The sequence below is a fragment of the Archocentrus centrarchus genome, chromosome 7 (assembly GCF_007364275.1).
Source record: "Archocentrus centrarchus isolate MPI-CPG fArcCen1 chromosome 7, fArcCen1, whole genome shotgun sequence".
Taxonomy (NCBI): domain Eukaryota; kingdom Metazoa; phylum Chordata; class Actinopteri; order Cichliformes; family Cichlidae; genus Archocentrus; species Archocentrus centrarchus.
In genome coordinates, this window is record NC_044352.1 from 2,940,197 (window position 1) to 3,084,375 (window position 144,179).

At 43.5% G+C, this 144,179-nt stretch overlaps 5 protein-coding genes across 10 annotated transcripts; 4 read left to right on the forward strand and 1 right to left on the reverse strand.

The window, feature by feature from the left end:
* Positions 1–26,208: 26,208 nt before the first annotated feature.
* snx21 (sorting nexin family member 21) lies at positions 26,209–36,579 on the reverse strand. Of its 2 annotated transcripts, none has more exons than XM_030734611.1 (6): positions 36,409–36,579; positions 32,325–32,647; positions 31,272–31,477; positions 30,917–31,058; positions 30,638–30,803; positions 26,209–30,255 (listed from the first exon to the last, which is right to left on the reverse strand). In XM_030734611.1, the coding sequence occupies exons 2-6, from the start codon at positions 32,614–32,616 to the stop codon at positions 29,751–29,753; spliced, it is 1,311 nt and encodes a 436-aa protein (XP_030590471.1). In that variant the 5' UTR covers positions 32,617–32,647; positions 36,409–36,579; the 3' UTR covers positions 26,209–29,750. The 2 variants fall into 2 exon arrangements, with proteins under 2 accessions (XP_030590471.1, XP_030590472.1); XM_030734612.1 differs by lacking the exon at positions 36,409–36,579 and adding an exon at positions 34,231–35,200.
* Positions 36,580–37,610: 1,031 nt separating this feature from the next.
* On the forward strand, positions 37,611–66,418 carry LOC115782449 (deoxyribonuclease-1-like). Of its 3 annotated transcripts, none has more exons than XM_030732618.1 (10): positions 37,611–37,626; positions 47,061–47,221; positions 47,506–47,594; positions 48,610–48,621; positions 55,021–55,107; positions 59,400–59,497; positions 59,629–59,741; positions 60,500–60,657; positions 60,912–61,008; positions 65,667–66,418. In XM_030732618.1, the coding sequence occupies exons 2-10, from the start codon at positions 47,069–47,071 to the stop codon at positions 65,784–65,786; spliced, it is 927 nt and encodes a 308-aa protein (XP_030588478.1). In that variant the 5' UTR covers positions 37,611–37,626; positions 47,061–47,068; the 3' UTR covers positions 65,787–66,418. The 3 variants fall into 3 exon arrangements, with proteins under 3 accessions (XP_030588478.1, XP_030588477.1, XP_030588480.1); XM_030732617.1 differs by lacking the exon at positions 37,611–37,626 and adding an exon at positions 38,723–38,826; XM_030732620.1 differs by lacking the exons at positions 37,611–37,626; positions 48,610–48,621 and adding an exon at positions 38,723–38,826.
* A 3,926-nt stretch (positions 66,419–70,344) lies between these two features.
* hm13 (histocompatibility (minor) 13) lies at positions 70,345–86,595 on the forward strand. 3 transcript variants are annotated; one of them, XM_030733215.1, is made up of 12 exons: positions 70,345–70,750; positions 73,760–73,795; positions 76,364–76,462; positions 76,565–76,647; positions 76,742–76,830; positions 78,050–78,135; positions 78,814–78,939; positions 79,140–79,197; positions 79,782–79,902; positions 80,019–80,121; positions 81,587–81,672; positions 83,575–86,595. In XM_030733215.1, the coding sequence occupies exons 1-12, from the start codon at positions 70,523–70,525 to the stop codon at positions 83,645–83,647; spliced, it is 1,188 nt and encodes a 395-aa protein (XP_030589075.1). In that variant the 5' UTR covers positions 70,345–70,522; the 3' UTR covers positions 83,648–86,595. The 3 variants fall into 3 exon arrangements, with proteins under 3 accessions (XP_030589075.1, XP_030589077.1, XP_030589076.1); XM_030733217.1 differs by lacking the exons at positions 73,760–73,795; positions 83,575–86,595 and adding an exon at positions 82,796–82,955; XM_030733216.1 differs by lacking the exon at positions 73,760–73,795 and having other exon boundaries at positions 70,347–70,750.
* A 2,703-nt stretch (positions 86,596–89,298) lies between these two features.
* Positions 89,299–95,705, forward strand: mrgbp (MRG/MORF4L binding protein). The gene is made up of 5 exons (XM_030732601.1): positions 89,299–89,510; positions 91,460–91,581; positions 91,675–91,756; positions 91,850–91,924; positions 93,279–95,705. Exons 1-5 carry the CDS (start codon positions 89,369–89,371, stop codon positions 93,530–93,532), a joined length of 675 nt encoding a protein of 224 aa, XP_030588461.1. The 5' UTR covers positions 89,299–89,368; the 3' UTR covers positions 93,533–95,705.
* A 34,848-nt stretch (positions 95,706–130,553) lies between these two features.
* Positions 130,554–131,372, forward strand: LOC115783161 (putative protein TPRXL; the record flags this gene model as incomplete). The annotated part of the gene is given in 2 exon segments (XM_030733852.1): positions 130,554–130,964; positions 131,289–131,372. Coding segments are annotated over 2 exon segments (495 nt in total), but the record flags the coding sequence as incomplete, so codon positions are not given.
* Between the last annotated feature and the right edge of the window lie 12,807 nt (positions 131,373–144,179).

Sequence of the window (144,179 nt, forward strand, 5' to 3'; positions counted from 1 at the left end):
TGTTTAGTTATTGAAAATAGACGATAAACTGGCGTCCCCAACTGACTGGTCTCAGCAACTTTATAATATCAACAGTGAAGCTGAGGGACAGTATGACAGATATGAATTGTGTTCATTATTTAGTCAATTTTGTTTGTGTTCTTTTTTTAACCTTCTTAAACCATTACAGCTAACATGTTTCAAAAGGCACAACTTTTACTTTGAAGGTGAACTGACTGTTTCTGGTTTTCCGACTTTCATTGTACAAGTTGTATAATTGAACCAGCTGATGCTTCACTGCACTGAACTGGATTATGTCTTTCTTCAAAATGACAACAGGACAACGTTTAACATCATATAGGCAACATTGTGTCAAAGCATTCATTTGAAATAGCACAAACAGGAAAATGATAGGAGGAACTTAAACTGGCATTTCTCATTATACAACCTAAAGAATTGCAAATTAATTAGACTTGGTGCACCAACCATAAGCATACATTGTAGAATCCTCCACTGCAGCCTTGGAGACTGCAGCATCGGAGGTGTAGCAGCTCCCCAGGAGCACGTGCAGAAAGGACTTCCTGTCCTGGCAGGGTCAGACAGTCCAGAGATTTTTGGACACTATGAAACTATCCTCCAGTGACACTGTTAATGTCACGCCTTATTTATGATCACTTTGGCTGTGTCACATGCCAACTGTAAGCAACATTTTTTTCATGCTGTTGCAGCATCTCAGTAAAGACTGACATGACTGCACACTCGTGTCTTCAACCCGGCTGGCTGAAAGCAGCTGTGACATCACTTTTGGATCGCACCAAAATTCCCAAGAACAACAACGGCAACCATGAACGGAGCGTCAGTGTCCAGTGTGGCAGGAGAGGGAGGGGTCAGCCTTCACAACAACAACAACAACAACGGATACAAAAAGAACAACAACAGAGCAAACACCAGCTTAAGCTCATTCACTTCATATTTGCATCTTTTTATTTGCATCATTTTTTCTCACTGACCTCCTGTGCTTTTACCTCCTGTCTTTGTCTTACCTGTTCCCACCTGTTCCCACTGTGTGTGCGTGTGTGTGTGTGTGTGTGTTGTCTTGTTTCTCCCTTCATTGAGACATCTGTTTTGCTAGTGTTCCCTGTGCTGTATTTTTTCAGTAACTAGCCAAAACCAGCTATTTTTTGATTATTCATCTCAAATTACAGATCCTGCATCATTTTTATGGTAAGAAAGGCGAGGGGCATTAGGCTGCCTTCAAACCAAGATTTTTTTTACAAGTTCCTTCAAATTTACCAGCAGGAAATCAGCTGCTGGCCCAATCTGTTCAGCCATGAGCTGAGACTCAGAGACAATAATTTCTTCTTCTTTTTTTTCTGAATTTAGTTGGAGGAAATTATTTGACATCCAGTTTTGGACCTCACAAAGGCAAAGAAAGTCATCAAGAGAACTCGACATACCAGTGTCAGATGGCCTGTATATATCTGTGTGTAATCAGCATAAAAATTAAAGGATGCACCTCTCGCTTATATACCCAAGGGGGAGGATACATAAGAAGAACAAGATGGGACCCCTGTGGAATAGGGTTTAATCCCGGGATCCGGGATTCCCGGGAAATGCGATCAGAACCATTTCCCGTTTCCCGGGAAACGTTAGACGGGAAACCGGGAAAAAAGTCGTGCGCGTCGATTTGACTTTCAGAAAGAAAAAAAGCTTCAGAATGTTAAATTTAAGGAAATATTGAGAGAAGGGTTCGTTTAATGCGAAAAGCATTACTCTTCATTTCAGGCACGTTCAGCCTCCGTTTAAGGCTTCAGGCTTCATCTCAAGTGTTTTAATAGAGGTATTACACAGTTGTACTTTTTTCCTCTTTAATTTGTTGAAATCGTAGGCAATGTGTTTACCCTAAGGTATTTTGTATTATATAATTTTATATTATTATATATTGTTATATTGCATTATATAGCCTATAAAATATGCCTGCCCTGAACAATAAAGAAATATCTGTTTAACTTCGAGTGTTTCTTTTCCTCGTTTGCAGCCGCTTACTAACAATCATGAATTAGGATACGGGCCTAATGGGTGAAGAAATTATCATGAAATAGATTGCTTTAACATATTTCGCTTTTAAAATGGAGTTGAGTAAAATATATATTTTTTAGGCTATAAGGATTGGCCAGTTTTTCAAAAGACGATTCACAGCGAACCTACTTTAACCCTCAGACACGGTGTTATAAATTTGCTGTTGCCAGAATGGCAATGACCAAGTCGTGGTGCATTACTCAAGGCCCTGTGTTATGTCATATTATAGTGTAGTACGGTAGTTAACTTTTCAATGACTATTACAGCGTTCCACTGGTGGAGATATAGCGCAACAGATGTCGCCACGACAGCGTGGCTGAGCCATTATCAATGCTGTGGACATGAACCGTATTGTTTTGCACCAGCAGTTGTAAAATATCTTGGTATAATTCCATGTACAATGGAGGAATATTCGAATTATATTTGTTAAGGGAGTGTTGAGGAACGATACAACACCGCATAGCTCGAGCACTCGAATGCTGAGATGTAGGTTTTATTGCGTTAATCAAGCCGACGTTACCCCCTACTGGGCATAACAGGACATAGCTGGAAAGCTACCTCTACAATATCAGAATAGGTTAAGGCCGACACAGGCTACAGAAGGCCTAATTAAAATAAAAAAATAAATAAACTTTTTCCCGGGATTCCCGGGAAATGGCTCGTCATTTCCCGGGATTTGATTCATGTCATTTTCGGGAAAAATATTAAACCCTACTGTGGAACAGACAAAAAACTGGAATTAGCAGTGCCAGATAATCCCACCTAATGCTTCAGACTGTCCAACAATATGCTGTGAGCGACTGTATCAAAGGCAGAGCAAAAGTCCAACAGCAGAAGGACTGAGCAGATGTCATCAGTGACTTCAACTAGAGCAGTCTCAGTGCCATGACATCCTGAGTGGAACCTTTCAAAAATGTTCCTTTCTAGGGCACACTGTCCTGGTCCTGGGCCTTTTTCCCAGAGTCTTGTGTTTTGTTTCCATGAGGTTCTGTTATTGTATTTCTTGTTCTGAGTTTCCGTTTGGTTTTGACCTTTAGTTTGTTATAGTTAGCCTTATCTGTACTGTGGTCACCCCTGCATCCCTTTGTTTCCATGTGTGTTTATCATTCATTCCCTGCTCTTGTGTCCTGGCCCTGGTCTTTGTGTCTGGTTATTTCCTGTTTTATTTTGGCATGTCTTGGTCCTTGTGTTTTGGGTTTAGTTTTGCTTCCTGTGTTTCCCTCCCAGCTGTTTCCCATTTGCCCATTACCTGATATGTGTATATATATATATCTGTGTTTCCCTTAGTTTGCTGCTGTGTCCTCTGTCATAGTGTTCCCCTGCTGTGTGCTTTTCTGTCTGTGCCTATGTTTACTAGTTTACGCTGCTGGCCCCATCCAGTTCTGTTTCCCTGTGTTTTCCAGCAACAAAGCTGTGTTTCTGAGTTTAGTCCTGGGTCCTGCATTGGGGTCTTCATCCTGTCTGGCACAGAGCGGTCCATGACACACACCGTGGCTGTGTTGAGACATTTTTTTCTAATTCAATTTGTTCTTTTGGTACTCTACTGCAGGAAGATGAAGAAAGTTGATAGGAGTACTGGAAGGTTAGACATACAGCAAAGAGAAGCCATCTGTCTCCCCCTGTTTTCTCTCCTCAACTTCTTTAGGAGGTTTTCCTTCCCTTTGTCCCTTTATTCTCACCATTATTAACAGTAGTTTGACCTCTAGTATGGTGCCATTTTAAACATGCTGTTGTGCAGCCCTTGCTGAAAAAAATCTGGCCTACATCCTTGTGTTCTGTCAAACTTTAGGTCCATCTCCAAGTGAAATTTTGTCTAAAACCCTGGAAAAAAATTGTCTACACCCAACTGAAGTCCTTCCTGAATGGACATGCAAACTCACCACAGCACTGAGTCCATTCTGTTAAGGATTTTTTTGTGATATTCTTTTAGCGACTGACTCTGGTGACTCATGCTATTCACCCCTGAAGCTGTGAACCATGAGATCCTTATCTCCAGGCTGGAGCATTTGGTGGACGCCACAGACGCAGCTCTCCAGTGGTTTAGGTCCCGCCCTCTGGTAGAAGTTTGTGTGTCAGTATTGATGCTGCTCTTCCTGGGGGGATACCACAAGGCTTCATTCGTGGACCACTCCTTTTGTCTTTGTACGGCTACCACTTAGTACTATTTTCCATAAACATAGTATTTCCTTTCATTGTTTTGCAGATGACTGTCAAGTTTATTTTCCAGTGAAGCACATTGGTGCATTCTCTGCCCAGCTTATTGATATCAGTGGATGGCTGGATGGCCCTGAATTTTCTGAATTTTAATGAGAACAAGAAAGAAGTCGTGTTGTTTAGACCCAGTGGCACCAGCAGCACCCCCTGCCTCAACCTTTCCTCTCTGGCCCATCATGTCCTCCAATCCTAATGACAGTATCAGTCGTTTGTGCAGACCCTGAAAGATGAATATGAGCGTTTCCAAAATGAGCACTCCTACATGTGGATTTGCATGTCATGTGGTCATGTCTGTGGGTAATGTTGCTGTAGCTCAGGAGGTAGAGCAAGTCACCTGTTAATCAGAAGGTTGGTGGTTCAATCCCTTGCTGTATATTGGAAAAAGGATGATAAAGATGCAGCTGCCAGGCAGGAGGAAAAGAGGAAGACCTCAGAGGAGGTTCATGGATATACTGAAGGAGGGCATGCAGAGGGTTGGTGTGACAGAGGAGGATGTTAGGGATAGGGTGAGATGGAGGCAGATGATCTGCTCTGGTGACCCCTAAAGGGAGCAGCCAAAAGAAGAAGACTGCACACCAACGTAGCAACATGATTGTTCCCAGGCTGTAATTTAAACTTTATCTCAGTGCAGCTGTGACTGAATCTGCCCTGAACTGATTCTCGCAGACAGGATCAGCAGGGATCTTCTATCATCGCTGCTAAAGCTGCATGTAAATGTTTGATCTGTCTGTGCTGACAGCGCCGCAACAAAAAGGAGAGCAGAAGGCTGCACTTCGTGTGTGATGTGAGGACGGCAGAGTTTAAGGAGCAGAGCAGGACGCTGCGTGTGACGCTGGCAGCTTGACATAAATGAGCGGTGTTGGGCCTCTGCCCTGCCTGTAGTTGCATGGTACACTTTACATGCTTGCACCAATGTCCAGGCTCCATGGACTCCTCACATTGAAAGCCCTTTGTGTCAACAGCAAAATCCCCGATCGAATAACTGAGACAAATCCCATGATAACAAATTTAGATGCATTCACATAAAACATTTCAGAGTTTGGTCCAATCATGTTATAAAAAATGTCCTTCTTTGTGTGTACAACACAAAAGAAAATGTGACTCACTTCCCACTTCACCCAAATCACAGAGCTCACGATCTATTTTCCTTCTGAGTATTTCTGCATCTGTCAGGCTGAATAGTCAGAGGAAGAACACCAATTCAACCAAAGATCTACAACATGTACATGTTACTGTGAGGCTTATGTGCCCCTTATTTTGGTTTCAGCAAGACCTTTATTGTTCAAGCCGAGCAGAAGTTTATTTTTGATGGTTTGAACATTAAATTATTTATGCAGATATGCAGCAGATCAGTGCCTTTAACATTTGAATAAAGCTCGACAGTAGACTTGTTTTTACAGTGAGTGCAAAGTGATGTTTGGAGTGATCTCATTGTACAGCCTGTACAATGACAGTAAAGGCATTCTATTCTATTCTATTCTATTCTAACATCGGCTCCCTGCTGAAGGTTGTTCGGTGGTTCGTCACCAGACTGTCAGTCAAATGTTTGAATATTTGCTCTTTAACTGAAAGTGTAAATTAATACCTGACAACCTTCATCGCAATGCAACTTACCTGTTACGTCACCTGTTTGTTTATCTAGAGTTCTGGGTGAGTTTGTTTGTTTTGTTTTTTTCCATAAAAAACAAAACAAACAAATTAGGAGGGAATGCCGCTTCAGCCTTGAGCTGTATCCATAGCTGTCTGATGGGCTTCATCTCAGCTTGAGTCACTTCCCAGCTGTGTTTGTGTTGTTAGAGTATTTTTGGGGCTTTTTAAAACTCCAGTATTTAATCAGTGTGTTAGTTCTGACTGAGGAGCAGACGTGAGCGTCTGTGCTTTGTGTGGCTGCAGCTTCAGCACAGGAACTGATGGTGAGTGTTAGCACTAAAGCTAAGCATTAGTTTCCCCAGACCCTGGATGTGTAAAGACGAAGTCGTGTTATTAAAGATTTTCCCCTATAATTTTTTTTTCCCCAAAACTCAGTTCCTGTCAGTGATGTGTGAAATGAGTTTCCTGCTGAATGTTTTTGTTGCATCTCGTTTTGTTGATGGGCTCTGCTCACCCACAGACATTTCCATCCAACTGTCCAGCTTGGATATCTGAATGAAAATGGCTGGAATTTGTGGGCTACATTTAGAAAGTTGTGTTGTTTTGTCTTTTTACTGAAATGGTCAAACAGCAGCTGAGACAGCGGCTCATTCGCTCAGCAGATAACTGTCGTATCTGAGCAGAGAATAGTGGCACAGATAAACTGGGTTGTGTGTTGCCAGGTTGCACTGACAGATGGGTGTGAACTGTATTTAGTGTGTAGACTATGTTTCTGGCAACTTGACAAACACACAAAACTACAAAACGTACTAATCTGTGTATGCCAGTTATTTAAATAAAGTTCGAGGGTAAATTCTGGGCAGGAGAAATAATGAAACAGGAGACAGCTGGGAGATGGTCTTAAAGTACAGGAGTGTTGGCAGGTTTGCACTTCATGGTTGATTGCAGTCACAGCGGCTGCGTCAGTGAGCTGTTAATGTTACTGGACCAATGTCACAGATCTGTTTCCTCAAGAGAAAGTCTCAGCCAATGAGAAGAGTGTTCCTACACCTCCAGTTTAAGCCTCTGTGGTTAGTTAACTATGAGCACAGCACATGCTGTCATGCAGATAAATGAACTGACTGAGTGATGAGGGCAGATCATCACAGGGAGCTGGTGCATCGCTGGATGCATCTGAAACCTTTTGAATGTTTGGAGTCGTTCCCTGTGTTCTGCTATCGTGGACAGCTTTGGTTTGCTTTCTATGTTAAATTTGAAAGGCTGAGTATTTGATTTTTTCTTTATCTTTATAGCCTAATTTGACATTTTGAATTGCAGTGACTCATTCTCATAAACAAACCCAGCATGGTGGGCCACTTTTACCAAGCCTTCCACATTTGACGCTTGTTTTCTCTTGTTGCGTGCTCGCCGTGAGTTTGTGCTGAGAATGACGAATGTCTGCATTCTGCAGAGTTTTGCACTTTGAGACTGAAAACCGAGTCAAAGCTTCACAAACAGCAGCGAGAGAAACAGAGAGGGAGACGGATGGATGAAGGGAGGGGAGAGAGATCAGTCTGTGTTACTGTCAAAGTGCAGTGGAGCGCGACACACTTCTCCAGGGTACGGCACATCACTCTCTGACTGCTCTGTGTGTCACTGGGTGTGTGGGTCTGTGGGAAGCAGGTTTCCACATGTATGAACCTGTATGTTTATGTGTGCATCTCTTTGTGGGTTGTGCTTCTGCGTTAGTGTGTGTGTGTGTGTGTGTGTGTGTGTGTGTGTGTGTGTGTGTGTGTGTGAGAGAGAGAGAGAGACCTCAGGCCTTTCACAGAGAGTGAAGACTCCAGTGATGGTCCAGAGGTTACGTAGGGCTGAGTCCTGACCTAGATCGCGCCGCCTCTGCCTCTCTCTAACTTCGCTGCATCTTAACTCGTGTATGACGCTCTAACACAAGCCTCCACCATTATACGGTAGTTTTGTTATCACTCAGATTTAGCCGACCTAATGAGTGACTATCCTTTGGGGCGTGAGTCGTCCTTTTATGCTCCAAGTTGACAGAATGGTGACAACGCTTGCGTTTCAGATTTTATTCCAGAGCTTTCTAACTTTATGTGGAAGATAAACTGCTTCTGAAAAACAAAAATAAACGTTTTTAACTGAATTTTAAAGGAAATTCCCTCATTTGTGGTGTAAAATAATAAAGAAACCTCTGATATTAAAGCCTCTCCTCACAACTCTAAACTAAATTGAGATAATGAGATATTGTGCCCTTTTTTTTTTAGGCCTGACTGGATAAAATCTCACTCAGTATTTCTTCTTTAGAAATGAGCACCTGAATAGATTTACTGAGTCGATGCTTTTTCATCGACTCTTCCCAGTCTGGCGTCTCGGTGTTTATCGTGTGTCTCTGGTACAGCTGGCCTTATTTCTATGTGAGTCACTCAAATGAAATCTTCCTCTTTTTTCAGTGAACTCTTCCACTCGGTCCATTTATAAACTCAGTCTGGGTTCAGTTCTCCGCTTCACATCCACCACTGATTTATTTAGAGAAGGATTTAAGAGTTTACAGCATTAATCATTTTGATTCACTAATTAAAACAACAGATTCATGCTCTGTAAATCAGGTATATAGTGACAGTCATCTCAAAGGGCTTCATATTATGAGGTAAGGCTCCTCACTGTTAGTGTAAGGACTCAGCAAGCAGAGGAGCCAAATACAGGACACCAAAGGCAAAGAGACTACAATCCTTTGACCGGGGAGAGGTCATACATGGGTCAGCAAGCAGAGCAAATGATTCTAGCTGGGGCGGGCTGTCAGAGCGCGGTGTGTCAGGCAGGAATTTGGACCCCAAAGCAGGAATCGCAGAACTTAACTGGAACACTCAGCTGTGTTTGCTGGTCTGCTCGGGACACAAACTAAATATGTATCGTGCTGGTTTTGTGCCTAAAAAACATAAACTCAGGAATGAAACAAGGAATATAGAGAACACAGGCCTCAAGCTTCAGTCCATCCTACACGTACCTAATCAAATAAAAAGGAACAGTCAGCAAAAGTAACTCAGCAAAACAGGAGAAATGAAGGATTGCACAGAGGTGCCTCCCACCTCTGCCAAACCTGGACTGTTGTATCACTGGGCAGATATCAGTTAACATCCTACACACAGACTGAGTGACTAGTGTGTTTGCCGGAGGTGGAAAGAGGAGAGCCCACAGAAACTGGAGAGAAGGCAGCCTTCACACTGCAGGCCTGCAACAAACAGCAGCCAATCAGCCAAGCTCACCTGCATCCCATCACACAGACACCCAGGAGGCAGAGAGAGATGAGCATGCACAACAGTGAACTGTATGTTTATACGACCCCGGGGTCACTCGTCACTCCATTACAGTTTCCCATGAATTATGGAAGGTCATGGGTCGGGGTCTTTGTGTTCAATAAACATCATAGGATCTGTTTCCATTAAATAACACACCTTCAGCCAGAAAGACATAATGAATAAAGAGAAAATTTGCTGCTGTCCCACCAGACTTTTCCCTCCTGTTATCCAGCTTATGCAAAGTTGCTCAATTTTTTTTTAATCTTTTTTATATAAAGGCAGTGTGAATCATATGCCACATTATGTAACACACTTGTGGTCAGGCATGCCAAACACTTGGATCAAAAGAATTGACTGACCTTGTATTGGAGGCCAAACTCCCACTGTGCTGCTGTGTCTTTATGCTGCATATCTGCTTTATCAATACTCCATAAAACACTGGGATGTTTCACAGTGGAAGCCAGGCCTCGGGTATTTAAACCAACCTGCCACTGACTCTCTTTTATGAGGCTTCATTTTTGAAAGAAAAATAAATATAATGGGCCACAGATGCTGTTCATTTCAGTTCTTCTTAAACTTGCAAAAACCAGTTCTTCATCTTTCTTTGTTGCTTTCTCATCAGGCTAAAGCTCGTGAACCTGCTCACCACCGACACCGAGAGGAGCTGCGCTACGTGGACGAGTATGGCCAGCCAGTCACTGTGCAGGTGGAGGGTAAAAGGGGGCGTGGTCACAGGAGGCGAAGGTCCCACTGCGCAGTTGAGTGCAGCGTCTCAACAGAGAGACACTGGGAGGCCCTGAGGGCCATGGGACTGATGGAGGGAGAGGAAGGCCAGGGAGACGGCTACACTGCAGGGTAGGTACTGCTGACACCTGCAGGGATTTGGATTATTGCATGACAAGGAAAAAGCGAAAGATGTCTTTCTGTTGATTTCTGAGTTTTAGTAAGCTCACTGTGAGGTCTGCAAATAGTGCAATGGGTAGGTTAAAATCAGAATACAAGATTAAAAGAGGGCCAAAACTTTGATGCCACTATATAAGTTTGATTTGGTGAGAAGCGTAAAAGTTTGGAAAATGCTGCTGCAGGTAAACTGAGAGCTTTAAAAAAGTAAAATGGTGAAAACTGTGAGGACGTAAAATGATTAAATGTTAGGTCAGGTGGTTGCCAGTAGGGCTAAAAGATAGGACAAGGATTTAATCCTAGAAATGGGTTGAAATTTTGGAACTAGAGTAAAAGATCAGCAGAGGCAGAGAATCAGGGATCAGAGTCGAAGAACGTACTGAAGTCCAGGATCATAAAGAAAAGGATCAGGGATGAGCTGAAGTGTGTGGACTGCAGTGAAAAGTACCAGAATCAGAATCAGGCTTTATTGACCAAGTATCGCTCACACAAACAAGGAATTTGTTTTTGGTTACGCTCGCAGTGCAGAAAAATACAGTAAAAACAATCTTATTCACACAGCTCACTCTCTCCTTACACACACATTCATACCCGTAAATCTAGAAAACATTTAAAATATTGAGCATGTAGAATTTACCTTGTAATTTTAAAAAGGTGCAGTTTGTGCAGTATAAAAACTATATAAAATATATAAATAAAAAATTGAAGTAAAGGTGAGAATCCTGTGAATGCCCTTACATAAATTAAATAGGTGAATGAATAAAATGAATCATCTGCCTCGGTTATATGATCCAAAGGGCAAATTAATGGACAAAATGCTTTTTTTTTACTTCAGAGTTTGGGGCAAATTCAGTTTGCAAGGTCAGCATCTCTCATTCATAAATGCTCATGAGGGAAAAGTTGTTCTCCTGAAGAACCTGTCCATGCAGAACATGCTATGATTATGCACTGTAGCTGAAGACTATAATTTACTTATTTTTAACCAGGAAAATGTGACTTTTTTACAAGGGTGCCTTGGACCATGAATATGAATATTCATAGAGGAATTTACGTCAGTTACATCATGGGTTCATGATACCGGAGGCTGACATCCTCCATCCTGCATCTCATTGCATCACCTCCTGATAAAACATAAATGGCCTGATCTCTTCCACTACACAGGCCTTACTATGGTCACATGACTGTGTCACCTGACCTATACCCACCCAATGGTCACATGATGATGCCACCTGATGTCTACCCGCCCAATGGCTACCTCCCCAGATCATCAAATGACCAGCACCCAGGCAGCAACTACCTGCCCAGTGTCTCTTACAGCTTAGATCACCTGGACAGGCTGGACTACCAGGTGAGTTGTTTACATTACTGTTTTATTCTGAAATTTCAGTGAGTGTGTTCCTCTAAAATATCTTATGATACCAGGTGAGATCTAAAAGTTCCAGACATCAGCACATTAAAAAAATCTGATTCAGATCTGGCTGATCTCACCTTCAGGGTCTTCTTCTAAATGCACACTCATTTCTCATCTTTGTTTCTGTTCCAGGGCCAAGAAATGTTGCACTACCAGCCGAACTCAGAGAGCTGTCTGATTGGCTGCTATGGTGCAGAAGAGATGGACCTAAAGAATTTCCCCAGACAGGTAGCTGGTTTCAGTGTATCAGCTCCAAGTCCTTTTTCCCACCCCCTATACCTGTCTCAGTTTTTCTAACAATCCATTTTTATATAGTTTATTTTTTTTAATTCTATCTTAGTAAATGTTGTTGTTATGCTGACTTGGTGCATATTTTGCCCTGATATGAGTTTTAAATGAACTCATTTCCAATTCTCTTTTACTTTCTCTTTAGTCCAACTATCGTCCTCCCTGGAGGTCTGAACGTCCTCTTGGCTACCTTCCCCTCAGTGAGCTCGACAGCGGGTTAGGATGCGGCCCCGACAGCCCGCACAACCGGGTAGCGCTCTCTGAAGCAGAGACAGACGCCATGTCTTCACTGCCTGGCCACACCCCTTCCTCTCAAGGATCCTCCTCTTCCTCTGAGTCCCTCATCTCCTCTGAGCCCAGCGACTCGGGCTTCCACAGCGTCAGCACTGGGGAGCACAGACGGCTGCACAAGATCCACGCTCACCGGCAAGCTCACCATCTTCGCTCTGGCCACTCCCCTCGAGAGCAGAGAGGACGCTGGGATTTGGAGTCCATCCCTGAGACGACTCCAATGACCCAACCTGGGGCACCGCAGGCATCCCACTGCTCTGTGGGCAACAGCACAACCACAACAGTTCACTTCCACAGAGCTGAGAGGAGCCCCACTTTACCTCGTCACCGTTCACCACCCTCCCCCTCCATCGGTTAGTAAAACACAGGAAACGAATGGCAAAAATCCACATGAACCACCCACTCTGTGTTCTGAGAAAGAATGAGGTGTATATACTTTTTAATTATCTGTACATACCTGCAGTTTTCCTACACATCAGCTTTGAGCCATTGGGTTTCATCTTATCTCTGTTTTGTTCTGGAAAGCAAAGAAATCCAGCACTACTGCTGCATTTTCAGCTTCCTTACAGAGCTCTGTTCCCTCTGTTTTCCCAAAAATATCACAAAACCAAGCCAAAGGTTTTAAACGTATCCCCTCCAAACAAGCAGCAACTTCTGAGGCTGCAAATTAAGGCGGGGACAAAAACTTAAGTTCCTCCAAATGACCACTCCAGGCTGCTCCAAGATGGGATCAATCCCCACAGACCCCCATGTTAAAATGCCCGACCTTTCTGCTAACAGCCTGGTAGAAGGCTTAAAGTTAGGGGCGTGGCCACTTTGACCGGCAGTGTGCTGCACAGGTGGTGAGAGCTGTTTGCTGGATCTCACCTTCTCCGCTGTGCTTTTAGTAACTTTTGGAGCATTTAAATAAATAATATGACAAATATTATGTCCTGCAGTAAGGTGCAGACCATCGTAGAAGTCTGGACTTCAGCAATAATTAGCAGGTATATTTGTCCATAATGTATGAATGTATCAGTGACGTGCGGTGAGGGTCGTGACTGGTGAGGCACTGACGTCATCACATCAGATTTACAAACATATAGCTTATTCACCATTTGATTGGCAACAGTTGTTTTGTTTAACATTAACATAGTCTGAAGCAAACCTTTTAGCTCCGGTGTTGGTCTTCCTTTAATTATTATCTTCTGCTTCGATTGAAAGTCCAGTTTAGAAAATTCTTTCAGTTGAGTTATGTAATCTTCCATGTTGAACATAAGGCCAAGCAACAGGAAAAACTAACTGGCCTTGCTAACTGTTTATGGTAGCTTGCCACCGAGGAGTCGTAGAGTCCCTGGGATCACCAGCGCCCCCTACCATGAGGCACGAGAACTGCGTGCCTCACCTAGTGTCTCTTCGCAGCAGTTTCATGATCGCTCAACACAAGAATGCATTACACACACATACAGTTGTTAATGAAAAAAACAACAAAAAAAAACTGTGCATTATATACACCAGCTAAAATATAGAAATTTAGTTCATATAGTAAAAGTGTTAGAACATTTTAATAGCCACATGCAAAGGGAAAGTAATCCGGTCTCACTGCATAGCATGCCAGCACAGTTAGTAGTCATTGGCAATGACTATACTGAGCCGCACCACGGATTGCGCAATCCGTGGTGCGGCTCGCCGGGCTGGTGCCTCACCGTTCGTCTCTTAGTATTTGACCGGCAAATGCAAAAATTCAGCGATTTTGAAAAAACGAATCTAAAAATGGTGTAGTTAAATGGAAAAGAACTTTAAAATACAAATCACTGAATGAATATAACCATTTAATTTATTTTTTAATTTTATATTTCCACGATGACAGGTGAGGCCGTGCCTCACCTGCCTCCCCTGACTGCACGTCACTGGAATGTATCTTGCTCACTAAGCTTGCTAACATTAGCTGATAATTTAGCATAAGGCCTTCTCAAATTTTAGTCACTTTTGGCTCAAAAAAAAAAAAAAAAGGTGGATAAAGTGCTAACACTGCAGAAACCAGAAAGCAATCTGTGATGTCATGGCAGCTAAATCTATCTTTTATTCATGAAGTCGGTGACTCTCCAGTTGTGAGTTGTGGTGGAGAAAAATGCCTGATTCCGCAACTGAGGACCAAAATGAGGATCTATCATCTCCACATTTTCATATTTTATTGTTTATGTAACCAGCCATGCCATGCCCTGCAGTATTGTTGTGTTGTGGCTTTACTGCCTGACTACTTCTTTCTTTGAACAGGTTGTCGTACTGAGCCTTGCCAGCGGAGGGCACTATGGTTGGAGCAGCAGCAGCACGGAGGACGCGGGACCATAGAGGGCCCAGGTAGGAGTCGAACAATAACAGATTTGAGTGAAGGACAGCGACGCCGCAGGGCGAGTCACCCCAACATGACAGATCCAAACACAGTGCAGAACAGCCAGCCAGACACAACCGGCAATGCCCTGGGGCCCAGGAGCAGGGCCAGCTATCCCAATAACTGCCACCCTACTAGTCACCTGAGCATAGACAAAACGAGTCTGACCAATCACCAGAACACACTGAGAAACAGCCCATGCTCAAACCGGAGCAGGGAGGAGGACTCGCTCTCTAAGAGTCCTGGATCCGGCTCCAGTGGGGTGTCAGACTGGCGTGGCATTCAGACTCTTGGGACCCGCCCTGGGAAGCCCAAGGGTACCTGCACTCCTTTCTACAGCACGCTTGGAGCTCCGCAACGCAGTCCTCACTCTCCACCATCGCCTCGCTCCAGACTGTCCAATCAGAAGTCAGTCAGGAATCAGCTGCTCAGGGCCCGAGCTTACCGACTGGCCAGGGAACGCAGTGAGGTCACCACAGACGAGGAGGTGCGAGGAGACGGAGGCAGACCAGGGGAGGAGGAAGGGGAGGATGGGCGGCTGGTTGGGCGATACTGGAGCCGGACGGAAAGGAGACGTCACCTGGCGCTGTCACGCCAACACCGGGAGAGGAGAGGAGGTGGGGAGGAGCAAACTGGGGGCATTCAGGGGTCGCTGTCGTCTCAGACGGTGCTGGAACTGAGCCACATGAAGCAGAACCGACTGAGGAACAGCAAGCTGCTCGATGATTGGACAACGGTGGAGGAGCTGCTGACTCACGGGACCCGAGTGGAGAGTGACAGTCAGCTATGTCCCAGCCCCCTGCTGTCAGTCACTACTGTCTGATGGGAACACAATCCCACATCACTTACTGATTATCCTGAGACCCAGATTCATTAAGTGTGTGTGGTTAAAACAACAGACTTCATGCTCAACCATCTCTCCATTACACATATAAATCACATTATTTTTAATACATTTGAAAGTAAAACTTTGTCTATTGTGGACACGATTAATTTGCAACATTTAGCAACATAAATGTCTCTGAATATCCTTGTAAATCATTTCAAAGAGAAGAATTAAGACAAAATGCTTATTCACTGTTCAAAAATCTAATGTTTATTGCTAATTTGACACATTTCAATAATCAAGTTTTTCCCGTGTTTCCAACTTACCATCATTGAAGCCTTTGGAAAAGTCAGGATTTCCAGTAGTCTGTCCTCTTCAGTCCACACCGGAGTGTCCAGCTGTCCTAATCTGCAATTCTTAGACTACTGTAAGTTAAAAAGAGACTTAAGATTTAAGGCCCCTCCGTGGTAACTGTGCTGGTAGCCTGTAGGTGCTTCTACATGTTGTAGATGTTTGTACCCTTCATGTTTGTGCTGTTGTCGGTCCTTTAGCAAAGCAGACGCCCTCAATGGGAGTCATATTATACAAAGAGGTTGTTTGCAGTGGGCTGAAATAGATTAATACTCTGAAAACTGTCCACTGCCACCATCGTCTCTGCGTCTCATCTGTGCTTTTGTTATCCGTTATTTTGTTGTGCTTCTTCCTCTTTGTGTCAGTCGCCTTTAACCATGATCAAGCTGCACAAAGTGTGTCTCTGCATTGGTTGGAACCCCACAATCCCTCTCTCTGTATATCCCAGACAAGACCCACACAAACAGACACCAACGCAATTCCTAAGTCCCACATTAGTGAGCCCGTGGACAAGGAAAAAGAACTCTTTAAAGTCAGGAAAATAAAGAAAAACTTATACTACTCTCTGAGATTGTAACTCTGTACATGGTGACACGCTTAAGTTTAGGGCTTGGTTCTGGTTGTGCTTCAGCCTGATGCTGAACAAGCGGTAACCCACACCTGGCCCTAAACGGGTCGCTGCTGTCCTGGTGGAAATTAAGAGGTTACATTCATCACATCATTCTTAGTGAATCTGGATCTCAGCTGTGTTATTTAATATCCGATAGGAAGTTCTGACTCATTTGATGACGCATCAGAGGTCTTCAAATGCATCTGGAATTATAAAAACAACTGACTGAAAAATGTGGTCAAAGCCAACACTGGGGCTCAGAGGGAGAACGCTATCTGCAGAAAAGGTCGAAATAAACCGAAATCACGATGATCATTCCAGCCCCGGAGAACACGAACCTGCCTGAGCCGAGTTTCAGCAACACAATCATCTCGAAAGAGCCTCAAATCCAGCGCCTGCTGTACAAATGACTTTCTGCAGGTCTGTGCGAGTTAAAGGACTCTAAAGAGCTGCATGAGCTTCTGAACTGGTCAGATCCTTCACACACCAGACTGCTTGTGACCGGCATCAAATATCACACCACTGGATGTGTTGCCTTGTGGAAATGTGTCTCTGCTCCTTTTCTAGTTGACTGCCTTTGTTTCTGTGCCATGAAATGTCAAAGTCAACTCTGTGACAAAACCGCTCGCTCTAAGCTTGTTAGAGGATTTCTGCACCTTTATGATCAAACAGCCTCTAAATCCTCTAAGATGCTGTTTCAACACACTGTTGTTTCACTGATGTATCCTGGGTGGTTTACCGTTTTAATCTCTGCGCACTCCCACAGACTGGGAGTGTAAATAAATGCGGTGCCATCGAAAGGCCTCACGAGTCTCCGTGCAGCACTGTGCTCAGCTGAATCTCTGCTTCGCACTCTTCGCACATTTGGTTCTACAGTCCCAATGATTCATCTATAAATTAATGTTCAAAATTATTATGCAAGTATTGTGATAATCAAATGATAATTTTAATGATTTTTGCAGTAGAAATGCAGAACATATCCTGGTTTCAGGGTCTCAGATGTTGGATTTGTTGGTCTTCTTTTTCTCATATGATAGTATTGCATAGTTGGGACCGAAATCATAATGTTCTGTGTATCAAATACATGGGTGGGTATCTATCATATCCTTCCGCTGCAGCCCTAAGAGCTGTCCACTGATAACAAGCATACCTCTGTTTTTTTTTCTTTGAGAATAACAAGAATCTACCAGTTTGTCTTATTTCAATTTCAATTTGATGTGTATTTGTGAAGATACGATACTAAATGTCCAATTTGGCTCTATCTTGCAATGGTAAAGAATACTTACTAAAAACTACAAAAGCCACAGATCGACTCCAAAAGGTCTTCGCTTCTACGCTGGGATAAGCCCCGCCTCCATTAAAAATTTCATGCAAATCCAGCAATTTGTTCAGTAATCCCAACATAAAAACCGAATCAATCAAACCAGAGTATCTCACCCTAACAAAAGAAAAAATACAATAACAGGAAGAGGATGACTGTCATTTCTCCGACTGTCCTGTTCCTTATGTTCAGTCTTAATTCTTCACAGGGTTGCTCTGCACAGGTGGTTCCTCAGCTAAGCACTATCAAGCAAGGATTTGACATTTTAATTTTTTTTTTATTTTAAACTTAACTGAAATTAACTGAGAAAATACTGAAATAATGAACCTAAAGGTTACTTCCTCTCCCATTTGGATGCTGATATGCAGCTGCATTTATGTCTGAATATCAAGTTGTATTTTTAGCAAACAGGTCTGCAGTAAACTCTTATTATTACCATTTTAATAAATTATTTGGTTTATTGGTATCTCAAATAATAAATTTTCCTATAACATGCCAATATTATAAAAACAGTCCCTCAGAAAACCCTGGGGTCCTTAATCCGCAGCCATCAACAAGCAAAGCATTTCTGTTTAATAGAAGACAAAGAAAAGCAACAAATCCACATATTTACAAGGCCAGAAGCAGCAAATGTTTGAGAATTTTGCTTAAAAATGATCAAAATTTTAATTTCATTTGGTCATCAGAAATCATTACACATTATCTTTACACAAACAATCACTTTCTTGCTGAGTTATTTTAGCTTAGCTTAGCTTAGCTTGGCCTCACCCAAATCTACCACAGCACCTTTGTCAGGTTAGCAGGATACCTGTTTACCCTCATGGCTAGCAGAGAGCTCAGGGGGCGCTCATGAGTTAGTCTGTAATCAATGGAGGTCTGGGGAGGTGAAGCCTAAAAATGTACATTTTATTGGCAAAAACATTTTTCTTTGGCTAATTTTCATCAAGCTTTTAACAGAAGTTGTAGATATATATTTTTTTTAAATATCTTACAGTTGTGGGTTGTGGTGAAATACCTTTCTGTAAGAATATTTTACAGCAGTTAACATTTTGATTTCAAGCCTGGCACAAGCAACAGCTGCTTACACACAACTTACTTCCTGTGATGACCTGTCCTTAACAGGCCAATGCACAATAAAAAAAAATTTTGGCATATTGTCAGTGTTGTATTACAAATACTAAAATTCAGCTTTTTTTCCCTTTAAGCAGATGTGATTATTTTATCCTTTTAGCTTCGTTTACACTGATCCAGGACTGTCTCAAGAGCACCCTCTGCTGCTGGAACCGCTCTTCTAGACTGGCACTGTTTCTTGTCTTTAACCTCAGCCTAGCTAAGCTAAGCTAACTGCACATGGTACTAACTTCAAATTCAGTAAAGTGCTGTCAGTCCATCACACAGGAAGCAACAACACCATGTTCCTGACAAGCTACTGCACCTGACATCTGTGAAAACGTGCACGAACACGGCGCATGAATACGTAACCGTACATATCACCACATGTCAGCTGTCAGCAGCAAATTCAATCAAACTATTATACTTTTAAGTCTCTAAACGACTAAAGGAGACTTTCCTCCAGCCTGTCAAATTATCAGTGATGACATTCAGGTAGATTTTCAGAGAGGATGATGAAATACGAAGACGAGGTTTCTGTTACCTCGTCACAAGGGCTGCTATGAGCCAATGAGACTACAGGAACCTTTGAAAGACGGAGGTTTTAACAGACTGAGAAATGTTTATCAGGGTTACATTTTCTGATTTAATAATGTGTCATAATCAAACTGTTCAATGCAATTTTGTTAAATACAAGAAAATGTTTGTTTATTTTCATATTTCACTGGAGGAAATTTACCATGAAGACCGGTTTCAGTTCCAAACGTTGGTCCCGTTTGAGGTTTTGTTTTTCTAAGCTGTGTGTGTGCGTGTGTGTGTGTGTGTGTGTGCGTGTGTGTGCAAAAAGAGAAGCTAAAGTTTGATACTCGTTTGTTGGTAGAGATTAGCCAAAGATGATGGGGTAACTTTGATTTGTGGACAATCTAGAAGAATATCTCTGTACCATGTAAAAGTATATTTTATAACCATAGTAGTTTTATATATTTTATCCTGTATTTTGCCTTGAGTAGATGATTTCTGCTTTTCACCACCATCCTGCTGTGCCAGTGTGTGTACATACATGTTAGCGTATCAAGTGTTGCATATACAAGCACTATTATTATAGTCGAAGCCTAGCATGCTAACTCCTGATTAGCACAGAAGCATTTCAATGATTGCCTAAAGTGTCATTTGCGCTAAAGTTGTTATCCTATAATTTGTTTATATTATGTTTTAAATTTATTTTTGTTAACAGCCTGCACTTTTATTTGGACAAACATGTCTGAGAGGCAGAGATAACTCAAATTGTTAAGCTAAAGCAGAGCCAAATACGTGGATGTGCTTGTGCTTGTTACAGGTCATTATCTTCTGAATTTTAATAACAATCAGAATTTAATTCAAATATGTAAATATTTTTTTAATCATACAGCTAGCTAACTTGTTGTGCTAGCTAGCTTCATGTATCCACACCTGTTTGTCCAGAACCTCTGAGGCCGGACGACAGTCCGTCTCCAAACTTCTTCCAGACCAAAGAGAAATCTAAAAAGGGAAATTAAGTTTTGAGGAAATGTCATAACTGTGATTCCTTAAAGCTTTTTGAGAGTTTGCCATTCAGTCAGCTGATCTTTGGCTTAAAACATTGTCAACATTTGGGCAAATCTGCTTTTTTGATTTTCTAGCTTAGCACTGAAAATTAGGGGGAAACCAGGTCTGGTGCTGTCCCAGACTGAAAAAACAGCCTCCAGTGCCACTGATATATTTACTTTCTCCTTTGTAGTCATGTTCATATTATGGCCAGCTGTGGTGCAGTCGATGCGGGCTCAGGCTGTTTCAGAGTTTTCAAAAGATGTCACAACCTCGCAGGAAAACCTCTGAGGAGGGCAACACGAGCTACTTTGCAAAGACTGACGCTTATTTCTGCCACAATGCTGAACAGCTGTTCAGTCCATGAAGGCAGGAGTACTGTGCTTCTCCTTACCCTGCCAGTTCCTCCTTCTCCAGTCAGAAATGGCGTGTCTTATGAAGCTTGTACTGGAAATAACTTTTAATTAGATATGTTATAAAGTAGCATTTAACAAAAACATCAGTGCTTTGACTGAAATTAAAACCCATGGCTCAGGATTACATAAGTAGCCACTGCAGTGCAGGATTCTGTTCTTACCTTTGACAGTGAAGAATTTCTGGTCCCTCCAAAAGGAAGGATTACTGAGCCGTCCAGGTGTACATGTGTACACTTTCCTCCTACAAACTGCACACAATATGGACAAAAATGGTTAGCCACCTACAAGCACAGCTCCGACACTCTTCGTGCTGATGGTAATGCCAGAGGAGGTTTGGAGCTCTGCAGTTATTGAGTCAGCGCTGATCGCCTCAGCACTTTAACTTCACGCAGTCTGTTACATTGTTGCTGAGTTACTGAGGTTCCTGAATATAATAATATAATAAAGTGCAATAATCCACTTGGAATATTTACGAGGAAAGAAATTTCACAAATTGTTTTGTTGCCACGTTGGCATCCCATTACAGACCAGGCTCAAATGCACTGAGCCCCATTCTTTCACACGTTTGTACAGGCAGACTGCATGGCTAGGTGCACCTGCTTTTATACACCTGTGGCAATGAACCTGAAAACACCAGATTTTTAAGACTGTGCAAGCTGCACACGGTCCATCAGCGCGTTAACAGGAGAACTTTGGAGGCGGCATTTTAGTGATATCCATGTTTCAGTCTCAAAAGAAAAGAGAAATAAGCAAATTTCCCCAAATGTTCCATCATTTATTTAGTGGCTATTGGTGAATTCTTTTAAACACTAAGTATGCTTTCATCAACACGCTTTAATCATTGCAGATAGAAGTAAAAAGACACGTCATGTTCTTCAGGTTGTGTGAATCTGTTCATGCATCTGGGCTGTATGCAATAATCAGAGGTCACGTTGCCAAACTTCACGCTGCAGTCTGTTGCAGGTCGACTCTGAGGGACTGCATCCTTCTGCACAACTGTAACGTCTCGTGCTCAGGTTGCGTCTGTGTGATGTCAGGAGGGAGTTTGTGTGTGATGAGCTCATAGTGAGACGGTGTAGATTTTTTTTTTTGTATTTGTGTTTTCATGAACTCTGTGACCTCACAAATGAATCATGATGTCTGTGAGACTGTTGCAGCTGTGAGAGAAGCTTGATTGATCTCATCACCCAGAACTCATGTAAAGAAATGTCAGTAAACTGTGAATATTTAAACATGCTTGCTGTCAGTGTGTCTTTCTGCTTAGTAAGTGGCAGTAGTTCGAGCCAAAGGCAAAGACTGTATATATAGATGGACAAAGTCTCATCACATCCTCAAACTGTACAAAAGTGATGCAAAAGTGGGGTGGCATCGGGCTGCAAATCGCATCACCGCCACCTGTTTTTGGGATCATTTTGCTTCACTGCAGCAGTGTCGCGTTATCTGTCTTTATGAGTATGTCCAAAGTACAGAAACACAGGCTCCTATTTCCCATAATGCCACTTGATCATTTTTTATGTTGAGTTGCAGGAAGGAACTGTTGGTTTTCCAATTCTGTATTTTAACTTTGTCTCTTTAAAAAGGGAATTATTCCCCGTTTCCTTGTTTTCTGCCATATATATAATGTTACACAGTCATAATAAGCTTTCCCATGGTTTACAATAATGAGGTCAGCACGTATTTATAACGATGTATGTAGCTGACAGGTCTGAAAACGAGCTAAAAGACTTCTGGTTGTGGAGAAGTCTGTGGGAAAGCAGCCCCCAGTTTATGGACTCAGGCTTTGCTTTCAAGACCTACTGAATTTAATACGCTGATCATTTCACAAATTATGGTTCCATAAGAGTAAAAGGAAACCTCGAACTTAACTCTGTATCACTGTGGGAATCACCTTGGTGTGACCAACTGTGGAACCTCCAGTGACATCATGGCTGAGTATTTGACGTCTGATTACTGAGCAGGGTCTCGTGGTTTGTCAGATCTGTGCCTCAGCTCAGCTTCAGGCTTCACATAACTTCATACAGTCTACGGGCACAGCAGACCCTCAAAGTGCATTCAGTACAGCTCACAAGCACAGGGTGATGCTCCTTGGCAGGCTTCCAGGAGTTGGCCAATCAGATGAACGTGGACTTTTAGGAAGTGGGGCCTGAAGGTTGCGTAAAGGACCAGTATACAATAAATAGGATAAGAAGGATTAATGTGAGTAATGCAAAGCTAGGTTACTGGATTTCCAGGATAAAAATATAAAAACTGGAAATTACCTCTGGCTGTGAGCAAAGAAGCCCCACAGACCTTCTCTTCAAACCCTCTGTTTACGAGGGGCAGCCAATCAGAAAAAAGAGTAGGCTTAAAGGGGGGTGGAATGGTGGTGAAACAGTTTCTCTCACACACAGGATCAACTGAGGTGCTGCAGCGAGGCCGGCACTTTAAAGTCCAGGGATAAATGTAAGGATCTGAAACTGACCGCAGCAGTTTAAGCTGCCGTGCCAAATTATTTCCAGGAAACTCAGGAGCTTCACAGAATCACAGGTGTCACTGAGATTCATTTCATTCTCCTTTCCATTAACCGTGGAAAAAAAAAAAAAACCTGTTTCATTACGAGCTGTGACGGAGCACTCCAAGTTTGGATGTGACGCCGTCCACTGACGGCCATGTTGGCGCTTCATTCCTGCTCCGTGACCGTTGCTATAGCAACTGGTGTTTCTACAGCAGCTGATGTCTCAGCTCTCGGCCCTGTCACCATGGTGATGTTTTGTGCAGGGCTGATTTACAGCTCACAGTCGTCAGCTGTGCAGAGAAAAGCAGCAGCGAGCCACCTGGACCGAGTCTGAGAGCAGGCCTGCTTCCTGCACGTTCAACACCGTCCAACTGTTTCACCCCCACACAGCTGCCACGCTCACTGAGACTGCTGCAGCTCATTTCACAGGGGCTGGACTCCTCCATCAGAGGACCTGAGGAATCTCAGTCAACTGCGTCATCATGACAAAATGGGCTGAGGGAGGGCGACCTCTGCTGGCCATCCAGAGACAGAGGTCATCATTAAAGGGGACCTAATCGGTTCATCTACAGCTTCATACGTTTATTTATTCTTGGACTCTAAGCAAGCAGCTTTGCATGATTCACAGTATAAAAAAAAATTTCTGTGCATCTGCCTGAAACGAGACATTTCAGCTTCTCTTGTTTTAAGACAAATTTCTTCTGATTGGCTGCCCCCCCCACAAACGCAAGGTTTGAATGGCATGTGCGTGGGGTTTCTGTGGTCACAGCCATATTGTGTGTCTGCCGGCCATATAAGGGTTTTGCCCTCTTCATGACATCACGCAGGTCCAACAGTAGAACAGACTGAAACTGTTTAAAGCAGTCCGAAGCCTGAGCCTCACAGGGATCACTGTGCATACACTGACCCCATCATCTGAATCTTTGGATATGGTTAATATGAACATCCACCACCGGAACAGGAGGTTAATGAGACAAAATGAGTTAAGGTAGAATAACAACACAGGTCCAGGACCACAGTATTTTTGACAAATTTGGAATTAAAACAAATTCTAACTGCAGGATTCTTCAGTTTCGATAATTTATCCAAAGCACTGAACTTATTTCACTAATTTTTGACTAATAAACTGTAAGTACAGGAGTGTGCAGACTGTGCATGCAAAGCTTGGAAAATTACGGGGAACTACTAAAGGTAATACTGAGCTGCCAAAGTAATGTATATGATTTACTCCTGAAATAAGACTGTCGGCAGCAGCTCCATAAAACTAAAATGCTCTCTATCAGCTCTCAAAGGGAAAGATCTGGTTCTTTATTCACTAAATGCTCCACTAGGTTCACCAGCCAGTTTCTAACAGTGTGTATGAGCACAGAAGCCATGAGCTGAGTATAAAACTGTGCTTGTAAGCGTGATTTGAGATGTAATTCTCCAGTCTGGAGTCTTTGCCAAACCAAAGACTCCCTATTATCATTTAGCACTGTAACACACTGTAACACAGTTACAGTGTGTTACAGTGTAACACTGTTACCTTGTTACAGTTAACAGGTTTACACATTCGCCTAACAAGCAAAAGATCCCTGGGAGCAATCCGCTCAGTCCTCACCAGACTGTTACAGCAGTTCCACAGTCGGGTTCATGTCTCTGTGGTTCCCTGTGAATCTCATTTTGATCTCATGTGCCACACACAGGTACACCCACCTCTCTGCCCCCCACCCGCTAACATCACTGCCCCTCACAGCTCCTGCTGTAGACTCAGACTGCAGAGTGAAGACGACCTTTGCAAAATTTTTTACTTTGTGAATGAAATTAAGTCTGCTGTGTCAGCGTTCTGCATTTATGTCCCCGGTTCTGATCCAAAACAAATGTATCATGAAGAAAATCTACTGTAGGATCCCAACATCTGAGCACACATTAAAAATATCCATTGTAAAAAATCCTGAGTTCAAATCTGTGGGAGAATTACACATCTGCATAAGCATAACTTGAAACCCTATTTTGGTCCAAGTCAGCAAACTAGTGGCCACTAAATTTAAATAACTGAAGTGGTATCAGTAGGATGAGCACCGAGTGATGAAAGTGAAGGACTTTGTTAAAACTCTCTTTTTGAAGTGTGAGGATTAAAAACACGACACACTGATATGTAAAATAGGCTCTGCTGTTTCCAGGTCAGGCATAAATATGAGCCGAGCTGAAAATCTGCTGAGAAATCCAGAAACTTCTCATGGCTTTGTGGGCAGACCTACGACTCCTCAAACATGCAGCGGGAGACGCAGCTAACCCCGTGATACATTTCCTGAAAGGAGCGCCGGTTTAGCCATGGCCCTGCTTTCAGGGGAAGCTCCTGGATTTACCCATCAGAGGCATGTTTGACTAAATCAACCTGCAGCCGCTGTTCACCTGTTTACTGTCGGTGCCTCATTTCCCAGACAAACTGCTGACTGTGCAGAATTGGAAGAAACATGAACTGAGTGAATATCCATAAGACAGATTTTTATCCTGACCAAAGAGAGGCTTCATCAGTGCCAGAACATGGTTTCTAAGGGTGAAGACTCCATCCTTCAGAGACTTGCTCCACCCTCTGTGCCACCTCCCTGCAGGCCTGCTCTGATTTGTTGTGCAGTGCTGCTCGTTCGTTTCCCCGCCTTATGTAGCATCCTTGTTTCCAGCCACTCAGCAGTTTGGTCTGAAGCACTAATCTGAGGGAGAGGAGCTGGCTGAGCGTCTTTGACTTGGCAGCACATCAGCTGTGTGGATGGCTGTTTAGTTTTCATCGCCTCAAACCTCTCCTTTGGAAGTTCTGTTGTTCAGGTTTTCCATGTGTTAAACGGTATCCTGTCTTTTTAAGTTAAACTGAGTCACCTGACCTCAGCCCCCCCTCCTGAACATTTGTGGGTGCCCGTAGAGACTGACAAAGCTAAACACGTGCTACATGATGAGAAGCTCTTTGGAAATATGTCACATTACATTTGGTTAGTCAAAAAAAAATAGAAAGGAGATCAGCCACAGTAACTAAACAACGTAGCTCATAATAAAATATATAAATAAGAACTCAAAGATCAGCACCAGTGCAGTTTCAGAGCATCTTTATACAAAAAGACACAATATATAATAAAAAATCTTTATTATAATTTTATACAACTCCCAAATGTCTGATATTCACCTTCACATTTTACTGTAACAAAGTTGCCACGTGATCGTCACAGCTCTCATCTTAGTATCTGCAAAGATGCAAACATGAAGGGAAACAATGGTGTGATCGGCAGCTTGTAACAAATGTTTTCATAAAATAAACTTATATGTGAGGAAAATATTTATGAATTTATGTAGAAAGAATAAGCAGCAAGTGTCCAAGATTAAGGCAGCCGGGCTACTTTAGCATGTAGGGTGTGCGCTCACATTCCCAGCAGGTCACCTCTGCACACATGAGCACAAGATTTCTGCCTGTGTTGTTGCACTTGCGTGAAGAAGGAGGAAGAAGACACTGAAAACATCACATGTGACACATCAAACCCCAAACTGCATTTTCGAACCACTACAAACATCTCTGAAGTAAAGCTTTAGCCCAAATAACACCCCTAAAGTCAAAGCTATAACTGACTTCAAGCACAAGCTCACTTAGAAAAGTGGACACGTTTCAGACTCAGGTCTGTAAAATCTGTAACTGCAGATTTTCACATTTTATACACTTAACAGCTCAGATGATGTTTTTTAACTTCCACAGCAGTCTTTGCTCATACTGCACTCTGTAAACTGTACTCGGGTTATAAAACACAAAGTTCAGACTTTCTGTCCAAAATCTGTGGTGCTCCTGGTGATGGAGTTTCATATTTTTTGCACAGACGGGCTTTATAAGGTAAATAAAATCATCTCTGTTATTAACAGGCAGCTGGTAGTAAATTTAAGCCTTGTGGGTATGAAATGAAGAGCTGCAGAGGCTCAGAGGGGCCACAGGAGAGGAAAATATGCTCCACAGAAAAATGACATTTCACTGAGACGGCGTCCAAAGCGATCAGCTGTTAGACCAGCAGAGAGGAAAACTCTGAGGCGCTCACATCATGCAAACCCTTTTTTTCTTACTGTCATGTTTAATCAAAGAGTACATCAGCTGCCAGCGGCACCACCTAGTTTCAAAAGGAGGCGCTGATACCAAAGGACACCTTGTGCATATTTCTGTGACACCAGCATCATCTGACAGGAGTACGTAACAGTCGGGATGAGAACGCATCGATCCACTTTGATCCCCTGTGGTTACCTTCGTGTATCTGCATGAAACCAGACGAGGTTAGGCAGCAGGTTTGACAGCTTCTACGTCACGGTCACAGCTGACACGGCTGTCACTGAGCGACAAACTGTGTGCACTCACCAGCATAATGTCTCCGGTATACACTCTGCCCCTCTGGGGGCCTCTGCCTCTACTTTCAGTATAAAGGGAGCTGAAGAGGTGGAGGTGCTCATCCACTGATCACAGGGATGGCAGGAAGTGCTACACAGATACAGGCATTTAGCAGATAACATCAGAGACTGAAAGTAAGAAGCAGCAAGGCTGAATATAAGATAACTCTGCATAATACTGAACGTGTATAGTGCTCATGCAGCAGCTCCACAGTCATGCCACTGAATGGAGGACATTTGAAAAATCAGTAGCTTTTCTACATGATGACGTGAGCACAGTAAGTGCATAAATCTGGACGTGTGCATAGTGTCTACCCTTCAATCCCAAAATCACTGCGCTGCTCCGTTTCTCTCTGAAATCCATCACCGTGCTGAGAACTTTGCTCAGTCCCTCATTATTAATCACTTGTTTTCCTCTCTATCCATCAGTTCTGCCTGACATTTTTCCTGCTGATGTAAATCCAGCCCCTCGCATCTATTTTTGTCCCTCCTGTAGCCATCCACTCGAGCCAGTCTCCACAGTAACCGCATCCACGTAAAAACACGCAGTTTATGGCTGCAGATTTTACCTTGAGTGACTGTGAAGCACTGAGTGCTGTGTGGGGTGTGCTGTGCAGCAGGAGGAGAGTGTTTGCTGCTCCTGTGGATAAACAGCGTTTCTCATTTAATGCCTCTTTAACTGCTGAATATGTGACGCAGGTGGAAACGGTGCAGGTGTAGAGTCGAACTCGTGCAGCTCAGTCGCTTTGCTCCTCAGGTTTGAAATGAACTCTTTGTCACAAAGATGTAAATAATACACAAACACAGTGATGAGAGCTTTAAAAAGGTGCAGCCTCACATACAGAAACAGATCAGCATCACTGCGAGTCGGGATTGTCTCACTGCTGAACTGAGCTCCAGCTCACATTAACCGCCTTTAAAGCTGCTCTGTGGCGTTCCTGCCTGTCCTGTGTGATCTGCACGTGATCGTTTCTCCTCTCTCTGCTCTCAGCCTCGCCGTGATGCACCGAGTGGAGCAGGCAGACACCGCTCAATCAAATTATATTAATCACAGTGACGACAGCACACTGTGTTACAATGCAATCAGTCTTTTGGTGAGAAATGTTTAAAGTTTTATAACTTCTAGTGTGTAAAACTCCACAGAGCACCTTTGACCTGTTATGTGAGGCTTGTGATTGCATCGTCCAGAAGATTCAAGGCATACGAGTCTTTAATAACGGAGTCTCTGCATCCCACGCCGGATGTTCCCTTTTAAATGCTTTCAACATGTAATACTGTTAAATAGCAGTAAACCTTTAGTAGGAATTCAGAGGATTTTTAAAACTACAGTTTTCTCCTCAGTCACAGATTTATGAACCCTGTGTTTCCTCTGCTTCTTGAAGCTTTGTTCCTGATCTGTACTCCCCACATTTCAGCGAAATGTCCGTGCGAGTTAATTGATTTAAAGCAGAATAACAGATGATCTTTTTAGGAATACTGTGAGGAGCCACAGGTAAGAATAAAACCCTCCTGATCTGAAGCATCAGAGCTGAACGAGTTCAAGGCTTTGAAAGTAGGACTGAACCGCTGGCTGATGCTCAGGTACGCAGAGAATTACAGCCTCTGTTAGAGGGAAGAAAAACTGAGATCCTGAACTGGCCGGGTTTCAGGTTTCAGACCGGGTCACACTGAAGTCCAACACTTCAGTCAACTGTCAGCTAAAACCTAAATATGTCATTCAGTCTACTCAGTTCATTCATTAAACATTTTTGTAATCGTGCTTCTGCGCCTGTTCTTGCATTAATTACATTAATATCCCTTTTTTAAAAGTAGTTTTTTTCTACACATGATCTTTTTTTATTTCTGTCCTGAAACCGAGCAGCAGCTATGAGGCCGAACAGTGAAAGCGGCAACAGCTGCAGGTCCTCTCACTGCCTCCACAGGTGAGTCCCTCCCACAGACCCCCGCATTAAACTTCACAGCACGTTTCATTCGTGAAACTAGTTTCCCTTTCATAACTCTGTTCCTGCAATAAATGATAGAAAATCATAGAATTTAAACCTTTTCTTAAAATATTATTTTTGACTCTACTTGGCTTTTTTCTCTAAATTATATTTTGCTCCTGAAAATATTGACTTTATTATTGCAATATATTTCTAAAACAATAATTTTATTACTACAAAACTTTTTTCAAAACATTCAGCTATTATTTTGAAAATCTCTGCTCTGTTTCCCCTGCAGTGGCTCTAACGCTCGGGTCGTCCCATACCAGCTTCTAGCCCTCGCCCCCGCTGTCCTGCAGGTTGTGTTTGACCAGAAACTCTTTGATGGTTGGATGATTGTCTAGCCCCACCCACCGCTCCTCCAGATGCTGCAGAAGCTCCTCCCACTGTCGCTTGTCTCTCCCCGTCTGCCACGATAGCCGAACCATCACTCGTAACAGCGGCAACAGCAGGGGGTGTGGCCTGTCGATGTGAAGACGTGATAGGTTGGTCTGTTGGAGGGGCTCATTGTCCGGTGGGAGGGGCTTATCTTCTGTGTTAGTCTGAGTTTCGGTGGGGGTCAGAACACGCAGGGCGTGGTCACAGTGATCGCGAGCCTCCTCCAGCTGGTCCACCTCCTGGAAACAGCACAACAGTCCCACCAGGGTGAAGAACCAATGGGAGGAGGTTGGAGGAGGGGCCTGAGCCTGGTTGTCATAGTAACTTGCCCAGCCCAGTTTGTGTTGCAGTCTCTTGGCGTTGAGCAGTGGACCCAAGGCCTCCTGGTAACGTCCCGCCCTCAACCAATCAAGACAAAGTGAACAGTGAGACACTCACACTGGCACAGCTGGAGCCATGAGGTTCAATTTCATAAAAATACTACCAGCTGCCAGCGCCCCCCCTCAGCAGCATCTCTGAATCCCCTGGAAGTGCAAGTTCTAGACCAGGTCTCAGTAGATCTTAATGGGGGTGCAACATGACCCCCAGTGACTTTGTTCACCATAGAAATTCAAAAGCAAATCACATGATCGTGGGAGCCACAAAGATTTCTAGCTCTCTTGCAGAAGTTTGTGTTTACTTTGATGAGTGGGTGATGTAACCATATCTGAATTTTGGTATTTTTATAGTTCAAATTTTTTCTACTAACTGATTTGTGTAGATAGCGGTTTATATGAGTTACCTGATAAGCAGCTGTCCAGTCTGCAGGTCAGTAAAGTAGAAGAACTGACGGACACACAGCGCCCCCCGCAGGGCTTGCAGAGAACACAGGTGAGACAGGTACTGTTCAAACGCCCGGCTCCGCTTAGCGATCGTCTCCGCGGTGAAATTCCTCCTCAGTTTTTTTCCTGTGGCGGTTAAAAGCAAATGTGGTAACTTTTTATTGTACAGGGGGAAGACATTTTAACCACAGCAACACCCATGGCATCAAGTTCAGCCAGACTACATGACATCTACTCACGTGGGAAACAGACACGCTCCATGTGCTCGCCGTGGTTACGGCGGAGAGTGGCGTGGAGGCGTTGGAAGTCAGAGTACCGGCGCGTGATGATGGCAGGAGTCTTATCGCTGCCGCCAGACTGGATCACGTGGATTGTGTACAGCTAGAGCGAGACGGAGGCGAGAACATTTCATTTGATACTTCGTTTCCTCGTACATGTTGCCTGTACACTTGTAACTCCATGATGTGCATCCGTGGACAGTCTCGACACCCTGAAGGTACAATCTGATACACGTTGGTGTATTTTTCATGTCTTTAGCCTATAATTTAAAGGCCTTTCACGACTTTTTAAAACCTTGAGTGTTTGCCAACTCACCACATATTTTGAGGAGCCGTCCTGCACCACGCTGGCATCGGTCACCTCGAACAGCAAGCTGTCCGTCTGCCGTCTCACGGAGGGGGCGGGGCTACCTCCGCTGAGTCCGCGCAGGCTCCTCCAGCTCTCCTGAAGCTGCCGAGTCAGCAGGGAGGAGGAGGAAGAGGAGGAGTGGCCGACTGGGGAAACACCCACAGGACTGGTGTCTACAAAAGACAGGTCGGAAGAGCAGGGTCATGTGACCAGGGACTGTGATATGCCATGGTTTCCTCCTCCTGCTAGGCCTAAACCGATGGAGATAAGCGCTGGTGGAGTTTTTATTATTCACATGTATCCTGGAACCATTAAGCTGTGTGATATTAGAATATTGTTTCTGTTAATTGTTTTTAGCTATAAAACAGCTCCAAAGTGTTTGCAGAACTATAAATGAAAACCTGAAGTTGGTATCAGTGCACGTACATTCAGCATAAATGACGGGCTACAAGGTTGAGAGTTGTGTACTCTCTCGTTGGCTTGGCCTACATTATTTTCTGTTGTATTTGAAATGAGATATAAACTCTCTCACACTTTTTTAGTAGAATCCCTGAATGCTTCTCTCATAAGTATTTGATCCAAGCAAAAACACTGATGAATAATCATTCAGCTCATTTCTGTCTGTATTGTGTTGAAGAGATCAGATCAACTGATGCTGACGTAGGGTCAGGCTGTACTTCAGTGTAATACCAGTTTGTACCAGGTGCGGGCGACATAGCCTCAAAATTCTATCATGATATTCCAAGGAATATTTGATGATGATATTTAATGATAACTAAAGTAACCTGCACAATACTGACACGTAATAAAACATCTTCCCATGTGGCGTGATCACCGCTGCCCCCTGGTGGTGAAAGATTCAGCTACGTTGTGCAGAGGGTAACTGCAGAAAATCCTTTAAAAGTTCCAGCTTTGGAAGTGTGAACAACTGAAGCTGAGTTTCTTTATCAGACAAACACAAATCAGAAGGTAAAACGTTCTTGAGGTTGTTGGAGCTAAATGAGCAGAAAACCACCTCACCTGTGCTGCTGGGGCCGTCCTCCATCGATTCTCCCAGGAAGTCAGAGTCGCTGTCCTGCCCCGACCCCTCGCCCTCAGCTCCGTCCTCCAGCCCTCCGACTCCCCCCTCGAAACACAGTGTCCCTCCGAGCCGATCCGTCACACACTCCTCATCCTCCGCCAGCTCTGCCTCCCAGCGATCCTCGTTAAACTCCTCTTCTTCCTGTCCACCACTCTCTTCCTGCGCAGGTCCCAACCCCTGACCATCTTTAAACAGCGAGCGCTTCAGGCGGTCCAGCAGCCGAGATGCCATGATGCCGCCAGGCCACCACAGGGGGAGGAGGCTAAAGAAACAGGTCATTACACAGTTTATTTATTACTTATTAATGTGCCGTTTTATAGTACAAACCAGATTCCAAAAAAGTTGGGACACTAAACAAATTGTGAATAAAAACTGAATGCAATGATGTGGAGGTGCCAACATCTAATATTTTATTAATAGAACACAAATCACAGATCAAAAGTTTAAACTGAGAGAATGTATCATTTTAAGGGAAAAATATGTTGTTTCAAAATTAAATGGCATCAACAAATCCCAAAAAAATCATTGCATTCAGTTTTTATTCACAATTTGTTTAGTGTCCCAACTTTTTTGGAATCCGGTTTGTATTATTTAAAGGGTCCTTTGTTTTTTAAACTGTTTGACTGACATTTTATTTGATTATACTGTTTGTGAGCAGACAGCCACACAACATCCAGTCCAGGTACAAAGGCTGGGATTCCTCCTGATTCTCCCAAAATTGTGCAAAATTCATGTGTGAACGTGGCTTTGCCCTGCACATATTCCAAAAGCATGGCTCTGTAGTAAACTGCATGAAAATGATCACGAGATACTTCTGGACCCCACAGATGACTCCTGATTACAACAGAAGCTCAAACTCTCAGTGTCGGGTGAATGTAAACAGCCTGCATCATTTTTATTAATGCAAATATTCAAATACATTATGGTTCAGTTATTAAAAATTAAATGTAAAAAATAATTTTTCTCTTTTCTATGAGTTGTACTTTTGGAAATGAAATGAAATTAAATAAATAAATGTTTTTTTTACAGGATTAGTAAAACAGTTCATATCTGTAAAAGAACACAACAGAGGAGGCCCTGAAACTGCCGAGCAGCTGAAACCCTGAAGCGAGAAAGCAAAAACATTTCAGTTCGGCTCCCAAACCCGCACAGAGACGAGGGGATGTGCTCCTCTCGTTTGACCCTAACCCTTCTTATTTTACAAAAAAACTTCAGCTTCAACATCTAAGATGCTGTTTCTGCTTTGCGATTCCTTCCATTCTGTGTCTGGGACTGTGCATTAGGACCACAGGAAACAACAATTCACCCACTTTTAGAATCCAGGTCACTGAGAAACTATTTGAGCTCTGCAGACTCACTGATCCACATGTGAAACAAACCAGGCTGAGAGCAGGCTGCTGAGCTGGCTCCAGTTACAGAGCTGGCAGCTCCTCTCAATGGAAATCATGTCACACATTAATAATGCAGCCACTTGCTAAGTCAGCCTGCAGCCAGGAAGAAGCAGCACACAGCGAGGTTTCGGCCTGCTGAACTTCCTCAGGATCCCTCGCTCACGGATTCCGCATTTTCAACACATCCGATGACTCAGTTCAGAAATACGGGGCGTCGTGCCAGAGCTGCAGAGCTGAACCACTGGAGGGTTAAATGTCGGGGGGTTGGTTGATGGTAAATTGGTGATTAAATAAAAAATGTCAACCACCCAGAACAGTGAGGAAAACAATAATTAAGCTAAAATAAGACCAAAAACAACACACACACACACAGAACAGTATTTAAGAACCAGGCTGGTTCTTAAATACTGTTCAACACTCAGAAGCAGACATGGGCAAAAATATTAATGCTCACATTAGTTTTTTTCATGTTGACACTTGTTTTGAACTGTCCTCAGGTCTGCCCCAGGACCTCCTCCCAGTTGGACATGCCCAAAACATCTCACCTAGGAAGCATCCAGGAGGCATCCGGACCAGATCCCCAAACCACCTCAACTGGGTCCTTCTGATGTACTTGTACGTGACAGTGGGAAGGAAAAACTCCCTTTTAAGAACCAGGCTCAGGGAGGGGCAGTCATCTGCCATCAGCCGGGGGTTCTGGTCACTCCCCACAGCGACCAGTAAATCAGCAGGTTCACCACAACAGAACTGTGCAGCATCAGCAACACAGCAGCTGCACCGGTCTGTCTGTCAGTCTCTGCTTCCCTCACTCAAGTCGAGACACATAAACTTCCCCACTTCAGGTAGCAACTCATTCCCAACCCGAAGTGGGCACTCCACCCTTTTCCACCAGCCACACACTTGGAGGTACTATCATCCCACTTTCGGTACAACCTGGAAGTCACTGCCCAATGAAGTCAACAGAGCCACATCATCTACAAGATCCTGAGACCACTGAGCCGGAAACCCTTCACTCCATGGCTGTGCCAAGAAATTCCATCCATAAAAATCATGAGCGTAACTGATGACTAAGGGCAGCCCCAGCAAAGTCCAGCACCCACCCAAAGTACGTGGGACATGATCCAATGCTTTCTCCAAATTCACAGAGCACATGCAGACTGGCTGTTCCTCCTGAATCTGAGGTTCAACCAACAGATGGGATCTCCTCTCCAGACCTGAATGGTGTCAAACTGGTTCACGGGATAAACAATCCAAGTACACCTTTTCACACTGAATGAGCCGTCCATTCATAAAACAGCTGTCGAACAGCCTGAGATAGAGTGTCTCAGTATTTCCACAAACATATTTATAGCTCACAGTGGATCGCAGTGAAAGCCCTCCCTTTGCTCACTAAACAATAGTATTTTATGCCTTGATGATTCAGTTTAGCTAGATCTAAAAATACTTTTAAATATCCATATAGTATTTCCATATAATAATGCTAACACAGCGCCAACTGTAAAGCGTTTTATCTGAGCCATCCATCGGGCTGGAAGGCACCCTGCGGCGGCCGCGTCGCTGCATTAGACCCGAAGAAAAGTTTCAATCATCCGTTTTCAGATTTGAGCTGTGGTGTGTTTATGTTCATCGGGAATAAACAGTTTCAGCAAGAATTGTAAAAGAACAGAACTAAGCACAAAGTTACAGTCATGGTCACTAGATTATAAAATGTCACATAAAAAGTCTAGTTTGTTACAATCACATAATCTGCTGACAAGCTGCACACTGAAAACGTCTGAATGAGTTTAACAAGTTTTTGTCCATTTTGGTTTATGCCTAAATTTATTTCAAACCACCAAAATAAGTAAAAAAAAAAAACAGCATTAATCTGCTGAGGTGGCAGCCAGCAGCTCAGCTGGGAGCTGGTCAAAGGTCAAAGGACAACAATGACTCCGAAATATTTTCCCCTGTTGTTCACTCTTCAAACATGGCCCAAAATAAAACCTTATGAGTACAAGAAATATATTATCAACCTATACATTTTAATTTGGCTTTTGGTTTGAGGAACGCAGTTTTATTGTTTAATTTCTGTCATGTTTTATTGCATTATTAAACCTTTCTACTTCTTTCATTCTTACTGTTTTCTGGGACTGGATAATAAAATGAATCAATTATAATACGTTTTAAAAATATTAAGAAGAAGGAGAGTTTACGTGACGTTATTGAAAGTATCAGATAATAATTATTTAGTTAACACACCACAATAACGTTAAATACAGCAGTATGCATCAGTAATGATAAAAGTGTTTGTGTGGAGGCTCACACGGGCGGTAGTGTAACGTCGGGAAACCGGCGGACAGCTTCGCTTTTCGGAGGTTTCAAAGTTCCTGAGCATCAGACGCTAAACCCGTTTGGTTAGCTAGCGCTCCGGAGGCTGGGCGGACTCATCCGCGCCTGAACTCCCACAGCTCCGCTTAATCTATGCGAGCCTCGTGGATTAAAAGTATAAGCCTCCACCCTCCAGTTTAAAGCTGACAGTCCTGTTTTTGATTACATCCACAGGGCTGTGGCGCTAACGGCTAACCAGCTAACGAGCTACCCTCAAAACTTTGTTTACACTCCGGAGCGGCTCCTGGAGCTCCGCGGGACTCACCGCACTCTCCCCGCTCCTCTTACTCCATACCAGCCCCCTTACTGTACACTTTAAAGCCCCACGGGTCGGGATCTGGGAGCCGGACTGTCCTGTCGGGGTCTTTGGGCTCCACACGCACATACTGGCTGTCTGTATCCTTACTCCCGAAGCGGTCCACTGCAGGAGGAGGGTTGGGTGTCCCACGGCGACCATATAAGGACATGCACTGCTCAGCTCCGACCAGCAGAGGGGGCTAAATACTCACTGTGGGACCAAGAACCCGGCAACAGGGGCCACGTTGGAAGTCCCAGCGGTGTTGCACTAAACTCTGGGCACTATGCAATAGCATCCTCATTTTACAAAAAGAATTTCATCCATCCATTTTCTTCCGCTTACCAATTCTAGGTCATGGGGGGGGGGGGGGGGGGGGGGGGGGCGGATCTTATTCCAGCTGCCATAGGGCAAAAGGCAGGATACACCCTGGACAGGTCACCAGTCTGTTGCAGGGCTAACACAGAGCGACAGACAGCCATTCACACTCAAGCCCAGGACCTTCTTGCTGTGACGCAGCAATTCTAACCACAGCACTGCCTCCAAACATAACAAAGAGCCTTAAAAAAGAGGAACAGCATGTAGTTCATGCAAAGCATTACACAGAGAGAGGAGGAAGATTTGAATTGGCCAATCAAATGATAGCATTCAAATTAGTCAGCTCACTAAATGTCAGTGGCTTGTGCCTGCGTAGGTGCACCAGCAGTGAGCTATCATGGAGCCCTGTGTGACCAGAGAAACCTGTGTAAAAATTTCACTGCTGTTCAGAAAAAGCCTATAACTTCAGAACCAAAGATCACATCAAAGTGCTTTTAAAACATGAGAGAGTCACGAGACGTTGCTCTACATATCTGTGGTGGTTTTATGTTCCTAGTATTGAAAGTGTGGTCACACAAGTGAGATGACAAAGAGGCTGTTTCTGCTTTTTTCCAAAAGTCCTCAATGAAAATATAATGGGACTCCATGGGGCACTTAGACAGCTCTCCTCTCACTCTAATGGCTCAGATCAATCTGTTGGCTTTAAGGATGACGTAGTTTGAAAGAAGCCAAATTTTCTTCCAATTTTGAGGTAAAATGATGGCTGCAGATTGAATATTTTGGGCTCAATGGGCTCACCAACGAGCAAGAATGGTGTAACAGTGACAAAATTTGCATAATTCAAAAAGTATGCTGGGCCCACCTGAACAGGTAGATAGACAGACAGACAGATAGAGAAGAAGCTGCTGGCCAGCCACCACTAAGCGGTGGCTAACGAGGAGCAGAAAGCCACAGCTGTGATAGATGTGGCACTCCCAGTGGGCAGAAATATGGAGAGCACATTTGTAGAGGTAAAGTACAAAGTGTCTCAGTGGTGACTGGAGTATATGTAGATTTCCTGCAGCAACTGTTGTGGCTGAGCAGCCCAGTTTCCAACCTCCAATCTCATTGTACATCCTGTATAATAAAGGCATTCTATTCTATTCTATTCTATTGAGAGCAGCGGTCTCTGCAAGTGTAGTCCAGGCCCATGACTGCAAGTGCTGAGTGCGCTCCCTCGTCTCCTCCCACAGGTCCTCCTCAGCGGCATGCCTCTGTGCACACCAGCCTAAAGCCATCAGGTAAATGTGGATTTGGTGCAAGTGGAGTAACAGGATCTAATTGTGTTGCTCAACACTGTCTCACAGCTATTATAGTCCAGTCTGAATATGCGCCACAAAAACACAGGATTTCATAATCACACATGGTCCGTCACACTTTTATAAACTACTGCAGAAGCTCTGATGAGGAAACACTCATGAATATATTTAATGTTACTGTAAAAATTGGTTCAAATATATGGAGATCACATGTTTAACTAATCTCTGATTATAATTGAATCTGCGTCAGTTTGTTTCACAGCCAAACTAAATCCTTTCACGTCATTTTGTCTGGACTTTTTAAAAGTGCTTATTTGAATGAGAGTAATATTTGTAACTTTTTTTTTTACATTGTTATGGGAATAAAAAAAGACTGGGACCATCACTGCATACAAAAAAAACAAAAAAACAAAAATCCGATTTCATCAGATCTGTGGTCCATACCTGCTGACGGGTCGCAGCTGACAGGTAGGCTTATTGATCATGTGACATAAAATTGTTCACGACTTGTTCCCGCTCTCACCTGACAGGAAGTGATGAGATCATCTGTGTTTTGACGTCAATAAATAAATAAATAAATCCCATCCTTACCACAGGCCCTGAATGCTACATTTTGGAGGGCGTTGCCAACCTGCTACAAAGAGGAAGGTGCTGCAAGGTAGGAGGAGTGTAAGTTCTCACTTGCGGCAGGTCGAGACCCTCCACCCAGCAGGCGACGATCAGAGTTTCAGCAGCAGACACACACAGTAAATATCTCGGCTCACCTGAACAGGTAAGTAAAAACAGCAGCAGATCCAGTAACTTTACTGGGACCAGACCAGTACGAGTGACCAAGTCTGTTTATGTGTGAGCGCTTAAAATTAGAGGAAGTGGTCGTGAGTGTGTGAGCGTGAGACCCCGGTGAGGTGTGTCACAAACTCTGCCAGAGTTGCGTTTTCATGCCTGTGTGAGGTCAGTGTTCCTGTTTCAGGTCTGCGTTCAGATCAGAAACTCTTAAATCCCTTTAAATTTTCTCTTTGCTGCTCATAAAATCCGGATGTTTTCCTGCCAAATGCGTTTACACACTCAGGGAATCCGTGCTGGTGTTTCTGTGTGTGACAGTAACCGAAGAGAAAAGGCGCACACACAGCAGCAAAACTAGAAAACAGGAACAATGAAACTGAATATTTTGGATGTCTAAAATGTTTGTGTTTCACAGCTAAGGAGGTATGCACACTTTCACACAACCAGTGTTCAACCACTTCTTTACTGTAGGTGAAGTAAAGAAGTGGCTGAGTGTTTGGAGTAACGTTGTGACACTCCAGCAGAGTTCAGAAGCTTTATTTATAGCACATATTTAGTATTTTCCAGAAGTATCTGTTTATCCGTGGATCCAAAAACAGATGGATTGCACTGAGAGGCGCGTCCTTTCTGCATCTTTGCTGTTGTAATGTTTCATGTCCTCGTGTTTTCCATCTTTTTTCCTCCTTTCTGTCACTTTATGATTAACTGATTAATCTCTTTTGGCTCCTTTTTTGGTTTTATTGTGTCTCGTTCTGCATGAAAGAGGCTTTAAAATCATGTGATTTGTGGTGTTCAGCCAGCGTTGAGGATTAACTTATAATTGGTAACTTTGACCTCACCGGCTGACACATTCAGCGCTGAGGCACCAGCTAACTTTAAACCTGCGGCGGCGCAGACTAAATGAAATGTTTGTAAAGCAGTGGTGGAGTGAGGTTGATGTGTCCTTTAAGGGGATTTAAAGCATCTTGAACTGGAGCTGCTGAAGAATAGGAAACTTTCCTTATTAGTTTTTTTAAACCAAACTGTGTTTTAGGCTCATGATGAATTAATACCTGTATATATAAATATGTGAATAAACTGTGAAGGAAGACAAATTTCTATTGATCTCTGAGCTGCCAGCACCTGTGACACCCTGTGAATGATCAGGTCACAGGTCCCATTGTTACTCATGCCAACATTTTGTAACCTTAACTGAGTATTTACTGGAATCTTACCCAACCCACCATCTTTCCTACTTAATCAGGTAGTTTTCATGGCTGAATGTAACAAGTGAGTGAAAAACTGAGCAGTGAGATGTTTATCAGGGTCTGCTGACCTTCAGCTTCCTAACAGATCATGAAGGTCTCACAAACAGACTGCTACCTCTTGGCAGCCCATAAAGCTGCAGCTGGTGCGTATCGGGGAGGGGCAGGTGGGGGCCATAGGAGCTGGATGATGACGTTGATCTCCTAACCTGATTAGATTCTTGATGTTTCAGATGTCTTGGGAACATTTTGTCCTTGAATATAAAGTTAGCTAAACTGCAAGGCTGTTCTTGTCCCCATCACCAGTCAGATATCATAGTTAAATTTGCAGATGATATAACGGTGGTGGGTCTCATCTCTAATGGCAGTGAGACAGAGTACAGGGAAGAGGTTCAGAGGCTGGCAGCCTGGTGTTCAGCAAACAATCTTGTGCTGAACACCAGCAAAACCAAGGAAATGGTGATGGACTGGAGGAAGAAGACTGTGGGCCATGCCCCACTGCAGATAGATGGTGTCTGTGTGGAGAGAGTCCCCTATTTCACGTTTCTTGGGGTGCATGTGGCTGACAACCTAACTTGGTCTACCAACACATCAGCAGTGGTTGCCAAGGCTCAGCAGAGGCTACATTTCTTAAGACTATTAAAAAAATGCCACCTGGAGGTAAACCTGCTGCAGACTTACTATCGCTCCACAATAGAAAGTGTGCTGGGGTACTGCATCACAGTGTGGTATACTGGCTGTACTGCAAGGGACAGAAAGGCCCTGCAGAGCGTTGTTAAAACGGCTGAGAAAATAATCGGCTGTCCCCTGCCCTCTTTAGATGACTTGGCAAACTCCCGAGGGTTAAACAGGGCTAGGAAGATCCTGGGCGATCCATCCCACCCCAGTCAAGCTCTCTTCAACCTCCTGCCCTCTGGCAGAAGATACCGAAGAGCTGGTTCAGAGACACTTTCTTTCCCTGGGCTATTACACTTCTAAATAATGCTCTAAATATTAGAAGGTGTAAATAAGTGCAAGCGTGGAGCGGGGGGGAAACAGAGTTGTGTAATTTAAAGGGTGGGTTGTGGGGCAGGGTATTCATATGTATGTACCTATTTATTTGATCTGTTATTTATTTATTTTTAGTTTTTTTTTTTTAAGACACTAGATTGCTTACATAATTTCATTGTCACATCGCTGCACAATGACCATAAAGGATATTCTATTCTATTCTAATATTCTATTCTATTCATGAAGAACCATAAACCAAACTACACACTGCATGAACTCAGCAGCACATTTAGTCAGCAGATGGTTCCCAGAAGTTAGATCATGTTCTGCATATTTTCCTCCTCACATCAGACCAGAAGCATCATAACAGAGACGCTCTCTATGAGACAAATGCATGTATGTCCTGTAATCAATGAAAGGAAAGTAAATGGAGATGATGTCTAAAAGAAGAGCTCAAGTGCCTGCAGACATTTCAAATACCTGCAACCAACAGGCAAATGCTGCCTTTTAACTTTCAGAAAAACTGTTTTAATTTATCGGCATTCTTAAAGAAAATGAGTTCATAAATAAGTCTTTGCATTGAAACACGGTGCTCTTTATGTGTTTATGCTCAGACGCAGCTTTAGTGACTCAAAGTCCACCTTGTGAAGGCTGGTTGGGGTGGTGGCTGTAATGTGATGCAGCTTGTTTTTACCACAACACAGAATTTTAACACCTTATACGCTCCAATTCAAGAACACCACCATCCACAGGCTCAAAGATCGCAGTATGTTGTGTTGGAAACGGGCATCATGCTGATCAGTGAGTGTTCACCTCTCTGAGCCCCAGATGAAGTTGTGTGTTGTCAGGTAAGTGTGTAGCGCTCAGGCTGCTGCGCTGAGGGAGTGTCTCTTCAAAAGAAGTCGCTCGACCGGTCGCACCGCGTACGGGCCGGGGAGGAGCCGACAGACTGAGGCGTCTCTGACAGTCACAGCTGAATCACTGCTAACTGAGCTCAGCGAGTAACCACTTCACTTTAATTCCTGCAAGTTCCTTATTTTATTATTAGCTGCAGGCAGCTGCGTGGCTCTGTGTTTGCAGCATTACTCAGTAACTTTTACATGTATTGAAACTTTATATTTCTCTTAAACAGTTTCTTAATTAAATTATTCAGACACACGTGCATATACTCTACACTCATATCAAAGATAGAAGTGAGATGATTCGGTCTCTCATCATTGTGGAGGAATTTTGGCCCACTCTTCTTTGGTTCAGCTCACTGAGGTTTGCAGCCTTCGTTTCTGCACGGCTCTCTGAAACACTGAGCTGGGACCTTCAGTCGGGTTCGGGTCTGGACTCTGACTCATTCTTTTCTTTTTCAGCCGTTCTGTCGGAGATTTGACCCAATTTCAGCCAAGGATGAGCTGCCAGACTAACCCTAACCCTGACCTCATATTTCACTCCAGAATACTTTGGTATACAGAGGCATTCATGGCTGACTCTATGAGACACTATGAGCTGTTTGTCTCTGCACTTTGGTCTCATCTGTCCTGGGCTTTGTTCAGATGCAGCTTTGCAAATCTAATCTTTTTAGATCAGGTTTGCTTTCTCCAGCATCCAAACAGGCCAAACTTACTTCATCTTTTTCTGGCTGTACTGCCATGAACATTAATGCTAACTGAGGCCTTTAGAGTCTGAGATGGAGCTCTTGGGTTTGACCTCGGGGTGAATTTGCTGGGACGTCCACTCCTGGGAAGATTGTGCCGTTGTGTTAACACACAGCTGGAGGCTCCAGGCCTGCAAACTTGCCAGACTTCTGCTTTTTAGTTGCGCCTGACTGCTCCATCACAGACTAACACACAGTCACAGACACCCAGTTATTATCTCATTCACACCAATGGCCAATTTAGAGTCACTATCTAACTTGATACATTAACTGGTGACCTAATTGATTAGGTCAGAATAGAGAAGGCTCTGTAGCGGGGGGGGTGTGTTTAGACAGACCCGTCGCTATGGGCGGGCCCTAGGGGGCCGTGCCCGCCCACTGATACGCTTGGGCCCGCCCTGGCCCGCCCACCCAAGCCAGATCACTAATCAAGCTAATAATAGTGGTGCCCCCTTGTTGGATTTCATAAGCCCCCCTTAAGACTGAGATCTGGCGACGGGACTGTGTTTAGAGGATACTGAGTGAGGGGATGGCTCTGGGGTTAAAAACTGTTCCCGAGTCTGTTTCTTCTTGGCTCGATGGCCCTGTTCAAACAGCGATGAGTCTCTGAGAAAGTTGGTGAGGGAAGTGGGACGTTTTTCTTTGGCAGTGATGACACGATTGTTTCCTGAAGAGCAGCTGCTGAATCATGCAGAGCACCCGGTTCTCTCCACCAGCAGTTCCTCAGCATGTTTTTGTCCCAGTATTTGTCATGCTCTTACTTAAAGAGAGGGAAGCAAGCAGAACTGGAAGTGTTACAGCAAACAAACTGTTGATCTGCTCACAGGGCCGCATGCCTCAACACGCTGTCACGCCTCCCACATTCACACTGTCGTCTCTTCTCTCTTTGACACCCAGAAGCTGTGAAAGGACAAAATGAAGCTCCTATTTAAACTGAAACGGCACACTTCCTGCTCTTATTTTCAGTTGTTGAACCTTGGCCTCCTCCCCTGCAGACTGTTAAACATTTCCCTTTTTCTGCTGCACTCGTGGAGTTTTTGTCCCAGCAGGCTCGTTCTTTGCCTCGGACTCCAGAGAAAATAAGGACTCACCTCTGTCATAAAGTAGTTTCCCTCCCGCTCCTCTTGTTCAGGGGAAAGTTACTGACTCACCGTGCTGGTTCACAATGTGGTTCATATTTCATGGGAAACAGCATTTGCCTGCAGGGGCTGCAGCAGGTCCTCGTTCATCGTGGTAAAAATGTTCACGTTTATTGTTGCGGCTGTTTTGGGAGCATCAGAAGCACCTCTCTGTGTAATGTGGTGACACTGTTGTTGTGTTCACAGCTTGGCTCACTGCCCTCAAGTGGCCCAGTCTGTACAGTCAGCTGTCATAATCACATTTTAATACCAAACGAGATGCTCAGACATTTGAAAAAAGAGTGTTTACCCCACCACGTACTTTTCCTGAATTTAAAAAAATCTGAATATTTTATCAGATATTTTAAAAATAAGAAGGAAGTAAAGCTTTAAAATAAACTGCATAAAGTTACAAAGTACAGCTCAAATAAAACTGTACTGCAGTAGCTGCTAGTGTTGTAGTACTTGAGACCAGTCTCGAGACCGCTTTTTGATGGTCTCGGTCTTGTCATGGACTCGGACCTTGCGGACTCGGGATTTTATTTCAAGACCAGTCAAGACCACAGCTCTGGAAATATCACTAAATTGCCAGATTACTGTCCAATTTATTTGTTAACATCTTTGCTTTTATTGGATGCAAAACATACTGATTCAAGTCCAACAAAGATTGCGCTCCTCTGCCTCTCAAAGGAGCACCTCGCAGACTCCGCCCCGCTAGGTCGCTGCTGTTATTGCCGCTTACACCTGTATCATTTCACCGCAGTTTGCAATCTACCACAGAGCACGGACAGTTTCATTCACTATGTGCACGTTTGGTCGTGTGTGCGCTTGATTTCGTGGGCTACAGAAATTAAAATGACAACCGGTATAAACGCAAGAAGGAAGAGGGAAAATTTCAGGCTTCCTATTCAACAAAAAAAATCCCAGCATGAAAGGTAAATACCAACCTTCATGTATGCTGATACACAAAAAAATTTAATGCAAATTTTAGGGTTGCAATGATCCTTGGAGTAACTCAGTTCGATTATTAAAATTCCTCGACACAAATTTATCGACACAAAGTGCGTACTTGTCGTCTTACTCTTAATCTGTCTGTGTTTCCCTCTGTGCTGCACACACATGCTGCAGTAGTTTGGTTTGCACCCTAAAGTGTGTTCGCAGCACAAGAAAGGTGAGCCTCTTCTCCCACACTCACATGTAAAGGAGCTGTCCACGAAGCGCGTTCTTAAACGTTTCGCCGGTTAATTTAAACCAGCACCAGGACTGGCACGAGCACCGGCACCTCAGCGGTGGAAAAGTAGCAACAGTGAGCTCAGGTGGAGCGAAAGGAGCTCTTGTTCCTGTAACCACCTTAAAACCTTTACTGGGAAACAGCTGGAGGTCCTTCATCAACCACCTGATCAGCAACATGAAGAACAGAGAACTTTGTAGCTGCTCCATCCACCCTGTTTGTTTCACACAGAAACATCTGCAGTACGACAGTTAAAATATGCTGATGAACTGTTAAAATGAAAAATTATTTCTTATCCAATTACTTGATTAATTGGTGGAGTAATCAATTGAATACTTGATTACTAAAATAATTGATAGGTGCAGTCCTACTTGTATTCAGAAAGCCATAGTCAAACATTAGTTTTCAGCACCAGTGGAGCCTTCAAGAATAAAAACTACAGTTCCCAGCAAGATGGCACTTCTGTTGTTGCATTAAAAACGTGATAGTTTATGCTCACAACATGGTGGCTGATCTTCAAATGTAGGAAATGCTTTTAGCAGCTGATTGTTTTTGTTGTGTATGTTTTTTATGTGATTTCTGCAAACACATTAGTGGAAGGAAACGGCACCCTGGGACACATTAAATGCATGATATATAAATGTAACTTTTCTGGATTATATGCAAAAATTATCACTCTACTGATCTAATAAGGCCTGATTTAGAGTTCTGCATTGGTCCTTCGTACATAACTGAAAATCCTCTCTGAACCTAACCCGACATGCACCTCGAGCAATATAACTATACAGCCACACAGACTGTGATTACTGCCTAGGCTCCAGTGGTGGTTTCCAGTAACATCGTAGGCCCCGTCACTCAGTTAACAAGCGGGAGTGGCATTTAGTGCTTAGCATTAGCTTACTGATTAGCATTAGCGCTGGGCTGAAAAATATTTCTTGCTGGAACCCTGCAGTTACCATGGCTACCAATGACAGCAGATATATCAGTATTGGCGATACTGGCCCTGTGGCATCGAATCGATACCGAATCTTGAAGTATCGTACATCACTACATTGAGCAGCACATACACGAGGAGTGATTGACAGTGATTGACCCTCATCCTGGCTCTGATTGGTTGTTTTTGACTAGGAGCGGTTCAGGGAGGAGGTGGAGGAGCTTGATATATTTTTTTTTTTTTTTCCCACAGATCATCTGTCTCATACTGTCCTGACATGGTGACAGTTTTAAAAAATATGTAAAAACACATATTTATAAAGTTACATACTGCAGCTTTAATCTGTATAAGAGAGAAACTTGTGGCTTTAGTTTTTACTGTCGATGATTGTTTTGCCATTTTTACACATTTAGCTATGTGGTTTGCACATTTTTACAGAGCTTGTTGTTGGTTTTAAAAACAACATAACTTTATGTATTGTTTATGAAAGGCAGAGAACAGTTAAGACTATTGTGATGAACTATGAATAACCTCACTTTGTTTTTGAGACTTGTTCACATTCATCCTTCTCAAGTCATTTGATTATTTTGGGGATGATCCATGACAGGTCAGACCTAAACTGTTCTGCTTTTTATTTTGGGTTCTTTAAGCTGTTTGCTTGTATAATCTTTGCTTCAGTGTAATACTTTTACCTTTCAAAAAGAGAAATATTTTCTGTATCTGCTCCCAAGGCTGCGTTTAGGGGCAAAGAGATCTCCCGCTGTCTTTGTAATATTTCCTCTTAATGTTAGAATTAAGCTCATCTGTGATCTCCATAAGGCTCAGAGACCGGGGGTTGAGACCTTTGATGAGCCCGGTACACCCCCAAACTAGCAGTGTGGACTGAATGATGTTTGCCACTGTGCTGCAGGAGGCTTGGTTCTCATTAGAAATTTCCAAACTCCAGGCTCTGTGAGGTCTCTCCACATGTTGGTGTGTGGTAGTTTTTTTTCCTCTGTGTGCTTTTCGGACACCGTGTGCTTCACATCAGTGATATAGTCGATGTTTTGTTTTCTTCACAGATCCTGCCATGAGGTGGCGCTCTTCTTGTCTTCGCCTCATCCTTTTTCTCTCTGCATTTGTTGGGAAATCAGCAACTGAATTCAGGGTCTGTGCCTACAATGTGCAGAACTTTAACTTGGAGAAAGCATCAAATGACAGACTGATGCACCATCTCAAACTGGTAACACACACACACACACACACACACACTTTGTATTTATTTTTTATAATATAGTTTGTTTTTTGCTGCTGTTGTGAATGAATTGCCGTGCTCGCTGTGGGCTCACGGTGAGCACATTCTGTTCCATTTTCAAATGAGAATTGAAATGAAAACGACCCCCACCACAGCATCTGTGTTATCATTTTTAGGGCATAAAAGTTATGTCCTAAAAGCATTAATCTTAACGCTCTTTTCCTGACTCGACCAGTCTTTTTATTTTTTTTTTTCTGTCCCTGTGTGTTCAGGTCCTGATCCGTTGTGATATCAGCCTCTTGCAGCATGTGGTGGATCCAGATGGTCAAGCCATCCAAAAGCTGCTGTCTGTACTCAACAGGTAAAGTGAAGTCGTGCTGATTTCTACATTCACGGGAAACTCTGGACACACCTGAAACTATGAATATGTAAAACCCAGCAGTTGAGTTTAGTTCAACCCTTAAAGAGGACTTACTCTGCTCATTCCAAGCTCCAAATATTTATTCTTGGACTTTACCAGGAAGTCCCATTGAGACCTCTTACAGTGTGCACTCTGCAAAGACCGAGGCTGTCGGCAGCTCACCTGGACCACTCACCAGGAACTTTGCCCTCTCTCCAAAAATGAAAATCAACTGTTAAAAATGGTCCAGGGCTGCATGAGAAGATTACCTTTTTTTTAAATGGGCCAAATTCAAATTATGTAAGTGATGTAAGGTATTTGATCTGCTCCCAGTACTTTCTGATTACATGTTATTGACAGAAAAAAGGAAAAGCAGAATTGGTCCTTTTTAAGTGGACGTGCAGCAGAATCATGGAGCAAACATCTTCAGGGTGAAGTGAGAGTGAAGGAAGGTCTGACCCGGTGTTTGGGTCCGCCCTTTCCAACGAAGCGTTTGGGTGTGTGAGCTCCATGAAATCGTAGCATGATGACATCAACACTTGTCACATGTCATTTTTTTAACATGGCTGTTTTGGTGGTGTGTGTGTGTGTGTGTGTGTGTGTGTGTGTGTGTGTGTGTGTGTGTGTGTGTGTGTGTGTGTGTGTGTGTGTGTGTGTGTGTGTGTGTGTAAATGGTGGTGTGTGGACTCGGTATCACTGACGTCACTGACAAGGCTGCAGCTCAGTACCCGTCAGTGCTCTGTTGGCACACCAGGCCCATAAATCACTATGTTGTAACAATGATAACAATGCAAAAATGTTCATTTCTTATTTATAGTTAAAGACTGGGATTGTTACCATCATGGACATGCTAGTGAGATTCAGGACCACAAACTGCACTGTATTAATAAACTCCACCAGTATGCTAACACTGCTCGACCACCGTGCATGTGTGTAATAACATGATGATCACTGCGTGTCTGTCTGCCTTCAACAGGGGAGCTGGCAGGTACAGTGGATTTTATGAGCATGTGTGATATCATCTAATCATGTAATTTACACCCTCTACTAACCCGAGCGCCTGAAACGGTAACACTTTACTTTGGAAAGTCACTGCTGGAGAAAATCAGCAAATCCAAACGTGAGTTTGTGCCTGTGGAGTCTCTAAAATTTGAAAAAAGCACAAAATGAATTAGAACTTCTGGCCTGGCTCATCACAGGTTTAACCGCACAGCTTCCCACAGCTCCAAAAGTTTTTCATTTACACAACGTGGTCTGACAAATCTGCAGCAACAATACCTGAAGGACGTCAGTCAGCTTTGCTGTGGTGGACACACCAGTAAACATACCAAAATAAGGTGTTACCCTTCAGTGTGATGTGGCTGGTTATGTACAAAAGTGTTAAATTTGCTAAGATGTCTCATATTTTTGAAGGTGTGATGGACATGCTGGATGCACAAGCTTGGTAGACCAAGTGTGGAACCACTCTGGAGTCTTCTTGTGTTTTTACCGGTGTTAAGATTTCAACCCAACAAATCTTTTTGTAATATTTAACCAAAATCCCAGAATTAGTTTTGTATGAGTTTCACATTGAATGCCTTGTGGCGTCAGAGCTCAACAGTGACCGCCCACTTTTTTAAGGGTTACCGTTCCAGAAATGACTCCCTTTCTCCATTAAAGGAGACCTATCATGCCAAATCCACTTGTTTAAATACATTTTGTTGTGTACTTTGAGTGTGTAGGAGTGCAGGAAGTTTAAATGTATTCTCTCCCGGTGCTGCGTAGCAGGGTTATAATAGTTTTGGGTTTTACATTATCATTTAGTTTTTACTTTTTGTTCTCTAATTCAGTTAGTTTGAATTAGTTTTCAGAGCGGTTTTGCTTGTTTTTTTTATTAGTTTTTATTTTTGGTTTAATGCTTAGTTTTAGTTTCGTTAGTTTCAGTATTAGTTTTAGTATTTTCATACTTTGTCAGGTGCAAGATTCAATGCGCAAAAGTGACTATTGTGTAATAAAAACTCAACAAAAGATACCATAAAGAAATATATTCAACAACCAACAGTTCACAAGACAGAAGCACTACATGCTAAATGTGTAATAATTAGGACACACATGAACATCAACAGGGAGAAACAAAGAAAACATGAACTCCCAAACTCAATAAATTCTACAATAAACTCCCAATAAACTCCAGCATCAGTGCAGTAGATTAACAACAGCTACATGTGGTGTTTGACAAAAACAAACTCTTTGAAGGAGTCAAAGCTCAAATCCAGCTCCATCCTGATGTTCTCACCAGCTGAAGCTGCTTCTGTTTTGGAGCTAGCTTGTTAGATGCTGCTAATTAGACTTGCAGGGTCTTTGCAGCCTCTGTACACAACCTACAGAAGTGTCCGACCTCATGTCCACATTTATGCTTGTGTAGCTGTGTGTGTTAATTACCTTGTGGTCAGGTGCTGCGGTGCCAGCTGGGACTTTTTTTGGTCCTCGCTCTTTGTGCTCATTTTTTTGGCTGCAAACATATTTGTCCCTGTTTTTCCACTTCCTTCATTTCCTCACGTCCATCCCGACAGCAGTCTCCCTCCAGGAATCTGCTGACAGTTGTGAGTCCTTATACTGATGCTTTGATTATTATTCCTGATTCTTATTCTCTCACTGATAAAGTAGACGGAAACGCACAAGAACTGAACAGGTTCATCACAGCGTTGCGGCAGCGTGGACCCGCTCTGAACCCGGTCGGTTCAGAGCGACTCTGCCGCTTTCTCGTGCACACGCACGCACACAGCTGCCCGACGGCGCTCCCAGCTTAAACTCGGAGAGCGGAAAAATGATCAATCCACAATAATTTCAGTTAGTTTTAGTTCATTTTTTAAACTCACAATACAGTTTTAGTTAGTTATCATTTTTTCCTTTTAATTGTAGTTTTTATTTATTTCAGTTAACGACAATGTTTTTTCAATTTCAGTTTTCGTTATTTCGTTCATTTTCGTTAACTATAATAACCCTGCTGCGTAGATATCTTTATATTCTTTTTGGGTCATAATTTTCAGTCTGTTCAGTTTTCTATCCTCTTACGTCACAGTATTTGTTGTGGAACTGCTAAACAAGGACATGGACTTCCGGACTTTCGTGAATCCGCCATTTTTTTTCTCGCAGTGATTTTGTAGTCCAAGTTCAGTTAGCCGAAGTAGACAAGTCAAACTGTTCGGTTGTTGGTGTATTAACCGACACCAACGGCAGCGCAAAACCCTCCGATCGCATTTAAGAAACACACAGTCATGTGCCGGAGAAATCAGGGCATTAGCATCAGAGCCCTGACTCAGTCCTTCGGCTCCTCACCGAGTCGTCACCCAGAAGCTTTACAAGCCCCAGATCCTCCTGATCTCCAGTACTGCTATTCTCATGTCACAGAGCCTAACGTGCACACTGAGGGACAGGAAAACACTGAGGATGCACAGAAGAGGCACACAAGCCACTGATGTTTTAAAATCTTTACAGTGAGCAGAGCAGTCAGCGGAGCTTCACCTCAGAGCGCACAAAAGCCTCCATCTGCACACGCACACAGAGCTCTGCAACATCACAAATCACCTTCATACCTTTGCAGCTGCTTTTAATGGCAGCATATCATGCAAAAATCCACTTTTTTAGCTCTTAAATACATTTTGTTGTGTACTTTGAGTGTGTAGGAGTGCAGATAAATTTAAATTTATTCTTTCCCGGTGCTGTGTAGATATCTTTATATTCTTTTTGGGTCATATTTTTCAGGCTGTTCAGTCTTCTCTAATCACTTGTTTTCTTTCCTCTTACGTCACAGTATTTTGCTGTATTGCTGTTAAACAAGGACATGGATTTCCGGCTTACCGATTTCGTGAACCCGCCATTTTTTTCCTCGCAGTGATTTTGTAGTCCAAGTTCAGTTATGCCGAAGTTGCAAGTAGACAAGTCCAAATGTTCGGTTGTTGGGTGTACAACTCCTTACATCGCCCCCCCGGCATCAGAGCCTCTTCGACGTGCTTGTTTCTCTGCCTGTAGATAATCATATCGCTGCTATCAGACTACAAAAATGGCCGAACGGGGTGGAGTGGAACGCTCTGTGACCTGGAGGGGGGCGGGGCGTGAAATGTCTTTCACATTTAAAGAGACCGCACCAAAACGAGCTGCTCTAAGACGCACCTCAAAAGAGGAGTAAAAGAGGGGTCTGTGGAGCTCCAGTAATGAGGAATTCAGACCAAAGCATTGCAGTTCTACTTTATATAGACCACAAGTGTATGATTTACATATGAAAAGGAAGGATTTAAAAACACGATATGTCTCTCTTAACGCAAAATCCTCAGAGTTTAAAGCCTTGAACCAATTCCGCCAACAACGAGGTGAAGTATGACCATACAACAACAACTTGATCTGTATTAGAAATAAAATGATGAAGAAAAAGGTAACAGCACAAGACTGAATCCATAATCACCTTTAACAGAGAAGGGACTGTGATGCATTACAAATCTCGGCTCCCACAGCAAACGAGTTCCAGCTTTGAGCCTCTTTGTTATTATAGCAGCGTCCACCAATCAGAAATGTCACTGTTTGAATTTAGGATTGTGAATAAATGAGTTATTTTCCACGATGTATCAAACAAAACTCGTGTTTTCGTTAAAACGAGCTCGAAATCAGAGCTGTAGTTTCTACGGCAGTAGATGGGTACCATCACTGCCGGGTCTGCTTTGGATGGTTGCAGCGTAATGGCTCATAACCAAAATTCTTATGGTGAATATGAATGGGTTTTTCATTTCTAGATTCACTGTTGAGCTCTGTTGAAATCTTTTTTTTTTTTTTTTCCCACAAACAACCTGTGACCACCAGTTAGAACGATGATTGGACAGTTTTAATCTTGTGCTTTGGGCTCTGTGTTTTAGTATATTCTATTTAATGAGAAGATTCTACATTAAAGTGCCACATTTCGGTTTTAATTTTAGTAGCTTCACAACAGATTCATGGAAAGCTTTGCCCCCCCAAGTGTCAAAAGCTTCAAAAGTAATTTAATAACGCTGCAACGTATGTAACGCTAGTGTCACGATGACCTCAGGATTGAAATGTAGTTTAAAAAAAGATTACGCAAGTAAAGAAGCTCAAAACACGGCAGAAATCGGAGGCAAGTCAGCTTCAGTTGTTTTTCCAGCAGTCAGATTCCTGATTTCACGAGACAGTTCCTGGGATGTAAAAAAAAAAAAAAAACAAGCTTGTGGACGGATCAGCTCATAAGTGACTTAAAAAAGTCAGTCATCAAGTCAAGAATCAGGCAGACGTCTTCACTGTGACGACCAGGTGAAGATTTAATGACTGAAATCTGACTGAAATTTAATGATCTGACAAAACGATCCAGATGATGAAAATGGAAGAAGGGTGGGAATGTTTTTCCCAACACCAGTTCCAAAATATTTTGGGATCTTGCATAAAATGTCAAAAACAGAGAGTGCACTGATTTGCAAATCTCATAATAATCATATTCACAATAAAACAGAGAAAGTAATGTTAGGGTGAGGAAATATAAGAAATACATTTGAGGTCATTTTAAAATCGATGGGAGTGAAACATCTTTAATGTAAGAGCAGTGCCTGAATGCACTGAAACACAGAGCCTGAAGAACAGTAGCCAAATGCCTGCAGTACTCTGTGCAGCCAAATGCCTGCAGTACTCTGTGCAGCCAAATGCCTGCAGTACTCTGTGCAGCCAAATGCCTGCAGTACTCTGTGTAGCCAAATGCCTGCAGTACTCTGTGCAGCCAAATGCCTGCAGTACTCTGTGCAGCCAAATGCCTGCAGTACTCTGTGCAGCCAAATGCCTGCATGCACAGTTTGACTCGTATTACCGTGGAGTGAAGCCTTGCTGTGCCCATCACTCAGCTCCTTTCTTTCTGATTTGATTTTTTTGGGCCTCCTGACTGGTGATAAGCAGCTTATTTATTGGTGGTTGGTGTCCAGCCTGCTAAAAAACTGGGGCTTCTTGTATATCTACTCGTTTATGCTAATGGTCTCATGGCATTTGCATTACAGTCTTCCTTTTTAAAAATTCACACTGACTGGTGTCCCTGGGCTGTTCTGAGGAAAACGCCAGTTGATGTTGGGTGACAAACATGGTGGGGGTGTGATGTGGGTCATATCTTAAGAAGGCTTATTTGGGAGCTAACTGAGGGTTGCCACAATGTTAGAAAATGTCTTAATTGTTTACTGAAATTAACAAATAAAATGGATTTTAAAGTAAAGTCCTGGATTGTAAATCCTACTCATCTGTACTTGAATAACAGGGTAACTCAAAGTGAATTATCAGCAGGAGTGTAAACGTAGAGCTAGCTGTCTTTCCTGGTCACCGTCCTAAATCAAGTTCTAGCAAATCCCGTCAGGATAATCTGCTTTAGGAGCAGAGACTCAGGCCCTTCAAATGGAAAGCCGGTCCATTTTTTTCCTGACAAATGTTAGCTAGTTTTCCACTAAACCTACCCCAAACTTTGACTCCTTGATGAGAAACTCTGCATATGAAAATACAAATACTTCTTTTATTGTTTTATGTCAGCTTGTTTGATCGAGATAAAAAAAAGTTTGTTTTTTTTTTTTTGGTTAGTGGAATAAAAGTTACAGTACGTCCTCTCAAACTAAAACGCACATGTAGGCAATACATATGTATGAATGAAAATACTCAGAAGTACCTGAGTACAGTGTGTATCTGCCTTAGCTTTAGTGGTATTAGCATGATATTTAGCATTTCAGGCACTAAAGACTGATTCCAAAGGGGTTCAACACATTATAATATAGATCCATACAGATTTCTTTTTTCCATAAATGCACTCAGTGTGTGATAAACCCGAGGATGCGATATCACTTACTGGTATCGGTTTGATTTCTCTTGTTGAAGAGTCAAATACTTGGGGCCCAGCTGAGTGGACGTGTGTAACTCCATGAAAAATGGGTCAGTTTCAAATGCATTATTTTTGTTTTCATGCTTAAAGAAAAACAAAATGATCTTGATTAAGGTTCTCACAATTTTATTCATGAAAGGGACAAATTTGATGACAAGGGTTTAAATAAACAGCTGTAATCACAGGTTGATAGCAGCCAATACTAAAGCAATAACTTGGAATCATTATTTAACACCTGAGTAATTCAGTCCTTTTATGAAATCAAGTTTATTTTGAAAGTATCACTCAAGCGACCTTCAGAAAGCGTGACATAATAAAGGACCTTTCTGTGAATGAGAGCTGGCTGTCTAACCTGACTTAAGTGAGCGCCGTCCTCTATGATGCTCACCTGGTGATTTCACAAACCCCATAAATCCTCGTGCTGCTGTGCTCACACTGAATGTTTGGTGGGCTTGTGTGCCGTCTGCTGCTTTACTGACATTTTGTCTCCGTCTCTGTGTTGAGGTATGAAGAGTACAACTACCAGGCAGTGTCCAGCGATGGTTTGGGGAACTCTCCCAGCGACCTGCAGAAGTATGTTTTCATTTACAGGTAAGACATGGCTGTGGTCCGCCTCCACCTGCACTCACCTGGATCCCATCAAAAAAAACCATGAAATGTGTCAGAAGTGACAAAAAGGTTTGGGACACAAAATGAAGTAAAACAGCTTCTGCAGCTAACAGACTTTCAACTAAACTAACTAAAATTAACATTTTGAAACTGAAAGCATGGCGGCGTGGTGGTTAGCACTGCTGCCTCACAGTTAGAATACCATCTGGAAGGCTTGGGTTTGATTCCACCTCGGCCTGGGCCTCTCTCTGTGGAGTCTGCATGTTCTCCCCATATCTGTGTAGGTTTCCTCCCACAGTCCAAAGACAGGCACTTACTGGGGTTAGGTATAAATTGCCCATAGGTGTGAAGGTGAGGTTTGTCTGTGTCTGTGTGTTGGCCCTGCGACAGACTGGTGACCTGTACAGGGTGTGCCCTGCCTCTCGCCCTGTGGCAGCTGGGATAGGCTCCAGCCCCCCCATCCCCGCAACCCTGAACAGGATAAGCGGAAGAGGATGGATGGCAACTGAAATTATCTTACAATAAAAACAGAAACTCTATTTCTGCTCCTTCTGTAGTGTGAGCAAGATCAATACCAGGACCACTGTAACCGCTGAGGCGGTGCTAACGGAAACCAAACGGTATGTTGGAGCAGGCTGTAAAGGAGCAGTTCTCAGACTCTTAATGTGCTCCAGTCATGTCATGCACATAGTGCCTTGCAGTTGATATTAATAGAATAAGAAGTGTGCGAATGTATTCAATCACTTTTGCAAACCTCAGTTCAGTTAGGTGCACATTACAACATCGCTTTGAAAAGCAACCTAATTAGTTGGATGAGCTACTGCAGGGTCCAAGAATGGTTCAGAATGAATAGTCACAGATATTAATAATGCTTCAGTTTTTTTGGGTGGATCATTTTTGGAATTTTGTCTGGATTTTGGCTTTGTTTTTATTGAATGAAGGAGGACTGAGTGGAATTGGTTGTATTGTTGTTCATCTGAGGCTGTATTTACTGAATTTTGAGACATAGAAAGGACTAGCTCATTTATTTCTTTTTACCATGATTGTATGATGTTGCTCATATCAATTAATATGTTTAATTGGGAAACACACCGTCTATGAAAATGATTTAAATAAGTTTAGTTTTCCCCCACCTAACCTCACCTGGTTCTTCCACTCTTGTACGCTTTACTTCCTCTTGTCCTCTTTCACACATTCAACGAGGAGATAAATAATCTGATGTAAATTGTAGTACTGCCACAGCTGCAGTTGAGGAAACACACTTGGAGGCTGGAATTCTCTTCGCCCGATGTGCAATATATTTACAAGTGCTGTTTACAAGGAGGGTCAGGATGGTGATATGACCAAAAAAAAAAAAAAGATACAAAAACTATAGAAAAACCAACTTAAAACTGTTCAAAAAAATTCAAAAATTAACTAAACCTAGTGATGCTCCCTCTGACACCGAGGCTTCGAAACACGCTTCGAACTCCATAGGTCAAGTCTTGTGAAGCAGTGGGGCGGAGCTTGCTTCAGTTGACATCGAACCGCTTCACTGCTTCATTCAGACTGAATCAGCTGACTGGTTTGATTTACCAGGCGGAGCTTTGAAACGATACTCAGAGTATTTGAGACACTGTTTCATGCCTTGCACCAAACCTGCTGTCTGTCAGTGACGGCTCGTTTGTGTGAATTTCAAACTTTCAATAATAGAGCCATCTCATTTTTCCCAAGTGTGGGAATATTTTGATTTGGTGCCACCGAATAAGGTAAAATAATTTCAGCATGTCCATCCATCTATTTCTTTCCAATTATATTGGAAACTTGTGCAGGTAGGACGAGCACGGAAGGAGAAAAATGTTGATACTTAAACCACATTAATAACCCAAAAATATAATGAGGTTACAGCCAATTAATCTCTCCGATCTCTGTCGCCAGGCAAAGGAATCCGGCGTTGACATCGAAGCATTCCGGGTATTAATAAACTACTTTATGATCAACAAAACATGATGACACTAAGTCAGATTTAATTTAAAACATAAAATTATGCATCCACCTTTAAATTGGTGACCAAATGTGCGATTAGCGGCCAGCGACGTTCAACGTGTCAAAAAGGAAACAGGTGAGCTCGAACTACGTCACTGGCCGAAGATGCAGCGATCACAACACACCTGTTCAGCGTTTATTCAAATATAATACTCATACTCGCCACATCATTACTTCATGGTCACACCAGCTTCTTCTGTTCCGTGTGAAAGGATGTTCTCAAAGGCTGGGCAGCTGTCCCTAAAAAGAGAAACCAGTGAAGCCCATCTACTGTGGAAAAGTTATTCCTGAATAATAATAATAATAATAATAATAATAATAATAATAATAATAATAATAATAATAATAATAATAATAATAATAATAATAATAATAAAAAAAACCCGAGGTGCATAAGCACACATTTCCTGCACACCAAGCACAATAACAAAGGAAATAACTGTACACCAAAAAAAGAGGGGGAAACGGATCAATCTCACCTACTGACTCATTATTATTGAACATCGTCCCTGTCCAGTATGTAATTTAGAATCAATGACAAACCAAACCATTTTCCAAATGTATTTATTAGATTATTTTCACATATGGGCTACAAAGAGCAAATACATAAAACACAGTTGGATTGCAGGTCATTTGAGGAATTGTTCCAAGAAGTGTTATTATACACATGAAAGTTGCGTCAGGCCTGCAGGGCTTCATTTGGCTGTACAACAACCACTGTGGCCAGCAGATGTCACCCAAGAGTACTGAATGAACCTTCGAGTAGCGAACCAATTTTTGACACAATGGTTCAAAAAGGTTCAGAGCTTCAGAAAGCCTCGTTTTGCCATCACTAACTAAACCAAAGAAACCCAAAGGCTAAGCCCATGGCTACTGGGCTCTAGCCACAACACTAGGCCTCCTATACCTCCCTCTCAGGAGCACTAACTCTGGCTTATAAAGCCTAAGCCCCTCCCCAGAATAAACCACACAAAAATTCAATTAAGTGCCCCAATTAAGGATTTTCTACCTATGTGCAAACACAACTTTCCAATTACCTCCTTTAAGCTCTGACACAAGATCATCAAAACATTCGTTGGTTTCCTGTGTACCAAAGACTATTTCACAAGAAAAGAAAAGAAAATTCCCCCTCTGCCTTCTTACTGACATAGTGAGCTCCCAGTCTCCCCTTACTATAAAAAGATTTGGGACCTTCCACATCCTGTTTGGCAGTCTGGGTCTCCAAGATGGTGGCAGCATGGAACAGAGCATTGAACAAACATTTGGTAATACTGACATGACTTGACTTGGTGCTAATAAATGGTTTTGAATATGTGGGCCCATTGTATTTTATTTTTCTATGACATGGAAATAATGAGAATGTTAATGCTAAGAAATAAATACCAAAAATCTACATACTATTGAATCGAACTGAAATTAAAGTAAATCAGTGAAGGACTGGACCAATGTAGTGTTGGCCTCACATTTACCACTGAACAACCTCTATTTTGCCAGCAAGATGTTATACTAATAGAAGTCATTACAGTCTGTTGTTGGCCATTAACACATTTAGCCTATAGGGCACAGGTTACCCCGTGACATAAATCAAAGTATTTGTGACATAAGTTACCGCAGCAGGCTTGGAGGAATCCACATTTGATAACAGTAACATCCTTCTTAGTTGTCTGAAAGCATCATGGGGAAAAACAGGAGCTACCTCTGCATTATAACCACATGTGTGAGTACACCAAGGGTCACTACATCAAAAACGTGGGACATTTAAACCTCTTTCTGTTCTAATCTCCAGTAGGCAAGATGGCAGACTGTAATGTTAAAAACAATTTCAGAAAATAATATTACTATAGTTAATATGAAGGGTGGTGATTTGAAATTCAGGGGTGCCTGAGCCCCCAAAATTATAGGTGTAAACTGTCATGTTTATCACAGAAATCATTTTAAATGGGAGTCTGTGGGGATGGACTCACTTTAGGAGTTGGCCTCAAATGGTCATTTTAGGAACTGCAGGTTTTGTCTTTCTTTGCCATAATATGGGAACATGAGCTGGGATTTGGTGCTCTGGTGCCGGCGTAAGCTGTAAACTACAAGAGAAACTGCATCTAGACCAGCTCAGCTCCACTGCTACACACGCTTTGCCTCACAGCGAGTGTTAAAGAAGACTGATTGTGATTCAATTAGTGCAACACTTAAAATTGCTCAGAGAAATGCACTGAATGATTTCTGCTTCTGAAGCGCTCGTCCTCTCCGAACAGGACGGACACGGTGAACATGACGGGTCAGCATCAGTACAAGAGCAAGGAGTCCTTCATCAGAGAGCCCTTTGTGGTTCGCTTCCAAAGCCAGAATACCAGTGAGTGCATCAAAAACATTTTAAATATTTTTCTCAGCTGTTTTAAACTGTGTGCGCTGACTCTTACTCTCCCTTCATTCTTCTTTCACTCCTCTCTGTTCCTGTTGTCCGTCCTTCTTCCCACCTGGCAGCAATCGGGGACTTTATCTTGGTCCCTCTCCACAGTGAGCCCAGTCGAGCCGTCCTGGAGATCAACAAGCTTTACGACGTCTTTGTGGAAGTCAGCAAGAAGTGGAACAACATGGTGCGGAAACGGATCGAGTAATATGTTTATCAGCACCGGTGTAACTGCAGTCCACATTATCTGCTGAAGATCTGTAAAAAGTGACAGCAGTTCATTTTGACTTGCACTATATTGTGATTATTGATGATAATAATAATAATTACTCAGATTTATATAGCACCTATGAAGGAGGCTAAAGTTGCTTCAATCACAATCAAATCCCAAACAGTTTTGTAACCAGAATGTAAAAGATGGCGCCCACTGGACTCACTATTTTGGACCTTAATTTGAGCATGTTGCCGTCCGACATGCTGGATTTATTTATTTTTTTTCTCCTTTCAATCAGTACAGACCATATTCAGGCCAGAAGGTGCATATATCAGGTAGTGTTAGCAAGCTGCAACTTTGTAACATAAAAATAAATGATGTAGATTCCTGAAAACGGGGGCAGTGACCTGAATCGGAGGAAGTTGCCGCTTGGACGTAACCTCTGATTGGCAACACGATGGCACTCAGACTGAGAGGGTCGATTAAAGTGCTCGACTGAACCAGTAAGAAAAAGACAAACTAATGATGTCAGACAAAACAAGCAAGTCATAAGTGAGAGAAAAGTGGCTGCAGTCCAAAGGCATGATGCTACAGCAGTGTGCACCTTAATTTCTTCATAGTTTGCATAAGTGTAGAAACAATTTTATTGAAACATGCAAAAACATAAATGGAAAACAGACCTTATTCTCAGCAGATCTGATTTTAATGTGTGAATCATTTGTTGTGTGTAGAATGTGATGTTCCTGGGAGATTTCCACGCCAGCTGTGCTTATGTGACACAACAGGACAGGAAAAAAATCCGACTGTACACAAACTCAGATTTCAACTGGCTGATCCAAGACCGGGAGGACACCACCGTCACTGACCTGACCAGCTGTGCATACGACAGGTGTGTGCTGAGAAAACTCTCTGACGTGGATACATTAGAGGGGTACTTACTAGATGTCAGCACATGACAATGTGTAAGCTGCAGAGGCACAGCAAGCTTATTATTTATTAGTATTATTAATTATTATTAATTTAGTCCTAAAGGTGCCTATGTGGAAATAAGAAAAAATTCCACATAATTTAAATGCTTTGTTTTTTAGTTTTGAACAGCAGATAAGAGCTTTTTTGTGTGTGTGTGTGTGTGTGGGTGTGTAGGATCATTGTATACGGAGAACCCTTCCTGAGGGCGATCAAGCCATTCACTGCCAAAGTCTTCAAAGTCGATGCAGAATTCAAAATCTCCAGGAGCCAGGTACCACAGCCCAAATGATCACGACATCTCACACACACTGATCTCATTAAAAACATACAGTAGATCCATATTGGTTGACAGCATCACACAGCCGGCTGCAGATCTGTGACCTGACTCTCCTGTTTGAGCGTATCCTGAAGGTCACCTGTTAACTGTGGAGGCCAGTCGAGTGCAATAAACTCACTCACATTCAAGACACCAGCTTGAGATGATTTAAGCTCTGTGACAGTGTGTGTTATCCTACTGTCAACACTCAGCCCACCCAAATATTGCTGCAATAATGGTTTTGTAGCAGCAATACTCAGGTAGGCTATGGTGTTTAAACATTGTGCAGTTGGGACTGAGATGTCCAAAGTGTGCCAAAATATTTCCCCCACACCACTGATCCCCCATCCTCAGACTGAACTGTTGACGCAGGCAGGATGGATGTTCCAGTCTAGGGCATAGCCTATCTGAATTATGGTCTCTGTTCCCTGTTTTTAGCCAACAGGAGTGGTCTGTGGCTCATCTGCTTCAAGCTTTGATGCGTTCAGAGATGCTCTTCTGCATAGCAAGTTGGGTTTTTTTTTTTTTTTTTTGAGTTACTCTTGCCTTCCTGGCTCCTCGCAATCCTCTGACATCAAAAAGGCATTTTCCCCACAGATGAGTGCCACTCACCGGATCATTTCAGACCGTTCTCTGAAAACTGTATAGATGGCTGCGTGGGACCAATGCCAAGTTTCAAAGTCAATTACAGTGGGTACGGAAAGTATTGAGTCCCCTTTAAATTTTTCACTCTTTGTTTCATTGCAGCCATTTGCTAAAATCAAAAAAGTTCATTTTATTTCTCATTAATGTTCACTCAGCACCCCATTTTGACAGAAAAAAACAGAAATTTTTGCAACTTTATTAAAAAAGAAAAACTGAAATATCACATGGTCATAAGTATTCAGACCCTTTGCTGTGACACTCATATTTAACTCACATGCTGTCCATTTCTTCTGATCCTCCTTGAGATGGTTCTACTCCTTCATTGGAGTCCAGCTGTGGTTAATTAAACTGATTGGACCTGATTAGGAAAGGCACACACCTGTCTATATAAGACCTCACAGCTCACAGTGCATGTCAGAGCAAATGAGAATCATGAGGTCGAAGGAAGGAGCTCAGAGACAGAATTGTGGCTGGGCACAGATCTGACCAAGGTTACAAAAGAATTTCTGCAGCAATCAAGGTTCCTAAGAGCACAGTGGCCTCCATAATCCTTAAGTGGAAGAAGTTTGGGACGACCAGAACTCTTCCTGGACAGCCAGGTCCAGCCAAACTGAGCAATCATGGGAGAAGAGCCTTGGTGAGAGAGGTAAAGAAGAACCCAAAGATCACTGTGGCTGAGCTCCAGAGATGCAGTAGGGAGATGGGAGAAAGTTCCACAAAGTCAGCTATCACTGCAGCCCTCCACCAGTCGGGGCTTTATGGCAGAGCTGCCCGACAGAAGCCTCTCCTCAGTGCAGACATGTCAAAGCCCGCATAGAGTTTGCCAAAAAACACACGAAGGACTCTCAGACTATGAGAAATAAGATTCTCTGGTCTGATGAGACGAAGATTGAACTTCTTGGTGTTAATTCTAAGCGGTATATGTGGAGAACACCAGGCACTACTCATCACCTGCCCAATACAATCCCAACAGTGAAACATGGTGGTGGCAGCATCATGCTATGGGGGTGTTTTTCAGCCGCAGGGACAGGACGACTGGTTGCAATTGAAGGGAAGATGAATGCAGCCAAGTACAGAGATATCCTGGAAGAAAACCTCTTCCAGAGTGCTCAGGACCTCAGACTGGGCTGAAGGTTCACCTTCCAACAAGACCATGACCCTAAGCACACAGCTAAAGTAACAAAGGAGAGGCTTCACAACAATGCTGTGACCATTCTTGACTGACCCAGCCAGATCCCTGACCGAAACCCAACTGAGCATCTCTGGAGAGACCTGAAAATGGCCGTCCACCAACGTTCACCATCCAACCTGACGGAACTAGAGGATCTGCAAGGAAGAATGGAAGAGGATCCCCAAATCCAGGTGTGGAAAACTTGCTGCATCATTCCCAAGAAGACTCATGGCTGTACTAGCTCAAAAGGGTGTTTCTACTCAATACTGACCAAAGGGTCTGAATACTTATGACCATGTGATATTTCAGTTTTTCTTTTTTAATAAAGTTGCAAAAATTTCTACATTTCTGTTTTTTTTTTCTGTCAAGATGGGGTGCTGAGTGTACATGAATGAGAAATAAAATGAACTTTTTTGATTTTAGCAAATGGCTGCAATGAAAAAAAGTGAAAAATTTAAAGGTGTCTGAATACTTTCCCTACCCACTGTAAATCACCCATCTTCCTTATTCTGAGGCTTGGTTTTATCTTCAGTCTACATATCCAGGTGCACTGAGTTGCAGCCATGTGACTGACTGATTGAAAAGCTTGTTAACAAATATGTTTTATTAGGAGTACCTAATAAAGTGGCCTGTGTGTGTACATAAAGTAGCTAAAGTAAAAGTACTCATTATGCCGGCATGATGTTATCATAAATATTGATTGTGTATATCACTTTAATATTGTTGCTGGAGATGATTGTAATCACTTTATATACTGCTAGGTAGCTCTCCCTATAATCACACAGCATCATATTAGATTTATCTTTGAACTTAAAATGGTATGTTGGTACAAAATAATCATAAGTGGATTTGGTCTCTCTGTCTTGAACCAAGAATCTTTTCCATGTGAGTGGTTTGGAGCCAGGAAACGGTAAAAGTTAGGCTTCAGTTCTGGTGCTGTTCCTGATCTGATCCGATGACGATGGGCACTGTAAAAATAACCTCACTCTAGTGTTTCTACAGCAGAAAGAGCACCAGAGAGGTTAGTCGTATTTCAAGAAGGGATAGTGGCACCCCATACCCGTACTCTGAATGTAGCCGGGCTCATAACGTTTTTGGATTTCTTCAAGTTTTGTTTTTTTTTTTTTTAATGTGCTTTTTATGGAAACTTTTTTCCACCACCAAAAAAAAAAAAATCACCATCCATAACTTGAAATTTTGAGTTATTTTCTCAGAATTTTGAGTTCCATATCTCAAATATTTGTGTTAATAAATCAAAATTCTGGCTTACCGCTACCTATCAGGAAGCTCTGAGAAAGAGGTCATTTCCTTGTTACCCGAAAGCAGATGCGGCCAGCGCATGCGCACTCAAAATGGGGTCAACAGTATCAGTGAACCAGCAGGTTCTAGCAAAAGGGAACAACTTGTTGGCATGTTTTTGACAGTCAACGGTCATAAGGTCCTCTAGCAAAAACGGCTGCATAAAAGGTAAGGAATCACTGTTTTCATGTTGATCTGTTGGGCCGCTGATAACTTCATCTTCTTGCTTCCATTTAACAAGGAAATGATGTGTGGAAGTTTCGAGTTATTAATGCGAAAGTTTCGAGGAAGTAACTCAAAATTAGGAGAAAGTAACTCAAAATTTCGAGTTATGGATGGGGTTTTTTTTTTTTTTTTTTTTGCGGCGGAAATGAACTTCCATAGTTGTTGTTGTTGTTGTTGTTTTTTTGTTTGTTTTTTTCTCACCTGGTGGCCCTTTTCATCCACGTTAACTGGCCAGGTGTGTGACAATATTTTGAGCTGAACATTGCCACTATAACTTCAGGCACACTTGTATGGAGCTAAATTGGGGCCATAAAGTTTGTTCAAAAAAAAAAAAATTTTGAAACTGAAAAATTATTATTAACCCCCAAAAAAAAAAAATTTAAACAGGAAAGAAAGTTTTGCAACTGGAAAAAAAGATGTGAGACTAAAAAAGAAGAAAATTTCAAAACTACATTTCAGATTCAAGGTGGGACTATGTTGTTCAGCCGCTGTGTTGAGCTGTCAGTCATGATTCCACACCCCCGTCATCTGAGGCTCCGCCCCCCACGCCAAAACAGGGCCAAAAGTTTGAACTCGGGGGGAAAAAAAAAATTGAAACTGGAAAAAAAAAATCTGAAAGTACAAAAAAAACCCCTTGAGTCTGAAAAGTAGTTTTGAAAATTTTTTTATTTTTGTTGCACATCTGTTTTTCTTTTTTTTTTTTCAGTTGCAAAACTTTTTTTCATTTTCAAACTTTTTTTTTTTTTTTTTCAGTTGCAAAACTTCTTTTTTTTTTTTTTTCCTGTTTTTAAATTTTTTTTTTTCAGGTTCAAAATAATTTTTCAGTTTCAAAATTTGTTTTTTTTTTTTTTTTTTTTTTTTTTTCGAGCAAACTTTATGGCCCCAGTTTAGTTCCATACGCTTGGAAAAACGTTGGTAGACTGATCACTGCCCAATAGAAGGCAGGCTGGTGTGCACCACTTAGTCTCATCATTTTTAAAGGAACGCATGTCTGCAAATGCTCTTTCAAAAAGCACTGCAGGTTATTTGTGACAGAAACATGTACATTTGATTTGGTGCTGATGGTGTTTACATTAGTGACTGCAGAGAGGGATTCAAACTGTTTTCAGGGGCTCTGATGTCATGCAAATTGGTTGAAAATATTATGAAAGCAGCTTGTGGATTTCATATTATTCATCAAGACTATCTAATTCCAACTGATAAAATCACATCTGACAGTATTTTCTGTGCATCCTGATGCAAACACTGTTTGTCCATTCCTTCCATCTGCCAGGTGGTGGAGCTGAGCGACCATTACCCAGTGGAGGTGGTACTAAAGAGCTCCGCCCTGTTCCTTCAGGCCACACCCCTCCTGATCCTCATGATCATCCAGTCTTTCCTGTCTGCCCTGTGATCATCCTGGGCTCAAAATGCTCTGAATGCTTTTTTAAATTTTTTTTTTTTTTAATCCAAACCCTGTTCACCTTGCTGGTCCTCTGATCACTGAGCAGCTGGGCCTGCCAGGTTTACTGCTCGATGTAAAGCCGACTCAACAGTAAGGCAGCCTCAGGAACTCGGAAGATTGACAACCTTTTTTTAAAGTATAAAAGTTTAAAGTACAAATATGAGACTTAAGGTTTAAGGTTTTCCAGGAAGACAAAACCAGCATAACAGTAATAATGAATGAGAGAGAACAGCAGGAACTATTGGCTTGTTGTAGCTGGACCTTTTGTCAACAGGCTGTATTTTTTTTGTTGTTGTTGTTGTTGTTGTTTTAAAAAAAAGTGCACCATCAGTGCTGGGAATTAAACTTCTAACTCAGTAACTTTTTCTGCATATGAAACTGCACAGACATGGAACAATCTTAATCTTCAGGACTTTTTTAGCTGGCTTTTAGTGACACTAGAGAACTGTTTGTTTTGGGGTGAATCTTTATTCTGATTTGATTTTTCTAGGAGTTTTTTCTTCTCAGGCTTTTCTGCATTTGTTATCCTACTAAGGTCTGGTCAAAAACTGATGTAAATATTTCCAAATCTTCTGAAAATGTTAAGACTTTTATTGTTTGAGTTTTACAATATTCAATAAACCTTTTATGGTAAACTATAGTTTCTGCATTTGATGTAATTGAGGCTGACTGCACAGACACAGGTGCATATGACAAAAGCACCACAGGAATGGATGGATTACAGAATGGACACAGAGGTTTTCTTCCAGGATATCTCTGTACTTGGCTGCATTCATCTTCCCTTCAATTGCAACCAGTCGTCCTGTCCCTGCAGCTGAAAAACACCCCCATAGCATGATGTTGCCACCACCATGTTTCACTGTTGGGATGTATTGGGCAGGTGATGAGCAGGCCTGGTGTTCTCCACACATACCGCTTAGAATTAAAACACCAAAAGTTCAATCTTGGTCTCATCAGTCGAGTCCCACCATATATATATATATATATATATATATATATATATATATATATATATATAATCTATATATATATCTCTATATATATATATATATATATATATATATATATATATATATATCTATATATATATATTAAAATGAAGAAAGTGTGAAAAATGTAAGCCTTTTCTTACTTATTGAAGGTGCAGAGTAAATACAAAGAAATTTAATAAATGCATAGTAAAAGCATTACAATGTATTTCTACTACGGTTAACACAAAATCTCCTGAATCCTTTTAGAAAAGTAAATGATTTTTTTTTTTTTTTTTTTTTTTTTTTTTTTTTTTTTTTAGCCTGTCATGTCTGGTAGATCTTGCAAGCAGAACTGTGATCTGAAAAAAAAAAAAGAAAAGTAAATGATTTAATAAATAAATAGGCAAAGAACTTAACCCCCCCAATGTTGGACCCAAAGTTACGCTCTTGGTGGTGACACGGACAAAACCACTACTGAGACAGGCAATATCAAGTTTTCTGCTACTGGCAGAGGAAAACGTGCCATGCTCAATTGCAATTCCAGCTATAAGTTCAGGAATAAATGATTTTCCCACACGGGCATGTGCTGACATCATAGTCAAGACAATCCATGACCATGTTATGCAGAAGACAGCCAGATCGCCACCACTAGAAATCTGCCTCGTTGATAAAAGGAAAGAACAGTTAAGGAATGGAGAGGGCGTGCAAGGATCTTCTGTGTGATGCAGCAGATCCTTGTGATAGTACTGAAATACAGAGAAACTGAATTAACACAAGTGTACTAATAACAACTGATGTCATGAAAGAAAACAGAAGTTTAACTACCTCAAATTCACATAAATTATAGTTAAAATGTTACTTGAATTAATGTGTTGATTTCTTATCTTATAGAGCACACAAACAGTTTCTTTATTTAAATACATGTATTTACTTACATAAAAAACTAAATACACCGAAATTTGGTTTACATTTTTGTTAGTCTTTTTACGGATCCAGGTGGTTTCACACAGAGTCTCCAGATGATACAGTTCAGAAGCAGAGGCTGGTGAGCAGGACTGCTCTCTGTGGGAAGAGCAGAGGTGGCAAATGTACTACATTTTGTACTTAAGTAGAAGTACAAGTACTTATGGTTAAAAATACTTTAGTAAAAGTCAAAGTACTGGTTCAACTTCTTTACTTAAGTAAAAGTAAAAAAGTACAGGCTCTGAAATTTACTCAAAGTAAGAAAGTAAAAGTAGCTCTTTGGAGGACGTTTCTACCTGCTATTTTTGTGTAAAGCTAACTGAACCTTATTATATATTATTGTAAAAATATAAAATAATTCATGAGAACACAAACGTTATTCCAATCTAAATTTTCATTCTAATGAATGTACTCAGCTTGAATAACAAACTGTGAAAGGGAATTTAAACACAGCTCTGTTCTCTGTGTCCTCCATAGTAGAGGGTGACTGTGCCTCCACCTAAACACCAACATGAGGATACTCAGGGGTTACAGTGGGATTCAGAAGGTGGAGGAACCCTAAGATCAGCTGTAGTGGCTCTGCATGGGGAGAAGAATCACAGCTTTCTATTGTGAGCTGCAGTAAATGATGTTGGTGTGCAGGCTGTGATCAGCTGACCTGCTGCTGCTGCTCTGAGGTTTACTGCTCTGTGTGGATGAACTGAACTCACAAAGATGTAACCCAGTATTTCACAGCTATCTGAGCTGATCTCCATCCCCTACACTGACAGCATACAGGCTGTAGAAATGTTGGATTCAGTGAATGAATCTCAGCATCAGCAGCTTTGATTCAAACTCATCTCTGCTGCCTGATGTAACCTGTAACTCTGACCATGAACACAAAGTGCACCAACACAGAGCTTTACTGTAAATACAGTACAACAAGATAACCGTTTATTACGTACTAAACTGCAGTATTTTCATAGAATCTCTGAATTACACAAAGTCAGCATACTTCAGTTTGTTTTCACTCCTTGCCTTTAAATCTAACCTCTCTTCTTCCTCTCCTGTCCTCTTTCTCCATCTCTGAGTGAACTTCTCTCTCTTTGCTCTCCTGAAATACAGCAGCTCTTCTTTTAGCTAGCAGACACACTGTGTGACAAACTGCACACACTTTGTGTGTTTGCTGATATTTGTTGAGCATTAAAAACGTTGCATTTACCTGCCACACGTTACTCCCTTCGTGCTCGCTCCTCTTCAGTAGCACTAACTAAGCTGTTTATGTCCTGCGAGCATAATTTACGGATTCGGTCCGGCCCGCTGTGACCCCTGATTATAGCGCTGTAAATGAGACATTATTACATGGAGTTTGTGTATTTATCCCTTTGTACCCGATAAGCCCCGGTGATGGAGGATACGCAGTACGATTGTCTCCTGATATGTTAATATTCCTCCGTGTTTAGGCTCAGATCGTTTGAGTTTTGAACGGCGCACTGACCCCCGAACACGCAAACTTCTCTCTGACGTGTTAAAAGTAACGAGTCGTTTTGGAAATGTAAGAAGTCGAAGAAAGTACCGATACTTCGTGGGTAAAAATGTAGGGAGTAAAAGTAAAAAGTACTCAGAAAAAATGAATACTCAAGTAACGTACAGATACCTAAAAATCTACTTAAGCTACCAGTAACGAAGTATTGTACTTCGTTACTTCCCACCTCTGGGGAAGAGTAATTACTTATTTGGGAGCTAGAGAAATTCATCATCTGGCAAATCCAGAAAAAGCCTGACCTCAAAGTTTCTGCACACTGCAGAATCATGACTCTTATATGTCAATATTATATTGTCCTTATATTGTTCAGTATTTACAAGTTTCAGTGGACGGGACATGCTAGCTTGGCAGCTTTATTCATGCCTGTTCAGACATAACTGCATCTATGAGCTGTGGTGGTTTAATCCGACTGGTTTAATCACCGTTCCTGTGATGACAGCGTGTTGTTTTCACACTGGGGTCAGGTTGCATGGATAGATTAGTGGACCTCACTTTTATGCCTCATTTGTGCTCTTGGGGTGCCACCAATGTATATCATACTGATATATATTGTTTTTCAGTGGGCTTATGAGACTGAAAACAGTGATGCATTCCAAAAAAATTAATATTGAACTTCAACCTTCCAGCATTAATAACAGTTAGGTTCAGGGGACAATGAAGTGGTATGAGCGGGACCCCAAATCAAATTTTGCTCAGGGCCCCCTCAATACTCGGGCCGGCTCTGGTGTGATGTAACAATGATGTTACAGTAATGTCAGTAACCTTCAGAGAAACTGACTGACAGTCTGACAGCTGCGCTCATTATAAATCCGTGACATCATCGCGATGATGTCACGGATTTATAATGACCCTGCATATAATGACCCTGCTCTTGCAAAATGTCTGTGATCAGAGTAAGCATCTCTCATGCTGGCCTTATCGGGTTTTTTTTTTGGGGGGGGGGGGGGTTCTGCCCAACAAACATTTTGAAGCACGTGTTTGCTGCTGTGATGCTTCCTGTTTTCTGTCGCTTTGGCTGGTCGGTGTCCCGGAAACTGCAGCGGAGTGAGCCCTCCTCTTCCTGCCTCATCTCCGCTCTCTGCTTTAGGAAACGTGGCCTTATCCGGACTCCAGTAGCACCGCGGTAGATGAATGACAAACTCACCGCTTCAGCTTCTACCTCTATCTGTCTATCACTTAACGCCACAGCTTTGGCAGTTCCCCGAAAGCTCTCCGTGTGAAGAACCATGTCTGAGGCTGACCAAGCTCCGGCCTCGGCTCCGGAGGCCGCTGCCTCCGCAGTCCTGGACGCCCTGAACGCCACGGACTCCAACGGGACCGAGGCGCTCAACGCTACGGCGAAATTTGTCGCCACCCCGGAGGGTACGGCTCTGGCGTACGGCAGCCTGGTCTTCATGGCGCTCCTGCCCATTTTCTTCGGAGCCCTGCGATCTGTCAGCTGCTCTAAATCAAAGGTAACGGCCAGCGGAGCCCGGTGTTAACGCTTCACTTAAGCCCGGCTGTCGTTAGCCCTCTGCGGCTAGCTGCTACTGCTAATGGCTGGCTAAATAGCGGCTCGCCAGGTGTTTCTGAAAAAGACTAAAAAGCACATTTTCCAAAGCAAATGCAGACAAAGGGTCACGATGGGGTTATTTACAGCACGACACCCTGAATTTATCATTAACTATGCAACCTGGACGTCCCGACCCCGCGGGGAGGTTTAAGGATCCAGCTGTTTGATTGTACCGGTTAGTTCCAGATGCTAATCGGCCTTTAAGTCTTTTACCTCGACTTGTTGCACCCCTGACGCTGCGTGCTGTTTGTGGGGTTAACATGACACAGATAGCGACAGCATTTTCCCGCTTGTGTGCACTTCTGCTTGTGTCCAGAGGTTTATTTACACCTCTCCTCCCGGACTTTTACCTGGCGGAGTAACCGGGTCAGCTGGCACACTGTGGGGGTCATTTAAACGGAAAGTGAGCCAAAAACAAGCGCTACACCAGGAAGAAAAGAGTGACATGAATCCTAGCCCAACCTCGTGAGCGTGAACACATCACCAGGTGATGGGGACTGCCGGGGGGAGAGAGAGACGTGTACTTAGCGGGATCAATTTGTTTTCTTTTGAAAGGTTGCAGCCATGCGCAGTTAGCTTTAAGTAGAGGAAACCTCCCACATTCTGAGAGCACCAGGGTGGAGGTGATGGAGGTTTCTGCTGGTGACTCTTAGGAGGCAGCAAAGTTCATTTGCATAAACGGAAGCAGATATTAACCGTTGTAACATGAAACCAATGTGCCCGAGTTACCAGCAGCTGATCTATGCAAACACTCACTCATCAAGTGAAAGAGCACAGAAATGCCCACGCTTTGATGCGTGGTGTGGATCTAGAAGGGGAAGGTGGGGGCATGAAGCAGAATAACCTGCAGACTGAGGTCTCAGAGTGGGTGATCCCAGTGTGGCTGTGATGGAGAAAACCCTGATCTGTGAGACGAGTCTTCGAAGGTATCATAACTCAGTCACCGAATGCTTCAACTTAGAGGTGGGGGGGTTCTCTCAAAGTTGCAGGAGTCACATGCTGAAAATCTTACAGAAGAGACATGAGAAATAAAATAAAACTTTATTGATCTGAAAGAGGTTTTAGTGTTAATGTAGTCAGCTGTGTAAGAAACACAACCACCACTGTCTCACACTGTAATACTTTCATTTACTCAAACAAAACACTGATTTCTGACAAATTAGCACACAAACAGAGGCACACGTGTCCTGCAGGAGGTATTGTGAAATGAACTGGAACGAGCTGCTCACAGCAGGGATCGGGCTGTAATCGCAAACACAGGCGTTCCTTTTGTGTCCTAATATCAGCTGCTGATGAGCACATACGATTATCTTGTGAGGAAGGAGAGAATTGGCTCTGTGGCCCGAGGCGAGCCTTTCACTCAGCAGCTCTGACCTCGGGGGAGATGATGGTTTAGGATCACATCTGTTCACAAATTGTTTTACAGAAATTTGTCTTTCCTTAGTTTAAAATATGCTGCAGCTGATTCACATTCTTATACCTGCCTTGTTAATCACACTTAGAGTAACATAACATTAAATATATCTGCTCATAAGTTAGTAAATTATAACTACAGAGTGGAAATGATTAGATCTGAAAATCTTGTCGGTTTTTTTTTTTAATGCTTTACATGTAATTAGAACTGAATGTTTGAATTTTTTGTTCATTTTTGGAATTTAAAAGGAGAAAATAACCATTAAAACATCAATCAGCTGATTAGGCGCTATTAAAGGTGGCAGGCAGCCTTTCCTGGGGGACCGACCCATCACTAGCAGCGATACGATTATCTACAGGCAGAGAAACAAGCAAGTCGAAGAGGCTCTGATCCCGAGGGGCGATGTAAGGAGTCGTACACCCAACAACCGAACATTTGGACTTGTCTACTCGCAACTTCGGCATAACTGAACTTGGACTACAAAATCACTGCGAGGAAAAAAATGGCGGGTTCACGAAATCGGTAAGCCGGAAATCCATGTCCTTGTTTAACAGCAATACAGCAAAATACTGTGACGTAAGAGGGAAGAAAACAAGTGATTAGAGAAGACTGAACAGCCTGAAAAATATGACCCAAAAAGAATATAAAGATATCACACAGCATAACACAGCACCGGGAAAGAATAAATTTAAATTTATCTGCACTCCTACACACTCAAAGTACACAACAAAATGTATTTAAGGGCTAAAAAAGTGGATTTTTGCATGATATGCTGCCATTAAAAGCAGCTGCAAAGGTATGAAGGTGATTTGTGATGTTGCAGAGCTCTGTGTGCGTGTGCAGATGGAGGCTTTTGTGCGCTCTGAGGTGAAGCTCCGCTGACTGCTCTGCTCACTGTAAAGATTTTAAAACATCAGTGGCTTGTGTGCCTCTTCTGTGCATCCTCAGTGTTTTCCTGTCCCTCAGTGTGCACGTTAGGCTCTGTGACATGAGAATAGCAGTACTGGAGATCAGGAGGATCTGGGGCTTGTAAAGCTTCTGGGTGACGACTCGGTGAGGAGCCGAAGGACTGAGTCAGAGCTCTGATGCTAATGCCCTGATTTCTCCGGCACATGACTGTGTGTTTCTTAAATGCGATCGGAGGGTTTTGCGCTGCCGTTGGTGTCTGACGAAGCCTCTTTCTGAGCCTCGGGTGAGGCTTGCGTGGCATCCGTCCTCTCTTCCTCCATTCTTCCTGTCTTTCTTGCTGTTTCTCCTCTATCAGCCATCCTGTGATGTAAATACAAGTACAAATACCCTCAAACTTTTAACCATTGAAGCTGTTATCCTCTCAAAACCCAGCAGTAATGATCTATTTCTTGCGTCTGACACTTGTTTGCTTGTTTTAATTTTGGGCCCTGCTTCCAGCCCTCCTCTTGATTGCCGATCTGATCCCTCTTTCTCCCTGTCTGTTTCTGTGTGCACATCTGTCTGTCCACCCATTCTGTCTGTCTGTAGGAGCTTGGAGAAAATGATTACGATTCTGGGTTCAGAGTGAGTATGAGAGCCGCTGTGTGCACCAAATACACCCAGACACTGTTGGTTTCCAGCACTGACACAGCAGGGACTGCATGAACACGGGGAGGTGCTCACTGGAGCCTCAATGACAAACTGTTCAATACATCAGCTCATCGCACACTCGTTCCAGTGTTTGTGCCGGCCAACAAAATGAAGCACAGACATGTTTGTAGTCAGCTGTGTCCCTCAGATACTGACACCTACCTGCCAGGTACCTTGAAACACTGTATCCAGTCGCTCAGGCCCAGGATGAGCACATTTAGATGTTTCTATTTTACATTGATTTAAGATAATTAAAAAAAACAGGTCAGGCACATGACTGCTAATCCCAGTTTATTTCAGCCTGATGTGTTTAACTGTATTTTGTCTTTATGGGTAATTCTAACTGCCCACCTCCACTGAAGGATTTAATAAAGCGAACCAGCAGTTTGTGCAGGAAAAGCACAAAATGTATCTGAATGCAGGAACTGAAGCGTTTTAATTCTGAAAGCTTTCTTTAGGACCCACCCCCCCACCCCACACAGAATGTTTATCTCGCTTTGGGCTCAGATGACGTGCGTTTTAATGACTCCATCTGGAAGTAATTAGCAGAACCTATAGAGCCACCAAGGGCCAGAACAATGGGAAACTAAATATCCTCACACCGTCAGAGTACTGCATTTTATGGGTGGTGTGTAAAATTAATAACATTGTCAGAATTGTTTATGTTGGTATTCGTATGAGCCCGAGCCCTGGATTGTTGGGGCTCCTTCTGTCTCACCTGAATAACATGCAAACATCCCCTGAAGCTTCACCTGCATCCAGACTGCGCTGCTCACTTTTAGGATGGATCGGGTTCATGCACATTTTTGGCCAAATTTGAACAAAAACAAATGCAAAATGGCACATAACAGTAATGAGATTTATTTTAGAATATGAACATGTTTTCTCTGTAGTATGAGACAGAGTCCAAACTACCCAAATATTACAGGATGTAAAACTAAGATCTGTGTGAAACACTCCCTGATGGAGATGTAGTTGGGTTCCTGTGACTAACTCCTTCCTGATGTAGTTCCTGGGGTAGCACTGGTTTCTAACTCGCGCTAACACGGTGTTGTTTGAGCCTCTGGACCGCAGCAGCATGTGTGGTGACGGTTGTGTGTTTTGTGGTAAATGTAAGTCGGTCTCGTGCAGCGTTGCTGGTTTCTGTAGAAGCAGCTTTTTAACCAAGTTGCATTAAAATAAAATATTTTATATTTAGTCTCAGGAAACATAGATGTAAACTTCAGCTTTGGATTGTAAAGGACTGCTTCACTCTTTGCTTTATCCCTCTACATCCTCCCCGTCCTCTGTCCCAGTTCCTCTCTCGGGGGGAGTAGACGGAGGAGAATATAGATGGAGGTGACTCTCGGGCTTCTCTCTCAGGGGCTTCTGTCAGTCTTCTGCAGCAAGTCAGATCTGAGTGTAGGAGGACGAACCTCAGTGCCAGAGACAGGGATGCAGCCTCCAGCATGTCTGTGTAAACACTTCATAAACACGTTTCTGCCATTATATTATTAATGCAGAGCCCAGACCCATGTTTAATGTGCCAAAGCTTTATTTGCTACCAGCTGGGAGCGCTGGAGATGCTTTGGTTGCTAAATGCTGAATATCCTCAAAGATAATGGGCTGCATTAATGTTAAAATCCTCCCTGATGCTGGAGTTAGGGGCTGAATTGGATCATTTTAATATCGCTCAATCTTTGTTTAGAAAGCTTTTTTTAATATATAAACTGTTGGTCACACAAACAACACAGTGCTCAGCTGTGGGTCAACACACAGATTGTGGCATTAAAAAGAAAACACACTAAAATTGAATATTTACATGATTTGTGCCACTTTTCCTGCCATCAGTTATGTTGACCACTGGCTGGATAGTTTTACGGGACATCTCCTTTTTCTCCTTTCCTTTCTTGAAGGATGCTCCAGTGTCTCCTCTGCTAAAGGAGGTAATAAAGGAAGCACTGAAGCACCTTTTTGTTGGTATTTGGAGAATACAGCCAGCTCTGATTACAGCTGCAGATACCTCTGGTGCCTTTAATGCAGTTAGAAACCTCCCTGAGCAAACCCAACTGTTTGCCCCCTCCTTTGTCCTGTGCAGGCAGATGTGCGGTCCCTCTGTTGCCTCATTTTCTGAGCAGCAGGCGACGCCTCAGATTAGTCGAGGTTGCAGAGTGAAGCACCTGCTTATTACAGTGTTGGCAAACAGCCTTACAGAGACTTTCAGGTGCTCCAGTGTTAATGTCAGTAACACTTAGATTATCCATTTAACAACATATAATCCCAACTGAAAATTGATTAATTAAAAAAAAACTGACTGGTTTCTGTTTGATGTTCCTTTCATCTAAACTCATGGAAAGCAGTTCAGTTTCTGTTGAAGCTAATTTGAGTTGATGTCACACCTTTTTGGTGGTAACGTTTAGCTTGGTGTGGTCTTACACGGAGTTTGGATTGCTGTGCACTTCCCTGTCTTGTTTCTCCTTCACCTGTCGGCTCATGTTCATGTCTCTGCTCCGTTTCTCCCAGAATGCAGCTGACATGCCGGAGACCATCACCAGTCGGGACGCAGCGAGGTTTCCCATCATCGCCAGCTGCACTCTGTTTGGGCTCTACCTCTTCTTCAAGGTAAATCGGGGTCTCCTCAGCCCTCCTCCAGGGGCCTCGGGTAGAGCTGCAGCAGTACGTTTCATCAGAGGAGGCTAATTTCTTACATGTGCTGTGATGCAGGTATTTTCTCAAGAGTACATCAACCTGCTGCTCTCCGTCTACTTCTTCGTCCTGGGCGTCCTGGCTCTGTCTCACACTATGAGGTACATCAAAGTGTGTGAATGTGTGTGTGAGTAAATCAGTTTGATTAATTCGATGTTAGAGCGACTTCAGTTTGTTCTCGTTTCTGTGTCTCAGTCCTCTGATGTCCAGAATCTTCCCAGCTTCATTCCCAAACAAACAGTACCAGCTGCTCTTCACTCAGGGCTCCGGAGAGTCCAAAGAAGGTGAGACCTGCTGAAAGTTCAAATCAGCACTCATTAAAAGACAAATTCATAAAAGGAGGAATTGTGGGCTCGTGAGCTCTTCTGGTCCTGCCCCAGCATTTCAGTCAGATTCAGGTTTGGACTCTGGAGCAGAGTCTCTGGTCCTGTTGATGACCCACTCTCAGCCAATCTGACTCTGAAATATTTACAGAGGAGTTCATGGTCCACTCAGTGACTGCAAGGTGCCCAAATCCTCAGCCCTCCACCTCCGTGCTGACAGCTGGTCTGAGGTGTTTGTGTGGACATGTTGTGTAACCAGACGTGCTGCTGAGCATGAAGGTCAAACATCTCCACTCTGGTCTCGTCTGTCCAAAGGTCGTTGTTCCAGAGGTCTTGTGGTTTGATGCAGCTTTGCACACCTGAGCGGTGCTGCTGGGATCTTTGTAGAGGGAAGAGGCTTTCTCCTGGCAGCCCTTCAATTCAGCCGTCCGTGTTTCAGAGTCTCAGATGTAGCTCTTTAGATTTTTTCCACAGTCTGACCTTGAGATGAATTTGCTGGGACTTTCACTCCTGGGAACATTGATGGCTGTCTTGAATGTTTTCCAGTGAATAATTCTTCTTAATTTTAGAACGATGGATGAATGCTCTCGGCCGATAACCTGCTACAACTGCTTTTATAAAGGTGCTCACACATAAAGGTGATCATTGAATCAGGTGGATTTGATTAGCAGCGCCTGGCTGCTACTTATCCTCTTAATTCCTAGTGAAGCACTAGTGCCAAGGACCAGATTTTTTTTTTTTTTAATTATTATAATTAGATTAGATAAAACTTTATTAATCCCTTTAGGAAGATTCTGTCAGGGAAATTAAAGATATCCTGATATGTAAAATCTTACAACTGAAAGAGGATGCGTTTTCTTTTTTTCACTGTTATAATTTTGCTGGTTAATCTACAGAATATGATATAAATGTGTTTCACAGTGGAAAGAGAAAAAGATGAAGAGCAAATCTTCTCAATATAATGTGTTTACTGAGGAAACGGGAAACGTTTCTTTGAGGATTCAGTTTATTAAATTTAATCTTTCAGAGCTGTAAATATCTGATGGCTGTGCTGGAGGCAGAAATCTGAGTCAGAGAAATATAATTTGGTCTTGTGCCGGATGGCCTTTTGAACCTGATTTAGGATCTTTAGAAGTGTTTCAGATTCATACCTGATCTCCATCTCTTCATCTCTCTGCAGAAATAGTCAATTATGAATTTGACACCAAGAACCTGGTGTGTCTGCTCATCAGCAGTGTGGTGGGAGTCTGGTACCTGCTCAAAAAGGTAAAGATCTGACCCGTACGGTGCTGCTTTAATGAAACTGTCCTCAGATCGTCACAGAGCTGCAGAGGGAGCTTCGGCTGGGTTTGAGTTATGGGAGCTCCTACACGAGCTGATCCCAGATCAGTGGAGTCTGGGAATACAGCGCTCCACAAATTTATTAGACCTCCACCCAGTGTTTGTGCCACGGCTGCCCGTCAGTAACAGTATTAACACAAATCATCTTTTGTTTGTGTAATGGTTAATCCACCAGTATGCACACACTCATTAATCAAATCTATATTTTTCATGCTAAAATATATTTATTGTTGTTTATTGGGAATGAATTTTCAAATATACTTGTTTACAAAAACCCCAGAAGCACATTGTTGAGAAGGCGTGTGCGTGTGCGTGCGTGCGTGCGTGCATGTGTGTGTGTGTGCGTGCGTGTGTGTACACACTCGTAAAGCTCATGCTGCCTGCAGACACCAGACAGGAAGTCAGTCCTGTTAAACTCAGTAATCACAGCTGATTGTGGAGCACCAGGCGGAGCCCCACTCCCACCTGTGATCACAGTTATGACACTCGAACCCTTCGGCCTCAGAATCTGCAACACTGGCCGAGCTCCAACCCTGCATATTTGTTTGTCATATGTGTGATAAATCCTGTGTGCTCACATGTGTGCATATTGTGACATCACAGCACTGGATAGCCAATAACCTGTTTGGATTGGCGTTTGCCCTGAACGGAGTGGAGCTGCTCCACCTGAACAACGTCAGTACCGGCTGCATCCTGCTGGGGGGGCTGTTCATCTACGACGTGTTCTGGGTGAGATGAAATGTTTACACACACGATCAGCTTATCCAGAAAAGAAAGATTCAGGCTCAGCTGTGATGTCAAAGTTCAGTTTTAGACGTTTGATGACCGTAATGCTGAGTTTAAGAGCTGATATCCAGCAGCACACACACACACACACACACACACACACACACATGTACGTACATCATCTCTGTTCTGTGTCTCTCCAGGTGTTTGGGACCAACGTCATGGTGACGGTTGCCAAGTCATTTGAAGCACCAATCAAATGTAAGTGTGTCAGATGTCAGGCTGACTCTGTGAATGGGGGAATCGCTGCCTCAGAGCTTTTTGTTTCCACTCGCCATAAAGAGAGTTTTGTCGTCACCCTGCCGAACGGGCGGCCGACTTTCAACTTTGTGAACGCGATAGCTGTTTGAATCTCAGCGACCTCTGACCTCAAGGTCAAAGGATGTGACCCAGGATTTTCAAATTAAGGCCATAGACACATCTATTAAACAAATCTCAGATGAATTCTAAAGCCGATCACAGACAGTGACGGGATTCTCAGAGGTTTATATTTATTATGATTCCAGCATTTCTTATTCCTGGTTCTCACTCAGCCGTTTGCTTTTGATTTGATATGGTGAATAAAGTGTCTGAGGCTCATATGCAGCCAATTAAGGCCTACTGAGACCTGTAATTATGTGTTATAGAGCTTATAGGATCGGTGCCACCTAAAGATGCTGTCAGGAGGCTGAGGGGAGGCTCAGACAGCATTTTTACTTTTAGCTCCTGTTTTTCACAGACTTTATCCAGCTGATGTTAAAACAGCTAATCATGCTATGCCCCCCTCCCCCCCATCTTTCCTCCAGTGGTGTTTCCACAGGACTTGTTGGAGAAAGGCCTTGGGGCCAGTAACTTTGCCATGCTGGGACTGGGAGATATTGTCATCCCAGGTATCTTCATCGCCCTGCTGCTGCGCTTCGATGTCAGGTAACATCCCGTCCTTCGCTCACAGTCTGCCTCCTCTCCTCGTTTCCTTTGTAGGATTTTGGATGAGATGATTGTTCTTTATTCAGTTTCATCTAAAGCTGCCTCCCTGTCTGCAGCTTAAAGAAGAACAGCAGGACGTATTTCTACTCCAGTTTCCTGGCCTACATCTTCGGCCTGGGCCTCACCATCTTCGTCATGCATACCTTCAAACACGCACAGGTACGAGCTTTAAAGAACCACGGTTCTTCTTTTCATGATTAAACTGCACTATTCGATCTCTTCTTGAACCAACCCCTCTATGGGGGGAGGAAAAAAAAAAAGAAAGTGGACAGCAGCCAATCACACGAGCTCATTTTGAGGACTTCTCATACACCTGCGGAGCTGAAAACCTAAACAACAAATGCATCCCAGCACGGCTTCACAGTTATGGCCTAAATGATAATCATAATTATTCTGTGACTTCCAGAGAACTTTGAATGTGAGAGGCTCAGATTTAAAGGTCAGGATGCTGCATTTCCAGGGATAAATCTCTGTTTTCCTGCATTGTTTCTTTTACCATCAGCACAGAAAAGCGTCTGAATTACAGCTTAAAGAACCGCTGGGATGCTGAAGCTGATGAAAGTGATATACTCCAGCTTTAGTTTTTGGAATCTGTTTATCTCAGTTAAAGGTCTCAGAGGTGTGTGTGTGTGTGTGTGTGTGTGTGTGTGTGTGTGTGTGTGTGTGTGTGTGTGTGTGTGTGTGTTTTGCTCCTAGCTTCAGGCATTAAAGGGGAAAAACAGGAGCTTAAAGCAAAAATGTAAAGTGATACACGTTTCACATCTTTTACATCATTTGTTCGGTACATCCAGTGAAACTTATCTTTAGAGCGCGTTTTAAAAACATGAGTAGCCTGAAGGCAGAGAAGCAGAGCTGTGAGGTAGATGAAGCCAAAAGTCTTAAACAGTGTCAGGATGACTCTAAGATTTCTGACATGAGGTCTGAGACGGCAGTAAATTAACACCACAGCAGAACAAATGAGTGATGGTGACCGAGTGTGTGACTGGATGATTAAATGATTTTATTACTGAAAATCTGATTAATGCGTCCGGATGTCTCTTAAACACACATGCAGTATTTTTATGGACAGTGTTTACTCGTAGCTGCAGGACTGCACTTTTGAGTTTTCTTCTTTAAACTGAGGCTGTGTGTCATGGTACTTTTAAAGATTGTCAGTATTATGATTATTATTTCTAAATTAATGATCTTCTGTTAGGTTTCATTAACATTAAATACTGAACACGGGGCCATAAAGTCAGTGCTGTTATGTTTTGAGGAACACGTTATCTTTGCCTCTCCCGGTGCACTGCCCTGAATTATAATCAGTTAATCTGCTTGTTCCTTTTTCCTCCCATATTAACTAGTTAACTAGTATCCAGGAGTGTGACCAGGCATCTGTGAAACAGCTGAATGTAAGCAGACTGAGCCTGAACGCGTCTCATTTACAGACCAAAATCCAAAGAGAGGCAAAGAAGCGGCTGCAGTGCTGCTGGGGTTATTGCACTGATGAATACTTGTAGTTACAGCTTGTTTACAGAGGCCCACATAATTTTGACTTTCTCTTCATTTTTATTTATTGAGACTGTTTTTGACTGTTAATGGTGGAGGAGGCGTGCTGTTAACGTGCTCTCCTGTGTGCCCGCAGCCCGCTCTGCTCTACCTGGTCCCCGCCTGCGTCGGCTTCCCCGTCATCATAGCGTTGTTCAAAGGAGAGCTCACAGAGATGTTCAGGTGAGTAACGACACACAAGCTGGTGAGAATGAGATTTTGAGGTATGTTGCAGTAAGAGTGCTGGACTGTCGTCTTGGGAGTTAAAAAAAAAAAAAAGTGAAATCTGAAAATGCATTTGCATTTCTGTTCCTCTAAGCACTAAAGCGGCACGGTGGTGCAGTGGTTAGCACTGTGTCCTCACAGCCAGAAGGTCTGGGTTTGATTCCACCTCTCTGTGTGGAGTTTGCATGTTCTCCCCGTGTCTGCCTGGGTTCATTCCAGGTTCCTCCCACAGTCCAACGACATGCAGTTAGTGGGTTTAGGCTAATTGTGATTCTGAGTTGCCCGTAGGTGTGAATGTGAGTGTGGATGGTTGTCTGTCTCTCTGTGTTAGCCCTGCGACAGGCTGCAGACCTGCCCAGGTGTACTCTGCGCCTCTATGACAGCTGGGATAGGCTCGAGCCTCTGAACCCTCAGGGCTGCACAGAGCTTTCAGAGTAATAACAGTGTTTGAAGAAAATGGCTCCAGTTGTCCACAGAGCACCTGCACAGTTTTTAGAAGTTCTCCTTCGTTGGCGTTCGGTCTGCACTGGAGCCCTCGTGGTTCTCTGAACGTCAGCTTAAGGGTGCGCTGTCGTATATGAACGCTTCAGTTCTGTGTGGCATGAACTCCAAGTAATTGCTCCAAATTAAACTCAGTCTGTTGTAGCTCCAAGGTTCAAAATTTGCACCTTTGCTTCTGTCTGAAGGTCAGACTGGTCCAGCTCATCCTCCTCATGTGATTGACAGGTCCTCATCATTTCATTCCCTGGACCCACGTCTGTTTTGTACTTCTTGTTTTCTTTCCTTATTTTCTTCTTTCCACGTCCTCTCTTTATCCCCATCCTTTTTGTTCCTCAGGTGTCACAGCAGGTGTCACAGCAGTAGACCTTTAGTAACTTTAATAGAATAGAAAGCTTTTATTGGCATCAAACCTTTTTAGAGTTTAAGATAAATAATTTACCACATTCTTTCTTTCTGTCTCTTTCCCTCCTTCCTTTCTCGCTGCTCTTACCATCATCTCTTTTTTTCCTCTTTATTTTCCTTTTATTTCCTCCATGTCTCCGTTTTCTTGCTCTCTCCCATCTCTCCTCCCCGTGGTTAGCTATGAGTCATCAGAGGAAGTTCTTCCTGCCTCTCCCAGGCTCACTTCTTTCCCAACCGTCAGTGGCTCGCCCGCAAGCCTGGCGAGCTCCATGGATGCCGTCTCTATGGTGACAGGCTCTTCCCCGCGCCACCGCAGATTACAGCCCACCTCCATGTAGAAGCCCCGCCCCTCTATCTTAACTCTCCCCTTCTCTGTCTCACCTGGGCAGGTAAACAGCCCATTAATGAGCCGAGTTCCATGCTTCCATCAACTCTGCTCACATGAAACCATCACTCCATTTAACATGAATGAAATGATCTCAGGGGTTTCTGACATTAAGCCTTAACATGTCCAAATTTTTTGTTTATTTATCTATTTATTTATTGGGTGGGGGTTCAGAATCAAAACACAAACCATACAGGTGCACAGACACAGGCAGCTGTTAATTACTGCTAAGTAATTAGCTCAGACTTCTTGGACTTTGTCACAGAAAGTCGTAACACTGTATTTGTTTCACTGAGTGCTTCAGAAGGCACGAACACTGAGAGGTCCGGTTTAGTTCAGACTGCTGGGCCTCACAGCTGTTCATCAGAGCTCCTACAGTCCTGACTTTAAATCCAGCTGTTATTGTAAAAGAAGCTGTTTCTGAGCCAGTCTGTAAACGGGTTTTTCTGCTGTTTTTAACATGGGAGTCTATGACTCACTCAGCCTCCAGTGGCCGTTAGAGGAACTGCAGCATTAGTTTCCTGTGGTGAAACGCTGACTGTCTGCCCTCCTCTTCCTCTTCTCTTCTCCAGGTATGAGGAGTCATCTTCTGAGGAGGCGGGGACTAAAGAGGATGCAACAGAGTCAGAGAAGAAGGACCAGTAGTATCCATGTCGCCCCCCCACCCCCACCCTCCTTCCTCCTTCAAACACTTTTCATCAGCGTGCAGCCACCACATTTCACTGAAGCCCCGCCCCCTCCCGCCTCTCAGCCGGGAGAAACGGGGCTCCTGTTGCCAACACATTTGTCTCTGATAGGCGCGGGAGTGGCCACCACTGCTCCCCGTGGTCACGGCTGCTGGTTGTTTCAGACCCGATGCCTACCACAAATTTTCTCACACAGGACCACGAAGCAGCGTGTCGGGGGTCATGTCCAATCACACCGTGCAAAGTCATCACCAGATCTCGTCATGTGTTTGCAGCTCGCCGCTCAGATAGGCAGGAAACAGTTTGAAGGAGCGCTTGTTTTAGCCTTTAAACAGCCTCAAAAGTGAAAAAACGCTGCTGCCATTTTGTTTTCTTGTTTTTTAAACTTGCTTCGTCTCTGAAACCCTCAAACAAAGAACCACAGATCGTTATGAGAACCATCCCGAATATCCGATCCTGTATTACAGTGAGGAATCCCGGGAATCCTCCAGACGTGGTTGTTTGTTTCTGGGCGTCTCTGCTCGCCAGGCGCTGCTCACGCTGCCTTCTGCTCTGTCACATCAGCATCTTCTACTCATTTCAGTTTTTTCTTGTGAAAGGCCAGAATTTTAAGGGGGAAAACCCCAACAGTTTCTTTTTTTTTTTTTTTTTTTTAAATGTGTAGCGTTACATTCTCATTGGTTAAAGCTGTATTGTGTTTACACCCACTTGTCCTCATGCCGACGGTACGTGTGAGTTCTCCTGTCTGTCCCGGCTGTTTGTCAGACAATAAATCTGATTTCCAATCAGGCCTGTGGTGCTGATGTGGCTTCAAATTAAAACCTGCAGCTGTCACATCCACCAGTAGAGGGCCACAGAGCCAACACTTCATTTTTACTCTGCTGAGATTATGAAGAGAGGATAAAACAAACCGACTGCAAGTCAGTTAAACTTTGAGTATTATAAGTTTTATGTAGGAGAAGTGTGCTTCCATTAAATTGATTATATTTAAATGTTCATCGGCCTCCTAACTGAGGCTCCCGTTAACGAACAGGATTAAATATTTGATTTGGTTGAAATTCCTCAGGAGAATTAATTTTGCTCCTGTAGACGAGTTAATGTCATAGATATGTCTATAAAAGATGGATGTAGCCTCCTTCCAGCTGTTTAATGTATTAGATTATGAAACTCCTGCTCAGTTGATCTCTGACCTTTGACCTTTCTGAATAGTTTATGGTGTCGATCGCTGGCTTCAATTTTTATCAAATACAATGTGATGTTGACTCCAAGTTAAAGGATAAAGCAGGATATGTCTTACTGTATGACTGAGCCGGTGATTGCATCAGAGCCACCCTCTGATACCACAGGGGCTGTCCATCTTTTATATACAGTCTGTGGTAAGCTTTGCAGCACAGAAGCATCACAGGTACACTTTTTAATTTGGGGCAGAAAAGTGGGGGAAAAAAAATCAGTTATTTAATGTTTCAAGCCTTTTTTTTTTTTTTTTTTTTTTTTTTTTGTGGTAATGCAGAAGCCGACAATGATGTGGAAACGGTTTCAAACCAAAAGCACAGTTTGCATTTATTTGTATGAAATAAAGGTGAAACACAAACTGATTTTGGTACTTCAGTTCATAGTGATGATAATTAGGAAAGTTGGAGCTCCAGGTGTGACTGTGCAGTGCAGACACCCTTCCAGGTACATGACGGTTAAAAACAGCTGTAGTTACAAACTAAAGGGACCAAACGCTTTCCCTAAACGTCGCTCCTTTCTGTCTCTTTCAGTTAAAGAGGGTCTGGCATTTAAATCAGCTGCACAGGTGAGCGTTCACCTGCCCGGGTAAATGGAACTACCTGTATTCTTGGTTTTCAGTCTTAAAGTTCTGGCCTGTGAGAAGCTTAAACAGGAGGCCTCAGGGCCCTCAGGGCATCCTCACATCTTATTGGTGAAAAGACTGCAAGGGGAGGAGCTTCTTCATCCAGTAAGCTGTGAGAATGAGCCCAGGAGGCGAAACGTCAAAAGGTTTTTCACTAAAGCATCCTCGAGCTGCGATCTGAGCTGGGTTTGAATTAACGAGATGAAATTCATTAATCGTAGAAATCATTTTCCAAGCAAAACCATTTTTCTGCTTGTTTGAATAAAACAGAAATTTATCAGCAATTAAAACAGATGATCTCCAAAAACTCACACTGTTACTTTTCTTGGCAATTTCTTTTTTTTTTGGCTTAAAATAAAGCATAGAAATCAATTTCAGATCCAATCAGGGATCGTCTGACTGGCAAATCCAGAAGGTCTCCATCTTTACAGTGAAAAGTCAGGATTTTGGTATTGAAGTGGTGCCTCATGAATAACTCATGACTCCGGTGCAGTTTTTAAACTCAGGAGAGATGAAATGAAAAAGGCCAAAAACGATTCAGCATTTCCAAAATCTGCTGCTTGAAGCTACGTTTCCTGTACCGCATCATCTCCTCCAGCCGTTTCCACAAACAACCTGTTAGTGCCATTTTAAAGTCATTCAGATTTTCAAAATAAAGGTTCAAATTCAGACTGAAAGCAGTGGTAATTTATTTTGTAGCTTTGCTCCCAAAATCATCTGCAGGTCAGGTCGTTCAGATTTTGGATGCTTGAGGGGAAAAAAAAAAATGTAACTGGACATATTCAGCCTCACATTAATATTCTCAATGTTATTGATTGTTATGGATGCTTTATTAAGAGATGCACAGTTTTGTATTGATGTAAAAACAAAATGCTCTAATCAGCTCAGTGAAGTTCAGTAGCCCCTTAACTTTAAATATAATGTACCTGAAATGTTTTTTTCTCTTCCTCTCTGGTTGTATTTGTGGTGGCGGCCGTTTTACGGCGCCTACTGTATCTATTTTATTTGCAATAAACTTTTTGGTGTTTTTATCACCGTATAGAGAAGCATAACTCTGAGTCTGGCTCCCTCTGTGGTTCCTGCTCCACTGCTGCTGTGTTCACCCACAGAGACTGTTATGGTTTTCCAGCGATCGAGTGTTTAATAATTTAATAATTTGGCCAAATAGGACCTAAAAAGTTAACTTTTTGTATTATGTTGGCCCATTTATACTTTCCTTGGTTTTTATCCTCCCGTGCAAAATAAAGCAGTAAGACGTTGAAATCCATCTGAGCATCTCTGAGGTTTTACCTTTCCAGTCTGTAGACTCCAAAACCACAAGGAGTTGAGCCTGGAAATTTGGCATATGTGTTTTTTACTCTTCAAAGATGTGCAACATGATATTCATAGTCCTGGATGTTTTGTGCACTCTGGCTGTGTTTGTCTGAAGTGGAGAGTAAACTGCATGGAGGCTTTCAGGCTGCTAATGCTATGATAATATATGCTAATGATTTGCAGCCTCTTTCTGATGACTGATTGGCTTAGTCTAATCATATGATCATATTTTGCTGCTGGCCATACTTTATTGACCATTTTTGGCTGAAATGGAGAAAGTGTAGTGTTATCCTCATTTCTACATCTTTTCATTCATCGCTGGAGGATCTCCCCAGTTGTGAGCGCAAAAAGTTCTTTTTTAAGAACATCAGAGGAGCTACAGGAGATCCCTGAGGAACTACTCAAATATATTCATACAAATATATTTGAGGTTCATAATTTTAACTTTGTTACCTCACTGTGACATCTAACAACAGAATACTAACTGGTGTTTGTGACAATTTCATCTCCTGTGGTGAATCATCAAAAAAATAAATACATTTTTTCACCTCGATTAGGTTCAGTTAGCTCACTGGACATTATTTATTATTTATTACTTGGTTTTGAGAATTTATTTTCTAGATTTAAATTAAGAGATAAGATAAAACTTTAACGATCCCATGACAGGGAAATTTACATATTACAGCTCAAGTACAGAGAGGGATGAAATAAAATAAAATAGAAAACACTATATACATAAAATATATATCAATACACAAATGCACATACATATACAACAAAACACTATGTAAAGATAAAACTATACATTTGTAGCTGGTAATTTATATGCAGCATACACAGTATGCATTATGGGTGGGAGAGTAAATAAAATGTATATGTGCTCTATGTAAAGGTACACTGTGTGCATAAAGTGATGGCAGTGGAGGTAAAGTGTCCAAGTGACTCATGACATCATGATGAGTTGTACAGTCTAACTCAGGGGTCTTCAACTCCAGGCCTCGAGAGCCGGTGTCCTGCAGGTTTTAGATGTGTCTTTGCTTCAACACACCTGAGTCACATACAGAAGTCATCAGCAGGACTCTGGAGAACTTGACTGCATACTGAGGAGGTCATTCAGCCATTTGATTCAGGTGTGTTGGATCAGGGACACATCTAAAACCTGCAGGACACCGGCTCTCAAGGCCTGGAGTTGAAGAGCCCTGGTCTAACTGCTGTTGGGATGAATGAGCTGTGAAAGCGCTCCTTCTTGCAGTGAGGATGTTTCAGTCTCTGACTGAAGGAGCTGCTCAGCTCACCCACGGTCTCATGCAGAGGGTGATGGTGATGGGGGGGAGTCCTTTTCCTTTGCTAACATCCTCCTCTCACCCACCACCATCACAGACTCCAGAGGACATCCCAGCACAGAGCTCGACCTCCACACCAGTTTGTCGATCTTTGGCACTGGAACTGTGCAGGAAGTCTCCCACAGTTCAGGAACCCTCTCCAGGTTCAGGTTGAAAATATGCAGGACCACCTGACAGAGCTGGTCTGCACAGTCCCTGAGCAGTCTGGACCTGATTCCATCCGGACCTGCTGCCTTCCTGATCTTTGTCTTCCTCAGCTGACTTCTCACCTGATCACCTGTGAGGTGGATGTGAGGCTGGGTTGGCGTGGGAGATGGGGCTGGCTCTGTTGTGGGTGGGGGTGAGGAGAGTGCAGGTAGCGATAGCACTGCACCAGGAGAGAGGGGGGACAGCATACGGAGGGGGGTAGATGGGAGCTGAGGGGTGGGGGAAGTGGTTAACGGCCCAGAGTCAAATCTATTGAAAAACAGATTCTGGTCGTTAGCCCACCCCGCCATCAGCAGACACTGTGGCTCCTTCATTGTCCTTGACGTGGCCACAGATTTTATTCATGTTTCTCCAGACTTCTCAATCTTTGTTTTGTTGGAGCTGTTCCTCCGTCTTCCTCCTGAAGCTCTCTTTGCCTCTCTGGATCTTATATTTAAGGTCCTTTTGCACTCTCCTCAATTCCTCTTTGTCTCCAGATCTGAAGGCCCTCTTCTTCTCGTTCAGCAGGACCTTGAGCCCTGGGGTCACCCATGGTTTATTGTTGGAGAAGCACCGTACCTTCTTGGTTGGCACAATGTTCTCCACATAGAAGTTCATGTGGTCTGTGATGCAGTGGGTGAGGGCATCAGTGTCCTCGCCGGAAGGCCTTCTTACTTTATTTGTGGAGCAAATGTAACTTTTCAGACTCTAAATAAATCCCTCTTTAACGAGCAGTTTCTGAATTAATTTCAACAGGCATTGAAAACTATGTGTTTAGGATTATTATTCGAAAAAATATATATTGATGAATTTGTCCCCGAATACGGTTTTAAACTTTTTAAACCCCGGAAGTTGATGTTGACGTCATCTTCATCGTTGTATTTTGAAAAGTAGTACCCGGAAGTTTTGTACGTTTCCGGTTGCCGGTGCGGACGGATCACGGTCGCCTCTCTCTGCTCCGGTTTTGTGCTTCTTGTTAACAATGGGGGAAGCTGATGTGACGCTGAACCAGACCGACGAGAAGCCCCCGGACTCGGGCATGGCTCCCGGGGAGGACTCGGTGGTGTGGAGCCACGAGGTGGAGGTGTGCCTGTTCCATGCGATGATCGGACACAAGCCCGTCGGTAAGCTAATGCTAGCGTGTTGTTAGCTGCAGCGGCTGCTCAGGTTAGACCAGCTTAACCGAAACGGCTCCCAGGAGCCTCTGATTTCGCTGCTCAGTGCTGGGAAACCGTTGAGTACAGCGTGTGTCAGGTTTTCGAAGTTTTATTGGTGCTAAGTTTATGAATAAAGTTTCTCCTCGTAGCGCTGCAGGTTAGGATTAGCTGAACAGATCCCGAGGGAGAAAAAGACTTATTTAATTTGGCTGGTCGGAGATCAGAGAGATCGTATGAGGAGGTACAACGGGGAGTAAAACACACGCTTAGAAATAATGAGTGCTGTGAGATGCAGCAGGACTGTTTTCTTTGTGACATGCTGTGATCAGCTGACTGAGATTTACTCGCCTGCATCCAGCCTAAATTCACATATACTGGTGATGCTGCGAGCTGTGGCCTAATCCAACGCCACGGCCAGGTTAAACTGACTGCTGGATCCGTTTCTCTGTGATCGGGTCATTAGTGTTTGTTCGCTGTGTGTGTTCCAGCTGATCTGATCAGTGTTTGCTCGGCGTTGATGAGTTTGTTTGGGGAGTTAGATTGTGTTAGCTTGTACTGGTGTACACTCACACTGAACTCTGTGTAACATTGTTTCTGCATTTTTGGGTAAAATGAAACCAATGTGTTTGAAACACTACACTGTTTTTGTGAATGGGTGAGTGTAGTTTGTAATTACAAATGCTTTGAGCACTGAGTGAGAGGAGACAAGAGCCATTTAAGTGTCAATCTATTCACCATTTTACCCCCCTTGGTTTCACTTCATATGCTTCACCTTCTCTGCACCCTGTGGTTTTGCTGAGTGTGAAAAAGAGAACAGAGCAGCTCAATATTGTCCAGAACAAAGAGCCACAAGAAGAAAAAGGCATATAAAGTAACAAAGTTATAAGTAATCAGAATTAATAGCTTGAGTAAGCTGCTGAAAAAGGCTGTCACTCAGCTAAGCTTCATGGTAATGGAATTAAATTCCTCTGTAATATAAAGCTGATATAAGCTATCATCCAGTAGATTTGCTGATCTGACTCAGTTAAGATAAAATTGGATTGTATGTGTCTCTGTCAGACTGCAGGGAGGCATCTGATCTGCCAGTAATGTGGTTTGATAGATTTGCTGTGAGTTTTTTTTATTATAAAAGGGCAGATGCACTGATGTCTTATATACTATCTGTAAGGAAAAATTTATATAGCACCAAATCACAACAACAGTCACCTCAAGGTGACTATTGTAAGGTAAAGACACCCAAAATTCAGATGACGACCCCCCCCCCCCCCCCCCCCCCCCCCAAGCAGCACTCGGTGACAGTGGGAAGGAAAAACTCCCTTTAAACAGGAAGAAACCTCCAGCAGAAGCAGGCTCAGGGAGGGGGGAGAGACAGAGATTAATAATAACTAATGGTTAAATGCAGAGTGGGGTATAAACAGAGTGAAAAGAGGTGAATGAAAAAGAAACAGTGCATCATGGGAACCCCCCAGCAGCCTAGGCTTATAACATCAGAGCTAAGGGAGAGTTCAGGTCACCTGATCCAGCCCTAACTATAAGCTTGATCATAAAGGAAAGTTTTAAGCCTAATCTTAAAAATAGAGAGGGTGTCTGTCTCCTGAATCCAAGCTGGGAGCTGGTTCCACAGAAGAGGGACCTGAAAACTGAAGGCTCTGCCTCCCATTCTACTCTTAAGTATCCTAGGAACCACAAGTAAGCCAGCAGTCTGAGAGAGAAGTGCTCTGTTGGGGTGATATGGTACTATGAGGTCTTTGAGATAAGATGGTGCCTGATTATTCAAGACCTTGTATGTGAGGAGAAGAATTTTAAATTCTATTCTAGATTTAACAGAGAGCCAATGAAGAGAAGCCAAAATGGGAGAAATCTGCTCTGTTTTAGTCCAAAAGAGCAAACATTAAGCGTGCTGTGTCTGTCTCCAGGAGTGAACCGTCACTTCCACATGATCTGCATCAGAGATAAGTTCAGTCAGAACATTGGACGGCAGGTCTCCTCCTCTGTCATCTGGGACCACCTGGGAACGATGTACGACATGCAGGCGCTGGTGAGGACACGCGCACACGTGCTGTGTGTTTGTTTTACATGCCGTGCTCACCGTGGTTATCACCTCTGAAACTGTTGTTTGTTTGTGACGCAGCACGAGTCGGAGATCCTGCCGTTCCCAAACAACGAGAAGAGTTTCTCCCTGCCTGATGACATCATCCAGGAGGTTAAAGAAGGTGAGGAAACCTTAGGTTTTAAATTGTTCACACCAGGACAGAAAGATGAGAAAACTAATTCTTTATGTCAATGAATTCTTTGTGTGTTTGTAGGTAAACTGGGCTCAGAGGAGGAGTCCAAAGAGGAGTTCAGGATGGAGAGAGAACCTCCAGCTACACATGAAGAAGGTACCAGACTGTCCCTCCTCTTTATGCTTCAGGTGGGGGGTGGGGGTGCATCCTGGCAGCTCACGGTTCTATTGTGTTTAAATTCAGAGTTACCTGTTCGCTGTGTGTTTTTTGTCACACTGGGTTTTAGTGTGGGAACCATCTCCAGGTGTGTTTGCACCTCAGCCCTCCTCAGTTTCTTAATAAATCAGAGCTGCTGTTAGGACTCAGCCTCGCTTAATAAACCGTATATGGCTGCAAACTGGATGGTTGGAGATCAGCGTTTGTCTGCTCACAGGATTACGCTGACTCCAGGGTGCTCTGTAATATACTGTTGCCATACACATAAACACACAGAGGTCAGTCATGATTAAAGCTCAAAAAGATGGAGATTTATTTGGGAACGTAACCCTGACCACCGCTCTGTATCATCCTCCTGAGGCAGAGGAGGTTAATTAGAGTGACACTGTCCCCCCCCTCCATAAAGCACAGTGTGTGACCTAGAAACACAGCATAATTGTTTAATTATGGTATCAGCTGAACAGCTAAAAAAACATTAAGAAGATAAGATTAACGAGCATCTTTGCAAATTTCAAAATGAAACCAGCCGTCTGAACGACCCTCCTGCTCCTGCATTGATGATGACGACACTCGCACGTCTGTCAGCAAACAGAATAAAATAATGTGAAACAATAGGAGAGATTTTCAAAAAGAAGAACATGAGTAAAAGAACCGGAACAAAATAATCAGAACTCAGGTTTAACAACCAAAGAATAAAAACGAGTTTTCAGACGGGTTTAAAAAGTGTGTAACGTTGGAGAGGTTCTGACATGAAGAGGGAGCAGCGACTGCAGCGGCCCGATCTGCTCTGGGCTTTAATCTGGATGTTAAGTCAGCTGGGAGCGTTTGCTCAGCAGACCTCAGTGATCCACTCACCCTCTGCGAGATCTGAGGCAAGTCCACGGAGGGAAAGGTGAGGATTAACCACTGGTGTTGTAGCCAAGTAGTCTGGGCGTGAACACAACAGAGAGGAAATTTCCACTGTGGTGGTCGGGGTTATTGGACAGGAAATGAAAGGTTGTTCTTTGACCTTCACACCACATAAACGCTGCCTTGATGTGCTGGTCATTTTTTAAATACTGGGTGCTTTAAATGGAAGGTTCACCGCTCACTGTTCAGAGGTGGAAGTTCAGACTAACTTAAATACGCCTTTCAGGGGCTTTAAGTTTAGCTGCTACAGCCATAAACGGGGAATTTGATCAAATACCACAAGTATTAAACTAAGGAGATAAAGTTGTTGCAGTGTTATTCCACGATGCATACTTTGTGCAGATTTTGTGTTAATGTGATTGTTTCCTCCCTCTCTCTCCTTCAGGGAGTAACTCCTCGGTGAAGATGCCAGAGCGAGCGAGCAGCAGTCGGGATAAGGAGAGAGAGCGAGACAAGGAGAAGGGAGGAAGTGATGGCGGATCTTCGTCGGCGGCAGCAGCAGGAGGAGGAGGAGGAGGAGGAGGAAGCGGTAGCGGAGGGAAGGAGGCAGAGAAGAGGAAGAGGAGTCGGGCGGCTGAGAAGCTCCTGTCGTCTTCCAACCCGGCGAGTCCGGGAGGAGCCAAGAGGAGGCGCACCTGAGCGTGGAAGGGACAGAGACGGAGAAGCGTGGAGGAGAGGAGGAGGTGAAGAAGAAGCTGCTGCTGTTGCAGAAGCCGAGCCTGCGAGCGTTGTGTCACGTGAACCTCTGGAGTGAAGTCGTCCAAGTGCTCTCTGTCCGTTTCCAGTCGCTCCCTGTGTGGCTTCTCTCTGATTGGCTGCTTGCCACCTGTCACTCAGCATCTGTGCCTTCATCTCATCATGTGATTACAGTGGGAGGAAGTGACACATCTGGAAGCACCTCTGGAGTGTTTTTAGGACCAGACAGCTGACCTGTCCACAGTGTGAGCGGAGTGTGTTGTCTTATTGTTTTTAATGGGAATGCTGGTGTTAGGCCTGAGTTTCGTCTGTCAGGCGACAGAGACCACTGTGCTACAGTTAACCTCATGTTGTTGTTTTCCTGCCTTTTCTTTGACCTGTTTGTTGTTTCACCTCAGAGAGAATCAGGTGTTTGTGGGGACGTAAATGAGCCCGAGTTAAACAGTCCGACGACCCTGCAGCCTTCGTGCTCCTTTCACTTCTTTAGAAATTACAATAGACGAGAGTTTTCCAGCTCACTGAAGCATCAATTAAGGATCCTTTTCACCTTCAACTACCTTGTTGTTCCAAATGCAGGTGATCTTCACTGTAACATGACCACACTATAAGGGAAAAGCCCCGCCTCCCTCTGTGCTTGTATCATAAAAATCATTGAATCTATTTTATAATTTACAGTTGATATTCTGCTAAAATGTGTCCAGCAGTGTGTGTGCGCGTGTGTGTGCGTGCGTGCGTGCATGTGTGTGTGTGTTTGTGGTAGAGCTGCAGATTGAACACGAGTTTCTCTCGAACTGTGACGCTGAGCTGAGGTCGGGTTTTATTTGGAGCCTGAAACGTTGAATGTTGCTGCAGCGACTCGTACAGACTGTTGAATAAACTGCAATAAATGTGTCGCTCTCTCCGAACTGCATGTTACATTTTGGAGTTTTGTTTTTGTGTGAGGAGACGAGCAGCTGACTGTGATTATTCACATTTCTCCTTTTTTATTTTTTAAAGTCTGATCATTTGTTTTTGTCATTTGAAAATATGTGTCATATGTATTTAGTTTAGTTCGTGTGTTTTGAGAGCTGCACTCTGGAGACCATGAAAATCAAATGTTCCCTTTAAGTTTTTTAGAGTGTTAAATTATGGATGATGATGATGAGCAGATGTGTGAAACAGCTGTTTGTGTCATTAAAGCTGAACTCAGATCAGTTTTGTGACTCTTGTCATTTTCCTGAAAATTGTGACGTTTGTAAAGCGAGGCCTGAACGCTGCAGCGCGTCCGGTCATTCAGGGTTTCCTCTTTGATTCAGATCAAATACCAACATTAAAATCTGCCCTCGAGTTTGTTTCCTGGCAGAAATTAAACAGCTGATCTTTATTCTGAATGAGAGACTTCCAGGCTGTTCGCCTTCACAATAAAGGTCTGAGAAAGTCATTCATTTTTATCCTCAAAATAAAGCAGGAGGATGTTGTCATCATCATACCATCCGTCTGGGCGTCTGTAGACTCCAAAACTACACGGAGCCCTGAAATCTGGCGTATGTGTTCTTTGCTCTTCAGAGATGTGCACCATGATATTCATATTCCTGGTTTAGTACCTCTGTATTTATCTGAAGTGGAGAGGAAACAACAGGAAGGATTTCAGGTTGCTAATGATATACAGCTGTTTTCTCATGCCTGATTGGCTTAGAAATGGAGAAAGCGGGGTTTCCACATATCTGGCAGCTGATATGAGTCTGTTTCAGGCTGCAGCCCGATTGATCAGCCTGTGATGCCGACTTCTGATTGGCTGAGCATCATCTTAACATGTTGGTCAGGGATGACTCGTGGCCATGAATAATACAGACTATGACTCACAGAGATGTTAAAGCCATACCTACTGCTCAGCAGCATTGCTCAAATGTGAACAACATGTTTGCATTATGATTATAGTGATGTTATACATAATGCATGTAGTAATACCCATGTACACATAACAGTATAATATGATGTGAATACCTTGTAAGTATGCATTATATCTGGCTTATTGTTATTGATGATATAAACAGAAGTACATTATGTAGTACACTCCCGTGTACAGAGTGCAGTACTTTCTCTGATTTGTTTCCCATGGACGTGTTTTTTTTTTTTTAGGTGGTTGTAGAAATATTAAAGGTAATCACAGAACATCTCACACAGCAGGCTTCCAATGGATTTGATTTAATGAGTATTGTTAATATTGAAAACATATTTTTGCTGGAATCTGTATAAAAAGTATTTGGTAAAAGTATTTGGATAAAAAGACCTCCAAATAGTTTTGCAGGAAGTGTTCAGAAGCCTGCTTATGAAACGGGGCAGAAATATTATCCTGACTTCTGTCATCATCACTGATGGGTCTTATTCTCAAATCTTAATTGAGATTTTACATCATGTCAGTTTTTTTAACGAGCGTATCTCAAAAAATGAGAATATTAGATTCATTACAAGCAAAGTAAAATAATTTGAGCCTTTTTTGGTTTGAATTTTGATGATTTTGGCTCAAAGCTCATAAAAATCAGAATCTGAATGAAATCAGAACATTTCACTTTGAGTTTGAGTCAATTATTATTATAACAGTATAAATTCTGTATCTCAGTAGAGTACGCACGCAGTCATGGAGAAGACTGCCGAGTTGACAGTTGTTCAGGTGATGCTCATCAACACCTCCCACAAGGAGGGTGAGAGCAGAAGGTTCCTGCTGGCTGAAGCATATTATTGGAAAGTCGACTGGAAGGGAAAAGTGTGCGTACCACAGACTTGGGAAAAGTTCATTCAAGAACTTCACAAGGGGACGACCGAGGCTGATGACACGCAGCTGCTCGTCTCACCTGGGATGAGGTGGAAAAGGCCCGGACTTCCTCTCAGAGGTCCACGGTCCTGTTTTCAGATCAATGTTAATTTTGCATTTGGAAATGAAGTTCCTGGATTCAGAGACAGAATCCAGTGTGGTGATTGGGGGTGTTTAATGTCACCTGCTTGACTTCGCACAGAACTTCTACCAGATGGTTTGAAGACCATGTTTTTACTGAGCTCAATCGGCCAGCCTGACCTGAACCCCACAGAGAGTCTGTGGAGTGACCCAAAAATGTCCACAAGCTTCAGGAACACGTCAGCAGTACCACAAACCTGCACGCCACGCAGCCCTGAAGGAGACCCAGACACGTACCAAAGTTTCCAAAGCTGGACTTTCTGAATGTAAATCCTTTCGTTTGATTGGAATCTGAATACTGATTATTTGATGAGCTATAAACCATAATCATCATTACGTGTAATGAATATGGACTATATGAAGGTTTACTTTTAAGATGCTCTGTTTACCAGCACATTTAAACCCAGCAGACACCGACCGCAGAGTCACAGCAAACACACTCATTTAAATAAGAGGAAACATTTTAAAATACAAGTAAAAGAAAAAGAAGAAAATTTTCAATCACTTCACTTTTTGCTTCTCTTTTCCTGCGCTGTGATATCGAGTCCTGCATGCAGTCATCTCCAGTTTCACCAGCTGGACTTTTCTTGAGGGGGAAACTGTAATTTGATCACTAAGCTTGCAGCTCTGGCTGATATTCATTGTGCTGCTGAAGCTGCAGTGTGTTCGTGTGGACACAGGGGGGCGCCCTCCCTCTGTAGATGCAGCAGATCTCCGACGCTGTCGCTGCAGCAACAGCATCAGAAAGGCTGATTTTATCTAAATACCAGTGGAACAAACCCAGGGCTGCAGTTACTGTATTTACCCTACTGTGAATGTTGGTTATGAATTTTGTATTTCATATTGTGTGTACCTGCCCAGGGACTGCATATGGAAATGATCTGGTAGCTAAAGCTGGTGCGAGGCATCTTATTACGCAATAGTTTTACTTCACATCACTCTGGGAAGCGTGTGGCCCGTGAACTAAAGTGAGTCTGACACCTCTGCTCGAGCTGAGGGCGTCAGAAAAGCATTATAAACAAAGTTCTGGTATAAAGCTCTGGACTTATTTTTAGATTTTTATGAGATATTTGCTGCTTATTGTTTGATCAGAAATATTGGGTATGATTTTCAGGCTCACGCCGAGGAGTTACATGAAAAGTGGCTGCAGAACAGGTTAGAATGACATTTCATTCTGTGGTAAAATAATGAAAAAAGTTTCCACAGAGGTGAAAGAAGTCTCTGTGTTCAGCCTTAAAATCAACTCAAACTACTCAAAGTAAAAGTCATTAAGCTGAATCACATCCATGATTTATTGGTTCATATCATTTAGTTCATTAATGAGTAAAATCACTTTAATGTTGCAGCTGGAGATGATTTTAGCTGCTCATTTACAGAATCTGAAATCAGGAGATTTATATTTTCAATTTTGTAAATTAAAAGAAGAAACTGAAGCTTTAAAATAAATTATCTGGAATAAAACATTCAGTTTTATTCAATCCCGGCTGAGTCAGCAGACATGATTCTGTCCTCGGTGTCGTTTGGCTGTAACATGGTAACTGTTGTGTTTGGGAACATGACCTTCTTAAATGTGTGTGTGGCACCTGTCAGCATCAATTATAAGTGTGTTTTAAATGGTCAACACCTGGATTTTATTAACCCATGTTCTAAACTTACTGCAACATTAGTTTGTAAGCTTCTTGCAGTTTTTCCTATGGTTTCACTCCACCGTGTTCAGGGTACGACCTCTGCCTGTGCTCCAGCACTCAGTTTTCATGTTCTGTGATTGGTCGGCTTTTCTCTGGTTTCTCCCACCTTACCTCCACCTCAGCTTTTACCTTTGCAGACTAATGAGACGTATCTCACTCTCCTGAGACCTGATGAGCTCCTGCTTGCGATGCATTCTTAGTTTATCCTCCATATTTGTGATCAGATGGAAGCTTCCTCTTCACACAGGAAGTTGTGTTTTGTCACATGGTTGTTACATAGTTTTGTAAGACAAACTCCTCAGATGGGGACAGTGGGTTTATTTTACAGCATAACACAACAAAGTCAGCATGGCTTAAACACTACTGAGCAGAATAAAGTATGGGGTGCAGCAAAGCCAAAATGTGATGTCCCCATATGAGGGTGCAGGACCTTCGGAGGGTCAAATGGACTGAAGCAAAGTGGAAAACTGTTCTGAGATCAGACGAATCCAAAACTTGAAATTCTTTTTGGAAAACACGGACGCTGCCTCGTCCAGACTAAAGAGCAGAGGGACTTCCTGTTTTCAGTGCTCAGTTCAAAAGCCTGCATCTCTGATGGTACGGGGGTGCATCAGTGCCTGTGGAACCGGCAGCTGGCACATCTGGAAAGGCCCCATCAAAGCTGAAAGGTACATCCAGGTTTTAAAGCAACATGTGCTCCCATCCCATCCACGTTTTTTCAGGGAAAGATAAGGATGAACCACGCACTGCATCTAATCCTGCAGCACGGCTTCGTGGTAGAAGAGTCCGGGTGCTGAGGTGTCTGCAGTTCAGACCTTTGACCAGCTGAGAACATCTGGAGCATCAGGAACAGGAGGTGCCGGATTGCTGAGCAGCTGGAATCCTATCAGATAAGAATCGGACAGCGTTCCTCTCCCAAAAGTTATATTTTACTTCACTTTTATGCTTGTTTAAACTTCTTCTCCTCTCTATTACAGAGTCCACCTTTGTAACTCTCCCTCCACTAAATCTGACATGACACAGACTGAATGCTGAAATGTACTTTGACCTTTTGAAGTTTGTATTAAAGGGATTTGGACCGAGTCTGTGGGGCCCACAGCAAATTATTGAGCTAAATAATGTAAAAGTAAACAAGATGGCAGATTTGAAACGATCTGCGTGCCTGTCAGAGAGGGAAAGGTCAGAGAAAGCTCTCAGCCTGCAAACAAACACTCTAAAGGTCTGAGCGCCGCACGGGTTCACCTTTCATCGGCTTCCTGTGCCGTTCCTTCGTTCTCCTCAGAAAAAGCTGCTTTTGTTGGCTTTTAGCTTTCATTTGGTCTTTTTAAGCAGTAATTTCCCAACTGCACCGCTCGTCTTATGGTTGGAGCAAATAAAGCCTCCATCAACACTTTCCCACCAGAGGATTCTTTGATGTCAAAGGCAGCATTAGCAGCAGAAAGTTTTCACAATATTGCACGATGTGAAAACACTGAATATTTCATCACAGGTGGAGAAGCTGTGACTCTGAGGTCTGAGTCATCATCAGCGATGACCCCAACCCTGACCCCCGCCAATAAGAATATGTAATTTCTCTGATTGCCGAGTCGTCTCACGAGTCAATCAGTGAACAAAGGAAATAATTATTGCAGCTGGCACACAAAAAGTTAGAGTAGGGAGGGACTTACACCAGTTACTGTTTCTGAATCGGTGAGCTCACTGCAGACCACTGGGGTCCAGGTGAAGGTGACTTCCAAGTGTGAAGGTTCGGGCCTCCCTGTGCCTGTCCATGTTTTGTGAGTTCACACCATCACATACTGAACTCCCCGTTTTTAGTCCTGCTGGGGTTGAGCGGCTGAACACATCATATTTTTGATTTCCTTGCTTTTCTCTGTGTGTGTGTGTGTGTGTGTGTGTGTGTGTGTGTGTGTGTGTGTGTGTGTGTGTGTGTGTGTGTGTGTGTGTGTGTGTTTGGGTCATCTTTCTTCATGCATGAACGTCACCGTTTTGAATTTGTGGAGGGAGCTCTGTAAATGCTCTCAGTAGAAACACAGATTCACACACAGAGCGACTGCATGTGTGAAAATCCTTCGTGCAGACTTCAAACAACTATAACAGGATCACCTGACTGTCCGCCTTGACTGTAAGTCACCAACATCCACTTTCACAGAATAATCAGTAGCATGAGATGGGCCTGCAGCCCGTTCAGGTTCCAGCTCTTCCAGTATGGTAGCTCCACACACGTCACAACGAGGTTTGTGGTGTGGAGGAGAGACCAGGGAATGGGCCGTTACTTGAGGAGAGCTGGACGAGGCTCCAGAGGGGCGCCAACTCAGCAGGAGGAGCGGCATCTGCTCCTCCTGCTGAGTTATGAGATAAAAAGTCACAACATTAAATTAGAAACAATTTCTGCAATAAAAGTGTAAAATGCATGCAAATGTAAAAATGATATAAAATCAACTTTTTTTGACAATAATTTTAGATTCTAATGATTCTCATGTACCATTTATTTATTTATAAATAATAATGTTGGCATTTTCCTTTTTGTTGAATTGGCATCAATGGGCTTCCGTAGACCAGGTGACACTGATGGTCTCTGAGCAGGTGTGTGGGCTGCGAAGCAATCGTTGGACTCTAATGTGGAGAAACTGAGATGAAATGAGGTGCAGGATTGGAAGTTTGTGTTCTAGTGTTTGTACTGAAATCAAAAACACGATTAGGAGGAGTTCCAACAGCAAGTTATGAACATCATTAGTTGTGGATATGAAGCAGTTCATGAAGGTAAGCGATGAGAAGCTGTCGGTCTGCCCGCTCGTCTCTTGGCTGTGGAGCTCGCTGGAGTCTGTTTGTGTGTTAAATGAAGGTGTTGCTGCTCAGGCAGCAGGGAGTCTCTCCTGGGGCTTTTTAAGTCACTGTGTTTGGTGAATATCTGCTGTCTGTGCAGCAGGTTTGAAGTGAGGGTTTCTTCATTGCTGTGAAGTCAAATGAGTCTGTTTTTAATGATAACTGAGTGAAAACTGCAGCACTAACAGGTTTTCTTTTCTTATATACCAAGCACTGAGGTATAAAGAGTCAAAGAGCCTTTAACTATGTTTTTATGATGGATGGCCAATCTGTTGTTATTCTAAAGCTTGCAGAGCTTTTAAATTTGTTTCATTGAGACTTATTATGATTTTCTTTATTCTCTATCATATACCCTGTTTCAGTGGTAGCTGTTCATATTAAACATGGCCAATGTTTCAACTAATGAGGTCAGCATATGTAAACGTAATCCGCATGAGCAGAAAGCTCAGAATTTGGACTGCTCTAAACACTCAGTTTCAGACTGCTTTTTTCTACTGTTGGGTCTGTATGATGTCATCATGAGTGGTTATCTTTATATGGTCATCTCAGGCACTCAACCACAGGAAATCAGAACAATAGCTGGCTTATAGGGAGCCTGCATCAATGGAGATGCTGTGTTGGAGGTCTTTATAACCCACTTCCACTTAAAGCTAGTTGATTTGGAACAGGACTTAAAGTGGCCCAGGCTCCACATGAAGGTGCAAATGGAGTGAAGGCATATTGGAGTTTACTGGTCAAGAAGATATGATGAAACAGCATGATGAAAGCCCTAAACTGGAGGCCTTTAAAAATGATGAGTTGCTAAAAACAATATCCCCAACTTCTGTCAGTAAAGTCTCCAAAACTGTGGAGCCACAGTGATCAGCCCTGGGCTCCTGTGGGAGGATTTGGCAATACAGTAAGTCTTCTCATTTTCAAGTTAGATTCGAAAAACTTTACATTAGCATTTTTACTTGGACTGAGTCTTTATAAAAAGGGATGTGCGTATGGATACGTAGAATCAGTTTGTTTGTGGATTGAGTTCTACTGACTGATCCTGTTTGAGATGAACAGTCCATGTAAAGAACAAAAGAGGAACACACTGGCTTAAATGTAACCTAGAAACAATCAGGTGTTGTCTTACAATTTACCTTTCTATTATTATTTTTTTTTTTCCTAAATAATTTTTCTGGATTCATAAATGCATTACTTAAACAGCCATCACTGACCCAGCTGCCTTAGCTAATTATAGGCCAATCTCCAACCTTCCTTTTCTCTCAAAGACTCTTGAAAGAGTAGTTGTAAAACAGCTAACTGATCATCTGCAGAGGAACGGTTTATTTGAAGAGTTTCAGTCAGGTTTCAGAATTCATCACAGTACAGAAACAGCATTAGTGAAGGTTACCAATGATCTTCTTAGAGCCTCTGACAGTGGACTCATCTCTGTGCTTGTCCTGTTGGACCTCAGTGCAGCTTTGATACTGTTGACCATAACATTTTATTACAGAGATTAGAGCATACTATAGGTATTAAAGGTACTGCACTGCAGTGGTTTGAATCATATTTATCTAATAGACTCCAATTTGTTCATGTAAATGGGGAGTCTTCTTCACACACTAAGGTTAATTATGGAGTTCCACAGGGTTCTGTGCTAGGGCCAATTCTATTTACATTATACATGCTTCCCTTAGGCAGTATTATTAGAAAGCACTGCATCAATTTTCATTGTTATGCAGATGATACTCAGCTTTATCTATCAATGAAGCCAGATGACAAACATCAATTAGTTAAACTGCAGGAATGTCTTAAAGATATTAAGGCCTGGATGACCTCTAATTTCCTGCTTCTAAATTCAGATCAAACTGAAGTTCTTGTTCTCGGCCCCACAAATCTTAGAAACATGGTGTCTAACCAGATACTTACTCTGGATGGCATTACTTTGGCCTCCAGTAACACTGTGAGAAATCTTGGAGTCATTTTTGACCAGGATTTGTCCTTCAATGCACATATTAAACAAATATGTAGGACCGCTTTTTTGCATTTGCGCAATATTTCTAAAATTAGAAACATCCTTTCTCAGAGTGATGCTGAAAAGCTAATTCATGCATTTATTACTTCTAGGCTGGACTATTGTAATTCATTATTATCAGGCTGTCCTAAAAGCTCCCTGAAAAGCCTTCAGCTGATCCAAAATGCTGCAGCTAGAGTACTGACAGGGACTAGAAAGAGAGCAGATTTCTCCCATATTGGCTTTTCTTCATTGGCTCATAGTACCATATCACCCCAAGAGAGCACTTCGCTTTCAGACTGCTGGCTTACTTGTGGTTCCTAGGATACTTAAGAGTAGAATGGGAGGCAGAGCCTTCAGCTTTCAGGCCCCTCTTCTGTGGAACCAGCTTCCAGCTTGGATTTGGGAGACAGACACCCTCTCTATTTTTAAGATTAGGCTTAAAACTTTCCTTTTACGTTAAAGCTTATAGTTAGGGCTGGATCAGGTGACCCTGAACCAGCCCTTAGTTATGCTGCTATAGGCCTAGGCTGTTGGTTCTGTTGGAGGTTTCTTTCTGTTAAAGGGAGTTTTTCCTTCCCACTGTCGCCAAGTGCTGCTCATAGGGGGTTGTTTTTAATTGTTGGATTTTCTCTGTATTATTGTAGGGTCTTTACCTTACAATATATAGCGCCATGAGGTGACTGTTTGTTGTGGTTTGGCGCTATATAAATAAAATAAGCTGAATTGAATAAACTGTGATTTGCCCCATGGAACAGGAAGTATTATCCTAGATATCTGCTGGCTACTCTGCAAGCCTTAAAATACTGATAAGTGTGAATATTTACTGTATGTGATCCAACAAAAACAAAGCACAACAAAGTTACTGTGTAAGTGTTTTATTTGGAGCATTCAGAAAGGCTCCGCGACCTGAGAAGCAACGAAAAGAGAGGAGAGGGGAGGAGAGGAGACAGGTCAAAGAATGGATGACCTCTGAGCAACAACCAAAGAAGACATGAAAGGAAAAAAAAGGAAAAAGATGGTGAGCAAAGTGTGGCAAGTGTATAAGTAATGGCTGCCTGGTGGGGGGGTAAAGGTAGAGAGGGAAGAAAGAAGTAAGGGAGGAGGAGAGAGGAGAGGCTTAGTGGGACGAGTGTCAATCCAGCCTGAGAGAGCCGTCAGTCTGAGAGGTAAACAGAGTGAACGAGTGTGAGAACGAACGACAGAACCGCCGCGTGAATATTCATGAACCGCTGAGAGTTCCCAGCAGAGAGTGTGTGTGTGTGTGTGTGTGTGTGTGTGTGTGTTCACAGTGCTGCCTTGGTCATGTTTATTCATAAATCATCTCATGTTTATTCATACTGGATTATGTAAACAAGTAAGTAGGCGTATTCACAGACACACAGGTCCTGCTGGTCAACCATTAAACACTCACACACACACACTGCCGTGCAAACTCACAGGTGTGTGTGTGTGTGTGTGTGTGTGTGTGCGTGCGTGCGTGCGTGCGTGAGTTTTTGTGGAGACGCTGCTAATTGTGGAGCTTAGAGGATATGAATTGGGTGCAGGGTCAATAAATACAAATATGAATTAATATGATAAAGTCAGCGTTGGTCACTAAAATCATCAGACAGACAAACAAACTGATGGTCTTGAATCAGCTCCTCATTTAAAGATTCTTATATAACAAACAGGAAATGAGAGCGGCAGGAATGAGTTCTAAAACCTGAATATGAGTGAAACACAAAGAAAATAAGAAAATAACAGGGAGCCAAACATCAGAACAAAAGGGGGCAGCACAAGGCTGTAAAAATAGATGATGGGAAGATGCTGGGGGCAAAGAAGATTAGGGGTGCAGTTCAGGAGGCCGGCCAGGTTCCCAGTGGCAGAGGTGACGCATGTAGAGGGCCAACCAGGAGGCTGGCGGCAGAGGCCCTTCGGAGGCTTGACAGGAGACTGACATCAGTGAAGGTGACCCTCTGAAGCCCACCGTTGAGGAGATTCTCTGGGGGCTGTTATTGATGAGGCACCTCCGACACAGGCAGCATAGGACCCTCGGACTAGGCGGAGCTGGACACACTGGCTCTGGACACTCAGGTGGAACGTAACACTGCAGACTGAACTCTGACCACCCTCATCCGGGAACAGGGATGGGTGTAGGAGGCACAGAGGTGGTCTCAGGCGGAGCAACAGTCTTAGAGGAAGGCCACACAGGTGCATAGCACCCAGTCTCAGAGGTGGCTGGTTCTGGCAGAGGATGAGGGCCATTTAACAGCTTTACTCACTGTATCAGGTTTGAGCTGGGGCTGCACAGGGCACACAGCATCAGAAGGTTGGAGTGACCCACTCTCCAGAGCGACCCACGGCCTCCACCTAACAGTCTCTTTTAAACAGGCATGGACTGCCTGCTGCCGATCCCGCAGATCTGAATCTGCCGGGTCCATTTCTGGTTACATCCCACTGTCACGGCTTGGCTGTGTGGCAGGCAAAGTAAGACCCAAATGCAGTACTCGGAAGATAGGGGATTAACTTGAAACACATTATTGCTGGGAACTCACAGGTAATGTAAAAAATTCACAGTACAGGGCAGGAGTTAAACAAACAGAAAACTAAGACTAGAGCGAAGACAGAACATGGGAGCACAGCACGAGGGAGGATGTAACAAAGAACTGAGGAAAACACAGACAATAACTACAAACACATGATAACAAAGGGATTGGTCACAGGTGGGAACACAGCTGGGGATAATTACGGAGCACAAGACAGAGCTGGTTGGATTGGAAATGATCTTATGAAGTTTTCAAACTACCTACCGTGTCTCATAATGAAAATCTTATTGTCATGGACCCTGGGTCTGGGACCCAGAGTTTTTGTAAACGCTTGTTAATGTAGTTCTTGGTTTGTTTCCTTTATATTTATTGTCCTGGCATCTTGTTTAGTTCTGTTCCTGGTTCCGGTTCCAGTTCCTGAGTCCCAGAGTGTTCCTGTGTCTGTCTTGTCTCTCTGTGTCCTGTTCCCATGATTGTCTGGTTTTTCCTTTTAGTTGTGTCAAGTTTATCTTGTCTTTAGGGCTCTAACTATGGATTATTTTAGTAAGTGAGTATTTTATCGATTATTCCATCGATTGAGTAATTGGATAAGAAATGCTTTTCTTGTATTAATAATTCATCTGCATATTTTAACTTCAGTACTGCAGTTTTTCCTGTGTGAAACAAACAGGGTGGATGGAGCAGCTACAAAGTTCTCTTTTCTTCACTTATTGATCAGGTGGTTGATGAAGGATCTCCAGCTGTTTCCCAGTAAAGGTTTAATGGAGGTTACAGGAAAAAGCGCTGCAGCTTTGGACGCTATAAAAATGTTTCCTTTTGCTCCACCTGAGCTCACGTCTGCACATAAAACATCTGCTGCTGCTGTGTTGTCAGTGTTTTTGTTGAAAAACTGGGGGCTGTGTGGATTTTTAGTAGCTGATCAGGGATTAAAGCATAAAAAATATTTTGATGGAGCCCCTCAGTGCTAAACGATCGCTAGCAAGCTGTGGTTATAGCGATCCGGTCTGGTAGCTACAGCTGAAGTAAAGAAAAAAATAACAGGTGAAATTCTCAGCACAGCGAGCACAACACACACACACACACACACACTCACAGCAAAGAGCAGTGGAGGTGTGGAAAAACATGTCAGTGATGACCCACTCCGTGTTAAAGGGTCGTTTTTTCCAAATGATGAAATCCGTCACAGCGACGGAGAACTTTAATGCTGCTAATGTGGGTGAAACGCTCCACTTACGCAGCGACACCTGAGCGCTGCAGAGTTTAAACGAAGCATCGAAGCAACAAATTTGTGTCAAGGATTTTTTTTTAGTCGAATTATTCGAGTTAGGTTGTTTATTCCCTTTTATATTTCCCCTCATTCCTGGTCTCATCTGTGTATTTTGTCCTTAATGTCTCCTGTGTTAGTCTGTTTTCAATTCTTACCTTCTGTCTGTGTCAAGTTTGTAAATCTGAGTCCTGTTCTCAGTGTTAGTTACTTCCTGTCTTATTTTGATAGTATCTTGTGTGTTGTTTTGTATTTAGTTTTACTTCCTTGTCTCATCTTCAGTGATTACAGCTTATCTCCCTGATTACCTCGTGTATATTCTGAGTCTTCTCTTGTTCTGCTTGTTGTTAGTTTTGTCCTGTATTACTGGCTCCAGTCCAGCCCGGTGTATATCTAGTATTTCTGCCTGTTAAATCTACTCCTCGTCCTACATTTGGCTCCTGCCAACCACAATCCAGCAGCTACTGGACTTCAGATGTTCTTTATGTACCTAAAAACTCTGGTAGAATTAATTTGACACAATTTCAGTTATATTTGTATAGCACAAGTTCAAAAACACGTTTGTGTCAAGTTACTTTTATATTATTACTGGAGGTAATTTAGTAGTCGGTTAAAGGAGGCGTGGCCACCTGTCGGGGCTGAAGCGAAAGAACCAACAAATAACCGATGTACATTCAGAAAATAAGAACAATACATTTAACAGGAATATTTCTGGTGCCAAATACTAGCAAGAGCAGAAACATTATTTCACACAAGGATTTTTTTTTTTCCACTTACATTTTGAAAAATCTCTCCATCCACAAAAAAGTGTGAAAAAGTCAAAGTCAAGCAGGAGCACAGCAGAGCAACAGCATTAATCATACAGTAATGTGCAATATAGCAAAAGTGCACACCTTTGCTGTTACACGAGAACGGCATTTCCATTTTGGGGGACTGGCCCTGGCACTACGGTTGTGTCTTCTAGAGCCCCACGAGCAACTTGTGTCCTACGCGTTGTTTTCTGGAAGCGGAAAAAAAAACGACCCCATTTCCAATGGATCGTTCTTGCATAAATGAGGCCAAAATCTCTGTTTTCATGGTCCACATCTGCTAGGAGATTTTTAAAAGGTCCATTATCAGTGGCCTAAAAGCTCTGGACACCACCTAAGACAAAACTCCAAGAATCAAACCTGTGACAGTGGGAGGACGGTCCTTTTAACAGGAAGACACCAGGAAGAAAGAAAAGAGGAGCACAGAGGACAACAAAGAGGAAAAAAGCAGCACGAGCCTGTGGCAGCATAACCAAAGGATGTTTCAGAGTCACCTGATCAGCTCTAACTATGAGCTTTATCCAAAAGGAGAGTTTGAAGTTAGATCTTAAAGGTAGAGAGGGCGTCTGTCTCCTGGATCCAAACTAGGAGCTGCTTCCACAGGAGAGGGGCCGGATGGCTGAAGCCTGCAGTCTGAGAGTGATCTATTGGAATAATATGATACTATGAGAATTTGCATAATTACTTCGAAGTATCCGGTCTGTTAATTGTGTTGTGACTGATGACGAGTGTTCTTCTGTTCTCAGCTCTCACTTTAAAGCCTGAATGACTCCCTGATTAGAAACTTAGAGCTCTGGACCGAGGCAGAAATCAGTAAACTTGTTGCCTTCTCTCAGATAAGCTGAAGGAATTCGTGTGAATGTGTGTGCGTGTCAGCCTGGAGCTGCATCAAAAGTTTAGCCAGCACCTGAAGCCCCTCACCTTCTCATCCTTCCATCTTCCCTCTCACCATCTATTTCCATCTTCTCTGTCCAGCTTTGTCTGGTCCTCCTCCTCTTCTGCAGAATCGCACCGTCTTTGTAGGCTTTGAAGTGGATGTGCATCTTTCCCGACCAATCGGAGACGAGAGAGTGAGACCGTGACTGGGAGCTGAACAGAAACTGAAGCAGAAAGTGATGGGAGATGAAAAAGAAGTCACCGTCCTCCGAAGAGCCAGAGACAGAACCTGAGTGTGATATAAGGTATAAAGTCATAAATTATTCTCCATGTTGGTTCCCTCAGGGACATTAGCTGTCTTACTTAGGACTTCATATTCCAGTCAGGCCATCGTAGAGCATCACCGGCCCCCTCCGCTGCACGAACCCTCTGCCCTCACCTCCTGTTTACAGTGATGTGGAGGAAGATGAAAGACAGCATGACAAATGACCTTCAGCTCCTGTCAGCTCCAGTGAGAAGATGAATATCTCTGATTTTCTTTTATTTGCACAGATATTAAACTGAATAAAATCCAGATAATGGAAATAAACAGGCGTGACTGGAGGAAACAAGATACCGAGGCGGCTCTCTCTCCTTTCTCCCTTCACTGGAGAAAACTTTGTTTAAAAAAAAAACTCATTTGAAACGGACTTTTTGACTTTTTTTCCTCAGGTCAGAGAAATTGAATACCAATACAGTGGATGAGTGGAGAGTAATCTCCTCCCTCCGGGGCTGAATCTGTCTCCCGGGCTGATCTCTGTGTTGTGGGAGTAACCTCTGTTCCCTCTTCATATCATCACTAAGAAATGACACATGCTGTTCAGCCTCGGAAACACACAGAGGTAGTTTAGGGTGGCTGTACAGGTGATATTCCTCCTTATCTTGAGGGGGGGGGGGGGGGGGGGGTCCATTTGCTCCAAAACGAGGCAGAGAAAAATATCAGAGGGTAACAGAGATGTAGGAGGAAATATTAGCTTTACTCTTACTTCTCCCCCTGGTTCTGAAGCCTGGATTTGATCCTTTTAGCTGCCGCCATCTTGAATTTTTAGAGCCAGAAGTGACCATATGATGATGATGATGATGATGATGATACTTTATTGATCCCACAATGGGGAAATTACAGTTATTTGGACCATTGTGTCCTTTTAGATTTCTGTCCTGGGATTTCTGTTGTTATGTGGGTTGTGGTGGAGGTGTGGGGGCTCAAATCGTCCTGGGCTTAAGTTGCCCATCAGTACTTATGATTATTATTTTGCATGGGTTCTCTGCTGTGTGTTATAGGCTGTATGTAAAGCACTGACACAGCCGCGCTGATATTAGCCACTGGTTTGTGACGTTCCCCCAAAACCTCACCTTTGCATGCTAAGTTATCAGCTAATTCTAGCCAGCTAGGCTATCAACCTGCAGCCATAAACTGTACTGGTGCACAGACACCGGATAATTACTAATAACTACCAAACTAATAAACTGGAGCAAAGACTTCTTGGACAGGCTGCACCACGCAGCAGGTCGGGTTATTTCTCAAATGATTGCATTAAAACATAAAGCACAGAGCGGGTGGAGAAAAAGCTGCACATTTTAACACGAGCCTGTGAAGACTGACTGACTCCGAAGGCCATCAGAGGAAGTTTTTGGCACTTTGATGTTGGCTGTATTTTAAAGTCCTGCTGCATTTAAGCATCAGGCTGATGTTAAACAGCCTGAATATAAACTGAGCGCTGACCTGACCTTTAATCTGTGGATATGCTTCATTGAATTTATGTCCAAATTAAAGCGTCAGTGTGGGTGAAAGAAAAACGTATTGTTGAATATTAAGTCTTCCTGGTGATGAGTTCAGTGACCCCTCACACTAACGGGAACAACATCAGCCTGACACTCAGCACACGGCTGCACACTTACAGTAACACTCTGTGGCCTCTGCTAAATGCCTCCACTGTAAACATTATGTAATGTTTGCTGTTGGAGACTCTAACCACAGTCTGACTCTTACTGTAAAGCCCAGCACGCTGCCTCACACAGTTACTGAAACTGTATGAGCATCTGAACCAAGCTGCAAATGAAGTTAAGTGAGCAGAGAGGAGAATGAATCACCTTAAATCTATTTTTTATTTGTTGAAACTTCTCGTATTAAACATAGCCGAGCTCCAGATCACTGCTGGAGATCTGCTGCTGTGCCTGGGATCATTGTCCTGCTGATGATGCAGTTTGGGCCAGGCTTTAGGCTGTTGGACATTTGACTCTATCTTGTTAATAGTTTTACGTCCTCGCTGCGTATGACTTTGGATACTGTGACTCCTCTGAAAAGGAAAGCCTCAAATCAGACTTTTGTTCTGCCTGCGTGAAAACAGGGACAGGCATTTGAGAGAAGCAGGAGTGGAACCAGAATCATGATTTTCTCCTCCTCACAGATCGCTGTGATTGCTCTCTCATGCATTTTTATTTGTTATTGTATTCATAGAAGGTTTTAATAATGATGATGTGTGACTGTGTGTGTTCGGGCAAAATGTGTGAAGAAAGGAAGCAGAGAAACTCCCACGCCACAGAGCTGAGGAGAAATTGAATTTTCTCTTCCTCCTTTTATCTTTTCCTCATTCTGATTTTGCATCATTCTTCTTTCAGTAGTCAGAGTTTGATTTTTTTTTCTTTGTGTCTGAAGCTTTGATTTTGAGCAAACTATCAAACTATCATAGTCACAATGTTAAATGTTAACATCAAAGCCTGGGATTAGGATCGTGCTCAGAGCAGTTGAACCTGTAGTCACATCTAGCAGTGACATCACAGCACTTTGGAAACATTTCTTAAACATTTTAAATCTCCAGTAAAGTTTTTTTTGGGTGGCAGGAAAAGCTGAGGAAGGACACAAAAACAACATTTTCTATTGATCTCCATGAGAAGGTGGAAAATGTGGGAAAATGTTCACTATAATCTCTGGAAATTCATGCTTTCATTAGGGTTTATTTGCATCATTTTCTGTCACATATATATGATCAAGCTGATAGGAAGGCAACAGTAACTCAAATAACCCATAATTACAACCAAGATATGCAGAAGAGCATCTCTGAATGCACAACATGTCAAACCTTGTTGGGCCGCAGCAGCAGAAGACCACACACTGAGGCTGCAGTCTGCGCTGCCTCACCAACACTGGACAACAAACGTTTGCCCGATCTGATGAGTCTCGATTTTTGCTGCTGCATTCAAAGAGTCAGAATTTTACGATCAACAACATGAAAGCGTGGATCCATCCCGCTTTGTGGTGTGATGGCATGGAGGATAGTTTCTTGGCACACTTTGGGTCATTTAGTACTAAGTGTGCCAAAGTGAGCCAACTGAGCATTGTTTAAATGTCATAGCCTACCCATTATGACCACAGTGTACCCATCTGCTGATGGCTGCTTCCAGCAGGATAACGTGCCGTGTCACAGAGCTCAGATCAAACTGCTTTCTTCAACATGTGACGGCCTCCACAGTCACCAGATCTCGATCCAGCAGAGCACCTTTGTGATGCTGTCCTGTCAGTATGGACCAAATGGTCTGTGGAAAGCTTCCAGCACCTTGTTAAATCTATGCCACAAATAATTAAAGCAGTTATGAAGGTAAAAGAGACGGATCCAAACAGGTTCCACCAAAACTATGAGCTAAACGAGGCTGAGAAACGCTGAGGGTTAAACGCAGAGCTGAGAAAGAGTCGACAAACAGCTCAAAACCCGAATCCAACCTGCTGAAAGCTCTTTGAGGGGTTTGGACCTGAGACCGCAGCCTGCATCGGCCTTTCAGCTCCGTCTGTGACATCACAGTTGGCGTCCGTGTGTAAGCTGACATGAGAAGTGATGTCATGAATGCTTCCTGTCGCTGACATGATGGGATTTCTTCCTCAAGTGTTAGAGTTAGTGTTCGAGGCCTGAGAGCTGAGACCAATTTAGATGTTCCTCTGTCAGTTTGCTTTAAAAAAAGAGCACACCCACCCACACACACACACACACACACACACACACACACACACACACACACACACACACACACACACACACACACACACACACAGTGCTCATTAGCCATGTATGGTGAATGTGTGCCAGAAGTCATTTGTTTGTCTTTAAGCAGCTAAACTCTCTTTTATCCAGCTGATAATACAACGATTAGCATCTCAAAACCACAAAAGAGCTTTTTAATCAAACCTCAGGCTCTCTCAGACTCACATATACACACACAGACACACACACACATGCACACACACACTCACTCACTCAGGGGTCCCAGGCCTCCTGTTGTGTAGCGTGTGATGATTACAAAGACGATTTTGTGTGTGTGTGTGTGTGTGTGTGTGTGCACTGACTGGTAGTTAACACAGAAATGAGCCAAGCAGCTGATGGTGTGTGTGTGTGTGTGTGTGTGTGTGTGTGTGTGTGTGTGTTAGCACAGATGGTAATGAGCAGATCAGCTTTAAAAAATTGAGGACTCAATCTGCTCCAGTTTGAACCTCTGAATTTATTTCTATATTTCTACCTTAAGAAGCCGATCGCTGACCTGTCTGAAGTCAAACGGTTTCATCACGTTATCTTCACACGACTCTAATTAACAGCTTGTAACACTGAAGGCTACAATGTGACAAGATCTAAGTTTCTGTTAAACACATGGAAGGGCAGAAAGTTTGATCATGCAGTCGATCATCTTAAATAAAGGAAGAGTTACACCTACATCCACCCAAAGGTCCACCTCCAACTGGTTGTGGTGGATGCCTGCCCCTCCATGAGCAGCAGGGCTCTTCCTGTTGAAAGGGAGTTCTTCTTCTCACTGCTGCTTGGGTTCTTTCTCAAATATTTTAGGGTCTTTAGTTTGCAAACCATCTTGTGGTGACTGTTGTTGTGAACAAGCACCACATAAATTAACTGAACTGCCTCTGCGAAGGATTTGCCCGGACATCCTCAATCAGAGCTCCTCCAGCAGGCCTCCCCTCTTAGATTTAGATATTTGTTAAGACATCCTCTAATGTTGTACTGAAATTGATCTCTGGGTCACGGGCAGGACGACAGAGGAGAGGAGGAGGCACAAATTTGAGAAAGGAAAAACCTCCCAAAACTCAAAGAAAAAGATAAACTAATACAAAGTCTGCAATGAGACGAACTGACACAAATTTGTAGCAGGCAATGCTCTAAAATACAATTAAAATGTTCATACTTTGGTCCAAAACTTTGAGTGATAGTTGGAATCAGCATGAAGCAGACTCCTCCTCGTACCTCCTCTTAACTGTTAGGATCAAATCCCACAGGTAACACGAGGTGTTTGGTGTTTAAGGATTCTAACAAACCATTTTTCATTTCAAAGATCAGAGCAGTGATGGGACACAGATGGAACTAATTGGTTGGGGCAGGTGATCACACAGGTGGGCGGGGCTTGAAGGCCTCTGAGATGCGGTGGGTATTTTTCAAACGAAACATAAAATCTTTTTTCTTTTTTTTTAATAACTGCTTATTCAGCTAGGTTCGTGGGGACTGGAGCCTTCACCAGAGGCCACTGAGTGATCAGAAGTAGAAACAAATAATAATAATGTTAATCTGTAGAACAGGATGTAATAACATGACCCATACTGCACAAATACACACATCTACAGACTGAAATGAACCATAATTATCCTTCACTTTCTCAGGGCCAACTTATGATTAAGCTCTTTTCCACATATTTCTGTTTGCTTTTATTTCTTCTTCGGCAGCTTTAAGGTTATTAAAATCTGATGTTTACACTGAGAGCAGAGCTCTGTGTCTGGATCAGGAACATCTTCTCAGTTAGATCCAAGCCTGAGGCCTGATTTTCATGTTTCTGGAATCTTTTTTGTGTGTAGGCTTGAATAAAGTTTAGGTGTGCAGCGTTCATTTTATCATTAAATATTTTGGACTTTGAAGCTGCCGTTCAGCAGCTTGGACTCGATCAGCCGTGCAGACGAGCATCTTCTCAGCTTTTCTTTCTGTCTCACGTTCCCTCCTGATTCATGAGCCACGCTGCATCTGACTTAATGACTGTTCATTTGATTTCTGTTACTGTGCAGCCACTCTATTAATATTTTAATAGAGTGGCACCCACTCTATTAAACAGCACCCACAGGCCCTCTTTCTGATCTCAGGGGACTTTAACCACGTCTCCCTGTCCTCCACTCTCCCCACCTTCACCCAGTATGTCACCTGCCACACCAGGAATACCAACACACTGGATCTACTGTATGCCAACATCAAGGAGGCATACAGATCATCACCTCTGCCTCCCCTGGGGGGCTCAGATCACAACCTGGTTCATCTCCAGCCTGTGTACAAACCCTTGGTACACAGAGAACCAGTTGTGACACACACAGTGAAGAAATGGTCTGAGGAGACTGAAGAAGCTCTGAGAGACTGCTTTAGCTCCACTGTGTGGGAAGAGCTTTGTGCCCCTCATGGGGAGGACATCGACAGCATCACGGACTGCATCACTGATTACATCAATTTCTGCGCTGAAAACACTGTGCCCACCAGGAGGGTACGGTGTTTTTCAAACAACAAACCCTGGATCAACTCCGAAATAAAGGCTCTCCTGAAGGAGAAGAAGAGAGCCTTTAGATCAGGAAATAAGGAGGAGCTGAGAGCCGTGCAGAAGGATCTGAGAAGGAAAATCAGGGATGGAAAAAACATCTACAGGAAGAAGATGGAGGACCAGCTACAGCAGAGCAACATCAGTGGGGTTTGGAGGAGTTTGAACTCAATTTCAGGCCACAAACCAAGCCCTAGGGCTGTGGGAGACTTAGAGTGGGTTAACAACCTGAACCAGTTCTTTAACAGGTTTGACCAGCCACCCACCCCTCCCCCAGCCCAGTCCCCCCTGCTGTCAGCCCCACCATCTTTAATGACTGCCAACCTTTCTTCTTCTTGGGACCTCACACCTCTCAGCTCTCAGCCATCACCCACCCCCTTCACTTCTGAGGACTCCATCTCACAACCCCCATCCCCCACCTCCATCTTGTCCCTCTCAACTCATCATGTGAGGAAGGAGCTACGTAAGATCAAGGTGCGAAAGGCTGCTGGTCCAGACGGCATCAGCTCCAGGCTCCTGAGGTGCTGCGCAGATCAGCTGTGTGGCATCATGGGATACATGTTCAACCTGAGCTTGAAGCTGGGGAAAGTACCACAACTGTGGAAGACCTCCTGTGTGGTACCGGTACCAAAGACCAAACATCCAAAGGATCTTAGCAGCTACAGGCCGGTAGCCCTGACATCGCATCTAATGAAGACCCTCGAGAGGCTCGTCCTCAACCATCTACGCCTCATGGTGTCGTCTTCGTTGGACCCGCTGCAGTTCGCCTACCGGCCTGGCATCGGGGTGGATGACGCCATCATCTACCTCCTGCACCGAGCTCTGACCCACCTGGAGAAGCCTGGAAGCACTGTGAGGATCATGTTCTTTGATTTCTCCAGTGCTTTTAACACCATCCAGCCAGGACTTCTGAGAGACAAGCTGGAACTGTCAGGAGTGGACCACCACATCTCCGAGTGGATACTGGACTACCTCACTGACCGCCCACAGTACGTGAGGACACAGGGCTGTGTCTCTGACAGGCTGGTCTGCAGTACGGGGGCCCCACAGGGAACTGTGCTGGCACGGTTCCTCTTCACCCTCTACACTGCAGACTTCTCCATCAACTCCCCACACTGCCATCTGCAGAAGTTCTCTGACGACTCTGCCATAGTTGGCCTCATCACAGGTGAGGATGACTCAGAGTACAGACAGTGGACTCAGGACTTTGTGGACTGGTGCCAGCGGAACCACCTCCTGATCAACGCCGCTAAAACCAAGGAGCTGGTGGTGGATTTCCGCAGGCGCAGACCCACCACACGGACACCGGTGAACATCCAGGGAGTGGACATTGAGATAGTGGACTCTTATAAGTACCTGGGTGTTCACCTAAACAATAAACTGGACTGGACTCATAACACTGATGCGCTCTACAGGAAGGGTCAGAGCAGACTCTACCTGCTGAGAAGGCTGAGGTCTTTTGGAGTGCAGGGGACACTCCTGAAGACCTTCTATGACTCTGTGGTGGCATCAGCCATCTTCTATGCAGCAGTATGTTGGAGCAGCAGCTTGTCTACAGCTGAGAGGAAGAGGATAGACAAGCTCATCAGGAAAGCCAGCTCTGTCCTAGGATGTCCTCTCGACTCAGTGCAGGTGGTGGGAGACAGAAGGACTCTGACCAAAATAACATCACTGATGGACAAGGTCTCCCATCCCATGCATGAAACTGTTGCTGAGCTGGAGAGCTCCTTCAGTGACAGACTGCTGCATCCTAAATGCACAAAGGAGCGTTACCGCAGATCCTTCCTCCCAGCAGCTGTAAGACTTTATAACCATCACTGCTCCCAACAAAAACCACAATAGCCTACACAATGTAGGATAATATATAATATACTGTAAATAGTCCGGCCTGTTAAGGTTCAACACACAGGCACATCATGTACATTGTATATAGTGTTATTATTATTAGTAGTATTAAGGTTAATATTGTTTGTTGATTTTATATATATTCTTTTCGTAATAGTGTGAATTATTATATCTTTATTTATATTTATAATAACTGCGGCTGCTGTTACACCCAAATTTCCCCTCTGTGGGACAATAAAGGCTGTTTCTTCTTCTTCTTCTATTCTTTTTCCTTTCAGACTCTCCAGTGTGACTCTTATTGCTAAATTAGTGTTTTCCAATGCTGATTGTAAGCAGTGGGGCTTGAAGCTCAGAGGAAATTCCCTTTTCTTCTTTCATTATGAAGACTTGCCAACAAATGGAGCACTGCAGCATTTATTTATTTGGATCCTCAGCAGCCACCAGTTATTCTGGACTAATTGTAGTTTTTCCAGGCCTTCATTTGACACACTTAACTACCACTATTAATCAAGCTGAAACAAGCAACAAAGCTTCTGCAGTTATGAGATTTTGATTAATTCAACTTGGAACATGATTTGGCACCACTGGAAAAACTACAGAGCTCTACAAATGCATTCTTGGTCTGCTTGGTTCTTTTTGACGTCCAAACTAAGATGAGTCCCGTTTTCAGTGGATACAGTTATGGAAGCAGCTGTCAGGTTATGATTTGGGTACCTGTGTAAATCAAGTTGCAGCAAACATGTCAATTATTCAGCTCACAGAGGAGACAATAACGGCTTCATGATTCCACCTCTGTCTGCTTTTAGGTGATCCCAGACCTGAAAGTACAAAAAGTAAGGAAATTTTGATTGATTATTTTTATGCTGTAACAATTCTTCTTGGCAATAAATCTTATAATGCTGCAAAGCCCATTTATTCCCCTTAAATGTTGCCACATTTATAAGGAAAATGCACATGTGGGTTGAGCAGCACAGTTGAGTATGTGAAAAACTTCCCAGATCTTCTCTGGCACACGGCTGATTCTGCCGCCGGCTTCATGACCCGGTTCATCTCGGCTGTTGGCATTCTGCTCGGCCTCGTGAACTGTTGTTGACTCTGTTCTTGGTACCATCACCGGATCAGTTCTAAGAACTGGTTTTCTTTTTGTATTTGATTTTATTTTGGTGACAAAGTTATTCCCGGCCGCGTGCCCTCCTGTTTTCCATCCGCTCATTATCCTGAAGTGTATTTTAGTGTCAGTTTCCTTTTGTGCCTTGTCACGCTCTTACTCATGTTGTGTTGTTTCAGTGCAGTGTATCATTTGTCTTTAATTTGTATTCTTGGCTTATGCCTAGTTTGTTATAATTTTGGAGTGGACTACAGCAATAAAGCTGTTTCTGAGCCCTGCATCGGGGTCCTAATCCTACCTACCACGCAGCGGAGTTATGACAGTCTTATGATGAAATTTGAAAAAAAAATGGACAGCCCCCAAATAAATACAAGAGTATAGCATCTTTTACACTGATCACAAATCAGAGATAAAGGGGTAAAATGTGTAAGGTGACCTTAGAACAGTGACAAACTTCTTTTTATCCTTTTCACAGATCCTGAATTCACAAAATGAAGCTTCTCAGAAAAGAGAGAAATCAGTTCCACGAGTGTCCATCAGAACCTCATCTCCTCTTAAAGGAGCAGCTGCTCCACTCTGAGCTCCCTCTTGATGCCCGAGTGTGTCACCTTTACCTGTTTCCCACCAGTGCTCGCTCAGTTCTGCAGCTGAACGTTAACCAGCTGCAGGTGGAATCACTTTTCAGGGAAGAAAACGATGTCAGACAGAAGTTTTGGGCTGCAGTTCCTGATCCTAAAGCTATTCTGGAGGGCCATGCCAGTGTTTTTATTTATTTACTTTTTATGTGGAGTAGGTTCTGTATTTCTAGAATCGGCACCTTGTTGGCATAAAAGTGGCGCCATATGGAGGAAACTCCTGACTTCAGGTTGAAACTGGATCAAGTGGTAAATCCAGGGCTTTTTTCCAGGCTCTGTTCCCTCTTCAACACAACATCGTTACGCCCGAACCTTCATTTTTACATTTAATTGTGAAACCAGAGATAAACCATCTATCACATTTATAGGTTTGGTTTAAGCATGTCTATGAAGGCTTCACGTCACGTGCAAAGAGCAAAGAAGCATTTCACTTCTACACTGGAAGCCACTAGCAGAAATGTAGCAACCAGAAAAATTGCAAAATAGCTGCTGGTGATGCAAAGATTGGTCCTGAATTAAACTCTTCTCAGGTTTGAGCTGAGCGACTGCACGAACTACCACAGACAGCACAAAAACCACTGTGTGATATACAATGAAGTGGTAAATACATTACATATGCAACAAGAGTCCACTAGCAACCAACTTTGAGCTACAACAGTGTGTGGTGAGCGCGTTGCTTCATAGGTGGTCAGGTTTTAGGGACTGCTTCTTGCAGGTCTCATGACAAAACCTGAAATCATCATGAAAATAAATCTATCATTAGATGCACTCACTTAAATTATTAATATGAAAGATAAAAAAATGTAAACTCTACATAAAAACAAGTAAAAAAAAAAGCACTCTAGTGAAGCTGCAATATGTCAAAATAAATCCTCCAAAGTCAGACGATGCAGCGTCGAACATAAACAAGACGGTCTGTAAAAATAGTCCAGATGTGGTGGAACGAGTGGTCATGTGACTGTCCAGCTGAGATGCAGAGTATGAAGGGTTGGATGGCATCCTCCTTTCTGACACCACAATTCCACACCCACAGTGTTACTGTGGACTAGTGTCTCAGAGAATAGGGACAGGGCTCCTGTGTTTTTAGTGAATTCCACTTTATGTATTTTTTTATTTTATCAATATTAACACAAAATAATGCAACACAAATCACTGCACTACTTCAAATCTGGTTTTACCATAAACTTGATAGAAAAGATGCAGGTTAGAGACGAGGGATGTATAACTGAACCCTTTCAGTAACTTTCATGTCTAACTTTTTATTTACTTTTCCATGACAGGTACTCTGTAATATACTGAGCCATGCTAAATATATATAAAAAAAACTTTCTGGAATTTGGACCAAAATCCTGCATTGTTGTGAAGTGATGTGAAACCAGGAGTAGCCAATTATCTCTGACAGTGTGAGAGGAGGAAGAAAACCAAAGGAGGGGGGTGCGTCCTTCTATTTATTTATTTAGAGTTGTGATATTAATTAAGATGAAAATAATTTACAGGACTTAAAAATGAGAGGAAACAGTTTCACAGGATTTCACAGCTGACTGAGATTTCATGCCTGGAAGTGTGTGTGTGTGTGTGTGTGTGTAGTTTTTATTAGTCTTGTTCCAACTAGCCCCCCCCCCCCCCCCCCCCCCCCCACACACACACACACACACAGTTTTTGTCTTTTTGTCTCTTCAGTTAGTTGTCAACACAAAATCTACACATCTTAGTATCTGAATCCCTTCAGTGAGTATTGGTGTCAGAGCAAACACAAGCTGGTGTGTGTGTGTGTGTGTGTGTGTGTGTGTGTGTGTGTGTGTGTGTGTGTGTGTGTGTGTGTGTGTCTGTGCGCACGTCCGCGTGCATGCGTGTGTGTGTGTAAGAGAAAGCGAGGTTGCTGTCATGATTTGCACATTTGTTTTCAGATTGTAGCTTTGTATTACTGCAGCAGTGTGTTTTTATGTGTGTGTCTGTGTTCGTGTGTGTGTGTGTGTGTGTAGACTCCAGTGGTCCAGACCTTTTTTAAACAGCAAACAACTCATTCATTATTCAAATGGAGCTCCCTCTCTTTGCTAACCGTCCTCCCTCTCCGCCTCATCAGTTGTTTGCCGGCTCTGTTCTTGTCAAAACGTCTTCAGATGAACAGATAAACGCGGCGCCTTCGAATCTTATTGCTCATTGGAAAAGGTCACGCAGGAAGCTTGATGTGTGTTTATGAAACACTTCCTGCCAGTGAGCCGTGTCTTTGTTCTCAGACTCTCCTCTGAAGTGTTTCCTCCTCTGGCTCTGCCTCGCGTTGCTCCTCCTGCTCAGCACAGACACTGAGTCACTTCACAGTAAATTGGATTTCCTGAACTCTGATTAGTTTGTGTTGTAATTGAGTTTGTGGATGAGACGTTTTTCTCTCAACCCCGCCTCATCTGATTCAACGTGCTGCACTTTATTTTAGGACAGTATTGTGCCCTGGCCAGCAGTGGCCCCCGGGGATTAGGCTTGAGTTTAGTTTGAGCCGTATGATTAAAAATATAATCCAAATTCAGAAACCTGATGATACATTTAAAGCAAGTCTCATGCACTTTTCTGTTTCTGCTATAAGTTTGTCCCGTTTTCCAAGCAGATGAAAACCTTTAAAAATCAGTTTGCCACCTATGACCTCGTGGATGTCGGCAGGTTAAAGCCACTTCCCTCCAAACCAACTTTATTCTGATTGGTTGGCCCTTCTAAACAGAATATATCAACACACACGCGCACGCAGACACACACAGGTCACAGCAGTCCCTAAAGCCTGATACATGTTGACTCTCTGACCTATGAGTACTGAGCAGTCGTTACTATTTTTAGACTCAGTGTCATTTTATGTTTTGTGACTGCAGCATAAAAAAATCTGTTCGGCTCCGGCTCAGGGACGAGTTCCTGCCCCAGGTGGAGGAGTTCAAGTATCTCGGGGTCTTGTTCACGAGTGACGGGAGATCGACAGACAGACCGGGGCAGCTGAGCATAAAAGGGAAGCTGTCGTTTTACTGGTCGATCTATGTCCCTACCCTCACCTATGGTCACGAGCTTTGGGTAGTGACCAAAAGATTGAGATCGCGAATACAAGCAACAGAAACGAGCTTCCTCCGAAGGGTGGCTGGCCTCTCCCTTAGAGATAGGTTGAGGAGTGCAGCCATTCAGCGTAGAGCTGCTGCTCCTCCACATCAAAAGGAGCCAGTTGAGGTGGTCCGGGCATCTGACTAGGATGCGTCCTGGACACTTTTTGGGTGAGGCATTCCAGGCATGTCCTACCGGGAGGAGGCCTCGGGGCAGTTCCAGGACACACTGGAGAGATTATATCTCTTGGCTGGCCTGGGAATGCCTTGGTGTCCCCCAGATAAGCTGGAGGAGGTGGCTAGGGAGAGGGAGGCCCGGGCTTCTCTGTTTAGGCTGCTGCCCCCACAACCCAGCCCCGGATAAGCAGAAGAGATGGATGGATGGATGGATGGGCAGACGGATGGTTTTCCAGTTTTAAGACAGAGCAGTTACCTTGGTGAGCCAGCTCTGTGTCTGAACAAAGTGGGCCCTTCCACTGGAGCATGCACATCTAGAAAAACAGACATCAGCAGGCAGAAGTTCATAAGTTTTAAACCAGTTTGTGGACTGAATAATAAAGCTTGGCCCGGGATCAAACCATGGAAACAAAACACACAACAGCTGTTTGTGAAGCGATAAAGATGAGGAACAAAGTCAGGAACAGGTTTGAAGCTGAGGCCAAGATAGGAGGGTAAAATTTGGGCTTCCTGTTATCTAAAGCAATAATCTATACTATATTGATAGTATGAATATTTATAGTGTGTATCTGATTATTGCGCTGCTTGCATTAGTCAGGTTTTATGGGTATTCAATGGAGGTTTAACAGAAGGTTTTGAACCCCTGCAGGAATCATTGGCCAGCCTCAGTATTTCTCAGCGTGGCGTTTAAGCCACAGGGGAGCCTCAATAAGGCCTCATCAGTTTAACTTCCACTTTGAAGGAAGCTATTAAGTAATCAAGGGTTACACTTGTTTTTAACAAGAGCTAATCAGGAGGAAATAATTGTTTCTCCATCCATGTGATGTCAGTCTAATGTGTGTGTGCAGCACATTTTTATGACCCCCGCAGAGTCTCTGTCACAGCAACTGCGAACAAAGCAAGGAGTCATGTTTACCCAGTGCATAAACTGGATTAATTAGATTAATTTTTTGCAATTTATTGTGAAGAAAGTGTGCAGTATATAAACACACCTGAGTGTGTTTGAGGGATGTTGTGGGAAAAAAAGTTATGAGGCTATATGAAGCATTTTCTTCCACTTATCAGGTTGCATTAGTAGCAGGCTAAACACGTATTCCAGACATCCGTCCCCTTTCTTCCCAAGGGCTCCATCCAGGCCATTTGAGATATATAATCTCAAAAGTAACTCTGGGTCTGCCCTGGAGTCTCCACCAAACTTGGTGTGCCAGGAAAACCTCTAAGAGGAGGAATCCAGACGTGTCCTTTCAACATGAAGGTCACGGAAGGTGTTTGAGCTCCTTACCTTTATCTCTGAGGCCTGCTGAGCTATGGAGGAAGACCATTTTGTATCAAAAACCCATTCTTGGACCATTGCCCAGAGCTCATGACCAACAGTGAGGACTGAAATGTCGAAGAACCGATAAATCACCAATCACTGGCTGATTGACTGGCACCAATCCATCACTCAGTGTCATGCTCCGCCTTCAGATCACTCGCGAATAAGATAATAAGAAACTTGAACTCCCTCGTTTGGGGTATCAGGGCTCATCCAACCCTGTTATGTTGAACCTGCTGCACAGCACAGACTCCAGGACAGTGGAGGAGAAATGTAATAAATAAACTGAACCCTTTAGGTGCCACCAAATGAGATGTTGCTTTAGATGCACGTAAACAATGCAGGATCCAGTCTTTATGAGAGGCAGCATTCAGCGTGTTTTGGTAAATTATTATTTTTACTAAATGTAAACAACAGCGTCTGAGAGCTGCTGCATGACTTTTATTTTCCTGTCACTGTATTTATCCATGAAAGACATTTTTGCCTGCCCTCGTTTTTTGTCTCCCACCCATCCTTAACCCCCCCTCCTCCTCCTCTTCCTCCTCCTCCTCTTCACCAAAATAAGAATCTTTGATTTCCTTTTACTTTGATTTTTCTCTAATAAAGACCAAATAATACTGTAAAATACACATTTCTCCTTCCTTTTTCTCTCACCCTCCTTCTTCTTCTCTCTCAGTAATCATGGTCATCATATTAGCAGCTGTTAACAGGAGCTCATAATCCTCTCAAAACTCTGAACATAAAGGCAGCGAGGGGCTCGACGGCAGCTCTGAGGAGAGCAAACCTCGCTCCGTCTCGCTCTCCGCTGACTCCTTAGCAGATCTTTGTGTTGTCATGGTGACCCCGCCAATCGCAGCATTGTTTCCCACCGTGGTGATTGACAGGACATGACGGTAACTCGTGGCAACAGGTTGTCACAGTGGGGGATGATGCATTTTGGGGAGAGGGGGAGGTGTGTTTGTGGTATTGTTTCATTTTTTTTCTTCATGCCGTCTTTTGTTCCATCCTTTTGACTTCTGACCGGGACATGAAAGGTTAATCTGATTTCTGAAGGCGCGTCACGCTCATCCAGCAGGTTCTCATGACCATTAAATCCAGTTTACCGCTGAAGAAGCAACAAATTCTCCAATTTCATGCCTTTTTTTTCATGACACAATTATTGGAGATGGCTGAACTTTGGTCGGTCGATGCGACAGCGGTTTCAACCTTTTCATCAAAGGTTATAAAATTTAAACAGTGTTTAATCTCTGAGGCTTTGGGAGGTTTAAAGGCCTGAACAGGAGATGACAGAACACAGTTTTTATGGTAAAACGTTCTTTCAATTCATGCAAATCTGTACATGCTGCTTATTTAAAGTGGGTCACAGTGAAGATAGATAGATATGTGATAGATACTTTATTGATCCCGAAGGAAATTAGGGTATCCAGCAGCTTAATATGCACAATAAATAGAATCCAGACAGTCGAGGTAAAAAAATTATGAGAGAAATTGAGGCCTGATGAGTAAACATCGTCTGAGAGCCTCCACATGCATCCAGAGCAGCAGCGGCGGAGCTGACAGGTGGAGGCAGAGACGGGAATAAACAACTGAAACAGGAAAGTGTCAGGACTCGAGGAGGAAGAGGACACACAAGCGGTGGCTGATGAAAGCAAGGTGCAAGTTTATTTACAGTGATTGATAAAGGTGCAAAGACAAGGGGGTCCAGGAAGGCGAGGGGGGAGGCGGCTGAAGCGGGTCGAGAGGCTGAAGGAATTCCCAGGTGGTGAGGGGCCAGCTGTGGTACGGCGTGGAGCGGCGGGTTGACGAAAAGCCGGGGTTTCCGAAAGGACGAGCAGGAACTGACACGGGGATCTGAAAAAGGAGCGAACACGAAGAGCAGGTAAGTAATATACATCCACGAAAGCGAGAGTCACACCAGAGAGCCGGTACTAACTGAGAAGTAGTCAATGATCCAGCGAAGAGTGATGGTCTGCTGGCAGCTTAAAAAGACCCTGCCTGATGGCTTGATCCGTAGCAGGTGTGGTGATCTCCGCCCTAGGGAGGCGGAGACACCGGAACCTCCGCTGTGGCCCGCAGGACAAACACACATGTATACAGACACACACACACGCAGACCCTCCCCCTAGGTTATGACAGTACCCCCTCCTCAACGGGAGCCTCCTGGCGACCGAAACTTCTCGGGATGGCGCCGCCGGAACTCCCGCACCATGGCCGCATCCAGAATGTTAGCTCGGGACACCCAGGATCGCTCTTCGGGACCGTAGCCCTCCCAGTCCACCAAGAACTGATAACCCCGCCCCCGACGGCGGGCGTCCATAATGCGACGGACGGTGTAGATCCGCTGGCCATCGAGAAAACGGGCAGGAGGAGGTGAGGCAGCTGGAGGGCACAAAGGACTGGTGGCAACAGGCTTAAGTTGGGAGACATGGAAGACGTTATGGATGCGCATGGTACGAGGGAGTTTGAGGCGGACAGACACAGGGTTAACGATGGAGTCGATCTCGAAGGGCCCCAGGAAGGTGGGGGCCAGTTTCCTAGACTCGGCACGGACTGGAACATTTTTCGTGGAGAGCCATACCTTTTGGCCTGGTTGGTAGTCCGGCGCAGGGGTCCGATGGCGATCAGCGATGCGTTTGTTTTGCTCCTTCGTCCGAAGCAGAGCTGCGCGGGTGGACCTCCATAGCCGGCGACAGCGGCGAAGGTGATGCTGGACGGAGGGAATGGTGAGATCCTCCTCGATGGCAGGGAGGAGTGGCGGTTGGAAACCCAAGGAGGCCTCGAAGGGGGACACCCCTGTGGCGGAGGAAGAGAGAGAGTTATGTGCATACTCAACCCACGCCAAGTGGGAACTCCAGGTGGCCTGATTGGTGGACGCCACGCATCGTAATGCTGCCTCCAACTCCTGGTTGGCCCGTTCCGTCTGCCCATTTGTCTGGGGATGATAACCAGAGGAGAGGCTCACCTTGGCTCCGAGAGATGTACAGAACTCCTTCCAGACCTGAGATGTGAACTGGGGCCCCCGATCCGACACGATGTCTTCAGGAATCCCATGGAGCCGAAAAACGTGGGTGGTGAGAAGCCGGGCCGTCTCCAAGGCGGAGGGGAGCTTGGGTAGCGCAACGAAGTGGGTGGCCTTGGAAAACCGGTCGATAATGGTCAGGACCACGGTGTTTCCTTCAGAGGGAGGAAGTCCTGTGACGAAGTCCAGAGCTATGTGAGACCACGGTCGCTTAGGGGTGGGTAAGGGCCGGAGGAGACCTGATGGAGGTGACAGAGAAGGTTTATTTTGTGCACAAATGCTGCATGCTGCCACGTACTCACGGGTATCCTTAATCAATGTAGGCCACCAGAAATAACGCTGGAGGAAGGCCACAGTGCGATTGGCCCCGGGATGGCACGTGAATTTGGCTGCGTGTCCCCATTGCAGTACGCGGCTTCGCACTCGAGAGGGAACATAAAGGCGGTTGGGGGGTCCCGTCCCAGGATCTGGTTCAGTCCGTAGAGCTGCCTGAATGGCGGATTCGATCTCCCAGGTGATGGCTCCAATGACGCAAGAGGGAGGCAAGACAAACTCTGGCTGCGAGGAGGAGTCCGTGGAGCTGAACTGTCGGGACAGAGCGTCGGGCTTGACATTCCGTGACCCAGGTCTATAAGAGATAGTAAAGTTAAATCGGGTAAAAAACAAGGCCCACCTGGCCTGCCGGGGTTTCAAACGTCTGGCGGTTCGCAGATAGGCCAGGTTCTTGTGATCAGTCCAGACCAAGAAGGGATGCGTCGCGCCCTCCAGCCAGTGCCGCCATTCCTCCAAGGCTAGTTTGATGGCCAGCAGCTCCCGGTCCCCTACGTCGTAATTCCGTTCTGCCGGGGAGAGGCGGCGAGAGAAGAAGGCGCAGGGTCGGAGGCTACCCATGGACTGTTGGGACAACACTGCCCCTACCCCCACGTCGGACGCGTCCACCTCCACGACGAATGAGTTGGATAGGTCAGGTTGGATGAGGATGGGTGCGGAGGCAAACCGACCCTTCAGGAGCGCGAAAGCCTCTGCAGCGGCGGGGGTCCATCTGAAAGGAATCTTGGGAGAGGTGAGAGAGGTCAGAGCATGGGTGATGGAGCTGTAATCTTTAATGAAGCGGCGGTAGAAATTGGCGAAGCCCAGAAAACGCTGCAGCTGTTTCCGATCCGCTGGCTCGGGCCAATCCAGGACCGCTTGTACCTTAACTGGGTCCGCCTTGATCTGCCCTTTACCAATAATGTATCCCAAGAACGCCGTGGACTCCACATGAAACTCGCACTTCTCCCCCTTCACGAACAGACGATTCTCCAGTAACCGCTGCAACACCTGCCGCACATGTCCCTGATGCTCCTGTAATGAGGATGAGAAGATCAAAATATCATCGAGATAGACAAACACAAAATGATTGATGAAGTCCCGGAGTATGTCGTTTACGAGGGCCTGGAACACAGCTGGCGCGTTGGTTAGGCCGAAGGGCATGACAAGATACTCGAAGTGGCCGAGGTGAGTGTTGAAGGCAGTCTTCCACTCGTCTCCCTGCCGGATCCGGACGAGATGGTAAGCGTTCCGGAGATCCAGTTTGGTGAAGATGGCTGCCCCCTGCAGGAGCTCAAAGGCAGAGGTGAGAAGTGGCAAAGGATATTTGTTGCGCACAGTGATTTCGTTCAGACCGCGGTAGTCAATACAGGGCCGGAGGGTCTTGTCCTTCTTGGCCACGAAGAAAAACCCTGCGCCCATGGGAGAGGTGGAGGGTCGAATCAGACCGGACGCCCGAGCTTCGGTGATATATTTTTCCATGGCATCCCGTTCCTGCGGAGAGATGCTGTAGAGGCGGCTGGAGGGGTAGGGCGCCCCCGGGATGAGGTCGATGGCGCAGTCGTAAGGCCGGTGGGGAGGCAGGGAAACAGCCCGGTCCTTATTGAATACTTCAGCGAGGTCGTGATAGATCGAGGGGACGCCGGACAGGTCAGGTGGGGTCCCCTCCCCCAAATCGGTGGACCGAGGGAGAGAGGGAGTTGCGGATCTGAGGCAGCGCTGGTGGCACCGCTCACTCCAACCCGAGATGCTGCGATTCGCCCAGTTAATCTGTGGATTGTGCAGTTGCAACCAGGGAAAGCCGAGGACGATGGGCGTCTGTGCAGAGTCAAACAGGTAAAAGGAGAGCCGTTCAGAGTGATTACCCGACAGAGTCACAGAAAGCGGTTGGGTCTTGTGAGTGATTTCAGAAAGCTTGGCGCCATCCAGAGCGGAGACCAGGAGAGGCGTGGGTAGCGCTGTGGATGGAACACCCCACTGCTGGGCGAGGGCACGGTCCATGAGATTTTTCTCAGCTCCGGAATCGAGGAGTGCCAAGACTGTGTGACTGCCTGATGGAAGATTTATCCTTGTCTGAAGCGTGAATCTGGGCAGGGAGGAGCATGCGTTAGCTTGACCCGCCAGTATCCCCACCATTACTGACGGGCGCGGTCTTTTGGGCAAACAGGGCATGACGCGATGTAGTGGCCCCTTTTGCCACAGTAGATGCACTCCCCCGCCTCCCATCTCCGTCGTCGCTCAGAGAGAGACAGCCGTGCGCGGCCGAGTTGCATGGGTTGCTCCTCCGCGCCGCAAGGGGGCGCCGTAGCCGAGCTGTCGTCCGCTAGGAGGCTCCTCCGGTCCGCGGAAACCGCCCGGCGAGGGGCATGCTGGGAGTTGTAGTTCCTCGGAGTCCGTCGTGCTCTCAGGCGGTCATCTACATGGATACACAATGAAATCACGGCCTCCAAGGACTGAGGCAAATCCCTAGTGGCAAGTTCATACTTGAGATCATCATTAATATTGTTCAGGAATACTCCCCTGAGCGCCTTTTCCTCCCAGCCGGCCTCCTCCGCGAGGATCCGGAAATCCACGGAGAAATCCGCCATGCTCTGTTGTCCCTGCCGCAGGCTGAGCAACTTCTGGGATGCGGATTCGGGGCTGGTGCCTTTATCAAACACCTCCTTAAATCGAGACAAGAACGCAGGGAAAGACAGATCGGGGTTTCCCCGTAACACAGCGTGCCCCCACTCTAATGCTCTACCGCGGAACAGATTGACCATAAAACCAATCTTTGCACAATCAGAAGCGTAGGCATTTCTCTGTTGCCGGAAAACGAGGGAACATTGGGTGAGGAAACCTCCACATTTCCCTAACTCACCGCGGAACACCTCCGGGATGGGCAGGGCTTTCTCCAACGCTACGGCGGGCTCGGTCGCGGAAGCCAAACCAGCCGGCGGATCTGTCGGCGGAGGGGATAAATCCTGGTGACGGGGCGTAGCGGATGACATGGTGGATTCCAACATACCTCGGAGATCGGCGAGCTGTTGGGTGGCTGCGCCCAGCTGACTGGAAACCAGACGGAGCATATGGTCGTGACGCTGGAGGGTTTCCTCTTGAATAGCCAGGGCCCGATGAACCGGATCAGCGTCCGCGGTGTCCGGTTTTGGCTGGATCATTCTGTCAGGACTCGAGGAGGAAGAGGACACACAAGCGGTGGCTGATGAAAGCAAGGTGCAAGTTTATTTACAGTGATTGATAAAGGTGCAAAGACAAGGGGGTCCAGGAAGGCGAGGGGGGAGGCGGCTGAAGCGGGTCGAGAGGCTGAAGGAATTCCCAGGTGGTGAGGGGCCAGCTGTGGTACGGCGTGGAGCGGCGGGTTGACGAAAAGCCGGGGTTTCCGAAAGGACGAGCAGGAACTGACACGGGGATCTGAAAAAGGAGCGAACACGAAGAGCAGGTAAGTAATATACATCCACGAAAGCGAGAGTCACACCAGAGAGCCGGTACTAACTGAGAAGTAGTCAATGATCCAGCGAAGAGTGATGGTCTGCTGGCAGCTTAAAAAGACCCTGCCTGATGGCTTGATCCGTAGCAGGTGTGGTGATCTCCGCCCTAGGGAGGCGGAGACACCGGAACCTCCGCTGTGGCCCGCAGGACAAACACACATGTATACAGACACACACACACGCAGACCCTCCCCCTAGGTTATGACAGAAAGTGTGTTTGGAACTCGAGATGAGGTCAAAAAGGTCTTTTAAACAGGTCCAAAACATAAAAATTAAAAACCTCATTTAAATTTGGCCAATCTCACATTCACCATCATCATCACCATCACCATCATCATCAACATCATCAACATCATCATCAACATCATCATCACCATCATCATCACCACCATCATCACCACCATCATCATCAACATCATCAACATCATCATCATCAACATCATCATGATCACCATCATCATCACCACCATCACCATCATCATCAACATCATCAACATCATCATCAACATCATCAACATCATCATCACCATCATCATCAACATCATCATCACCATCATCATCAACATCATCAACATCATCATCATCATCATCACCATCATCATCAACATCATCATCACCATCATCATCAACATCATCATCACCATCATCATCACCATCATCATCACCATCATCACCACCATCATCACCATCATCATCAACATCATCAACATCATCATCATCAACATCATCATGATCACCATCATCATCACCATCATCAACATCATCATCATCAACATCATCATCATCGTCATCATCATCGTCATCGTCATCATCACCATCATCAACGTCATCGTCATCGTCGTCATCATCAACATCATCACCATCATCAACGTCATCGTCATCGTCATCGTCGTCATCATCAACATCATCATCAACATCATCATCACCATCATCATCACCACCATCATCACCACCATCATCACCATCATCATCAACATCATCAACATCATCATCATCAACATCATCATGATCACCATCATCATCACCATCATCACCATCATCATCACCACCATCACCACCATCATCACCACCATCATCACCATCATCATCAACATCATCAACATCATCATCATCAACATCATCATGATCACCATCATCATCACCATCATCACCATCACCATCATCATCAACATCATCAACATCATCATCACCATCATCATCAACATCATCATCATCATCACCATCATCATCAACATCATCATCATCATCAACATCATCATCACCATCATCACCACCATCACCACCATCATCACCACCATCATCACCATCATCATCAACATCATCAACATCATCATCATCAACATCATCATGATCACCATCATCATCACCATCATCACCATCACCATCATCATCAACATCATCAACATCATCATCACCATCATCATCAACATCATCATCACCATCATCATCACCATCATCACCATGATCATCACCATCATCACCACCATCATCACCATCATCATCACCATCATCAACATCATCATCATCAACATCATCATCAACATCATCATCGTCATCATCATCGTCATCGTCATCATCACCATCATCAACGTCATCGTCATCGTCATCGTCGTCATCATCAACATCATCATCACCATCATCATCACCATCATCGTCATCGTCGTCATCGTCGTCATCAACATCATCAACATCATCAACCTCGTCATCACCGTCATCATCGTCGTCATCGTCATCATCGTCACCACCATCGTCATCATCGTCACCACCATCAATTCATCATCATCATCACCGTCATCATCATCATCATCAGCATCATCAACATCATCATAAGATAAGTTAAAACTTCAATGATCCCACGACGGGGAAATTTGCACATTACAGCAGCTCAGTACAGAGAAAAAATGAAAAAGGATGAGTAAGAACCAGGGTTATTATAGTTAACGAAAACGAACGAAATAACGAAAACTGAAATTGAAAAAACATTGTTGTTAACTGAAATAAATAAAAACTATAATTAAAAGGAAAAACCGATAACTAATTAAAACTGAATTGTGAGTTTACAAAACTAACTAAAACTAACTGAAATTATCGATAAGCTGACTTTCATTTACTTGTTTTTTTTGGGGGGTTTTTTAAGCCTTGTGGATTGATATGAAATCATTGTTTCCGCTCTCCGAGTTTAAGCTGGGAGCGCCACAGGACAACTGTGTGAGTGCGCATGTGCGTGCGCTCACCGCGCTGGTCCGCAAAGTAATGGCTGCGGTCTGCCGAGAAAGCGGCAGAGTCCCGTATGGAGGTTCTTTGAGTACAAACACCTGCACACGACCACAAGGTAATTAACACACACAATCCAGCTACACAAGCATAAATGTGGACATGAGGTCGGCAACTTCCGTAGGTTGTGTACAGAGGCCACAAAGACCCTGCAGGTTTAATTAGCGAGCATCTAACCAAGCTAGCTCCAAAACAGAAGCAGCTTCAGGTGGTGAGAACATCAGGATGCAGCTGGATTTGAGCTTTGACTCCTTCAAAGAGTTTGTTTTTGTTTAACACCACATGTAGGCGTTATTAATCTGCTGCACTGATGCTGAACTTTATTGTGGAGTTTATTGTAGAATTTATTGAGTTTGGGAGTTCATGTTTTTCTTTGTTTCTCCCTGTTGATGTTCATGTGTGTCCTTAATATTACACACATTTAGCATGTCTTGTGAACAGTTGGTTGTTGACTATATTTCTTTAAACTGTATCTTTTGTCAAGTTTTCATTACACAATAGTCACTTTTGCGCCTTGAATCTTGCACCTGATCAGGTATGAAAATACTAAAACTAATACTGAAACTAACTGAAACTAACTAAAACTAAGCATGAAACCAAAAATAAAAACTAATAAAAACGAGCAAAACCACTCTGAAAACTAATTAAAACTAACTGAATTAAAGAAAAAAAAGTAAAAACTAACTAAAACTAAACTATAATGTAAAAATCCAAAACTATTATAACCCTGGTAAGAACAAATAACTAAAACTAAAATAACCACCATCATCACCATCAACATCATCATCACCATCATCATCATCATCAACACCATCATCACCATCAACATCATCCTCATCATCGTCACCATCATCATCAACACCATCATCACCATCAACATCATCATCACCATCATCATCACCATCAACATCATCATCATCATCGTCACCATCATCATCAACACCATCATCACCATCAACATCATCATCACCATCATCACCATCATCATCATCACCATCATCATCAACATCATCATTATCAACATCATCATCACCATCATCACCATCATCATCAACACCATCATCATCATCATCACCATCATCATCAACATCATCATTATCAACATCATCATCATCATCATCATCATCTCTTTCACCTCTGGACTGTTTTGATACTTTTGCTAAATTAAAAGCCAGTTTTATTTCTAAAGGATGGACAGTTCTTGGTGCTTTTATCACCTCTGACCTGACAACCTGTGGATTCAGGACACTTCCACCTTTTGTTGATTGCTACAACGAGCAGCTGCTGCACAGCCCATCACTCCCACCAAAGCTCAGGCCTCCTGGCTACGAGAGCCCAGCTCATCCCTGGGGTGTCAGCCAGCATCCTTAATAACTTTATTAGACCACTACCCAGTGTAATGTTTATGTCACGGCTGCCCTTAATTAACAGCATTGGTAATTACCAAAATCCTTTTTAATGTTTCTGTAATGGTTAATTGACCAGTGCAAGCTCTTTAATCTAAATGCTACAAATATAATTAATGTTGAGTTAAACATGTTATTAAAGCTACCAAATGCCAGTTATTTATTTGCATTTCTGAACAGAAATGTTTCAGTGGTCCAATTTAACGCTTGATTAATTTCTGACTTCTCAGAGAAGTCCACTGTGCTCAGATTTGGTGAATAAATAAATTTTACTTTTGGACAGATTTTTGGAATATTTGTATTTTCTGGTTTTATGTCAGGTTGTCCAATAAATTAGTAAACCACTGTTAATGAATAACAGGTCACAAAGCTGCGTTTTCTTTCTGCCACCACGACCGCACCTCCAGCCTCCTCATGGCTCTGAGCATCTGTTAATGTGACTGTTCTGGCTCAGCAGCTTAAACAGCTGCAGTCAGAGTATCAGAGCACATAACAGGGACATTCAGGAGGCTCCTGACGAAGTGTCAGTGTGAAACATGTTGCTGAAGAGCCACAGTATATTAAGAACCTATTACCTCCATGCTTTGCCTCCAGGGTTCTGCTGTTATAATTCTGTCTTACTGATTTTTGTCATCATATTTTGATCTTGTTGGAGTGCAAATACAAAAGATCTGTCAGTCAACTCCAGCTTTTTTTTTTTTTTAAATGTACTTGGTGTTTAAAAACGATCTAAAGTGACTGAACAATTGTTTGAATAAATAACTAGGAAGACTGGCAGATTTCTGAGGCAGCTCTGAGTGCGCGGCGAGCACCGACAAAAGGCCCGTTTTTAATAGATCTGTTCCTCTCAGCCGTTTGTGTTATCCGCATTGATTTTGTCCATCTGCAGTGTCAACGGTGTGATGTGTTCAGGGTCAGGCTTTGCAGCCTTGGATGTTCAGCAGCACGAAACACAACAGACGGAGTCGCAGATTTATTGATTTTCTCCTGAGAGCTTCTCAGGCGTAAAAAACCCTCCTGTCCCCGTTCAATACACACATGATTGGTGACACCTGTGTGTGTGTGTGTGTGTGTGTGTGTGTGTGTGTGTGTGTGTGTGTGTGTGTGTGTGTGTGTTTACAATAGATTAAGCTGACACCCGCTGATTGTTTCTGTGCATTAATCTCATGTTTATGGGTTAAGTGGCACACGCAGGCTGTTTGTGGACATGTCATCCGCACAGGCGGTGTGTAACAGAGAAATGTGCAACAAAACTATGCATTAATTATTTCCTTGTTTATGGAATTATGGAATTTAAAGAAGAGGCTCAGAGGAGAGCAGCCTGAAAGAAATCAACTCAAGTGAGTGAACAAACCACATTTTATGGAAGGTTAACACAGTTAGAGGTTTACTGTGGTTTATGGTAAAGAGCTGGAATATTAGAATCGTGCATGTGGACAGTAGAGAGGTGAAATACTGCTTTGACCTTTTGGGCCTGACTGGATTTGAAGCGGGTGATCAGCGTTCACCATGAAACTGAACTGAACTTTCTTTAAGACCAATAATGTGAGAAAACTAAAGAAACTGATCTAAAGTCAGCTCGCAGCGAGATGTGTTCAAGTCAAACTGTGCAAAAATGATGCAATTAAGAAAAAATGAGACGTGAATAAATAATGAATTAGTCTGATGATAGAAGTGCATTAGTTTGTTGAGATTAGAAATGAAATGTTTTCATACTTTTACATTTATGATGCTCGTCTCTTATTCATGTTCACACCAAAGAAAAACAACTTGCTTTATATTAGATGTTTATATTAATTCCCACAATGCTTCATAAAGGCCTTATCCTTATTTGTTTGGCATTTTTTGTGCGTTTCACTGCCAGCGCACTTCCTATAAAGATCTTTAGTCATTCTCCATCTCTTTCATGTGAATGTGGCTGTAATCACTGGAGTCAGTTCATCAAGCTCTTTTTAAATAGGATTAAAATTTGAGAGGGATGTGAGGTGGGATCCGCGGTCCCTGGTGATTTATCTTCTTGTTTTGGGGATTTCAGACTTTACAAGGATACAGGATCTGGTCTATTTCAGACATAAGTGAACAGATGTCCATGAACATGCTTAAAAAATGCTTCCTTAACAGAGAATCTTCATCTCAAACTTGATTTAAGCAGAAGTGGTTGTTTATATATGTTAAAAATACTTTAACATTGAAATACAGTCATCCCTTGTTATATTGTGGCTTCATTTTATCGATTTTTTTTTTTTTTAATACATCTGATTCTGTATTGCAGAGTTTTTGCTATATCATGTCATTTTATATAGGTATTTATTTATGCAGGTATTTATATAACTCCCTAAATCTATGTTCATCACTCGTATGAGATCAGTCACATCTCCGCCTTTAGTTACTGCCGAGGTTGAAGATCCTGCACCACCTGATGAAGCGGTGCCTTCAGAAGAGCTGTAATGCTCTTCTTGGCCGTGCAGTACTGCTCAATTTAAAATGTGATATAATGCACAGTAAACTCTGTTGCAGTCTGTTTATCATTGTTAAGGAACTTTAAGATGTAATGTGTCTCACAAGAACTGAGTAACGAGTACTGAGGAGTTGGCGGGAGAATGGGAGGTGACCTCCCCACGGACTGCGGGTGAGCGGAGGTTTTCCTGCTCTGTGTGCAGGATTCAACATCCAAACTATCATTGTGTGAAGCCAAAAGAGTGATTCAAGGGTTTAAAGACTTCTGTTTATGACAAGCAGCCAATGAGGTGTTTTATTGTTTGGTTATGTCTTGTACTTTGATTTCATTCCATGTACATGCTATAGGTCAGTGTTTTTCAACCAGTGTGTGCCGCGGGAAATTATCCAGTTTCACCTAATAAGTTATTACAGTAATTGTTGCCGTAAGTCCGCCAACAGCTGCACTTTTGAAGTTCAGCAGTGTTTTTCAACCTTTTTTGAGCCAAGGTACATTTTTTCCATTGAAAAAATCACGAGGCACACCACCAGCCAAAAATGCTAAAAAATGATACTCTGTAGCCTATATTAACAATATAGTCATTCTTATCAAAGTGTGTTAAATGGGAATCAAGTGCACGTAACATGTCCACTTCAAGAACACAGCTGGAACATAACAAATGCCACAACAATGTGGTCTGATAGTAGAAAACTCTAATTCAGTCCAACATCATTCTATTACCAGGAATAACACAACAATACATGGAAATAGAGGCAAGCTCACAGCTAATGCCAGTTTAATATCATCATCATGTATAAGTCCCCGTACAGTGTTTTAATGGATGAAGGTTATCATTGTTAACTATAACCCTATACCCCTGCTCTCCATGAAGGGAAACACAGCGTCTCTGCATCAGTGGAACGAGGTGGCCGAACACTTTCATAAAACTCTGTGCTGTGCTTTTTGTTTTGTTTTTATCCATAAGTGAACGGAGTCAGCCGCATTAATGAACTGTATGGGTGTGAAGCACAAACTCGCTGCTGATTAGTGCTGATCAACACACTCATAAATTACCAGCGTTTCACTTGCCAAAACTAAAGCACAGGATTGTTGGGTGCTCTGTGCTGCACAGAAAATGATATTTGTCAGATAATTCAGTTGAAATGCTCCAAAAGTCTCCAGCAGCACGAGCATGCTCCGAGAGGTCCAGTTCAGTGACTCATATTAATCGAGGTGAGGCCTAGCAGGCACCAATCAGTTATGGCTGCCCAGGGAAAAGGGGAGGGGGGGGGGGGGGGGGGGGGGGGGTCAGAGAAACTGTGTGTGTGTGTTTTTTTATAACAGCTTGTGAACATGTTTATTTCTGCACAAATTGGCATTTGAACATGGATCCTGTGGGGACTGACTTGCTCTTGGACCAGTCAAGTAGCTGTTAGAGGAACTGGAGCTGCATTTGTCGTTCACCATCTCATGTGACCACGAGACAAGAAAAATGTCACACTCAGTGGGAAAATGCAAGAGAATGGAGGGAAAACAGATTTTTTTTTTAAATATAAGAATATCTCCGTATGCAGGTGAATTAAAGGACAAGCAGGACGTTTGCTGAAAAATGAGAGGTAATTTTAGCTGTAGTTATTACTTGGGGAGGAGGTGAAAAATTACCAACCAAAACAGGTAATATTAAAAACCGTGCACCTCCTCTGGAGAAATATATTTCCTCTGAACGAGGCCCAAGTTGAACTGGTTTCTTGACGTAGGCTCCTGTTACAGTAAAACAGAAAGTCTGCATGCAAACAGTGATTACGCTGGAATTTTACAGCTTCGTGTACATTAACAAACAGGATGACTCCTTCCTCCTGGAAAGCTCGATGATGATACTCTGTAACCCGGATAAAAACTTCAGTGCTTCAGACTGCCTTCTTTCTTCCTGTGTCATCTCACCTCAGAGAATGTAAATCATTCAAATGGTCTTTTATAGGGATGCACGGGGATAAAGGGAGTTGTTCTTTGCTCTGTGAGAAGCTCAGAGAGTTGTGAGTGCCGTCCCTGCAGTCCTTCCTGTCCACACTGTAAACCTGGAGCAGCTGCTCCCCGCTTTTGATCAGAGAGCCTGAATCTGATAACGCCCACAGAGCTTCTCGCTTTCTGCAGATCCACCACTGCCAGGACTGAGTGAGGCAAAAATTTAAGGCTCATTAACATTCATGAAAACACTGTCCCACGGCTCCCACGCGCACACACTCTGACATCAAACTTCTCTCTAACTGCAGCCTCTCAGAGACGCTGCAGCTTTGGAGGGAAGGCGCTGTCCTCAGGGTGGTAATTACCCACAGTCGTTTACTTCATTTCATCTGACGGTGAGTCCTGTTAATTTATTTCTCATCACGTTGTTTCTTGTGCTGCAGCCCTGCAGCCTTTGATGTCCACACTGATAAAAATGCATTAATTGGTCAGCTTACAGTTCTATAATTTCACACCTGTCTGTGTTCTCAGTGATGCTGCTGCTGTTTGGCTCTGATTTGTGCTGCAGGTGTCCCTGTAAGCTGTAAAACTGAACTTTGACACAGAGACAAGCATTTGTTTGGATGTAATTGAATTCATTCAGGAAACCTTTTCTTCTACTTTTTATTAGTTTTCTGTGTGCAGATAAAACATTTTGCTGCGGGTGCTGGGTCCATTTCCACCGTGAACAAGTATAGAAATTAGCAGCGCCGCAGACACTCAAGTAATGAGGACATTTTTCAAATTAAACCAGGAGAAGACAAGTGCATGCTTAACCCGTGGCTTTGAGGAAGGAAGGAAACAAGATTACAGTCAGCTGTGTTGGTCCCTGTTGATGAATGTAGGTGCAGGCTTCAAGCCTGGGTCTAATTTTTGTGATTGAGCTGTTGTAGTTAAATGCTTAATGATATTTGGTTCATATTCAAGTTGACGCAACATGTCACATTTCTCAGCTTGCTGCACAGACAGCAGCCCGGTGGGGGGGTTCAGAGGTGGAGGAGTGCTAGCATCTGATGTGGTGTTGCTGCCTGGTAGCAGTCATAGGTCATAAACTCTGACCTATGACTGCTTTGTTGTGACTGAGTGCCAAATTAGGGAGCCGGCATATGTGTCTGCTGAGATGCTGGTTTATGTTTTTAGCCATCAGTGAGTGAGGAGGCTGTTCCATTCCTTGACAACAGTTGTTTTTGTCGACTTTATGGGATCGTTCAATAATCTATGACTGCACCAGCTTCACTTTTGGAGAGTTTTAACAGATTTTTTTCCACCAATTTAACCAAAATTCTATCGGTGTCCCTCCCAAAGCATGTCTTGCCACTTTGAAGCCATCTTTGAGGGATGTCTCAGTAGTTATTTGGTGTTTGGGCAGCCATTGAGAGGCCCCTTTCTACATGAATGAGGATAAAACAAGTAATTTAATTTAAATGATCTGTGGGACGTAAAAGCTGCGTAGAATCACCAGTCAAATCTGGTATATATAAAAAAAAGGAGAGAATATTTCCTGAATTTGCCCAAAAAGGAAATTAAACCTCATTTAAATATTGCCAATTAACAACAGCCACCTCAAGTTACTGTATATTGTATGGTATAGACACTACAAAATTAGATCCCCAACAATCAGATGATCCTGTACGAGCAGTGTTTGGTGATGGTGGGAAGGAAGAACTCCTGGAGAACCAGGTTCAGTGAGGGGCAGCCATCTTCTGCAGCGTGTTAGATGATGTTACAGCTTCATTATTGGCTCAGTCCAGAGTGCTGACATGAGTAACGTCTCTGGTTCCTCCCACCTGGTGCTAACTGGTGTTACTGATAGCCAAGAAATATGACAAATACACTTACCTACATCTTTTCAGTGATAGAAGAAGAAACAGCCTTGATTGTCCCGCAAAGGCAAAATTCAGGTGTAACAGCAGCCACAGATATGAAAGTTCACATTCTTAAAAGCAATATATAAAAAAGCAAGACTAATAATAATAATAATAGTATAGTGTATAAGAATATAACAGAAAATACTGTGCAGTGAGAAATAGAAATAAATAAATAGGAAAAAAGGAATAGTGCACAGGATGTCTCCTGATTGATTGGTTGTTTAGGAGCAGAGTTGGAAACCTGACATATTTGGCATTGTGGAATTCTCTCTTAGATTTTGATTCCAGGTTTTTTGAATCTCACGTCTTCCAGACTATAAAAGATGGTCCAGATGTCCTGCTCTGTGTCTCTTCCACTCCAACTCGCATCAACCAGTTGTTGATTGACTCTTGGTCAGATTATATTTAATAAATTACCTTTTATTTAAGTAAGCCTCTTGTGCGGACTCTCTCCTTGTCACTGACTCTGAGCCAGTTTGTGATAGTTTATCAGAGCAAACCTCTAAGACGTCTAAAGCACCATTTCAATCAAACTGCATTTGTCTCTATTTTATGCAATTATGTCGTCATTGTGTTTCGGCCTGAGCTCAAGGAATTTCAGCTAAAAATGAAAAGCTATAACTTTTAAAAAATCAAATGCGTGCTGTGGGCTTGCTTTGGTAATTTCTCTGGATGCAGCACAGCTGGTCCATGAAGGTCATCCGTTGTTAAGAACATCCGTCCCTTCGATCCTTGTGTGAACAGTGAGCCATTAAACGTGCACACTGATCAACACACCGTCTCCTCTAATGATATGAGCTCCTTCCCTCAGGCAGATGTTACGAGTCTCACAGTGTAAATCTGTCATTCAGCACAACCTCATTTAGACTTTAAATAGCATCGCTGGCACACACTACTATTTTTAAATTACTGACACTTTTAAACCTTCTAATTTGTGTTTAATTGTATTTCACTCAGACACACACACTTTCCCCTGGGGTTATATGCCATATCTCTCTACTGGTAATTTGTGTGTATGGGAACAAACTTATGTACATGTATTTGCAGGGAGAGTGGGCATGGGGGGGGTTCAAGGTCAAAATATGTATTTTCAGTGCTTGGCAGTTATCTTGATGTAATAATCAGCTTCCTCTCCAGTGAGTCTTTTGTCTTTTTGGATGGACCCCAAATCCACAGTCTTGGGCTGCAGATGGCGATGGCCGCTCTCCTGTGCAGCCTTTGGGACCTTGTTGCCATCTGCAGTCTGAGACGATGGAGTTGGATTCTGTCCCACATCCACAGGCACAATCCACCCAGCAAATGAGCTGGTACGGAAAATACAAGACAGGAAAGATTATCAGGATTATCAGTGTCTGCGCTTTAGTGTAAACTAGTCAATGGTGGAGGGCTTTCGTATTTTCAGGCAGAAAAAAATGTATATAAAAGATGGACGTAGCCACTATGATGTGGCGTTACGGTTCATTTTGAAGAGAAGTGACCTGAGTTATCTCCTAGCTTGGTTAGCAAGCTGTTGACTAACAATGAAGCGCCCAGATGTGTATCAAATAATTTAAAAATGAATGAATAAAGGCAGTACACATGATGATTTTAATTAAGTGGCTTACTGTAATATTTTTTGTTTAATGCTCATTAAAGTGATCTGCAGGAAGATTATATTTATCTGAATCTACTGTATCACAAAGTCCTCAAATCAAGACTTCTTTGCAGGTGAAGCTTGAAAGGAGGTTCATGTGGAAAATTACACTTAACTACATGCAGCTGTGAGAAAGCTGCAGGTGCAGCTGCAGGTGGAGCGTGCTCAGAGAGGTGTTCAGCAGCATCTGTGTGCTCACTGTCACATGGGGGTGGCTGTAGCTCAGGAGGTAGAGCAGGTCATCTACTAATTGGAAGGTTGGTGGTTTGATCCTTGGCTGCTCCGGTCTGCATGCCAAAGTGTCCTTGGGCAAGGTACTGGACCCCAAGTTGCTCTCTGATGCATCCATTGGAATATGAATGTGTGTGAATATTAGATGGAAAGCATTCAGGTGTGGAAAGCAGTGCTTGTATTAATGTGTGTGAATGGGTGAATGAGACATGTTGTATAAAGTGCTTTGAATGCTCAAAGTAGAGTAGAAAAGTGCTCTCTAAGAACCTTTACCATTGCATTTATACAGTGTTTATCAATTAAACTGACCCTAAATGCCTCAAATATGCCATCATTGTGCCTGCCCCCCCCAAAAAGCAACAATTAGCAGCCTTAATGACTTGATCACCCCCACAGTGATGCAGGGCGTTGAAAAACTGGTCCCAAGACACATTAAATCTTAACTTCCAGCCACGCTGGACCAATAACAGTTTGTATACCAGGCCAACAGGTCAACAGATGATGCCATCAATGCCGCTCTCCACGCTGCACTGACTCACACTGAACACCAGGGGGCATATGTAAGAATGTCGTCCATAGACTTCAGCTCTGTGTTCCATACACCATCCTTAGCAGACTGATGACCAAACTGCTACATATGTGTATTAGTGAACACACCTGTAGGTGGATCAATGACTTCTTCACAAACTGACCACAGTCTCATCACTCCATCACTCTAACACAGCACAGGTGCTCCTCAGGGCTGCGTGTTAAGCCCACTACTCTACTCCCTGTACACTCATGACTGCACACTAACCCACAACACCAGCTTAGTCATCAAGTTTGCAAATGACACCACTGTAGTTGGATTAGTACACAATGGTGATGAGTCTGCCTACAGGGATGAAGTCTGCAAACTGTCACAATGGAGCTCCATCAGTAACCTGGAACCCAATACCTCCAAAACAAAGATCTGATCATGAGCTTCAGGAGAGAGAAAGATAAACCTGCTCCATAGGTGGAGGTGTTGTGGAGAGAGTGCCCAACTTTAAATTGCTTGTGGTTTGTCAGCTGCACTGAGGTTGACAAGAAGACTCTCGAGGGGTCATCAGATCAGCACAGTCTCTCTGAAGGTGCTACATAAGGACCCGTACCTCCAGACTGCAGAACTTCTGTGTAAACACCATCAAAATACTGAACTCTATTTCATAACACTGCACACTGCAGTCACTCAGAACAGCCTGTGCAATATCACTAAAGAAATAAAGTGTGCGTGTGTGTGTGTGTGTGTGTGTGTGTGTGTGCGCTATTGTATATGATCATTTTTGAACTCCAGAGTAGCTCTCCTCACATCTTCTTTGTGGCCATCCATTCTCAGAGGCTGTCCTTTCTCAGGCACCCAGCGCAGAGCGATTAAGTAATGTGGAAGGAATTAGATTCAGTTAATTTAAGACAAGCCTTGATCAACAAAAGAACTCCAAAAACAGGTCTGAGGTGTAATCCAGGTTTTATTCCAGTCTGGGAAAATCAAGTATAAAATTCTCGATTGGCAGAAAACCAGCAGATACACACCTGTGAATCTTTAGAGCAATTTATTTTCACTACTTTGACTTGCACTAACGTGTATTTTCAGTTTCCAAAGTCTGTTTGTTTTGGCAAAAAAATCGGCAAAGGAATTTCATGCCCAACCCAGGAACAACAACAGTCCCATTCACGTCCCACTGCGAACATTTTGACTTGGCGGCTGTAATTAATAATGCCTGTGCTCCACTCGGGTGTGGCAGTGTCAGGACACTGTGTTATTGTGATGGCACTTTCAGCCTGGAACTGTCTGTTAGACTCGGTGATGGACGTGAAACTGTTACAGTTTCGATCTGAGACCTGTTTTTGTGTCCTCCTCCCTGCTGCATAAATGGCCACAAACAATAAGGTATTGAGCTTTATGGGACTGTATCCACAACAGCTTCAGGCTGTTAGGGTTGGATCCTGGAGCACAAACTGAAGGTGGATGTAGTTACTGTTATATCACCTATTGCAGTGAACGTCAACCCCCCCCCCCCCCCCCCCCCCCCCCCCCCCCCAACCATTACTGAAATCAAGACTATCCTAGTGAGGAGGAAAAATATGAAGAGGTCTTTAATTTTTTATATGCATCAACCAGCTTCCTCACAACCTTCTCAAGACAGAAGTTCTGCTGGTCAGCCAGCTTTTCTCATGTCTTTATTTTTTTTTTTAATTGGATTTGTGTGTCTCCAGGTGAGAGCTTAGATCCTGCAGACTCTGTGGGAGA

Coding starts and splice junctions, on each gene's coding strand:
- snx21 (XM_030734611.1), bottom strand. CDS start 32,616: ATGGCATCTCGGCTGCTGGACCGCCTGAAGCGCTCGCTGTTTAAAGAT. Junction 30,804..30,916: donor GGAGCGTGTCTGTTTCCCAC/GTGAGTAGATGT, acceptor TAACCGCCACAG/GAAAAAAACTGAGGAGGAAT. Junction 30,256..30,637: donor ACTGGACAGCTGCTTATCAG/GTAACTCATATA, acceptor TGATTGGTTGAG/GGCGGGACGTTACCAGGAGG.
- LOC115782449 (XM_030732618.1), top strand. CDS start 47,069: ATGAGGTGGCGCTCTTCTTGTCTTCGCCTCATCCTTTTTCTCTCTGCA. Junction 47,222..47,505: donor TGATGCACCATCTCAAACTG/GTAACACACACA, acceptor CTGTGTGTTCAG/GTCCTGATCCGTTGTGATAT. Junction 59,742..60,499: donor GCAAGAAGTGGAACAACATG/GTGCGGAAACGG, acceptor TGTTGTGTGTAG/AATGTGATGTTCCTGGGAGA.
- hm13 (XM_030733217.1), top strand. CDS start 70,523: ATGTCTGAGGCTGACCAAGCTCCGGCCTCGGCTCCGGAGGCCGCTGCC. Junction 79,903..80,018: donor CTGCTGCGCTTCGATGTCAG/GTAACATCCCGT, acceptor CCCTGTCTGCAG/CTTAAAGAAGAACAGCAGGA. Junction 80,122..81,586: donor ATACCTTCAAACACGCACAG/GTACGAGCTTTA, acceptor GTGTGCCCGCAG/CCCGCTCTGCTCTACCTGGT.
- mrgbp (XM_030732601.1), top strand. CDS start 89,369: ATGGGGGAAGCTGATGTGACGCTGAACCAGACCGACGAGAAGCCCCCG. Junction 91,582..91,674: donor TGTACGACATGCAGGCGCTG/GTGAGGACACGC, acceptor TTTGTGACGCAG/CACGAGTCGGAGATCCTGCC. Junction 91,757..91,849: donor CATCCAGGAGGTTAAAGAAG/GTGAGGAAACCT, acceptor GTGTGTTTGTAG/GTAAACTGGGCTCAGAGGAG.